At 38.0% G+C, this 144,179-nt stretch overlaps 2 protein-coding genes across 3 annotated transcripts; one reads left to right on the top strand and one right to left on the bottom strand.

Moving 5' to 3' along the window:
• Positions 1 to 11,633: 11,633 nt before the first annotated feature.
• Positions 11,634 to 106,465, bottom strand: LOC121314448 (E3 ubiquitin-protein ligase mib1). 2 transcript variants are annotated; one of them, XM_041247734.1, is made up of 21 exons: positions 105,083 to 106,465; positions 93,426 to 93,597; positions 89,798 to 89,927; positions 86,989 to 87,093; positions 83,016 to 83,082; positions 82,001 to 82,205; positions 80,181 to 80,364; positions 79,198 to 79,342; positions 77,519 to 77,652; positions 67,576 to 67,683; positions 66,202 to 66,399; positions 64,326 to 64,477; positions 34,034 to 34,166; positions 29,984 to 30,070; positions 27,435 to 27,596; positions 25,290 to 25,471; positions 22,464 to 22,656; positions 21,185 to 21,263; positions 19,734 to 19,820; positions 16,195 to 16,295; positions 11,634 to 15,134 (listed from the first exon to the last, which is right to left on the bottom strand). In XM_041247734.1, exons 1-21 carry the CDS (start codon positions 105,309 to 105,311, stop codon positions 14,994 to 14,996), a joined length of 2,994 nt encoding a protein of 997 aa, XP_041103668.1. In that variant the 5' UTR covers positions 105,312 to 106,465; the 3' UTR covers positions 11,634 to 14,993. The 2 variants fall into 2 exon arrangements, with proteins under 2 accessions (XP_041103668.1, XP_041103667.1); XM_041247733.1 differs by having other exon boundaries at positions 19,707 to 19,820.
• Positions 106,466 to 119,648: 13,183 nt separating this feature from the next.
• On the top strand, positions 119,649 to 139,858 carry LOC121314449 (phospholipase ABHD3-like). Its single transcript, XM_041247735.1, has 9 exons — positions 119,649 to 120,008; positions 121,932 to 122,095; positions 123,622 to 123,804; positions 126,513 to 126,558; positions 130,259 to 130,371; positions 131,116 to 131,289; positions 133,732 to 133,780; positions 133,866 to 134,031; positions 138,774 to 139,858. The coding sequence occupies exons 1-9, from the start codon at positions 119,847 to 119,849 to the stop codon at positions 138,950 to 138,952; spliced, it is 1,236 nt and encodes a 411-aa protein (XP_041103669.1). The 5' UTR covers positions 119,649 to 119,846; the 3' UTR covers positions 138,953 to 139,858.
• Positions 139,859 to 144,179: the final 4,321 nt, after the last annotated feature.

Consider the following 144,179-nt stretch of genomic DNA (forward strand, 5'->3'; position numbering starts at 1 on the left):
TAGCCTTTATCCACAACAGAACAGGTATGTGATATTGTTTTTCGAAATACTGAAGCTGAGATGGCTTCCTGTCCCGCCACATATTTCAATAGGCAATTGAGCAATAAAACCCAAAGCAATTCTTACACACCCTTAAGAGGAAAAGAGCCAAAGAGCTTTTTACTTTTCGTCATTCAAATAATTACAACTCAATTACAGTACAGGAAGTCTGTCACACACACTCAGCAGGAGTAATGAGTAAACTGAGGTAGGGCATTTTTAAATATTCAAAAACGTTATTAAAAATGATCTACCAGAACAATTCCGTTTAACAGCATTAACACCGGCACTGTGCAGTTCATTCCTTGAATATACAAACATCTTTGGCATAGAAACATCTGCTGACCCCAGTTGCCCACATTACATTTCTCCTTCTCTTCCCTCCTGTTTTTACAGTAACAAAAGTTTCTGCATAGTGTTGTGTCTGTGTTTTAAACTAAGGAAAGTGTCTTTACAACCCCATACTGAGGAGGGCCTACTCTTCACAAACACCTTCGCCACTATGCCAGTACCACTGAATATCCCATAACCCCCTCTCACAGCTGGGTGTAAACAACCTAAAAATTCAAACTCAGGTTAACCTGACCCCCACATGACCTCCTGCCCAGTCTGACCCGAGTCTCTCGTCACTCTCACCAGCAGGTTTGCTGATTTATCATCCAGAGTGATCCCAATCGTAAAAAATGAAGTCAGTCTCTTTCTTTCGCTCTTCAACCCGGAGAAGACTTAACAGACGTGGCTGCCTGTCACTGAAGCGTGAGTGCTTTTTTCTAGGATGCCGTCATCAAGAAAGAGTATATTATATAGTATAAATGCTATTTTACACAGAAGAAAGGCTTGTTTTCAGTTGAAATACTTAAAAATAAATAAATACATAAATAAATAAAATACACTGATGTTATTTATTTACCCCTATTTATTCAGTCCAGTTTACCAGACAATCAATTACGTCACCTAGCAGGTAGTTTTATTACAGAACCATTTTTGTTAATAGACATTCTTGAATATTTTTCTTGCCAGTCCTGATTTTCTCTTTCAAAAAATTAATTTGATAAAAAGAAAGAAAGAATGACATGGATATGAATTTTGGAGTGTTGGACCAATTTTGATAAGGCCCATTTCAGTTTTGACATAGTGTTTAAATATAAATATGATGTAACAAAATGGTCTATTCTGCCTTTTTTTTGTTAATGTTGCTTTTTATTAAATTGTTGTTTATCATGGGTTTAGCCATGCCACTATATTGCATCCAGTTCAATGGAAACCAATGGACAAAACCCTGTTCCTGATGATTTTCAGATAGATTCCTACAGTTGGTAATGAATTGGCATCTCAGCCCTTGAACTAACTGGAAAAGCAAAGGCTGGATGCAAACCACGTGGTTCAAAGACAAATGACTTGCCATTCAACTAAAGAGCAAGCATTGTAGTTGAGAGGCAAGTAATGTCTTATGCTAATGCCATTGTTATTAACTGCTCAGCTCCCAGCAGGAGACTCATGACAAGTGTCTGGATAGTAAACTCAAAATCAACAGTAACATAGCTGTGATATGGCAGCTTGTGTTTAGATGCAGGATTAGATATGCTATTTGACTATTAGGCTGCCATTGTGGTTTGAAACTTCTTTGAAAACTATTGTAAGCATGAAATGGGTTTGGCTGTATGCCCCCAGTAGATTAAAGAAAATGTTAAATACCAAAACAAATTCCTAAGCGATACACTCATTTTAGGTTTGGTGTACTTCTTCATGAAAAAATAAGACATCAACTATTAAAACCAAGCAGGAACTAATCTGGCACAGTCAAATGTATTAGCACAGTCATCCCTTTGGTTTGTCATTAGGCTGGCTAAGAGGAGATATAAAAAAGCATGACTGACAACAATTTTATTTGTGTCACAGACACATAATTCGTACAGTTTATCTTGTAATATTTGATGCGGTTAAAAAATAAAGAATAAATAAAGTGATGTCTGTTCTCGGCTTGTGCCAAGAAGCAGCTGGCGAGGGGCTCTTTATCACAAGCTCTCTATTCCTGACAAGCCAAAGGTGTTCAGGGAGCTGGCTGGAACAGCAAACCTGCGATTCCTAAACAATTAACAGACACAGCCTTAAATAAACTTCATTCGAGATAGAGAGGAGTGACCTCCCATGGTGTTAGTGTCTCTATTCATCACTGCCACAAAAGATGGCAGCTCCTGATCATTAACCAGTGTGGTTTGCATTAAAGGACAAATCAAACACTAGGTGAAGCTAAACAGGATTACAGCCTAGACATTGATCAGCTAACTAAATCTTTCTCTTTTGGGTTGCCAAGCATTAATCATCATGCATGCTGCATACAGGCATTTCATCATGTATATTCATTTTGGTGTCACTGTCTCTGAACAGCCATTTGGCATCGACTAAAGGACAAAGTGTTATTTGAATTAAACAACACAGGAAAAAGAAAAAATGTTTTGCTTCTAATTATTTACGAAGTGAAAAAAAAAAAAACTCACCTACTAAATGATTGTAACTTCATCAGTTTGAATGATCTTTGAAGTACTGCTGCACTTCAAGGTCATACAGGTATATTCTAAATTATCACCATAACAATTCTGAGCCTAATAACTCACTAACATAGGCTGTGTTTCACAAACTGTACGAAGGTTTTTCTTTAAGGAAGTGGTGCTAGTGCCAAATGCTGCTAAAGGTCTAAAGGTCTAAATGGGACAATTAAACTTTAAGGAAAGCAAATACAAAGTGCTCGACGTCCAGGCAAGAACAGAAATCGTCCAACATGGAGATATGAGAAAGCTAACATTGCAGAGGAGTGGAATGAGTGTTCCAGAACCGAACTGTGCCTGAAACGCAGCACGGCAGAGAGTGGAACTGAACAGAGATTAGATTGAACAGAAACCTTATTGTGAGACCTTGCTGGGAGCTGTAGGAGTGCCCAGTACCTTGGATGCCATCCCACCTACAAGTGCTCTGATAAATAAGGCTGAGAAGACCCAAAGGTTATTTGTGGATTTTAATTTACCAGCTTTCTTGGCTGTTGCTGAAATTTCAGGGTAGTTTAGTATAAAATAAACGGAGCAAGTTTGGGGGAGTACTTGTATATACAGTGCTTTGCAAAAGTATTCAAACCCCTGACCAATTCTCTCATATTACTGAATTACAAATGGTACATTGAAATTTCGTTAGGTTTGATATTTTATTTTTAAACACAGTGAAACTCAGAATCAATTATTGTAAGGTGACATTGGTTTTATGTTGGGAAATATTTTTAAGAAAAATAAAAAAACTGAAATATCTTGCTTGCATAAGTATTCAACCCCTGTGCTGTGGAAGCTCCCAGTTTGCATCGATGAAAGAAATTGCCCTAATGAGGACACAATTACCTTACCATAGGCCTCCACCTGTCAACCATTAAAGTTGCTGGCACATTTTCTGAATAAAAACCCCACTGTTCATTGGTAAGGCTGTGAATCTGAAGGAAAATGAAGATCAAAGAGCATTCTACAGAAGTTAGAGATAAAGTAATACAAATGCATAGATTAGGGAAAGGGTACAAAATAATATCCAAGTGTTTGGATATCCCAGTGAGCACAGTTGGATCAATAATCAGGAAGTGGAAGCTGCATCACACCACCCAGGCACTGCCAAGAAAAGGCCGTCCCTCAAAACTCAGCGCTCAAACAAGAAGGAGACTTCTGAGAGAAGCCACAGAGAGGCCAACAATCACTTTGAAGGAGCTACAGAATTCAGTGGCTGGGAGTGGAGTAATGGTGTACCATTCAACCATATCAAGAGCTCTGCATAACACTGGCCTGTATGGGAGGGTGGCAAGAAAGAAGCCGTTACTCAAAAAGTACCATCTGAAAGCACGTCTGGAGTTTGCCAGAAAGCATGAGAGTGACCCAGCTGCGATGTGGGAAAAGGTTTTGTAGTCAGATGAGACCAAGATAGAGCTTTTTGGCCAAAACTCAAAGCACTATGTGTGGCGCAAACCTAACACTGTCCATGCCTCAAGACACACCATCCCTACAGTGAAGTATGGTGGTGGCAGCATCATGCTGTGGGGATGCGTGTCATCAGAAGGGACTGGGTATATTGTTACAATTGAAAGAAGAATGGATGGAGCAAAATACAGGAAAATACTGCAAGAGAATCTGCTTCAGTCCGCTAAAAACTGAAGCTTGGGAGGAAATTCACCTTTCAGCAGGACAATGATCCCAAGCACAAGGCCAAAGCAACATTGGAGTGGCTCAAGAACAAAAAGGTGAATGTCCTACAGTGGCTCAGTCAAAGTCCTGATCTCAATCCCATTGAGAATCTGTGGCACTATTTGAAAATTGCAGTCCACAAGCGTCGTCCAACCAACCAGAACAACCTAGAGAAAATCTGCCAAAAAGAATGGGCCGAAATCACTCCGACACTGTGTGCAAAGCTGGTACATACTTACCCCAAAAGACTTAAAGCTGTTATTGCAGCGAAAGGTGGCTCTACCAAATATTAATGTGTGTGGGTTGAATACTTATGCAAGCAAGATATTTCAGTTTTTTTATTTTTCTTAAAAATATTTCCCAACATAAAACTAATGTCACCTTACAATAATTGATTTTGAGTTTAAGTGTTTTAAAATAAAATATCGAACAGAACGAAATTTCAATGTACCATTTGTAATTCAGTAATATGAGAGAATTGGTCATATAAAATACACATTTAAACTGAGCATAGTACACGTCTCAACATTTTTCATTGAAATTCCCGAAAAAAAGCTTTTTTCTCAAGCTAGTTTGCATTTTGGCCCATTGGAAAAAAATAAGCATGCTGAAAGAGGTCACCTGTGTAAACATCGGAGCCGAAATGGCCAAATTAGAGTGAACAGGTGTGTACATTTCTCAATTTAGACCCATTTACTTATGTATATATCAGTATAGTTCCACAAAGAGTATTATCTGTTGTTCAAGGATGTCCCATGGGCCAGGCAAGTAAACGGTTCACAGTCATAAATCCCAACACAAAACCACAACAGATAAGTAGGCATATACAGCAAGAGATTTCTAATCACATGTTAGACAATGCTTTATTTTGAGATGCATAAAGAAGTATTTAATGAATATGCAATTACCCATTTGCTGAAGTTTAGTTACATGTTAATAAACAGTCAATAGATATGCCATGTATAACACAGATAGGAAACTTAATATAGTACAAATATGCACACGGTGACAGAAGAGAATATATATGTGGTCTTATATTAAGCATGGATTCTAAGACCCCTACTCCAGATCTTAAAACTTGACTTTGTGACAAAAGGAATTGAAAGTTGAATATTACAAGTATCACATAATTACTAGGTAGTTTCAACTTTGGAAGATCCCCCTCCCCTTCCCCACCAGGGCGGTGGAAAAAATAAAATAATTAAACAGCTGGGACAACCTGCCCCTCCCACTGCAGCTATTAACCTTGAAGATACTTCATTATAAAGTTGCCACATCATCTGGAGAAAAACACGTCAATGAGTTCCTTTCGACAAAAAAGAAAAAATCAATAATCCAGAGTCCTTCATTAGAGTTCCTTTTATCGAGTCTATGTGAAACAAACAAGTCACCCCTAGAAAAGTTAATGTGTAACTTATTTATCTCATTTTTACAGCCAAGGGGCTGAACCCTAATCAATATATGAAGCACAAATACTTTACTGCTTTTTGCTCTGGCCAAGACTGGACATTTTGATTTAACAGAAATATTAAAAGCTCAACGAGATTTTTTTTTTTTACTGACAGCATACATTGTAAACAAAACTGTTCCATTAGCATTGTTGGAAAGGTAGGCCGTACTGAAATTCCTCAAGAATGTCATTTTGGACTAGGTTCAGGCACCCTTAAACCACATTTAGTGAAATATAAGAATGTAGAAGTCTAAGAATGTAGAAGATATGAATACATGATCTTATCTCATTAAATATTATTTTATTGGATTTACAAAACATGGTTTACAATAGGCTCAACTATATATGTACATAAATACAAGTGGACTCAGTGAAAATTGAATTGAAAGTTGTGATAAATACTTATTAAACTGATCCTGTTAACAGGTGACCCTATGTGAACCAGCAAAGCCTTTTTCACTTTTCCCTTTAATTATATTTTTACCTGACTCTTAACCCTAAGAAATTACTCTGCTTTCAAATTCTTGTAAGTCACACATGTAGTCATAGAGTTTGCATGTCATTATCACATCTCAGACAGGGAAAAATATTATCAGTGACATACATGTAATAAGCATGTAGGCGAGTTGGTGTTTTCCTTTAAATCATATGGCAGATATGATGTCTTTATTTTAATTTTGGTCGCTTAATACATCACATAGGAAAGGTCCATAAGCAGGTCAAAGTACTGGATAACAGCATGTTAATCCGATTCTAAACTTGTTCTTCTTTTCTTTAAATGTAAATGCATTTTAGCATTTGGGGGATATGCATGCAACCAAGATAGTTATGAGCAGACATCAAATGTTATTGCAATGTGTTTTTGTTTCTTTCCTTGCTCTGGTTTAATTATGAAGAGGTACGAGCAGAATTGGGACTTTGTAAATCCGTCGGAATTCAACAGGGTTCACCAACATAATGGTTCATTATGCGTGACATCAAGGATCTCTCAATTAAAAACACGTGGACCATTTTACTGCCAAGCAAAGGTTGCACTCGGAAGGGTTCGTAGAATTATTAAATAAGCAATTATGATAACCTGCACTTTTAAAAGATAAAAAATGATAAGATTCTGTCAGAAGGACTGGTACTTTCTATAAACCTTTTTTTTTTTTTTTTTTTTTAACCTACAAGGCAGGTCATTGCCACAAAAAAATCAATCGGATTGTGTTGTTTGATTGGAGGCTGCATGCACTCCTGATACAGAATAACCTTACAAAACAAATGGCAAGTTTATAGTGAACCTGCTCAGCAAGGGGCATCTTTATCAAACCTCATAAAACATGAATGAGTATGCATTGATAAAGCCTGCTTGAAGTGTCATATGCACGATAACATTGGCTCTGTAAATCTGGCCTACAACTAGTCTGGTTTTCAGAAAATCAGCTTTGTTGTAAATGAAACGAGAACTAAACGTGCATTGGGGAGTACTTGCTAGCTAACTAGAAAGACAAATAATCATTTATGACATTGTGTGTTCATAAATGTACAAAACTAAATTTTATCCAACTAAAACGTTGAATGAATTGAGCACATTTTTAAAAGTTATCTATTGAAAGTCCATTCTGTAGTATTGGGTGCAATTTTTTAAATTTCTTGACTTTATTTAAAAAAAATTTTAAATTAAATTTAAAAGCTTTTTCTTTTTTTTTTTTTTTACAAAACATTATAGGGAGCAAAACCTTTTGCGACAGTCTTTTAAAGTGCACACAAAAACAGGCAATGAAAATCAAAAGAGGTAACTTTAAATGAAGTTGGTTGACAAAAAAAGTAAAGAATTTTCAGAAAAAAAAGAAAATCCACGTTAATACTGGTTTTTATTTTTTGTTTTTTTTCTTTAGGAGGTTGACTGAAAATCACCCCATTGGTACCCCTATAGAAGACAAAGCCTTGATACATAAAGAAGTATATGTCCAGATTGTTATGAATGCAATATATTTTAATCTTATTATTTTTTCAAGTGTCCCTGACAACACATACTCATTTACTGTACAACAGCAACCTGTTCAAGAAGGCTGTTAAAGTCAATTACAAATTAAAGTATATAACATAAACAGTATATAAAACATACAAACGGGTGAGGTGCAGTGGCAAATAGTTGATTTAACATGAACAAATGCACACTATTGTTGCATTGACAAATATGAAAAAATGTCAACCTAATCTACATTTTCCAAAGTGTATATGACTTCTAAGTGCATTAAAGCAAGCTTTGCTGTTTTAGCAAATGAGAATTAAATTTATTTATTTCAGATTTTCCCAGTGATAATATGGCAACAGATTTAAGCTTGTTGAGGAGCTGTCACTTCAACTAGCACCTTGTTTGCTCTGTATATTGCCAGCAATGTGAAACTTGCTTTTCTTCCATTTTCCACTGGCGCCAAACGTAAGCAGGTCACTGAAACTTTGCCCCGATCAATAATAATAAAGCAGTCTCTATATAGAGCCACATTGGACGGAGTGCAAGAGAGTTTTGTTGCCAAGACAGTGTCTAACTAAAGGGGTGGTTCAACTCTGGAGCAAACTGCACTCTGCACAACCCTTGTTCTGTATGGAGAAGAGTAGCAAAGTGTACTTTGTTGTTTGCCAATACATGTCATAAAGCAAAGATATCCAGGAGCCAAGCTTTTACATGCATTTAATATATGCAATATACATTGTGCAGCAACGCCGACAGTGATCTAAACTTCATCATCCAACAGTACAGTGGCCAAGCTTATGACTTAATGTAACCAAAGGAAAACTATTGCTGCCACCTTGTGGAAAATTAACCAGAGGACATCTTTAGACCAACTTTCTATATATATATATATATATATATATATATATATATATATATATATATATATATATATATATATATATATATATATAGAAAGTCTACACCCCCTTGAACTTTTTTTCACATTTTGTTGTGTCAGTCCTTCAGTTACACGCATTTAAATGAACCATCTACACACCATACTCCACACTGTTAAGGGGGGGGGGGGGGGGGGGGGGGGAAAATGTTTTTATTGAGAAAAAAATTATATAATAAAAATACAAAACTGAAAGATCATAATTGGATAAGTCTCCACCCCCCTGAGTTAATACTTGGTGGAAGGACCTTTGGCAGCAATTACAGCTGTGAGTCTGTTGGGATAGGTCTCTACCAACTCTGCACACCTAGATTTGGCAATATTTGGCCATTCTTTACAAAACTGTTCAAGCTCTGTCAAGTTTCTTGAAGAGCATTGATGGACAGCAATCTTCAAGTCATGCCACAGATTTTCGATTGGATTTAGGTCAGGGCTCTAACTGGGCCACTCAAGGACATTTACTTTTTTGTCAGACGCACACTTTAACCAGTCTTGGCCATAAAAGCCTGTAGCTCTTGCAAAGTTGGCATTGGCCTCTTGGTAGCCTCTCTGATCAGTCTCCTTCTTGCTCGGTCATCCAGTTTGGAGGTACGGCCTCATCTAGGCAAGGTCTTGGTGGTGCCATACACCTTCCACTTCTTAATAATTGTCTTGACCACGCTCCAAGGGATATTCAAGGCCTTTGTGCTCATGGTTGAGTGTTTGCTTTGAAATGCACTACCCAGCAGAGGGAACCTACAGAAAATGCTGAATTTATCCTGAAATCATGTGAATCACTACAATTTAACACAGATGGAGGCCACTTAACTTGGTGTGTGATTTTGAAGGACATTGGTTTTACCTGAGCTAATTTTGGATTGCTATTACAAGGGGGGTGGACATTTATCCAAGCAAGCTATTTCAGTTTTTATTTTTACATTTTCTACAAATTTCTAGATTTGTAAGATGTGTAGATAAATGTATATACCAGATTTTTCTAGTACTTCATTTTACTGTGTTTCTTATTGTATGCCGTGATGTTTAAAAGTAGTTCAATAAAAGGGGGGTGGGGAGACCAGTATAATTAAACAGTGGAGATATTTAGATCCTCAGTTTATTTATTTAAAATAGACACCCATATTTACACAAAAAGGCTATGTTCAGTGAAAACATTAACCACTACCACTGCCTTTACACAATAGTTGTATCTAACTTTTAGTTTAGGGGTGTTTCATTTGTGTATGAACTAAATACAATTAATTGTATTATTAACCTTTATTCATCCAAAACATATCAGTGTGTCTGTTTATGAAATTTGTAATCTACATAAAAGTACTACAGTATAGCCTGAGAATTTTTCTACACAAAACCTCAGATCTTTAAAAAGATTAAGATATCAGTAATGTACCATTTTAATCAATTTCAGATAAACAATATGAAAAAAAGCAGCTTCACATTAAAACTACTTGAATTATTTTACATTATACATAATATTCTATGTTTTTGTAAAGAATGGGTTCCAGTTCATTGCTGCCTAATCCTTCCTAAAGCACCCCCTTTAGCATTTATATCATACCTTACAGTAACTGCACATCACCCTTTTGTCAGTTTAGAATAGATCAATAAACACAATGGCAACTGGTTTCTCTGCCCGCAAAAACAGTACTCCAGGTATCCCCTTTGACATACTGTATACTATTAAACTCAAAAAGCAATCAGAACTATTTGAATATGTTAAATGCAAAATGTTTTTCCTTTGGCAATGTATCTCAGTTCTAGATCAGGAATTAAAAAAACAAAAAACACTTGACCTTCACCTACTGTTTTTACAAGCAAATCACAGTAGTAGGGAAGACAAACACAGATGGTTCTCACACAGCAGATCTGTGTGTTGTGAATGCGCCTGTGTTTCAAAGTCACTTTCGGATGTCCTGGGAGAAAACACTGCTGCATCATTCATAGCCCTAGCAGCCTGCCAGCAGATTACCTCCCGCACCTATCCCCACCGCCAAACACAGCGTGAAGTCAAAGAGGTTAATTGACAAAATATAGAGCTTTCAGTAGTGCAACAACCCAAGTTGTGTAAATAAATAAATAAATAAACACACGAGCCACACCGGGGCTTAAGTAGATAGTGTTGACTCCAGCAGCAGGGCCGTCGGTCTAGCATCCTCATTGCAAACGATGGCTTTAAACAATAAACGGCTGCAGTACATGAGACTGGAGAAACTGGTCTTTCTGAACACACTTTGGATCCCAATGATGGTCAAACTTACATTTTCTGGCCTTGGAACACAAGCAATTTGCTTCAATTCTCAATTAAAACAACCATTAGCACCTGAAATGTTGGCATAAAGTGTGTGTGTGTGTGTGTGTGTGTATATATATATATATATATATATATATATATATATATATATATATATATATATATATATATATATTATATATATGACTGCAGAAAACAATATATATATAACTGCAGAAAAACAATTATAGGGTTATTAATTTAAACTACATTTCTGTAGGGTACATCATCTTTTTAGTTAAGAAAATGAATAAAGAAATTTCATCAGGCACATACGAAGCAATGGTGTATTGACACAAACGTGTGTGCGGAGAAAATATTTCAAGGGGGCCTCAACTGCTGATCCCGCCTTATTTAAAACAGAGTCCCCATGTATTTAATTGTTTTGTATAACATTTACTGTAACCTCATATAGACATTAATACTGACCACCAATCTGCAAAATGTGTCTGTCTATTATTGGTAATGGTATCTAAATATACAGTATATATAAATAATCATGCAGGGGGAAAAAAAACTTCTAAAAAGGGTCCCTTTCTTTTATTCTTACACTCTTATGGAAATTGGATAGGGAACAAAAACAATAAAAAAAAATAAAAGGAGCCTGATCCATATGTTTTATAATATATAATCAATTCTATAAGGCTATTATTACTTCATTCAAAGTTTTCCTTAACTTTATAAAAGGCCAAACAAGTTATTCTACTCGACTTTGTTACCAGGCTTTCAAAATGACAAATAACTTTTTTTTTTTTTTTTTTTTTTTTTTTGCTGGTTTATAGTTATACAAGTATTGTTGGTGTAAGTCAAACATACACAGTGGCAGCACCTTGTTTTCCCTCTCCATTCATTTCCAGAGGTACAATACATGCAGTCTTTTTATGACAAGATCAAATTATTCAGATGTTGTTATGCTTAAAACAAGCATATGTATAATTAAGAATGATTACAAACACCAAGTTAAGGAAAATAGCCCTGCTTACAGAAACCCATTAAGACCTCTCCCCCCGGCTTTCCACAACTAACAAGCAATATATCAACTCTTACCAGGAGTACTACACTACATGATACACATAGGAAAACTCAGTGACACAAGATTGAGGCATATCGGTGTTTATTCCTAAAGTGTTGGTCTTGAAAGATTATTTAAACAAAGCATTTATGTTTAAAGCACTTTGCAATACAGAGTGGACTAACCAGCTTTCATGTTACAAAACCTATTGCAGCTGTCAAACATTCAAGCAAAAAAAAAAAAAAAAAAAAAAAAGACAGTAATAAAAAGTCCAGTATCAATGATGGAAAACAGAGACCAGCTTGCTGTGTACTGTTTTGAAAATATCTTTCGTGACAACAGCAGCAAAAACCTACCAAAATTAAAATACATTTTGTGCATCTAGATTAAATGTTCAGATAATAATACACGCTGATAATAAAACTGGGATTGGCAGTCAAAGCCACAGCTTACTTCTGTTCTAAAATAAATAACATATGCATAGGGCATTGTCAGCCACCGAGACCATGCTTCGGTACAAACACTGAAGACTTGTGCTGAACTCTTAATGCATGGCCAGCTAAAAACAACGGTTTTATGAAAATGCCCACACCTTGCATCACTCCTTATTTAAGTTTCCTTTTAACACATGCATCATTACTTTCTTGTCGAGTTCAAACCCCGACACTCCACACATGCACACTTCCCTTCTCACCTGAAATTACGTTCATGCTTCAGGAGTCCAATTGCTCACACTTTGACAGAAAGACCATTTAAATTTAAACATCAACTACTTTGGACAACCCAAGACCAAGTAGTTACAAAAAACTGAAGAAAAAAATGCTTAATTCATTTAAATGTACTTGAATACATTTGTAGCGGTACTACACATTTCCTTTTAAATACATAAACACTAACATAAGGAATACTGCTCACAGTAAAATAATTAAAGCAACACTTAACCTAATGCATGTCCTTGCTTGCACATAGTGGCATCAGCTAATGGGCTATGTAGAGTAGGGACAACTATGTAAAAGTACATTTGGTCTTTCATTGATAAAAACCTTTTTGTTTCATTGCAGATTACATGTTTTTATGAGCACAGACATACTTTTAGTGGAAAATTAAACTTTTCAGTCAAAAATGTAACTTTTCAGTCATGTTTATATAACAGTCAATTTAAACTGGGATAACATTTTTTTTTTTTTTTTTTTTTTTTTAAATATGATTTTCATTGGGCAGTCATTTGTTGTTATTGGAAGAAACAGCACAGACCTGACCTCCATTGTCTTCAACACTGCAAGTGACCTCCTCCTATAATCGATAGTTTGGTTCTGCAAAATCCAAGAGTTAACCACAGTCTGTCCTATTCTGCAGGATATCTGTATTTCGTACAATAAATTCTAATTTGTCATATAAGATTATGAATATACATGTTAGTGGAGCTAGCTTGTACAGTTTAAACAGATATATTAAGTTAACTTTTATGCTAATCACTTCTGCAGCAAGAAAAAAGGTGTCAAAACACGCTTAAGAACGGTTGTTTTAAAAATGAATATGTAATACCATAAATCTAGATTTTGTTCAACAAGGTACAGCTACTATAATACTTGTATGAAAATGTCACTTTCATGATTGTGCCTGATTATCTCTGTGTAGTGTAAGTTTAAACAGTTATGAAAATCAACACTTCATATTTTCATTTGGAGAAGAGACAATACTAGGTGGCACTAGGTAAAACAAACTGCTTCAGATGCTAAAGACTTTAGAGTTAGATTTTCTTTTATTACAGGTTGAGTGAGATGTCTTGCACCACAGGAAAATGGTGTCAATGCAATATTTTCCCAGCTGGTGGTTCTGGTGGTTGCCTATGGTACACAGCTGCTATTTCGCCCTTTGTAGTGTTCCTCATTTTGTAACGAGTTGCCAAACCAACCAGGCTTACAGGTCTACGAATCGGCTATGCTCACGAGACATACATTTAGTAGACAAAAAAAAAAAAACAACACAATAACTTGTATGCACTATGTTGCCAAGAGAAAACAAAAATGTTCGTTCCATTTGGAAAATGACATTGTTGTTCACTGTGCCATTTGCAATACTGTGTGCCAGTACAGGGCTGCCTTTTGTTTGACTACTCTACTGCACAAGGGGTGACAAGCACAAGTGAAACTAATAGCGAAGTACAAAATAAAAAAAATAAAAAATTAGAGTCAATACATTTTGAACCATATATAACTGATGACACACGAGTTTAAAAAAAAATAATACTTGGACTACAATGCACACAGTTCCATGGGCACTGTTACATAGGACTGCTCCCTTAAGCTAGATTTCCACATTAGATGTCATATGTATCTACTGCAATGTACATGGAAAGCAAAATGCTTCAGGGTATCATATTAAGCCGAGGATAAAAACAGTGAGAGAAAGTTTAGAATAAGACAACAGGTTTTAAAGTTGCGTTATACCTCCTTAAGGAAGTGCTGCTTCATTTTAATGACTCTTAACATTATCTATATTGATAACTATCCTAGGTTAAGTGTTGAAACATTTACACAGATTCTTCTATATTTAAAAAAAGAATTAAGCAGCACTGCCTCAGCTAGGATTTAACAGCATCCAAACCATGCTCTGATATGCATCTGAAACACCCTGACAGGCTTACTTCTTACTGTCGTTGCCCACCCTTGTGTGTAATGCATAATCCTGATTTTTTAATTTTTTTTTTATATGAACTCAATCAAAATGGCTTTGATATTTGTATTCCTTGCTCATTACAATGTTTTGGGTAGACACAAAAAACTGTCTAAAGGTTGCACTGTTTCAGTAACAATGGCGTTGAGAGAAACTTGATTTAAAAAAAAAAAAAAAACACAGGTCCCAGAAACAGTAAGTAGTGGTGTCAGGAATTGGCCTCCAGTTCTTGAATTCTTCAAATTCTAAGCCCTTTTCTTCGCCATCCTAAACTACTCAGTTAGAGAAAAGCAACATTTTGTCTATTTAAAACAAAAGCAATCAAAAAAAAATAAAAAAAGGTCAGTTAATGAAGATATATAATTGCTGAACTGTATCTACACAGCTGCAAATCACACTTCCTCTTTCTCCCCTTCTCCCTGGTCTAGTAGAGGAGGATTCTGCGCTCAATACCCTTGCGACAGATGGGGCATTCACTCATTCGGTCACCGCACAGCTGGCACGTGCCATGGCCACACATGAAGATCATATTCTTCAGTCGATCCAGGCAGACTGGGCACATCGTCTGTAAGGAACATGAAAATGTCCAATGTAAAAATAACATTTTAGAATACTAAATATGAGAATTGTTTTCTTTCTTTGATAAACATTTGAAACATTATGAATAAATCACATTGTAGTCATGGTTAAATACAATATTCATTAAAAGATTTGACCCCCCCAGCCCCCCCCGTCTAAAACAATGTTGGTCTACATCTTAGCCACATGCATAGTGATGTGCAAAAGCCACCTCTTGCCACAGTGTGTGTGTTAAGTAAACCACAACACTGCCACCTGAAGCATAACAAAGAACAATTAATGATTACACTGTGTTCCTGGGTAGTAAGTGTTATTTCCTAATTGCTTATGCCTCAAAAGTATAGAACATGGCTATTTTTCCCCACAAACTTTGCTTTTGTGACCAGGACAGTGATATTTCAAAATATCACTATTTCCAATGGGAAAATGGGCAAATGTGTGTCTTTTCGTTCACATAAAGTCAGAAAAAAACAACATATGAATCCAAATTAACATGTATTTATACTAAAGTAATGCACTGTAAATACAGTATAATTGTAAATCTCAAAAAACTACTCGCTTCTAAATCTTTTGTAGTCATCTTTGTATTACTTTAGTATAAATACATGTTAATTTGGATTCATATGTTGTTTTTTTCTGACTTTATGTGAACGAAAAAGACACACATTTGCCCATTTTCCCCATTGGAAATAGTGATATTTTGAAATATCACTGTCCTGGTCACAAAAGCAAAGTTTGTGGGGAATAATAGCCATTTTCTATACTTTTGTAAGCAATTAGGAAATAACTTTACTATTACAGTTTAGTATAAATACATGGTTAATTATGGATTCAATATGCTCCATCCCTGTTTACTAGTTTTTATACCACTAAACAATAATTATTAAAGGATCAAATGTTAAACCCGAAATAGCAAATAATCTCAACACATGCAACAATATCAGCCCTATTTTTGAGATGAGACAACTCTGTTGTCTTGTCCATGGGTAATTCAACATAGTAAATCCCTAAAATTCAAATAAATATAAAAAGTCACTTCCTTCTACCTGTTCCTTGATGTCCAGCAGCTGCTGCTGCAGTTTCTGCACGTCCGCATTGACATTTGTGTTGTCCTTGTCTCTCTGTAAAGCAGGGATGTTTGCGCTGGCTACAATTGAACAAAACCCATTAAAATGTGGCCAACCAGATTGTAACAACAGGGGAATGTGTCAACATTTCACATACATTGTTATCATAGTGCTTTTTAAAAGTAGCTTACCAGTTAAAGGACAATTACGTGGGGTTCTGATTTGCAAGTCTTTTTAGTTTTGTTTTCCGTTTAAAAACAAACATACATTGTTAAATTTTGAATTGAAAAAAATGGTTAAAAAATGGTTAATTCCTGCTTAAACCCACCCCCACGCAGAATAGGGAGAAATTAGGTTGTATATTGTGATTTGCCCTTAATAAATCACAAGCTTTGCATTTTATTAAAACTCCTATTTAAATCACCAATTAAAAATAGGAAATACCTTTATCTAGACCATTGGATAGCAAAATCCTCAATCTATTACCGCTGAACAAATTTACCTTTTAGGTTAATAAAATACATTTTAGATGAAAATGCATCCAACCCCAACTTCAGGCTTCATCAGATTTAAACTTAAAATCAGAACCCCTCAATCATTTATTTTGTTTGAACAATCATAACTGACCTATGTATTTTAAACAATTGGTGACACAAAAGGTACTGTCCTTGTCCTTATGGTTTACTTTAATTTTAAATTACAGAATGTTAGTTATTGTTATTATCATAACCCTGGTTCCCTGAAATAGAAAGGTACCCATTACCAAATGGGTATTTACCTCCTAAAGACCCGAAACCTGAATATTGTACAGCAAAGCTGCTCTTTGAGCCAGTGATGCAGTTGTGACCCTGCCCCCGAGGGGTGAAAAGGCTCACAGATCATTTTTCCTTCAAGCCTGCTGCAATCATGGACACAGTGACCTTGAAGTTTAACTGTTACATTTCTATTTCTTCGAACCAGGGTTATGATAATAACCTAATGTTCCCTTTCAAGTATGAAATGTAATCCTTACTGAATGGGAGGTTATACCAGAGCCATCGCAAGGGCAAGATTGCAGACGACTAGAATGCTACAAGGCTTAGGCTGCCCTGTGCATACCATTTAGAACCCCAGTAACAAGTAGCTAGGGTGAACAAATTGTGGGAAAATTTCACCGCTCTGTCTGTGTTGTAAGGGTTGACTGAGAAGCCGCCCTTAACACTAGTTCCAAAACCAAGGTTTTGAGGATCCACGACATTAAGTCTGTAGAACCTAAGTCTGTAGTACATTGCATTGCAAATGTCCTTTGCAGATGCACCCTGGAATAAAGACCACAAAAGTTACCATGCTCCTGGTGGAATGGGCAGTGAGCTTTACTGGAAACAGGGCTTGACCAAGGTATTTGCCCCATAGCAGACAAAACATCGTTCCGACTGCCTCCAACTTTTTGTCCTGTCAACATAGTACACCAGGGCCCGAACTGGGTAGAGCATATGGAGCAGTCGCTCTCTGTCAAACTGGAAAGTAGGTGGATGGAAAGCCTCCAATTCCAGACTGATTGACATGGAATGGAGAGATAGTCTTTGGCAAAAAGTTAGAATTGGTACGGAGCGTGACCTTTGTCTTGGCCTCTGTAAAAAATTAAGCAGGCTTTCACAATAGAGAATGCCTGCATCTCACTCACCTCCTTTACAGTGGTGATTGCAAGCAAGAAAGCCGCTTTAAAAGTGATACAAATTTCAGCTGAGCTGAATGCAAGGGCTCAAACGGAACCTTCACGAGTGCATTATGAATGTCCTTTATAGGCGGCTGAAATCGCCAAGCCCCTTTCAAAAATTGCTCCGTCAGGACGTGAGCTCCTGGGGAAATGGAGTCAATCTTAACATGGCAAGCTGAAATAGCTGCCAGATAGACCTTTAATATAGAGCATAGCAGCTGCTCTTGAAGAATGTGTACTGAGCACCACGTTGCAGACAGCCTGCACATAGTATCTATAAAAACAGAAAAAAAAAACACAAAAGAAAAAAGTCTCAACAAAAAAACAGTGACTAAACAAATTAAGTAAACATAAACTTCTCGTACTGTTCTAACTGGCAAAACCAAGAAAGAAAATAAGCTCCAACCGAACTTATATACCCTGGGGGGAGAGCACAAAGTCAGTCGACTTATGCTGCTGGATCCCTGGGAAGGAGCAACTCGAGGCCCTGGCTTTATGCTGGACACAAGGCCGCAGCGGAATGTAACACAAATACGCGTAATTACAAAAACTACAAATACTAAAAAAATTGTGCTGAAACCCGTGAGCGCAGTCCTTTTCATTTCTCAGGGGAGGAGTCACGACTGCATCACAGGCTCAAGAATTTGGTCTACAACATTCAGGATTCAGATCTTTAGGCGGTAAATACCCATTTCTGTAATGGTTACATTTCGTACTTGAAAGGGAATCACTCCATGTTTATATTGCTCTGTATGAGTGCTCTGGCACTGGCTTATTCTTTTTTTTTTTTTCTTACACCTGAGATTGGAGGAATAAAAAAAATTGCAATACAGCTCCCCCTCCTGGCAAGTAACACTCATCACAAAAGGAACAACAAAATAACATTACCCACATCTGAAAACCCCAGTTACAACATTTCCAAACCAATGAGCAATCAGAAAAAAACAATTTACACCATGTAATATTTCTAGTCTGAAGGAGGTATCTGATGTTTTGTGAGACCTGATTGTTGCTTGTTTTAGGGTTTGCTTTGTTTTTTTGTGGACACTGGGTTTTCAAATGAAAAGTTCATTTCTACTGGAAAAAGAAAGAAGATTGGATCGTGTGATCTTGCAACAGTTTCCCTTTTAGGTTTCCCTTTAAGAAAAAAAAAAAAGCTATACAGCAACAAAAAATGGGAATACAACAGGTAAGGAACTTATTAACAAAATATGTAATTAAAATAAAAAATTAATTCAAACTGTAACTGATGTATTTGACGTATGGAAACACATGTCCCCTGTATTCATTTAAGAGACTTTTAATTTAAGTGCTGCAAACTCATCTTTGCTGGTAAATCTGGGTTTTAAAAAAAGCCATACGTAGGAAGACAACCAAAAGGAACCAAATAGGGAAGCATGGGTATGGCTGGGTAGTGCTCTAGTTATTGAGGCAACAAAAAGGGAAATATGCAACTGAATATATAGAAGTTTCATTCAGTAGGATTTAAAACATTTTGTAGAACTTCAAAATCTGAAACTGAAAATCAACAGTCAAAAAAAAGTCTAGAAAACAGCAGATATAAACTCCAGTTGCAATCATCAATTTTAATGTTTTTGTTTTTTTTAATTTAGTAGCACTTAATAATGCTGTAATGTGGATCACAGCTACAAATAAGGCAGAGGGTATCATAATTTAAAATATCATAAAAACAATGCGGCGGCGAAGGAAAAATAAGGTTAATGACATAAAAGAAAAGAAATACACAAAATAAATAAAGTTAAACCGAAAGGGAAAATGAGGAAGATTCACTCACTAAGATCATCAGTGGAATCTTCCATACCTTTCCCACCACAACACATAATGAAAGGAGTTCTCCGCTCGACCACAGCTCGACACTGCACACACTTCTTCATCAGGCTGGCGCAGTCTGCAATGACAAGGGCAAAAGGAGCAGCATGTCAACTTTTGTTTCAAAATGAAACATTTTAACCCTGTAATGCCCATGCACTTTCGAAATGAGAAAAACTACTTTATGTAACTAGATTTGGTTTCTTGTACAAAACACCATTTATTTTCCCCTTGTCCAGCAACACGCTATACTGCATAGGAAATTCTGGTTTGTAAAGCTGGATTAAAAAAATAATAATACAGAGGGGTGGCTAAGCATTGTATCAGATGTATACAGAAACGGGCATTACAGGGTTAAAATAGACAGAAAACTCATTACAGCTCCCACCTGGACAGAAAGCAGATTGCCTTGTCCATCACAGTCTCCACACATGCCAAGTTTATCAAGCACTGGAATACCCTGCTTTAGTGCATTCAATACACAGCTTGCTGCAACACTGTGACTTAATATAATATGTCTCTCTGATCAGGTCAGTCTTGAAAAGAAATGGAGCTGAAACGTGGGAGCACAGTCCTTTTCACTCCTCAGGGGAGGGGTCACGACTGCATCACAGGCTGCCAGTTATCATAAAATGAGAAAGCTAATGTTTGTAATTTAAAATCAGTCGAACTTGTTCAGCTAAGACATAACCTTGATACTCCCCTCTCTAATGTGCCTGTACATTTTTATGAAACGTTTTTTAACTGGCTGTAAAATTACTATCAAACTCTATTATCATTTTAGGAATGCTTGTGCAAGTAATAAAACATCCCAAAGACTACAGTTCTTGTCAGTAAGTTATGGGAATCATTTCTAACGGATGCAAAAATCCATGAATTATAAAACCTGTATAATACTATGGACAGCTAATGTAAAATCATAACTAATGGGAAGCATATTTCACAAGAAATACACTCTATGTACTGCCCTTTACCCTCAATGACTGTAAACCACCTTATTTATTACCACAGTTTTACAGGCTGGTTTTTACTCTCTGGCTGAGCTCAAGAATGAAAACACATTGGATGGAGATATACAGGATGATCAGAAAGCAAGTTTACCACATCAATGATATGGTGAGTTGATGTGGTAAACTTACTTTCTAAACCACCCTGTGTGTGTGTGTGTGTGTATATATATATATACACACACACACACACACACACACACACACACACACCTGCTTTTGTTCCAACTACCCTAAATTGCATAACTGGATCAATTAAGTGCTTATCACAAGCTTAATTGGTCTAATTAATTCATTTAGGGTACAGTTGGAACAAAAACCAGGAGGGACACAGGCCCTCCAAGACCAGCATTGGAGACCCCTGCTCTAGACCAACGCCCACAAACGGTATTAGGAGTTAAGACACAGGGGCAACTAACACTCATTTTTCACTTACTCTCACAGGCGCACATGTGGCCACAAGGCTGGAAGAGCACAGCTGCCTTCTTGTCTGAACATACCACACATTCTTCAATCTGTGGGAAGAAACAGCTTAATTGTCATGAAATCGCCAGTATAAAAAAACCTGAACAAACAGTTTCTATTTACATTACATTCTACTAGGGATATAATAGTTTAAACTGTAACATGTTCTAAAACATTTAGTATATATTTAGTTTAAACGACAGTAAAAAAAACAACTACATGAATACGAATCACATACATGCATAAAGTGTGACGTAAACACTATTTTGCATGCCAGATGGAAAAGTGACAGATGGAAAATAACTCTACGGTTGATTGCATCAGAGTGGACGAGAAGGAGAATCCAGCTACTAGCTAACATGGATCGTTTGAAAAGGAGCTGGGTGTGGAATCATTTCGAAAAAGTAAAAGAAACGTGTGTTAAATGTAAAGCACTGGAACGAAGATAAATCATTTGAAACTTATTGGAAATAAAGTTGACACAAAGGAAACAACGCTGACTTAGGTCGGCCAGGGCGTCCTCGGCTCAGCGCGCACTAGTGACCCCTGTAGTCTGGCCGGGCGTCTGCAGGCTTGCCTGTACGCTGCCTGGAGTGGCGTTGTCCTCTGACACTCAGGCACTGAGGTGGCCATATGGTGAGTCTGCAGTGCGAAATTAAGCAGTCAGCTGACGGCACACGCTTCTGAGGACAGCGTGTGTTCATCTTTGCCACTCCCGAGTCAGCGCAGGGGTGGTAGCAGTGAGCTGAGCTTAAAAAAAATAAATTGGATACTCTAAATTGGGAGAAAAAAAAAACAAACAAAAAAAAAAAAACTGGTGACTACTAAATAAAAAAAAATAAAAAAAATGAAATCAACTGTATTAATTCATAATAAACTACAAATATCAAATGTAAAAGAAATTGTTTCTGTGACCACACTTAATAAAAGCTGATCCTAAGCCAAGCCCACTGAAAACGCTCTGTTTGTGCCTACCTCACCTGTGACGTAGTGGGAAGCCAGAACATGCGGCAGTGACAGACATAGTGTGAAAGACAGGGTTTGGGTGGTAAACAAGACCCTGTATGAAAAGTATGAAATGAACAGGGGAAGTGAAGAGTAATGTAAAATACTGCAAGTAAAACAAAATGCACACAACATCCATGAAGTCCGTGATTTCGTGAACTTTCCGGGGCCCTACTCATAACCTGACGTAAATTGTCACTCCAGATAAACAGCAGACTTTCTGGAGAGCCGAAGTCTTAAATTACCTTTGTTCTAGACTGGACTTGGTCCTTGCATATGAGGCATTTCTTGACCCGTGGAGAACACAGTGAGCAGGTGGCAATGTGCCCACAGGGCCCGAAGAGGGTGTCCCTCTTCATATCAGAGCACACCATGCACTCCTCAAGCGTTTCACAGTCGTTGCTGATGAGCGAGGGGCTGCGAGAGCCAACCTGTCCACTGGAGAGAGGAAGAGAGAGTGCAACACAGGTCAGTAAAGATCAGGACTCACCTGAACACACAAACGTTTCAGAATTGGCTGGTTAACCACTAAGTTGTTGGTTAGATTACAGCTCAATGCTTTAATGATGGGAAGTCAGTGGCGGTTTATGTTTGGGTTTGCAATAGTTGCGCCTTTTAACTATGCAGGGCTTTAAGGTGCAGCCAGTTTGGATCACCAGTTTTATTTTAGGAGCCTGTGTGCTAATGCTTTCACAAGATCAGAAACTGGATGTATCAGTTAGTAATATAAACTGAAACATACAAACAGAGAGGGAGGTTTCTTGTTAAGTTTTTTTAATCACTACATGCCCTTGAAATTGTAGTCCAAGGTTTCATTATTTTCACTGACAGCAAGGCTCTATAAATTACACATCCCAACACCGCTGTTACCAGCATACAACATGCGCGTTGATCTGTGTTCTGGATTCATGGTTTGCAAGACCGTTATAAAGGCATAAAAAAACCAAAATGATTGTACAAAACTTACACAAAATGTACCTACATGTACTCACAATGCAGTAGTGGTTTCTCCTTAGTTTCTAATCCCATATTTTACGTACAGTATCGGAATACGTAAAAAAATTGATCCTTAGGACATGTTTCAAGGTAAATACTTTTATACATAAACATTTAATAATAATGATAATAATATAATCAAAACACATGAAAGTCACCAAATATGTACAGCAACTTCAGACCTGTTTCGCACTGTTTGAGGCTCATCAGTGCAATGTAACTGTACTCCAACTAGTGAAAAGCTCAAGACAGTAAGTAAATACAAGTAGCTTTCGAGTTATGGTGGAAGAACCATTATGGGTAATCGGGATATGCAAATTATGTATGTTACCATGGCAACAGACCCCGAAACTGGAAAATAAATCCTGGTATCAGTTACATTCATACGTATGTACACAGCTTTTAACTGGAAAAAAAGGTATGTGAAAAATACAGTGAACAAGGGGTGGGACTTGGCTGGAGATACAGTACTGAGTGTCCTTTTGCAATTCAATGGCTTTTAAACCTGTTTTACTCTGAAAAAAATATATTTTAAACAGCGCTTGTAAAATAAATAGTGTCTGAAAATAAATTGGACCTGACGCGCCTGACAAGCGCTGAATAAATGGACTGCAAAGAGTTAAAAGTAGAGGGGATTTCCCCTCATCAGTATAACTGCCATGGGGCAAGTCACGGGTTCAAACCCAGAAGACAAGCACGACGCCTGAAACACGCTCCATCTGTACCCATATTGGGAAAGGGTAGAGGTTACCGTGGCGTTTTGCAGGATGTCAATCATTCTGTTCGACAAACCCAGATGGCTCAAATGCAGCGGGTCAGGAGCCAGACCCAGAGCCGTAGACTCAATGGGTTGGGGTGCCACAAAGTGCTCTGTGCCTGGCTGAGCAGGTTGCGACGCATCTGCAGTTCCCACAGCTGGTCGCTCAGGATCTGCATCAGAGAGGAGAACCAAAGTCTCCTGGGCCAGTATGGGGCTATTAGAGAATCCTGGCCTGGTCCTGTCTGATCTTCTCCAGACACAGCGGGAGCAGCGCGAGCAGTGGAAACGCATAGAGTAGACGTGTTGGCCACTTTGATAAGGCGAGCTGTGCCACCAGAACATTATCCGATTCTGGAAAAACTGTGTCTTGATCGTCAGCCTCCTCAGAGGCGACGATAGACAGCACATCTGCTTCCATATCACAGGCCTCCATCTGCAAAGGTGCAGGTGGGGCAGGAGGAAGGGTAACTGGTGGTACAGGTGGGGCTGAATGCTCTTGCAGCAGTTCAGCAAGGACAGCCTACTGGCATGACACGTCTTCCCATATCTTATCGAACTGCCCCGTATGCCGAACGAGAGTGGCGAGCTTTCTTCCTTCTCCACTTGGGCGGAGGGGAAGGAGAAGGGGAACTGTAGGAAAACACTGAGAAGGAAGATGAGGAGCATGGCCTCTTGACTGGACTCCCTCGAACACAACTCCTACCCTCCCCTGATACAGAACGGTTGGACAATTTATTTATTTAACTCCGTGGAGTAGAACATTGCAGAGCCGAAGGAGCGCTAAGGATCCCAGGAAGGACAGCACTTCAGCCGCAGGCTTCCCACGGGGAAATAGGCCACGGCGGTACTTTACCAAAAGCTAGAAATAAACAATTTAACTTCAGTGATTCAATATATTAATTCAACATTTAAAAGGCAAAGCTAAAAAATGTGAAAAAAGGCAATTAGAAAGGTGATAAATAGATATCAACGCTCTCTCAATTATTCAGGCTCAGCTGAAAAGGAAAACGGCATCGTTGTCAGAGTGCGCAGCTTCTTCAGGCTCTCGGGGGGCGGAGCAGCAGCTGCGTCACACTGCTCTGACAAGAATTCGTTGGCATAAAGTTTCAGGTTCATACATGGGAAACATCCACTTGTAATCGTTAAAATTCCCTACCTGAAAGGGAATAACCAATTTACATTTTCTGCTGGAATCTTTAAAAATACAGGTACTATCTTTATTTCACATGTTAATTAAATATGAATATGTTGCCCAATAAAAAACAGGTACATTAAATTCTCCTGCTTTTATGAGCTCCAACAGGGATTAACCAACCTTGATTTTTCTTTATGACATTTTGCTAATGCCTTGCAGAGGCTGGGATCAGGGCAGAGATCCAGTGGAGACTGCCCCTTCTTGTTTCTGATAGTCAGATCTGCTCCATTGGCTGCGAGGAAACAGGCAATCGATGCAGCACTCTTTTTCTCAGCACCTTGAGTCCCCAGGCCCATTATTAACTATAAAAACAAGAGAAAACAAAAATAGCTTCAGGATTACCCAGTTCCCATTATATGTTAAACATATCTTTTTTTTTTTTTTGTATTTAAATTTATACAGGAGCCCAAGGCCAGAGCCTGGTTAGTATTATTTTGTAATATGAATACTAGAAATCATTCTTTAAGCAAAGAACATGTAATAAAATAAAATCAACATTGGAGACACACCCAAAAAATACATACTGCAAGCTAGACTGAAACCCTACTTCCAACCAGGCAGCAAAGAAAGCAGACAGCACCAACACTGAATTTATATATATTTTACTATAAACCGAATGTGGTGCCAACGTCCAGAATGTACAGGAAACAACACTATGTATTTATTTAAGTGGTCTGTATTTAAATACATTGTAACAAGACAATTAAAACAAGTATAATAATCAATAATAAACTATTTTTATATAGCGCCTTTCATAGCGCCATCACAAAGCGCTTACAAGACACAACACTAGGGTGTGTGAACTATGCATCAGCTGCAGCCACTTGCAACGTCTCACCCGAAAGACGGAGCACAAGGTGGTTAAGTGATTTGCTCAGGGTCACACTGAGTCAGCGGCTGAGCTGGGATTTGAACCAGGGACCTGCTGGTTATAAGACTTTCTTTAACCACTAATGTATGTCAGTAGGGTACAGAAAGAAGAATTAGAATTGAAAAAGCGGTTCTCTGTATACTGTACTTGCTTATTCTCTTTATGTGGTTATTTGGATAAGATATCTATTTATGAGTAGCTGATAATTGGCCCACTTGGGTTATGTATATACAAGTGCTACCCAGTTATACCGTGACCTGTTACATTGCGGAATCTGTTAAAACACGGTAAGGTTGTGGCTCCCATTTCACCCATAATGCAATTTGACTCGCAAACGTTGGGTGAAAGCTCCAGATATACAGTACTCAACACGGCAGACAGCAAAGAACCAAAATCTTTATTTAAACATTTCACAATTTACATGTTTATGTTTTAATTAGGAAATTGCTCTTTTGTACACATTCACTACAATATAAGCAAATCTCTTCATAATTCCAAGTTTACTGCAGTTGCCATCTGAAGACAGTAGTTTATATTGAACGCATGCAATCAGCTTTACATTCTGTAAGAAACAGAGCAGTATACTTTATTGCACTTTACAAGAGCTTTTAAACAGCACACCAAAATCAGTAATATAATGACTATCGCTTTTCACAAGGTTAAATGTTACTTGAGAACAAAACTTTGTTTTCCATGATTCTGAAACAGCATGTTGTAAATAAATCCTCTGTTGGTAACCTTCTTTTCTCCAATACATTTGTTCTTCTGACTACAGAAAACAGCTCACGTCCTACTGCAGACTCAATGGCTTGTAGCTTCCGTTTATGTAAAGCACTTTCAGTATGTTTGTCACAGCTTGCTTTTACCACAGGAACATTACATGATGTACAAAAGGTTTCATATAATGTCCCCTTTGGATATTGTTCACTTATTTCCTAAGCCACTTTGCTCGCAGTTCTGTCGCCATTATTTCACCCCATAAACTTTCACTCCACTCATTTACATGCTTGCTCAATCAGCTACAAATCCTATTTGCTGGCCTGCATAGCTACATGTAAATGCTGTGTGCATACACAACCAAACAAGTTATAGATATCGCAGATTTGTATTTTCAGTGAATGACACACTGCATTTTGATAGAAATGAAGGAAGCACCAAATCAAATGTTTTCTACATTTCCAAGATTTCACAGACTTTTTCAAATTCACGATTTCCATGACCACCGTGGCAAAACCACAGCCTTAAATGTGTGACTGATATATACAATGCATATCAAGTATATGTACAGACAGATTAATACCAAGTTTCATGACAGTTGAATAAGTGGCTCTCCAAATATATGTAAAAACTTTAAGTGTGCGACAACACTAAAATACTGCACACACTGCACTTACAGTGTTTTTCGATGGCTCCCAAGGGCTATCCTCTTTGCCAACATCCTGCATATCCTGGAGCTGGCGGAGCTGGGAAAGGGTGTGGTGTCTAAGAGCCTCGTGCAGAGGACTGTCTCCATCTTTATCCTGGATATCCAGCTTCGCTTCTGCACGGACCAGCAGCTAGAGGGAATGCAGTATTTGATTAGTAACTGAACTCTATCTGGACATAGAAAAAACTCTAAAAGCAGGCTTCATCATTTCCAAAGCGCTCCTGTCCTAGTAAGGGAAGTGCACATTTTATTTACAGGCCACATAAACCGGGACATGTACTATAGGATTCACAGAGCATGCAGCACTGACACTATCATGCACCAACATACCTGAACTAGCTAACATTTTGAATTACATTACTCATTATGAGACAGATATGGAAACTGAGAAACATTAAAAAAGCGGTGGGTGAGGGCGCTGCTTCTGCATAATTTTACGTTTGGTGGTGTGGAAAGTAGACATGGTGTTCTTTGCTCTAACCACAGAACCAAAGAGTATCTTATTTTCAGACTGGGACACTGGGCTCCATACCTTTTCAAACAGAAGCCCCCAATTACATTTTCTTCCGATTTCCATTACATGAGAATAGATGTTAAAACTTCATGCTGATTTGAACTCTGCTCTCGCCAAGAAAAGCACCAAGACGTTGCTTTACAGTAAACTAATGTGATCCATCTGCATCTCCATCCATTTGTGTTGCTTTCCATCTGACAATGTAGATATCCTTCTGCCTGGTGTTGATTGCTGAAGTGTAATGCTGGCTCCAGGGATCAACTTATTTTGTCCCCCCAGCACATCAGCACACACAACGGCTGCGATGCTGGCTCTGGGTATCAACCACAGTGCTGTCTCCCCAGCGCATCAGCATGACAACCATCTGGACTGAGCTAAGTAGGGTACATCTCTGGGGTCTTCAAGTGGGCATCTTCCATCCTGTTTCGTTGACTAGCCCATGACACCTCAAAAGGGCTCGACAGTGATTCTGGCGTCCCAGCATCACCTCCCTCTGTCCCCCACTCAACTCAGCCCAGCTTACTTACCCATACATCAGCGTTGCTTTCTTTCTATTGTGCTTGAGATCCCCAGCCAGAATCTTTCAGTCTCAACCACAGCCAGTTGCCGCTCCTTTCTGCTGCTTCAGATAAGTTCTTCACTGTGCGACGCAACTCTTGGCCGCTGAACCCAATATCTCTGAGAAACCGGGTTGTAGAGTGTGCCACAAATCCTTGTCAACCCACCTCCACTGGGTAAACCTGGACTCTCCATCCTCGCTGTTCCGCTTCAGCAGCTAGTTGAGCAAACCGAAGTTTCTTCCTCTCATACGCCTCATCCACAGCATCCTCCCATGGCACTTAACTCTACCCTGGACTGATCTGTTGGTGCTGGGTGTGCCCTGCCCTGTTTCAGCATTTTGATTTGGAGTCTCGCTCTCCCAAAAGCGACCTTGCATCTCGCATTTAGTTGACTTAAGGTCAACTAAAAGAGCTCTACAACCACACCTTGACAATGCAGTGCTTGATGAAAAAATTGTGTTAAAGGTGGTCCGTAGACAGTTTCAGTACAATTAGACAAACTGTTATTTCGCTATATGCAAAGCTCTACAGTGAGAAATACTGACGTATGGAAATCAGAGTTTAGGCCCTGGGGGCAAAGGATAACAACACACAACAAGATTGAAAAATTATTGAGCTACAAAAACTGAATTTGAATCTCTCTATGCTCTACAGTTTAAACAAGAGAATTACATGGATGGATGGATTGGTCTCTCAAATACAAAACACAGATGTTCAGTTTTAAGTGATTATTCCCATTTGGTTACACAGTTAAGATAATTAACGCAGATGCTAATTGAAAGGACAATCTTAACAACCAAGGTATTGAAGTTTACTATTGTATTTCTATTGTATATAAAATGTCTTAGAAAAACAAACAACGTTCATATCAGTTTCCCTGGTACACTGACCACAGAAAAGGTACCTGTGAAGTAGATTTCTCCATGTACCTGAATGCTGTTCGCTCCCATTAACAGCACACCCCCCAAATCAAGAGCATTAGGTTTCCATGGCACTGATCACAATTTCATTTAGCACAAATGTTCACCATATACATGGTCAGGAAAAATAATACTATTCAATTAAACCTTATTAAAAACTCACATTATTTAGAGTCACATTCTTAATGAGGTAATTTATTTGTTAATTAAATCAAATCCATACTAACAGTTTACAAAAAGTTCCTGCCTTACCAGCAATATCATCTGACGGCAGAAATAGTCAAGTTTATTTAACCGAAGAGGTGTTCAACTAAGATCCACAAGATGGAGGTGTTTCTGTAACCTCAAACTTGTTAACTTTTTCTTGTGTAAGATAACATTTTCATTGGCACTCCCTCTGTTTCATCCGAGGCTAATTGTAGAACCAAGGTTTTAAATTAACTTGTGCCACTTGTGATTTCTTAACACAGAAATAAAACCAGATATGTTTAATGGCATCTTTAATTAGGAGGGAATTACTTACTCTGACAATCTGGGTATGCTGGCGTTCTACTGCCAGGTGCAAGGCAGTCTGCTGGTTAGCATTCTGGATGTCCAGGCTGGCGCTGCCCTAAACGCAGAACAAAACATTAGGTTAATATCATAACCCTAGTTCCCTGAAATAAATGTAACCATTACCAAATGAGTATTTACCTCCTAAAATACCCCAATCCTGAAAATTGTATATCAAAGCTGCTAACCGAGCCTGTGACGCAGTAATGGCCCTCTCCCGATGGCACACAATGTCTGCGCTCACAGATTGGAGTCATTTTTCCTTCAAGCCTGCTGCAAGGTTAATGGTTACATTTCTATTTCAGGGAACCAGGGTTATGACAATGACCCAGCATTCCCTTTCAAGTACGGAATGTAACCATTACTGAATGGGTGAGCGTACCAAAGCAAAATCGCAAGGGCAAGATTGCAGACGACTAGAATGCTACAAGGATAAGCCGAAGGCTGCCCTGTGCGTATCATTCGAAACCCCAGTAACAAGTAGCTAGGGTGAAAAAAACTGACAGAGAGTTTCATCTCTATCCCTTGTTGTAAGGGTTGACTCGGAATCCGCCCTTAACACTAGTTCCAAAACCAAGGTTTTGAGGATCCACGACACTAAGTCTGTAGAACCTAGTGAGGGGAGTAGCCCACACAACTGCTTTGCAAATGTCCTTGACAGATGTACCCTTGAATAAAGCCCACAAAGGTACAATGCCCCTGGTGCGATGGGCAGTGAGCTTTTCTGGAGGGGATAAGTTGGCCAGCTCATAGGCAATCCTGACCGTGTCTGCTAACCACTTGGACAGCTGCTGCTTAGACAAGGCTTGACCATGGGACTTCGCCCCACATCAGACAAAAAATTATTCGGACTGTCTCCATCTTTTTGTCCTGTCAACATAGTATGCTTGGGCCTGCACTGGGCAGAGCATATGGAGCTGTCGCTCCATGAATGCATTAAGTACCATGTTTAGCCTCCAGCGAAGAACAATGTCCTTCATAGGCGGCCGAAGCCGTTGAGCCCCTTTCAGAAACTGCCCTGCTAGGAAGTTTGCTCCTGGGGAGATGGAGCCAATCTTAACGTGGCAAGCTGAAATGGCTGCCAGATAGACCTTTAATGTAATGTAGAGGATTTCCCCTTGTCAAACAGATCCTGCAAAAATGGTATTAATGCCATGGACAAGTCGTGGGGTTGAACCCACGAGGCAGACACCACGTCTGAAAGACGCCCCACTTGTACCCATACTGGAAACGTATGGACGCTGCCCTGGCATTTTATAGGGTGGATGGTACTGCATCCTTATTTAATTTTTTTTTTTTTTTTTTTTTTTTTTTTTTTTTTTTTTTTAACAGCACCCATCTTGAACATCATTAAATTAATAAAGCTGTCTTCGGTAAAGTGGGTGCTGCAGATGCAGCTGCTGTTGGGCTTAGCATCCCAATCCCTGGCCCTCCTTGCTAACTTCACCCATTGCCGGCATCATATCGGATCTTTAGAAAACTTGTGGAGAGATATCAATGGCCCTCCTGTGTTGGAGCAACCATATATTGCACACTCATTCACCATGGTATCTCTCCCCAGGGTGCATTGTGCTTTGGTGAGTGGCACTACAGGAAAGCAGCGGGCGGGACGGCAAGCTTGTCCTGGTGTGACCGTCATGCATGGGAGAGGTTGTAGACTCGTCATCAAGAACTGACTGCCTTGTTTCCCCTGCTGTAGGCAGGGGCCCTTGCAAGATTGCAGTGGCAGTCTTGAATAGTAGTATAAGCTCTGCCGACATGGAACGCTTATTCACAGGGAACATACTGTTCGACTCCATGTCCTCAGGACGGGAATGCCAGCTCCTTCTCACCCACTTCCTCAGGAGGAGACGATGGACAGTATGTCCTCCTGTGGTCAAATTGCGCTCACAGCCTCATGGGGCTCCAAGGGGACAAGCGGGGCAGGTGGCGCCGTATGTTCCCACAGTAATTCAGCGAGAACGTTTCATTGGTGGAAACAGTTGTCCAAAGCTTTTCCATCTGCTCCAATTCTGCCGATCACATGGTGCGGCAACTCTTCTTCCTCTTCCGTGGGGGAGGGGAAGGAGAGGCACAGCTCGACAAGGATGAGGAAAACCGTGATGACGATTTCCTGCCTGAGCTACTTTCCCGGGTGCGTTGTCCACTCTCCCTTGGCACAGAGCCATGGGGTGAGGACACAACCACCTCTCTAAGAGAGGATGATGTGGAAGAGTGCTGAGCAGGAGTAAGGGACGCAGAGTGCTCCTTAGAGCTGCGGGATAGGCTCTGGCCCTAGGCAGTAAGAGTATCTGCTGTGCCTGTCCTCAATAGGCAGACTGGCCTTGCATGTCTAACAGGGATAGAATCTGGGCATGATGCCAGGAGCAAGCAATGCGTTGTACAGATACAGTTGTATAGGTGGTGCCTCAATCTGCTTATAGGGCAGGTCAAGACCTGAGCGGGACCGGTTTAGGTACCAGACCAGTGACAAGCACCAAACCAGTACCAGTTTTGTGTATTTAACATTGGGTCGGCACTGGTTCAGGACCAGTGCAGTACTGTTTCGGAACCTGGTCGGCACCAGGCCAGTTAGCCGACTTATGTTGCTGGATTCCAGGGAAGGAACTACTGGCCACTGGCTTCACGCGGGGCACAAGGCTGCAGAAGGACGTGACAAGAAACAGGCTGTAGTGCGTAATTAGTAAAAACAACACATATAATTTGTGTAAAAACACAATAAATGCAAAATTTATACAGACAGATGCAACAATGTACTTATTTGAAAAAGGCCCTCCTATCAGGTCAGTCTTGAAAGGAAAAATGGCACTGAGATCTGTCCTTTTGTGCCCTCTGGTGCAGGCCATGACTGTACCAAAGGCTCGGTGAGCAGCTTTGGTATACAATTTTCAGGATTCGGATCTTTAGGAGGTAAATGCCCATTTGGTGATAGTTAAATTTCATACTTGAAAGGGAACAGTAATCTTCATTTAAACCACTTATTACTGTTTCTGAACAGCAATGCTTTATAGCAGGCCCATTTTCATTGAGGAATAGACCAATGTTCGATGCAATAAAAAATTGGTGGTTTACAGCTTATAACCCGTCTAACCGTAAACCCAGATTTAGCTCTGCAGAAAACTTTTCTCTGAAAGCAAGTTCCACATGACTCAGGGAAACTAGAAGATCAACATTTAATTTAATTTAATCCTCATTGTAATAGCACACGGTTCTGAAGAACTGCCCCTTTGAATTACTGTAGTAATTAACTTCTAGGCAATTACAATGGTTACAGATAGTTCTAGGGGTGTATTAAATTGACAAAAGTCAATACAGCTGCTGTGCATTTATTAAAAATAGCTCAATGGGATTTTACATTTTAAGAGAAAACCTTGGAAAACAAAAGCACCCTATTTAGAGCCTTTGACTAGAACCCAATTCAGTAAGTGACAAATGATCCACTATCCTGTCTATAGTTTTTAAATGCAACATACAGAGTTTTGAACCTGCATGATTAAACATTTATATATAATTACATACCACTTCCACATTCAAATTCATTTAGAGGCTCTCTGGTCTAATGGTAAGCAATAAAATAAGAAAACAAAACAAACACACAAAACTAAGAATCCAGGTCTCACACACTGAACAAGTCATTTTTATTTTCTTGTGCCAAACTCCAACCCAGCTGTAACTCAGTGACGATTAGACCATTAGACATTCCTTCTCAGTGTGATTAGCTTGAAAAACTCTTAAAACAAAACAGCCATCAATGTATCTAAACAAGAGGGTAAGAGATTGTCCAATCAGTGAAAGGAAGTGGATCAATTTGCAAATAAAATGAGTCTAGCGACAAATGTAAAGATATTTAGGAGGAAAATAGAGGGCAATTTTGAAATACAATTATAGTCAATTTATTTAATCTAATGTAAAATTGGTTAAAGAATGTAGAATACGAAAAAAAAGAGTACTTCAGTGTGTTACAGCTGGGTTCAATAGCTATGTACAAATGACTATTGGGCACACCTATAAATCTGCATACCTGGTGAACCAGTAACTCTGCTACTTCCACGTGATTGTTGAGAGCTGCTAAATGCAAGGCGGTGTACCCATCATCCTTCTTCTCATCCACTATCCAGGGCCTTGGCAGCTTAGACAGCAGAACCCGCATAGCACTGCAAGAAACAAATCAATTCATGGAAGCAGTGCGAGAGAACCCACATTTCAATAAAACTTTAAAGTAAGTGCCACATAATTAAATCTGTGCCACCCGCAAAGATAACTTCAGGATCAACATGATGCAACTGGCTCCCAAGATACAGCCTTTAATTGCTACACAATATGTAGAATCACTTCTTGTAAGCAATGTTCATGTAAAGTTTCAGTCATTGTCTGGGGAAATAGATCAAAACCAAGCAGAGTCATAAAATTGGTAAGAATCGCAAATTTAAAAGGCAACCCTTCAGCCTTTTTTTGGAGAAACAGGATTTCATATAGCCAGTGTGCTCACATACACCCCCCATCATCATAGTGTCATAAAAAAATAATAATAATCAGCCAACTTATGTGAAGGGTAATTACTCACAGAACTTTGAAAGAAATCCATTCAACCACAGAAACATTGTAACCATAAGCAAAATCAGATGACTGCCGGGTAGCCATATCACATAGCAGGTCAAGGACATCCGATACGTTCCCTCAGAGTAAATGTTCCACATATAACACCAGAAAAGTAAACACTTAATTAAACAATCAATATAAGCGACCATTCACAGCAGATGCTTCATTATATAGTTAAAGTGCCTTCAGTGTGTACAAACAGATCCAACCTTTTGTATATATAATTATACTGACTTGTACTGTTCAAGTTCAGGACATGCAATGATTTTAGGATCACTTGCAAAGCAATTTTATTCACTCATAACATTAAAGATTATTAATTCACTAGTTTGTAAATGTACCCCTGTGGTGTGTAATGCTAACTTTTTTTTTTGTACTCTGTGTGCTGAGGGGTAGCTTGAGAGGATTCATAGTAGCTGCCAGCAGAGGGTGTTGAGAGACACTGCGACAGGCCCCCTGTGAGCAGCCTGCTACAGCTCTTGTTTTTTTTCTGACCTTCCTCCACTTTCTGAAAGATAACTGCTTAACATTCACTAGCATAGAAACTGCGAGGAGCCAGCATAATCTGCTTGAATATCAAATGTGCCACTGTTGCTTAGGCATCAAACAACCCTAGTTTGGACCTGTGCAGTTTATTTTAGGATGAGACTCCCCTTTAAAAAAAATGGTAAGCATTAAAATGATATAGGGTTTGCATGCATGTCTGTTTGTGTTAAATTATTGAATTTGTTTTCTCGAAACTTTCAGACAAATTAAAGACAGCTAAACTTTTGATTATTATATATAACACACACTATAGTTCAAAAAGCGATTTAAAAATAGGTTGATGTGCTGGGTTAATTGTTGGGTTTTTTTGTTTGTTTGTTTTTTGTTTTTTAACCCTTGTAATGGTTTTACTGAAGACACTCAAAAAGACTTAGTAGAAACATTTGTCATTTAATTAATATACATCTTGTACATTTTTACTGATGTTTTATTAATTGCATTTTTACACAAGCAAGAGCTTCAACATAGAAAATTAAGGTACAAATAATTTCAAATCTCTGGTCTCAAATATGTATAAGAAATCCATTATTTGATATTTGATCGTTGCTTTATACTGCATGCATTCAGAGAGCAAGTAAATTACACTGGTGTTACAGGAACGCTTGAGCTAAATACTTTCATCAATAGGAGGAAAAGTAAATCTTCATGTATAGACATTTATGTATAAAAAAACTAAACAAACAAAATAAAACTATGTAGTTTACTGTGTTAAAACTGAAGATTGGAACTAAAGTGATCCAATAAAAAACGCAGCTCAGTCAATGATTTGTTGCATGACATTGTACAATAGCACTATTTAATCTTGCCCTCGGTCCTCAAACGAAGCACTCGACACTGCAGAGAACTATTATTAGATATTACACCCCACTCAAGATATATATTTACATACATGATTTACAGAGAAAAATATGCATGCATATTAATGCAGCTTACTAATACAGCTGCAATGCAGTTTACCACTTGCCAGAATAGTAGAATGAAAAACTGCAGTATACTATTTACCATTTTTTCCCCTGCAATCAAATTGGTCGATTATGGAGGGCCACTGAAAGCATTCCCAGGTATTACATTATTTACTTTTGCGAGGAATCAGCAGAATGAAATCAGTTGTTTGCTGGCCTGGTGCATGGGTATTTCACCCAGCAAAAAAAATCATTTGTAAAAATTAATATTTTTATATATATATATATATATATATATATATATATATATATATAGATATATATCTCCTTTAATAATAATAAAAAGGGACTAGCTTGATTTAATTGGGTCACCATGTATATAATGCAACTCCCCACAGACTGAAACGCAACCTATAGCACCAACTGGATGGCTCCACAAACACAATGTAATTTGTCATTCAGTCTGGGTTGTCAGGTGGAGCACACAGAGGGAAACAAACAGCTGACATCATTTTATTCACCAATTATGAAAAAGAAGTTGAAAAGAATCCGATGCTGTGGTTGTTTATTTTTTTTATTTTTTTTTGCAACAACAGTAAATACAATGACATGTTCACAATTTAAACATGATGAATGTGTTCATTTACTGCAGGAGTTCTCTGCCTTGTAGTCTCTGTGAGCGCTTTATTTGAATTCCAGAGTTAGTATTTTAGTGTTCTGGGGTAGACTATTAAAACAATTCCATAAGCCTGTATACCATGTTTCCAGTTTGTTGATAGGCATCAGATTTGTGGCATATTCTTTAAAATCCAACAGGAAAGTGGAACCTGTATTTTCACCATCATGTGAAAAAGGGCAACACCCCTACAGCCCATACTCTAAAGTGACACTTTTGCTTCAGAACTTCCCCATTCTATACTAAATCCATAGAATAACTGTCTTTTCCAGAAAAACACAACCCTGAATACAGCTACAGTATTTATACACACACATACACTAGTGATAACTACTTAGTCCTTTATCAGAATATAATCCTTTAGTTGACGGACATCCCATGCAACAGAACAGATTTCCCCCTCCTCCCCCTAGTTTGTTTATTGAAATTCGCTCACAGCTGATGAAGAAGAGCTGTACTGGCTGACTGATGTGTGCTGTAGTCAGCATTTGACGGCACTGACTTGCACAAGTGTCGCACAGTATAAAAAGGACTCAAGCGCTGGTCAGCAAAAATAGACACCCAGCCCTCATGTTTTAGAGGTTTCTTTTTTGTTTTTTTATATATATATATATATAAAACAAAAAAAAAAAAAAAAAAAAAACTGCCTGACTCTTAATCTGATGAATTGAAACCGTAACGGGTAATAAATAAATAAATAAATAAAAATACAAAATGTAAAAACCTGCCACAATCACTTTAGGGATAAGAGAAACTGAACTAAAACAGAAAGATATAAATGCCCTGGTGTTTCACCTGCCTTGATTGACACAAAGAAGGGTGATTTTTGTAAGAGTGCACCAGGAGCACTAAGGTTAGGCTGTTGGCTGTTTGATTTGAGAAACAAAACATAATTTAAGCTCTAACTGCAGCAACCACACGCCACTGCGTTGCGTAAGTTAATGAATACTAAAATAATAGTGCAAGTAGCAGTCATGCCTGGCGATGAGGGGGACAATCGCTCAAAGCAACTGCTCAAAGCAAGCTTTAAAAATGACAAGTGCCTCAATGCCACTGGTAATGAAAGGAGAGCCTTTAATAAAGCAAGTGTAAGAGGCCCTTTTTCCATGCTGACACCACCACAATGCAGCAATTACTGTAACAGATCATCAAGGGGCTAGTCTAGCCTATAAGCACAATGATCATAACCTTGAAAATGTTACTGCACTGAAGAACACACAGGGAAAAGATCTGCTTCTGCTGCAAAATGTACAGGAATGTTTCTAGCTCATTACATTAGTAATGATTCCCTTTAAGTGGAAAGAGAACAGTGGGACACCACACAGTTGTGTACATCCACATATTATACTGTAAAAAAAAAAAAAAAAAATCTAGAAAAAGAGCAGTATGACAACATCAAAAATCTAGAAAAATATAGTTTCACTCAGGGTGCCAAATGTCCTTGTAAACATACCCTGTGACCTTAACTGTTTTTTTTCTCTTTTTTCCCCCCTCACACAAGCAATAATTTTCAGTCACATTTATTGCATTTCATTAGCTTCAAACATGTATTTATATTTACATTATCTACATTTTCACATCACAAATTCAAATAGGCATCATTTTTTCATTTTCTAAGGACACCAGATTACATTTCACTTCAATTAACCTTAATTTATTTAGTATTGTGGATAATTTAAATTAATACAACAGCAGATTAGAGTGTAAGACCAATTGACACATTATTTATATCCCATTCCTTCTAGGTGACCCAATTTCCTTTTCTTATGCCATTTTCAGTCAGCACCAAAATTAAAAAAATATTCTTTACAGGATAAGTACAGTACAGGGATGAACATGATACATATAGTGCATAGCAGTTTTACCCATCTCAGGTTTTATTATGAGCTTCAATAGCCACAGTGTATAAGTGACAAGGTCAGGTGCGTCTTATTAAACTCATAGTAAAACCAGGATTGGTTCAAACTGCTATGCGATGGGAGTCTCATGTCCATGCCTGCAGTACAAATATATCCAATGCTCACAATCATGCTACTGTAAAACATCAGAAGGAAACAAGTAGGTATAGTTTTACAGACCACTAGCCCTTTGTGTTTACTCAAGATAATTTTCTGTATTACAGCCTGCCCCTGCAGATTTTGCTTTTGTTTCTAGTACTCAGGAAGTGGTTCAAGTTTAAGAAAATATATTCATACCACAAAGGAATTATTAAAACAGAAACAAACAGTAGGATAGGCAAGAAATGTGTTTAAGAAAGGTTGTCTAATAAAGCAGTTATGTAATGTGCAATGGAGAACACTGTACTTTAACCACGTACTTACTTTATATCTCCAGGAAATATGGAAATCATTTCACAGAAAATAAAAAAAATCTTAATACATGTACCAGAATTTGTAAACATACAACTTACTTTATTGTGTTAAAGTTTGGATTTAATCACAAATGATATTGCTTAATTACACAACTTGTTAGAATGACACAGATTGAGACCTGTCCTTTACTGAACAGAGAGACACCAATTCTAAACCTCCCTGTAGGTCAAGGGTAACAACCTCGGCTCTTCCAGTCCACTCCATTGCTTCTTACACAACCAGGTCCTTAATACTGAACTGATCTGCAGCATACAGGAACTAGCTGTAACAAAGTCTTGCAACGGAATTGACTGGAAAAGCCCAGGTTGCTTGCTGCAGATCAATTTACACAAGCAGTCCTACTTGTCAAGTGATCATTTAATGATGGATAATTTTGTTGACACACTATGAATCCCTTCACCCCTGCTCCCCACAGGTACATTCACAGCAACCGCTCGTCTCAGGACAGGCTATATTAGGTCAGGTTTTATTAGGTACAACAGCGAATTAAAAGGGCTTAAATCAGAGAGGAGCCACAGGAAGGAAGGCCTTTAATTGTAAATCATGCACAGGATTTATTCAAGGTGCCTTGCTGCCAAACTGTTTCCACAGATTTGCTTATTAGGAGCTTTATTAAATATCCCATAAAAGATCTGTACACTTTATTCAATACAAATCCCTGTAAGCACTCTCCCCCATAAAATATCACGCTTCATATACTTTATTTAATGGTACATTTCAATCAGCAAACAATGCTGTATATTTGAAGCATGGCAGCAGTTTTTGAAGCAGTCAATACAAACTGTATGTGCTTCAAAACTTCAAAACTTCAAAACCCTCACAGTTCTACAGCTACAGTTCAAGCACATACCTGTACAGGCAGTCTCGCTTTAATTTTACATGTTACATAACATTATTGCATAAGATGTCCTTCTGGTTCAGAACACTCATTTTATGAAGTTTGTGTTAAGGGTTACCGGTACAACTCAGGATCTTGTACTCTATTTTCTGCTTTGGCTTCAGGGTGTTTTTCCCCCATTAGGTACTGTCAGTAACATACTCTCTGTGCAAAACTAAAAGGATCCTACATCCAGTTAATCACACTAAAGTCTGATTATCGATCACAGACAGCCTCTGCCTCAATATGTTGTTTGTCAATTTATAATGCTTTATTATTATTATTATTTAAATTTCCTTCTAAAAAGTTCACAACAGACAGAGGTGGAATGTAGCGCATACCCAGTGATCCAAACATCTGCAAAAATGGTGGCATTCAGATATGAAATAACACCTGATCGCCTGTACACATGCATATAAGACAAGAGATTTTATTTATATTTATACATACACACACACAGTACTGTATCTAACACTTTAATTCAAATATCCACTCATTCTAAGCTGCATGGTGTTTATATATAAAGTAAATAAACTGCTTTCTTTAGCACTCTATAAAACTTGTGACCTGATATAATTCAACTACAGTCAGACATATATATCATTGTGCTATAAACAAGGGGTGGTGGGTTTTAAAAATAAAAATGAAGAACTAAAATCACAGATGAGCATATGAACAAAAATACATTTACAAAATGCTCATTTAAAACAACACCTGGTCTTTGCAGCCTCCTGTATCAATGGAATCAGTTGTAGGCTGTGAATCACATTTATATTATTATTATTATCGCTGCACTAAAGGAAAGTGCTGAAGAGCAGTATTTTGAAAAAAGGCAACAAAAATAAATTCTGTTCTTTCTAAGTTTGGCACTCCCTTCCACCGGTTCTTGCCAGGTATATGCAATAAGCAATTGTTAGTTTATATATTCACTTCGCTATCAGCCTACACTGTCCTTAAAAGGGTAAAGAACCCACCAGTATGCCTGTGCAATACTGACATTCCTACAAGCAGAAACCAAAGCGTTCTGTGTAGTGGGCAGTAAGAACCTGATCAACATGGAGTTGTTCCATTAGATATAATGTGTCACTTCTCCATTAGTAAAAGCAAATTGGAATTCCTCAGTTTGTGCTAGATTGAGGCCAACTGTATCACCAAGCAGAATCAGTCTGGGTCTAAAATGAGGAAAAATAGAAATAAAGCTCTGTAAAGCAATTCTATTTCAAGTCCCTTCTTTTGTCTCAACTTGCTCTAGATTCATGTCTGTTGCAGAAAGCCAGCCAGCCTTTTTAAAATGAGATTTGTTTTGTGGACCACCTGAAGAAGAAAATGGCTAACAAATCTACTGCTTCATGCATGTTTCATTGAGACTACCTTTCAGTACCCCCTTGACCAGCTAGGGATGAGAACTCTCTTCGTCCATCATTAAAAGATTGTATTTTTCTCTCTTTGCCAAAAACTGCCTTTAGTATTCACTTTAAAAAAATCTTTCAACTTTTCAATGAAGAAATTACAATGAAAGAATTGACACTGCAGTGCCAGGAAAGGGCAAGACTATTTAAAAAATGCTTCCCATAAACAGAAAAGTAAGAAACAGTACTCCCCAGACAACCAATAGAAACTATTTATTTATGTAACGGTTCAATGCGGAAGCTACTATATTTACATTTAATTTAATTCCCAAAACCTGGTTCCTACTGTAATACTTCCAGACCAGCACTGCAGTGTTCCAATGGTCGAATACTGAAGAATGCCACCTGGTAACACAGGTTGTATGTTTTAACAGTTTGGGAGTGGAAGCCCACTATTAGTCCAGTTAAAGCCCATGATCACGAGGTTATTGTCTCCTCACAGGACAGTAACCTGGCACAAGATGAAAGTTATGTACTTGCACTCCCTAATATTACATAACAGAACCACAGTAGTAAGTTAAGATGCTTTAAAAACAAAAATAGAAATACAGGGTTACTACAGTATACTCACACAAACAATACTATGAATGTTTACTGAGCTGCAAAAAGAATTTAGCGACAAAAAGAATAACTGCAGCTGCATATCAGTTGTCATAATAATTAGGGTAGTTATTCATATTTCAAAATCTTCTGTGTCTACTGGGGTCTACAGTTAACAATATTTACTTGTACAAAACTAAACTGAAATCAGGATATATCAGCCACTAAATTAATTCTACAGGGGTTATTTGTTTAAACTGTTTTTGGCAGCCACACATTTTTAATAATTATTAAAATAAAAACCATGAACGCTTTGTAGGACTGGAAAGAAAGGCTAAAGTTACTATAATGATCGCTGTATCCAAGTCGATCCTGACAAGTGATCGTTGGGGCTAATTTCCACGGGGATCGCTGTTGGGATCGTTAAATGGGGGTTCATTATAAAAAAAGGTTTGTGAGTGAAATTAGCCTGTATAACAAAAAACCGAGTGTAATGCTGCTAGCAGGTTGTTTGTTTTAAGTGCCTGTCACTGGCCGCTTGTACAGTTAGCATGAGGCAGGGTGTATGTAAATATTGTTGTATGCAAGGGTGCATGTAAGTATAGAAATTTAACCCCAAAACATAATCCTGCAAAAGTCATGGCCGGTGTGCGGTTCCCTGTCTGTACCTAGCACGGTTTAGGTCCCAGGGGAGCCCTGTGCGCGAGGCAAGTTCATATCCAGTACTTAGCCACGCACCTGCAGGTCTGCTGGGAGGGACTGCCGCTTGTTTGTTATTTTTCTTTATCAATAGTTTGTATTTGCGCTTGAAAAGAACGTAAATTCGGTTAAGATCAGGTTAGCTTTGTTCAGGAGAGAACGATTCGCTCTGTTCTACTGAACATGCTTTAATGACTCACTTCACTGCCACTGTGTACCTGCATTGCTGTGCCTATCTTTCCCTTGTGGATTACAAATTAATGAAAATTTTATTTGGGCACTAAAACTCACAAGATCTCATTGCTACACTTCTCTTAAAACGGGTGGGATAAACACAGTTTAATAATTTTGTCTTGCTAGACGGCTAACTTGGATGATATTTTAATTTTTTTTTTTTTTATTGTACTGGACGACTGCTTTAAACAAACCTTACGGTCAGTTAATTCTTGTGGGATGAAGTTTAAATGTACGCTCCAGAGTTATTACTCATTCTGAATGTATTGTTTGTTGTGGTTGTTGATTGAATTGCGCGTGCTTACCTGTGCTGCATTTGTTTTTGTTTTTTTGCAAGCTTGATTTAATGTCTTCATTGGCATGCAAATCATTTTTCTTGTGTTAAGCAAATAGTGCACGTTATGTGTTTTTTTTCACTGTCAATCAATCCTTCTGTACTTAAATATTTTCAATATTATTATATTTGGCACAGTATCTCGTTCTAATTTCTGGGAACGTATATAGTTGGCTATAGGTTAAGGGCTGATTGCTACAGCGTGACCCTGCAGCAGAGTGCTTCTGTGGAAACAGCGCACCTCCATAAACAGTTGGTGTGGGCAAATCCTTGTTGTCCTCGTTGCCAGAGCAAATGCTTCTAATTTCTCTCAAAATAAAAACACAAACATCGCAAGTTTTGGCAAAAATCATTCCATAACATTGTCTATATACGGTATGTAGTCTGGAAAAGCATTTACAAAAAAAAAAAGTCACCTGTTTGATTAAACAAACTGGAAGTAAACCTATTCCAGCTATCAATAAGACTACTTATTTATTTTATTCTACCTAATTACAAGACATATTCGTATCGTATATTAAAATAACAGCACTCTGTGTCTCTAATTTAACTCGAAACGTAAAAGCAATCCTCCTTGACGCTGCTTTAAAAAATGGCAACAACGTTACACCAGCCACTATGACAGCACAAGACAGCATTTTAAAATAATTAGTAGCTTAACTATGCTCATCAAATGACTACGCATTTAAAAAAGGCAGAGAGAAATAATAAAAATACAATAGGGCATGAAACGGTTGTATTAATAGATGATAAAGTTATTGTATGGGTGCAGTAGGTCTGTTTAAAAGTTATACAAATGGGGTTACTTACATTGCACTATTTGACTCGAATTTAAAGCTGGCAATGACTTAACCTCTTCCGTTGTAGGCCGAATCATCAAAATAAATTGAGAAATTTAACAGAAGGGAATTTATTTTTATACTTATTCTTTTGATGGAAGATATGTATACCAATACAAATGTTTCAACAAAATTCAGCACATTTTAGTACTTCAGTAACCAAAATATCCTGATCTATTGCAGTAAGATCCCGCTTCACACTTACTTGACTTGCAAGCAGGGTTAATAATCTAATTCAATAAACTCATGAAGCTGGCCAAAACTCAATAATACGCCTCTTTGTTTATGCCTAAATAAATCTGCAACAAGTAACACTAACAAGGTAATTTTTCATTTTGTACGCAGGGCGTTTTGCAATTAAAAAGAGCTGTTTGAAACTTTAACATCATCCACTAGCGCTGTGCTTATTAAAACAGACAGTTATTAACGATCTCTGTTGTGCATCCATGCACAATTAAAACTTCTTGAAAGTGCTAATGAAACTAAAGCCTATTGGAAACATCCTCTTTAATGTTTTTAGTCACCAAGGGATGAAGTGGGACAAAATACAACAGAAGCAACTGTGATGTTTAAGTGATTACAGGTTCATTCTGCTGCTGAACACAGGAATGCAGATTCCACGGCTTTAAGAGTACCAGCTAACAGCATTTTTAAGTCCCTTAAGGTGTACCTTTAATTCAAATTAAACTTCTGGCTATGAGTAGCAACAAATTACTTTCACTCTAGGAAAAGCAGAAACACACATTCAAATGTACATCTTTGTTTATAAAGTGATATTCCAGATCAACTTTTTGTGCGCAACAACTGATATGAATAGAACAAAAAAGGACACGAGGTAAAAATAATAAATAGATTATATTTTATTTGCTGTAGAAACCCCAGAATTGGCTTTATTAAAAAAATCCATTAGGGACAATTTTTAACAATCGATGAACCGCCTCATTTAATAACCAACTAAGCTATAAATCACTATTAAGAATGTTGAAACATCAGTTTGATCATGCTTTCAGCAATTCTTGGGGGAGGGGGGAGGGGGGAGGGGTACACGTCTTCTCAGGTACCAGGCAAAGTACAGGTCGACATTCCTACCATTACATCCAGCTCAGCGAGGTGAATGTGACCTGGACACTTCAAGATGGAGGATTTTATAAGCCATAAAAATCAAGTTCTCGGATCTCATGGCTATCCACTTTTTTTTTTTTACAAACACGGAGGCCAACTCCCCGTTCACTCCTTGGATTGGTTTTCCATCCACTGAACGGTACTTTTAAAAACAGAATGTTACCAGATCATGTGGACTCTTTTCTTCCTTTCAAGCTTGGCACCGTTTATTTTGAAGGTACACTTTTGTACAGTTGACTTTGCTGCAGGTACTACTTCACAGAAGGGTCTGATAACCTGAAACTGCTTTGGTACTGGTGGTTTCTCTTCTAGATTGAGAGTACAATGTGCTATCATAATTACAGTGGCAATGACACTGTCAGCAGGGCATTTCAGTAAAAGCAAGTTTTAGCAAAAGCATTATAGGCAGGGGTTCACATAACTTATCATTAAATTCTCACGTGAGAATCAGCAGATTAGGGGTCATCATCCAAGTCGCTGTCCACCTCCTCCTCCACCTCCTCCTCCGACAGTTCAAACAATTGGGATGGCAGTGTCAAACCACAACAGTAGTTTCTGAATGTTTAAATTAGGAGTCCGAACTGCTGGTTATTACAATTTAACAAACCTTTATCCTACCACCGTATTACCACCCTCAGGATTCAAAAGCAAAAACCCAAACACTGTCACTTTGTTAGTGTTGTTGAACACGTTAGCTTGACGGCACAACAGTATTTTACTTAAAATAACATATTTAAGTAAATGTATTTATTTAAACTCACATTTAAATGTTACAGCTTTCAAAACAGACACTCCCACTCCCCGTAACTGCATCCCCCTTTGAATGGACGGCTTAATAGGAGATCCCTGCTATCATTGGTTGTTTCAAGTGCCCATTAAAAGAAAATCACTGATCTTTTGAACTGGAGTGGTTCCACCTATGACTCTCCATGTTTTAATAAAAACTTGAATCAGCCAGTGACAGCACTAGCAGGGAGGGATTAGTTCAACTGGAACACTCTGGGAGATCCTTGACAGAGCCGGAGACCCAGAGTCTCTGGGAGTGGAAAAGCCAGAGGTTAGGCAGGTATGGCTCACCTTGCAAGCGTGAACACCCTCGCTGCCTTTATGAAAAATGATTTCCTGTTAAAAATGTACGGATTGGAAGTCCACATTTTTCTTTATTGGTTCTCATGCACACCAGTTATGTGAAAACCTGATTACAGGGTACAGTCATCATATTCATTATTTACAAGCAATTACTCTGAAGATAGCAATAAATCATAAAAATCCAATACTATGTGCGGCTTGTCATGATACTCTGTGAGGATTCCAAACTTTCGAACAGTGTTGTACATGCACAATACATTTCTGCACTGCTATAGGGCAGGTATGTTTTAGAGTGTTGCAGGGTGTCTATATAATGCCATCTTTCTTTATTCAAGTTAGGGAATAAATAAATTTTTAAAAATCAAAAAAATCTTAGTGATTCCATGGACTTAAATGTTTTAAAGTGGTGTCAACACCCAAAATACGTCCATTTGTTGTCAGCAGGGCCAACTGAATCTAAGCCAAATGTACAGCTTAAGACCCCCTCCTAAAAAGAAAGCGGTATGTAATTCTATATGTTACCATAACATTATTCCACAGGTTTTACTTGACTTCATGAAGCAAAATTTGTTAATTCTATAGGGTGGTGCAAAATTTTTGGCCATAGCTGTATATCTGGTTTTTAGAGAGCAAGCAAAGCATTTGTAAACTTTTACCTCAGTTTTGATAGAGTATTTTGAGGTTTTGGAGTATGGCATGTCTGTATTAGTATGAATGGCTACCTGGTCAGTTGTATTAGTCAATAAGAGCCAAGAGCATATTTTTGTTCCCCTCTAACTTAGAATTACCAAAAGAACTTTTAAAAATAAATTGAAAGTTTTCCATACACCTGCTGGAAGTATAAAGGTTGGAGCAGCTGTGTTTTCTTTCGGTTTGCCTGTCTGTCATTGCCTCCACACCTGGTTTCAGCAGTTCAGGATATATCGCGTTCCAGTCATGCATGCCTTCTACATGGACATAGAATGAGAAACAACCCCCCCGCCCCCCCAAAGTTTGCTGGTTCAAAGTACAAGCTTTCTCATACATTTAGCCTCATGGTAACAGAGTACAGAGGAATTTCATGTACAGTAGAAATCAGAGCAATAGCGTGTTTGAAAACAATTACACTTCTGACGTGATCCGTCAAGCAAGTGTATTTAAAAACCTGTCAATCTAGCACCAGCTGTTATTTCACTCACCAGAAAATCCCATGACAATTTTATATCCGTATGGAGGTTTTAACAAGGTAACCAAGTCAAGGACATTTCTATTGCACTTCCCTGGCTGACTGAAAACAAAACATCAGTGAATCTGAGTTTAATACGAGCCAATAATACCAAACCAAGTAAACCTGTGGGGTGAATAACCACTTTAGATATTCACATGAAGAAATTATGACACACTGCTTGCTATTTAGAGTGTGTCATATCTTTAAACAGGGGCCGTCCTAGAAATGTTTTTTGGCCAAATAAGATGCAAGTCAAATTTTAAGTAGACATATTGGGCTAAAATGCATTTAGCTACCTGGCAAATAGTCAATTGGAGTAATAGCCAAGTATATAATGTAATTGAATAGCTATGAGTTTTACTGACAGCCACCACTTTAAATTAACTGCATTTTTAAAGCCATCTTTCCTTTTTTATTTACACCCACCGAACAAGTGATCACACCCCCTGTATCCATATTTAAATCCAATTTCTTTAACCAACTTCTTCATAGGATTCAAACCGAAGCAAACCAACCGAGACCAGAAAAGAAATAAGTAGGTTGAAAATCATCACAAAGCTTAATGTCATACTTATCACTACAAATCAGAAAGTGAATAGTTTCAGAATGCCGCTACCTTATAACTTGCATGTATAACCTATTTGGTCATACAAAGTGCAGAGTATACATAGTAGTAGACGGGGACAGGGGGGACGGGGGGGGGGGGATTCCCAAATGTTAGGAGGGAATGGCAAAAGAAAAAGCACTTTTGCATATAAAAAACAATATATATTTTACTGCATCATCATTCACACTGGTGTTGGTTTAAAAAAAGCTGCTTTCAAGGAAAGCACGCTCCATTGCTTTTGCCATTGCCTGACATGACGTTTTTGCTGCAGCAGAAGAAAAAGGTGCTTTTCTTTAACCAGCACTCCATTTATTTTTTTTTTATTTTATTTTTTTTAACTCTTTACACTCAGCCCTATTTCTGCATGTTTTTCACTGTTTTCATTTATGTATGTTTAGTTTGTGTTGCATGTATGTAACATATCAAATGAAAGGCCACAAAATGTCCTTTCATATTATTTAAGTTGCAACAAGAAAGGCATAACGTGGTAGAGATGAGAATACACACACACATATATACATATATATAAAATCACAGATGGCTCCAAAAATAAATAAATAAATAAACACTGCAACACAGAACCTCAATATGAAATGAACGATACCGTCCCTTTCAGTCTAGCCGCTACAATGATGGAGTAACAGACTCAAAACGAAACCTAAGCTGTGAACTCTGTCACATGACGAGAGGCTTAACTTCAGGCGATCGTAATTCCGGCTAGGAGTACCACATAGGGATGAGGCACCATTCTTCTACAAGAAAGTAAATCAACTCACGCCTGGTTGATGGAGGTGAGTCGTTCCAGAATATCCCATAAATGCTCGATTCAGTTCGGATCTGGTGACTGAAAAGGCCATGACATATGGATAACATCTGTGTCATGCTCATCAAACCATTGAGCGAGCACACATGCTCTGTGGATGGGGGCACTGTCATCCTGGAAGACACCCCCCCCCCGTTAAGTGACTTGCTCAGGGTCACACAGTGAGTCAGTCAGTGGCAGCAGTGGGATTTGAACAGGTGACCTTCTGGTTACAAGCTCTGGACTTGGCAATGTTTCTGTCACTAGGGAAACCCAAAAGTCGCTGGATCGAGCGACAAATCGCTAAGTTGACAACACTGCGAGTGAGCGATGCGAGAGAGCAAAGCCGCCAAAAATCAATCCACTCCACCTTTTTTTCTTCGTGGTACCAGTAGTAATCGAAGTAGTAGTCTGATTTGAAGCCCAGTACAGTAGTATAGTTGAACTAATATTTTCAACAAAATTATGCAATTAATAACTGCAATCTTAATTGTGTTTATTTACAAATTCCTTTGTATTTACATTGATTCTTTTTATTAACTTTAAGTATTTTAAAGTGCAATATTATTATTATTATTATGCGCAAGTCACCACTTACCTTGTATTACTACCGATGCCATTCTGCAAATTTATTTTTCTCCTTTAATCGTAAACACTGCTGAAGACTGTGACGCATCAGATCATGGGTTGAGCCGTCTCTGACTTCATTTACTTATGAATAATTATACACAGAACAAGGCTGTGTGCCATGGCAAGACGCAAGCCTTATTTAGTTTTTCCTTTTAAAGCAGTCCGGTGAACAGATATGGCTCATAATCTTCAAAACTATGAGCTTGGTAATGTTGGAATGTGTCACACAGAATACAAACGTGTTGCTGGCTTTGTTTTACAATGTATAGAATTGTAGGACCTTGATAATATTTCTGTTTGTTTGGTGAATCTCTTTTTGCATACGTTCACTTTATGCGTATGTAAAGACATTCTTCTTGTCACAGATTTGTGACAAAACAACACATTACTTATCATAAAAGCAAACAAACAAACCAAAAAGCGCCATAGCTTAAAATGAGGTCACATGTTCAAGTTGTGTGAACGTGGGACCTTTTTTTGTGTCATTTTTAAAAGCCAGCAAAGCGCACATTTTTTATTTAAATGATGGCTATATTGACTGCATGTATGGTCCGATTTACTTTTGCTTGTTAATAAACCTATTTTTATGCAACTTGCTTAAATCGGAAAGAAAATATATCTTTGTGTTGCTAAATGCACCACCTGCAAGCCACAATCACTGGTACTACATCAAGTGATAAACTTGTTTTCTGGCGTGACGTGCTTGACGTATTTCAATGGTGTTAAACTCGCTCGCTGCTGGTGTGCATATTTCCATTTGACTGCAGTGGCTTCTAAATTATTTACTCGCGTCCTGCATGGATGCAGCTTTAAACTATGCAGCTTCTCACTCTTATTCAAGGATCTAAAGCAGCGAGCGCTTATGCTGATTTCTGCTACCACCTTGTCTATTTGACACTACAAGCACGTAGCAGAAAAAATAATTGGATTAGTTTGGAGAGTACTTTTATAAACTGACAAGAGATAATATAATTATAATGATACTATGGACTAAATATTCTCTTAGATTTTTGTCTTTTGTAAGAGATCAGTGGTGGATTATTGAAAATAGCAGCTGTAGAGGGATCTTCTTAGAGAATACTAACATTTCTTTGTACGATATGTTGTGTTTTTTTGGTCACAGGATGACAGGTATGAACTAGAGGGATACTATTATTAGTATTCTATGTTATGCTTTTGTACGAAGCATCCTTTCTGTTTATCGTAGATTTGTGGGCTAAAATCACGGTCATCAATCATCCTCTAGAACTTTATTTTTATTTTGAGACGACTTATTTTTAATAGCTTATTTACACATTGCTTTTTCCATCCAAGTGAAGGACTTGTAGTCCGAAACATCCTGATAGCTAGATAGATAGCTAGATAGATAGATAGATAGATAGAGATAGATAGATAGATAGATAGATAGATAGATAGATAGATAGATAGATAGATAGATAGATAGAGAGACAGACAGACAGACAGACAGACATGAACATTATTCAAGGTTAATATGCATTGCTTCTCTCCTATCTCCAAATTTAACAATAGCTGTACATTTTCTGATTGCTTTAAGAGACATGACAAGAGTTGCCTGGCTGTTCCGTGCTCGGTTTCAAAAGCATACACCGACTTCACTTGTGTAACATATCCCACACTACCTCAAACGTCACCTCTAATTCCCTATTTTATATCACTAAACATTTAACACATTAAAAAAAGATACAAACAGACCCCAAGGCTTTGCCTACTCATATAGGTGGTCTTAAAGGAAACAACACAGCAAAAGGCTGGTATGACAGCAATAAATAGTGAGGTCAGGCACATGCTTTAACTACAATCCCATAGCGCATGCTTTTGTCATAACAGCTGTTGACAGGGTTCTGAATCTGAAATAGAGTAAAGGACTTTGAGGCATGCTGTATGCTTCCCACTGCACTTTCCAGCAAACCATCCTTCACTCAAGCTTTCATCTATTTCTCAATTCCCGCTACAGCAAGAACTGCAAGAGCAATAAATCAAATCTCAACCATAAAACACAAATGGTTGCCTTTGTCAGAGAGAAGGGGAAAAAAAAAATCCAAAAATTGCTTGCGTGAAATTTCTACTTCTAGAAAATTAGAAATCAGTATCTCCCAAATGATTTCTGTATGTCTTCTGTTCTGTAGAAAAACACTACCTTGAGCTTCCATCTCAAAAGGGTTTATTTTTCATTCTAGCTGCAGTTTCACATAGCCTTGCGTATAAAATGTCAAACTTTCATAACCATTTTTTGTGATTTTTTTCTTTCTCAAACAGCAAAATCTCTTGTAGCGGTGTCAGTCAGACACTACATCAACACTAGAAATCCTTGAAACCAGAATTAGGAATCTTACCGGAAACTGCAGCACCGATCCCCTGAGACACAGCATCATTAAATAAGACAAAACCAACTGGAATGCAGACTGATCCAGTCTTCACACACCAGGAATCCTCACAGTCATACACAGGTGCAATGGTGTTTATTGGTTGTATTTTACCCAAAACCTGACAGCAAAACCACAATAAACAATAATGACGTAAAGTGAAACAGCAACGTGCTGGTGGCCAGTTTGGTGCTGACCTTCAGCTACAGCTCCAGATTGTGTTAGTAGAGAAAACAACAAACGTTTTCACCTTTCTCCCTTTAGGTTTTCTCTAACTTTTTACAAAGGAACAGATCCCTTTACTAAGTCCCCTTTTATTCCCTCACTCATGACCCCTTGGTTAATGAGCGCATCCGTTCCTCCAATCCGTGGATGCCACGCCATTTCCCGTCCAGGTCATTGAGTTTGTGCATCATAGCTCCGCCCCCTTTCCAGATGGCCGACTTCCACCTAACCCTGGGAATAAACTGTAATGTCATTCAGTCCAGGGTACTCTATTCCCTTTAAACAGCTCCCTTACAAATTGGCAGGGAGATCTAACGCCAAGAATAATTCGATCTCTGTCCCTGGTTAATTATATAATTGTCATTATATAAAAAAAGAATTAAAACTAAAAAGCTAAAAACAACTGGTGATTTTATATAACTAAACGAATATTACATTTTGTTAAAATGCGACAAAAACCTACCAGCATACAATTCTTTCTTCACCAATTTGAAATAACTTTGATAACACATAGTGTATTGATCACTAGTGAAAAAATCAGACAAAAGCAGGAAATACAGGCTGTACCTCGCAGAATGCATGGAAAGCAACTCTCAACTTGAGGTCCGGGAGCATGCTTATAAATCATATAATATAGTTTAATCTACTTACAGATGAGATTACAGCTTAGCTGGTGTAATGCAACAAGCAAGTTAACGTTACTTTATGAAAAAAATACACATGAACTATAAAACTCTAGTGTACTGCCAGCGGTTGCTACTGCTTTGGAAAAGGGCAAGGAGTGTGGTAACCCTTGAAGTATATCTGCTAACAAACACTACATTTAATACTCCCTTTGGATGGTGCTTGATGGGACCAGCCGCTGCGTAATACACTGCCATTCTACTGCTCATCTTAACACAGATGTACAACAAATGCAATTACTGGAGAAATGCCACCATGAATGTGTGACACCCACAACCAGACATAAAAAACCTAAATCAGAGATCATCTCAGTGGAAATAGTTACAGGATGTGGAGTTCAAAGCAGAAGAACACTGGCTCTGGAATACAAATCAAGTTCCTTTGGTGTCAGTACCATAGATACCAACAGACCTACATTTTTACCCTATACATATTTTTAGTAGTCATTGCTAGGATATGACGAACTTATCGTTAACCCACTAAATTACATGGATTCTGTAAAACATTACAGGATGTCTTTGGGGTTGGCAAGCAATGACACGTTACACCGCACTGTGGCAACCTATTGCTGACCTCAATATTACATTCCCCTGCCAGGGGGCATTCATATACTGTGGCAGCGATAAAAGGCGTTTTAGTTGCTAAATATAAGTGTGTATGTTTTTAAAAAGCTCACAAAAGGATACATTTAACAGGCTCGAATGGCAATATATAAAGTGCGAAGCATACAGAGTGAGATTTTCTGAAGTTGTTTCATACTAGTCCCTCAAAGCAATCTGGCATTTTTATTAACCTTGGTTTACATTGACAGCGAGTGACGCCATTGGCAACCCTCTGCACAACATAGCCCTCCCAATGTCCTGTCAACTTGACAATTGTGAATTAAAAAAATTCTTAATTTCCGGAAATCAGGTGCATCATAGTTACTTAGTATTAAATGCACAAAGAGAAGAGACTTGATCCCTATGTATATATCCAGTTGTTGTGATCACATTAACACAGGTCCTCTTAACTCACAAAACTAAACTGACATCATTAGGACAAATGCAAATCAATACAGAAAATCTGTTTAATTAGTAACCAGGTACGTTGCATAGGTTACAACTCAAATAAAACCAAACCGCACACAGTACAGCTGGAAGTTAAAATGGGAATAAGAAAAGGAAAACAGAAAGGGGCTTCCAATCTTGTTCTTTAAAAGAACACAAACTGCTTACAAATACTACTTTAAAAAAGTCTCCTCAGTCAACGTAACTGTACCAGAAAAGCATACTGTCACTTAAGTGCTGCCGAGGACATAGTCACCCAGAATCACCGAATTACATTTGAAGCAAAGCTGCGCTATTTACTTTGAAACTAGACTTCATAATTAAACATACATTTCAATTTCCATGCTTCAGAAAGCCAATGCATGCTACAAGATGCCATCTGAAGATTAATGAAAGCTTTGAGAAAGAAAAAAAAAAAAGCAGCAGCAGCAGCAGAAACAGTAGCATCCCCTTGGGAAATGTAATACAGCAAACAATTCCTGCACACTAAAAAAAAGAACACCACATGCAATTCGCAGGCTGTGGACAAAAAAAAAAAAAAAAAATGCATCTGAAAAATGTATTCACCAACGGGAAAACAGTGGAGAAGGAAATAAAAAATAAATAAATAAATAAAACTCTCACTCTTACAACTGGATATAAATTTCTAACTGCTTGACTGCTTGCCTCAGGGAGGCAGAAAAAGGGCTTAAGCAAATGTATTATTATCACGGCACTTTTCAGCGATGAAGAAATCAGGTTAGAGAGTCTTCTATAGCAGTATAGGGATATTTATTGCTCCATATCCCCCTACAGACTGCTTCACTACTGGCAGCTTTTTTTTCCTCTTTCTCTCGCTGCAGTGTTTCTAAGTATAGTGTCAGCTGCAACGGGCTCCACCATATGTAGCACAATCTCAGTGTTAAGAAGGACAAGAGAAAAAAAAAAAAAAAACAGGAAAATATAAGTGGAAACATGAGAGACCACTTTATTTGGCTGTGCTAAAAATAGCCCGGCGAATGGCAAGAGCCGCGCCGGGGATCACTGCAGGATGAGCAATCAATAGGCGGAGAGCGGGATGGAGGCTCCCCCTGGTCTTGGATCGACAATTGACAGCTGAGAGACTATTTTTTGCTATGGTTGACTAAATATGGTCAGGGAGGAGAGACACTGGAGAGGCTGCTCTGCCTGAGAGTGCATGTTTCAAATGCTTAGCTGCCTATAAAGCTCTAACAGTTTTGCTTGTGCCCTCTGAGTGTGAAATGCCAGCCGGCTTCTCTCTCTCATTCTCGCTCGCTCTCTCTCTCTCTCTCTCTCTCTCTGCGGCGTATGTGGGATCTCCCCTGTTGACCTCCTCCCCCCTCCAGGAGACATGACCCCTGCAGACTGGAAAGATACTTCCTCCTCACAGATGGTTGACACTGCTTTTTATTTTATTTTTTTTTAACAAAATCCCCAAAAAAGAAACAAAAACCAACCAACTAACTAAATAAATAAAAGGCACAAGATGACGCAGTGATTAAAAAAAAAAAAAAAAGAACAAACAGAAGATTTTTTTTTTTTGTTCTTGCTGTTCCTATCGCTTTTTCTTCCTTTTGTGTCTCAACTTTTCATCCTGAGCTATGCAATGGAACTTTCTCTTTAACAATCCGTTCTAAAATGGCAAAAAAACCTACAGCTCTACAGCTTACGCTAAGCAACCTAAACAAACCAAACAGCAGATGTTCCTGCTACTGTGCAAAACTGCTTCCAGCAACGTATCCATATGAAGGTGCTCACATAGCGTACAAGAACAGGTGCAGGTAAAAGGGAAAAAAAAACATTCATTAACACTTTGACACAGTAGCATTGGGAAACGAAATCATCATATACATACATGTTTTTTTTGAGCGTTGCTTTTTTATTTTCTATTTTTTTTGCAACATGCTTTGGTATGAAATGTGCTTTTCTTTTTTCCCTCCTCCTACAAGGTAAGGCTATATTGACACGAGAGGGGGGGGGGTCGTCTGGTGGGGGTAAGGGGGAGGGGGAGAGGAGGGGGCGAGTCTAGAGAAGCTGATTCAGCGAGTAGAGAGTGCACTCTGGATGTGATGGCTGCTGCAGATGTATCTCTCTGTAGGTCACTAGCTCTGTTCTAACCGCAAAAGCTGCATGACACTAACTGGACAGGTAATATACGCTAATGCTCGGAAGGGCCTGCAATTACCTTGACTTTTCTCTCTGGAAGTCGTCGGTGATGAACTGCATGACTTGCTTGTACGTAAATGTGTTGGAGGAATTTACACCCTTCTGTAATTGAGGAGAAGTTCCAGGGATACCTTTCTCAAGAAAAAAAAAAGTTGGTAGCTCTTCCGAAAAAAAAATAAAAAATAAAATACAAAAAACTGTTGCAACCCCACAGGCTGACCTGGAATGTACTGCTGCAGTGAATTGCTTAGCTCATGAGCTGTTGTTGTTAACTTGCTGTCTAATGATAGGCTCATTAACTTTACCTTCGAATCGTGGAATCTGTTTGCCGCCTCTGTTAGAATTATGAACAAGTATGCTCAATGTACTGTATGGCTGCTTCCATGTTCAAATATGATTGTTTAGCAATTTGGCTACACCTGTTATGGCTTTTTCTCTTTATTTTTTGTTAAAGTTGCGTTCCTATTGAAAAGTTCAGTGATAAAGGCTGATCTCTTTAATTCCAGCTCGGTGACTGCTGTTGAGATAAGATCTTGACGCTGATGTTAAGGATTCAATGAAAGTACTGCGAGGTAGAAGAAAAAAATAGCTAGCTTTTCTTTTATTTATTTTTTTTAGTGGGGGGTGGGAGGGGAGTAGTGTTTACCTGAATGATTGTTTCTAGATGCGAGTCATAGCCTTAACCCAAAATGCTCAGGATAGTAACCCAGTTTTTCCTCCACAGTCTGCATGCTGTAATCGTAATGCTGCATTGCTGTTTCTCCTGGTGCTGCTGTGTAATTCTCCAGCTATCCTCTGATTTGTTCTTGATCAGCTGCACTAGCTTTTTATCATGAGCTGCAGGAATTTTGCTCTTGCTGCTCTCCCCCTTTCTATCGGCAGACTGTGAAATTTCCTAAACGGGATGTCATACTTCTGACTAAAGCACCCCCCTTCCCCCAAACATTTTCCATTGTTTTATTTTTCACACCCATTGCAAAACAATGACCAACCAACTATCAACCTTTTTTCTTCCATTGCTTTTTTTATTTTACAACAAAGAAACCAGACTCGAAGCATGTTAATCTTTGCAACTGCTTACAATATAACTTTTTTTTTTTACTGCTCTATGGTTCTGCAGTTGGTTCAGAGCCGCTGGGGCAGTATTTACTTGTGGAATGTGAGGAGAGGGTAAAATTCATTAGCAACCTGCTGAACATTTCACATTTCTATGCAAATGGGTATTGATCTGCTGAGCCTGGAATAGACCGGTGTCCTTGGAATAAACAGAAGCAGGTGAGTGGCTGAAAAAAAAAAAAAAAGTATCATGCCATTCCAGAAGTGCTGAATGAGCACTAGCGCCTGCATGTGACCTCTGGTCTGCCTATAGCCAAAATCCTGGTCACAATAGCTTCCTGTTCCAGCAGGATCACCCCCTTTTCAAACATTAGCACCGTTGTTACAACATTGTCGAGGAGGTGATTTGGTCCCGGCATGTGGCCCTCCGACTACGTCTGGAAGGAGGGGGGGGGGGGGGGGGGGGGACAGGGACGGGGACAGAAAAAAAAAAAAAAAAAAAAAAAAAAAAAGGGATGTGTTGATGAAGCCATTTGGCTTGAAGAACTCCCAAATTTCCAGGACACTCCAATCAAGTTTGCAATGGACAAGACTAAGGAAGAGGGCAAGAGAGCAAGCAAGTCACCATTCAGGCAGTTCTAAAGAAAAAAAAATGAACAGGAAAAAAAAAAAAACACATCTGCAAGGACGATCTAACCCTGCTCGGCAAATACTTGGCTTTTTTTTCTTTAAATACAATTTTTTTCCCAGCTCTCTGGAGGATAGATGGGGTCATCGGCAGATACTGTACGGTATGGATTGTAAAAGATTTCATGCATATATGTAAGGCAAGGAATGTTTAGTTCAGGTGGGTGGAAAAAACCCCTTGAGGACATGCTTTTCCTTGAAAGTCACCTTATGTTAATATAATCAAAACTGCACTTGTGTTTTAATGCCAGGTCCTGCCATGCTGTGTAGACTTACAATGCAAATTATTATGCAATTATTTTAATTTTATTGGTGTACTTTAACCACCATGTAAAGTTTAAGTGAAATAGATGGGAGATTGTGAAGCTTTCTCGGCACGGATACCAGCATTGCGCCTGCCCGGGGTACATACTTCTTTATGTACCCATATGAACATACAAAAGTTATGGAATGTAAAGAAGTATGTATTTTTGGTGGGGCACTGAGCAACAAAACAAGAATTATTATGGATCTCTGAACTGCAATTTTGTTTTGCCTTTGAACTTTAGGAGGCAGTTAGGCGTGTGAGGGTTTAGAGCAAGATAATTCATTTAATAACAGTGCAGCGATGAACAGTAACTAACTTTTTGCTGCTTTACTTTAATACTATATTCGGTTCTGGAGGTATTTTGAGGGCATGCAGAGGTGTACAAGTCTTAATGAACTGACTGTACCAGTAAGACCTCGCAACGAACAGGATGACAGACAGAGTTAAAAACGAGTCCTCTTTCTTCTAAAGCAGCAGAAGCTACTCTTTCCCAAGTGTGTCAGTGATACTGTGTAAAACTACAGATATGTATAATAAGCAACTGTCACTTTAAATTCAATATTTATATATTACACATACTGCATTTGGTAGAACACAGATTTGTGGTAAACCATCACATTTTGACCAAATGGAATGCAACAGCTCTTTTTTTTTTTTTTTTTGCATAAATAGAAGGAACCCCCCCGCCCCCCTTTTTTTCCATGCCTGCTCCTCTCACCTCCACCCCATTGTTAATGTTTGCTTTGACAAATCACTTGCTGAAGTGCACAGTCAGATGAGTGCATGGAAAGTGACAATGCAGAGATTTCTGGATTGTGTCTGCCAGTCAGCTGATTTCTATTGTCGACAGCTTCATAAAATAAAGGATGCAATGATGGATTGCTGCACCCATCTAACTGCCTTTTTTCTGTAGCACTTTGTACAAAACAGAACAATTAAACTGAACAATGAATGCAAATCCCAACATTGCCATTGTATATGACCTTGGGCAAGTCACTCCTCTTCTACCCAGTGCCTCAGTCAGTCCACACCCCAGCTGTCAAACTTGGTAGCACTAGGGGTCCCACTGATATGATGCCTCTCACTTCGGCTACCCTTGACAGCAATGTTCAAATAGGTTACAATCCTGTAACTGAATTGCACCTTCTCCTGTCTGTCTTTGTAGAAAAAGTCAATTGTAATCAAAAAGTATATATTCTCTTCAAAATTAAACTTGTCAAAATGCAACTTTACAGTTAACAGTTATAAAGACAACAGAAAAGTAAAAAAAAAAGCCCGAAGTAGTTCACACAGTTGAGCTGCTTTGTATGGCCTGATCACACTGATAACCTGCATGATTTTATTCAGCTTATTCCGAGCCATAGGCAAGTCAGTTAAAGTAAACATAAAATCCTTAGTCGATGCATGTTGTGCTGCACAGCCACAAAGCATGAAAAGCAATAATACTGAAAGATATTTGAAGTTGAGTTATAAAAATAAATAAATAAATAAATATTCATTCATACCATTACACAGCTACGCTGACAAGGCTGAATATGCTTTGGAAATAAATGACAGTGCACATTTTTATAGCTAAAAGAGCTATCATCAGACAGGGACAACTGCCCATCACTACATGACTACTTTACATTAAACTATCACCGATAACAGGCATGGCCACTCAAGCTCTGAAATGCCATATCCATCACTGGCATCAGCTGCTGCTTTTCTATTTTTTGCCCCTTGTTTACATTACTGAGAACACAGTGAACCCTGGGCATGTGCTGACACCGACGTATCAGACATTTCCAAGCGGCTGACTGACACAGAGAACAGATGCTGACATTATCAAATGCTGTACTGCTTTTTTTTCCATTGACTTCTCTTGCCCTGATATGGCCAATGTATGAAACAGAGGAGCCATCCAAAAGCACACTTGAGCAGCTGGAAGTGTACTAGATCACCAGCACAGGAGGGAGGAATGGGGGCATATAAATAGAGTTGGTTTTATAGGCGCTTCGTTGGTAAAGTCCAAATTGAGCTGCACCTGCTTCTGCTGCCTTTGCCTTGGACCAGGTGGTGTAAAGAACAGCATTCCTTACACTGTGCCTTATCATAAAACAGGTGAAGTTAGCTTGTTCTAGGTTCAGCTACAACTAGCAATAGACAACTAGTGCTTGACCTTGGCTGTTACCACCCCTCCCTCCCCCCCCCCCCCCATCTGCCTCCCCATTTAACAAAGGAGAGGCAAGTGAAAGAAAGCACTTCCTAAACAATCACTTATTACAATGCCATTTTCTTAAACATATAGTCTACAAGATCATGCTTTTAGACCTCTCAGTTTGAAACCTACTAAAAAACTGCCTTACACACTGCAAATGCATTTTAGGCAGTAGTCTAAGATGACAGGGGGACCTCATTCCTGTTTTAATAACCAATGCTGCCATAATTAAGCACTAATATTAGGCTATCACTCAAAACAATTAACTAATGAATTAATCCAAGCACTCTTACAGAATGAACCACCTCACCCAAGGCATCACATGAAACCTGTAGTCAAGAAATTGTTGCTCATAAGCAATCTGACTTGTGACCTAGAATAAGCACAAAGTGTGTGTGAAACTATCCATCAGGATCAAGTAATTGCTACATTACCAGAACACATTCCACTGAAGTGTGATTTGCGCATTATTGTTTGTAACATTTTACTTGAAGACATTTCTCTTTTTCTAGCAAAAACGTCGAGACAATGAAAAAAGGAGCCTTTCCATCTGCACAGTATAATTTTCTGCAGATCTGTTTCTGAAGCATTAAAATGCACTTTAAGAAGTTGGGATTGATAAAATGATACTTCTCCAGTGCTCTCTTGGCATCACTATGTGCCGTACCCACCACAGACAAAGAACACTTGACACTTGCAGCATTAACATGTGCTTTTTTGATTTCTTTCTAACACTTGGGTTCAAATCTACCTTCCAATGCTTTGCTAAAGCTGGTAAAATGGAACCAAATCACCTCTTCAATGGATTTGGTCCCCTTCAACCAGCTGTAGCTATGCATTGATCACTACAGGACAGAATTCCTCAAATAGGTGGGAAGAGTTTTGTCTTAAATTTGTCTTTGGTTCTCCCCATAGGTACAAAACACAGATCAGCCTCTGTAACACTGTGCATTTTTAGCTTACCTTCCCCTTATTACTACTGTCAATTTCTTTGTACTATCTGTTTTTGCTCTGTGAAGATGTATGTTTTTTTTTTTTTCAGCTTGCATACAGCTTTGCATCAATACACCATTGATTGGTGCTGGTTAATAATGCATTGTTCTATGTTCAGTATTATATGACTGCATTAAAAATAAAAAAATACTTAAATTAAAATCTACTGTCATACTTAATAGGCTTTATATTTGATCTTCTGACATTTAACCTTGTGAAAACACTTCTGAACAGTTACAAGGCAAGGTTTTTGGTGGTGTTACAGCATGCACAAGGGGCATTTAAAAGAAGGTTTTGAACAGCTGGGAACTAAATCATAAAAATTATTTTGTCAACGGAAAAATATTTGGTCAGAGAAACAGTTAACATGTGTAATCGAAGTGTGTCCCAAAGCAAATATAACAGGATTGATCTAAAAATGTTTACGGCACAAGCAAGTAGTGACAACAACATTCATTTCACGTGTTTTAAGTGCCCAACTTTCACTCAAACAATGCCTCAAACAGATGGAAACCAGATGTAGTTTTACACGGCACTTCGTACACAAATCACTGCTTGCTTCCATTAACCTGCATATAATAGAAGATCTGACAGCAAAGCGTTACATTTCTTACCTTGTGCCCCGTAACATTAAATAGAACAAAGTAGGGGAAACATAGCAGTTCCATCAGTACCTGTGCACTATCTAAGACAACATGTACCCTGTTCATGCCCAAACCATGTTCATATGAACTGAAATCTATATAAATTTGTATATGGTGCATTTGTCCTTTAAATAACCAAACATTTTTCTTAAAAGATAGCTGACTGCTGCTCCTTTTCCTATAAAAAATAAACAAACAGGTTTAAAGGGCAACAGGGAAAATGAAACAAAACCATTTCCAGAGGATGAGACTGCGTGACCGTCATCTATTGCTTCCTGCCACCTAGCACTGAAGAAAGAGTTTTAAAACAGGCAAAACCATTCCAAACAATTTACCCATGCCTGTAGCAATTCCACTGAAACCATTCTAGACCTCAATAATAATGGCAACACATTCTGGATGTTCATTTGATTTTGTATTCTCTCCTGGAAAACCGCCTGAGAGGTTTTCCATCCCTCCCACAAAAACAATATTTAATCCATTTCTTAAGAATGACCACAAACACATTAAATCTGCACCACCTATGTAATACTGCACAATATATATATATAATTGAATTAGGTTTGTTGGCAGAAATCTCGGAATGCCCAAAACTTTACAATTAGTCTATTTTTTTTCTAAAACAAAAAACAGCAAATTTTCATGTTTTTTTTTTTTTTTTTTTTGTGCTTTTAATGAGGTGAAATTAAATCAATTGTTTGAGATCGTCACGGAAAAGCTGTGAACGGAGACATATTATATTGCCGCACAAGGCAAATCTACATGACAACTGGGAAAAGAGGTTATCATGAGAACGCTATATATTGATCACTGCTTTACAGTTTGCATTGTAAGAATTCTAAGAATTTAGCTCAGCTCTGGATGTTTGCCTGCTGCGAATACTACTTGGAAGCCAGACCTGCTCTACCCTTTTGAAAAATTAAATGCAATCCCAATTTGCTAGGTGTGGCTGCAAAAGATCACCAAGTGACATATTATTCCTCTCTCTACTTAAAAATGTATGTCTGCCATCCTGTGCACAGCAACGGTGCTAACATTATACAACCAGAACAAAAAAATCAAATCTAATAGCCAACAGCAAAAATACATCACTAGACCACGTGCTTGCGTACATATAAACAACCAATTAATCCATACACAATTAATCACTGCACAGGCTCCCCATGTATGCAGATGTATCATGTGCAGAAGATAATTGGTTAATAACATAGTGTTCGGTATAGATAACATTGTTGTTTTCAAAGGCTGCCTGACAGTAAATTACAAGCTGTAGGATCTTGCCAGAAAAAAAATGGGCATACAAAAGTGCCCTTGGGACCATCAATGTAAAAACCGCAGCTATTTCAAATGAAATAAAAAACACCGGAACACAACTAACCTGAACAGAGCCAGAAGTCTACATATATTTGTATTGTTAGCTGTAATGTAAACAGCCTGAAGCAATAGCTGAACAGTAAAACTACAGAATTATTTTATTTATACCAACCAACCCAATGCAAAATAAATATTGCGGGTTTGATACAATAGATCAACAAACTACTAGTGCAGGATTGTCCGAGGTAAATATGAGACATTTAAAACATTGCGGGGGTGAAACTATTTATACAGCTTATGGAATGAAACCAAGGACATTATGTTGGCTAAATTTTGCCAGTGCTAACTGCGCATCTCCCCTTCTTTAGCATGCATTGGAGGATCAATGTTCATATGATCTTAGGTGTTAGGACACGAGGCACCACACAATTGGATGCTTGGAATTCTGATGAATAATTTGCATACAATGATACTTCAGTAGGATAAAAATGATTTTAAAAAAAGGAATATTTCTTTACAACACGGCAAGAACCATGCTGAGAGAGACCAAACATACAATAATTAGTCATGTCCAAAGGTTGATTTTTGTTTTATGAACATGACATTTGGATTTAACCTAAGAGTAGGAGAGAGAATAAGAATTGCCGCACATATACTCCAGATATCCCAAACTGAATAAATCTCAACACCAGTAGTAATAAGGTCTAATAAACTGTATGTTTTAAACCAGCAAAACGTTTTGTATTAAAGTATACCTGCTTACATTCTAGCAGACTTCCAAGTTCAAGGACACCAAAAGAGAGTTAAAACTAATTGATCTCTGAAGGTTATTTCAGCCATGTTGATAAACAGCAAATAAATCCATGTGCAAATGTCAGTAGCATCTAAGCAATAATCACCAAGTTCTAAACAAATCACAACTCGCCTGTACGCATCCAAATAAAAGAATACATGTGCATACTTCTGCCATGCAACTCAGTTTGGAATTAAAGACACGTGTGGTGTACAAGCACCGACCCTCTCCCTTTCTTTCCCAAGGTGTTACTTTATGGGTTTTGTTTCCATGAAGCACCCGGGGGGGGGGGAAAGAGAAGACGATGGAAAGTTTCAGGCTTCCTACCTGGGGTTCCCTCGCAGCGCAGCATGATGAAGCGCATTAAATCCATTGTTGTTTGTGATGGTGACGTCAGCCCCGGCCTCCAAAAGCACAGACAGCATATCATCCCGCTTCTTACTGATGGCGTCATGAAGAGGGGTGTCTCCTTCAGAGTCCTGCACATCATTAATACATGCCTCAAGTTTAGTATCAAGCATTGGATTTAAAAATTATTTTGTTTCAGTCAGGTGTTTAATGCACTAAAGCATGGTCTGAATTGTGAAGTGTTCCCCCATTTTTCATTATGTTTGTGCATAGGGGTATGTTCAAAATGTACATTTACTAACATTTTTAAAAAGGGATCATTGAAGTGTGCGAACTGGTTGTTCTTAAAATCATCCTATATTTTGTACAAACTTAAACGTACTTATATTTATTACGAAGTGAAATGTATGGGTAACCACATAACCTCCAACAGTATATAGAAGAAAAAAGATCACATCCATGACCGGATGTCTCAAATATGTCTCAAATATCCATCAGTAATGAGCCTTGATCTGCAAATGTAAATAGATCAATAAAACACACAAATATGTGTAGAATTGTTGGGAGTTGCAAAAACAAGTGATGTTTTAAAGTTAAGAAACTTGAGCGCAAAAATATGAGCATGATCCCGCTATATAAAGTGCTGTTACCCAACAGTAAACATGTTATTCAAATCAGTAATGTCAGCTCGATTCATACATTGGTACCTGGGCAGCTGCCTGTTTCAACAAGTGGATAATGATTGCAAGGGAAGTGAGGAAATATACAGCTGGAAATACATGTACTGGATGTTAAAGACAAGAGTATATAGGAGTATTCTAAATGCAGTTACAGCAGCTATAAAAAAAATTAAAAAGCATGGCTATATAATTGACAATGTATATATGTGTAGTTTTCTTTTTCAACAAAATGTACTTGAGCATAGTGTGTGCAGTGATATTAAAATCAGAAGACTGTGTTGATAAAATATCAAATGCACAGCAATTATTCTACATGAATATCCCATGCAATCAGTGAATTGGTTAGTGGTAAGGAAATCAAAGGCTGCCTGGCCTTTTTGTTATAGTTCACAGGCTAAATTGACTTTGACTGAGCGCTGGGGAGAGGAAGGGGTTAAAATGATAATACAAAAGCTGGATAGAAACTGTGTGAGGCCACACATCTGTGTTTCTTTGGGATTATAAAACAGTGGAACAGTTGGTATTGTTCCAGAACAGAATGGAGGGATGTTATAAATGGGGAAGGGGATTGTCCACAGGAGGGAAAATTAGGGAAAAGGTACCCTTTTCAAACAAAACTTTGCAGCAAGCAACAATGAAGCAGAGGGTGTAGAGTGAAAAAAAAGTAAAAGGACCAGAAATACAAAAAATGTTGGTCTTGCCTTAGCGGTAATGTTCAATGCCTTACCAACCAGAACAGCTTGGGTTATATGAATTAAATATATTCCGCATGAATTTCTTATTCACTGCTATTAAACTGTGAAGGGGTTTTATGATCGTAGTGCAGTGTCATTTCATCATCATCTGACAGCACATCATTTTTATTTCAAATGGGACATTTAAAAATGTACTAGAAACACAAAAATGTAGCCTGTATGTGGAAAACCTTAAGCACTTGTGATTAAGGGGGAGGGGGAGGGGATATTTCATTGGAAACAACAGGAATAAGCTATGTATAAAACGTGCACATTAGAAGAGCATAAAGCATCTCTACAGAGTCTGTTGAACTTATGAGGGGTTTTCTAAATGCTACAGAAGACTTATAAACCTCTATAAACCCAGTGATGGTGTGAAAGCGTAATTGCATCTAAAATGAAATAAAAACAGGCTTAGGGAGTATTATTATTTTTTTTTACCTGAAGACTGGGATGGCAGCCAAAGTCCAGCAAAGTCTTAACAACTTGAAGATGACCTTTATTTACTGCAATGTGTAAAGGAGTCTGTCTGCGCTTGTTTCGAGCATTCAGATCCGCACCTCCTCTGTGCAAAACCTCAATTACCGACCCTTCATCTCCAAAAGCTGCATGGTGCACAGCCCTGTCTCCATCTTTGTCCTAAAATACACACATACCACTGTTTTAACTCTATTGCCTTCTCCCTGCCTGCCAGAACATTTATGCAGCCTCTGTTTCTATATGCAGGAACAAAGGTGCAGTATCCCCTTGAAAATACTGATCTGAGTTTTCTTCAGCTCACTAAATAAAATACAGGGCCCCGTTTACTGCAAAGGCTGCTGTAGTGTTGACACTGCATTTATAGGCCACAAGCACACCTTACCAAGATTCAATAGATTTGGTTTCATAAAATAGCACACTGCTTATCATCCTAGGAGGTGCCTGACATATACATTTTGTCTAATATATACCTAAATTATGGGTTCTAAATGCAAATGTGTGTGTACATGAGAAATGTCTGACTTCAACAAGTGTTCAAACAAGAACATGCCAAAAATACCAAAAGCTGCTTTTGTAATTTGCTTTAGTCTGATCTTCTAAAGTTGAAGTTGCCAATTTCTACTAGATAGGAATAAATACACAAATGTGCATACCTGTATATACAGAAATGTAGAAGTGACACATTTTAATAATTTAAAGTCACTAAAAATGTGTATTACATTGTGAGTTTAGAAGGTCACCTTGGGATAGTTTAGTTAAGACATTCCAATTCCTATATCTTCAAATCTAACCTACAGTTTAAGGCAACCTATATATATATATATATATATATATATATATATATATATATATATATATATATATAAATATATATATAATAAATCATTTTTTGGCTTGCTTTCAGTGAAATTGGCTGAGCGCCTAGATTACTGCAAAAGTCAACTTGCACACAGTGAGCTAGCAAGAGCAACACATTTATTGTAAATCTTTGAATAAGTTTACCAATACTAAAATACATTTAAGATTAAACACTGTAGCTTTATAAAAAACACTTCATTCATGCTGGTTTAGTTTCTTTTTTTTATAGTAAACCAACTACAAGTTTTAAATCCAAACAATAGCTTTTAATTCAAATATGTAACTGTAACTTGTAATTCTCTTATGATGTGATACAAAACAGAACATTAAAAGATACTAATCTCCTGTTTTACAGCACATGCAGCATATTCCAAACCTTAAAAGGGTAACAGTGAGCTAAGCGTCAATAAAAAACAGGGTTACAAACGCTGAAAGGGAATGAAATGTCCTGGTTAGCTTTTAAACAGCTGAACATACCTCTGCTTCTAAGTCAACGCTGTGCTTGAGCAGTAATTTTAATACGTCCACATGTCCATTTTGACTGGCTGCCTGCATAGCGTTGTGCCCAGCACACTGTCCGTTAACCTAAAACACATCAGTAAGAAACTCACAGGTTAGACCTAAAGGATATGAAACACGAACATGAATTCCTCTCTTGGGAATTAATGGGGCATCAACATGCCAGCGTTTCTTGGTCTATCCACCACCTGCTGCATGCAATCATTCTTCTGAAAAGCAAGGGGCACATAGCCAACTTTGATTAATTGGCACAAGGTAAAACGGGTCCAAATAATAAAAACAAAATAAGAAAATGTGCTGTAAAATGGAGAACAAAAAGCTAGAAATTAACATTTTATGTTAACAAGCCTTTTTCTGGGAACAATACCTGCGGGGAAAATAAACAAAAATTAGCAAATGAATATGTATTGGAAGTTGACCATAATAGAATAGCTATAATAAAGAGAACCCACACTTTTTACCCCCATACAACCTTTAAGCACAAACATCCTTATATTTCTGTGTATGTTTTAGAACTTCACAGTGCCTACGATAGGATCAGACAACCATTACTTATAAAAAGCACTTCACTACACTAAGCAGGGACCAGCATGCACCATTCAACTCTATCTCTCCTTATCAACAAGATGTCAATTAGAGCCAACCACCAGTTGTGCCAGACCCCTGTCCACTATGAACTGGGACTACCAGAACTGGCTTCACACACTATAGGGCCTACTGAGAGCAACCAGAGAGAAATCACCTTCCCAGTGTTGCCAGGGAACAAAACCAGCAGCCTAACGATGAAAGGCCCTGCGTCTGACTGCCAATCCACTGCGACGCAGTCTCCAACAACTTCCATTTAGTTAGGTACTTTTAAAACATTTGCTCTGGTTTTGTCGAATATAATTTTACACTTGAACAAAGAAAAGTGATGGTGCTTTAGTAGTCAATTTTACTGCCATGATTGGCAGTCCAGCGTGTTTAAAGAACAGGATGCAAACTCAAAATAATGAAGCATTGTCTACAATAAGTATTTCACATTCCATTTTTTTCCCCCCTTAGTTGGTCCATCCCTTAAACAGCAAGTAGCGGGTTTCCAAAAAATACAGCGTTATCAGTTGCTACAAATGTTTGAATAACGTGCCAGTATTTTTTCTTTTCATTGTTAACATCCTTTAAAGTCTGTTTCCAAGCTCTTTTCAAAATGTCTGCTCTAGTGCACTGGGTTTTTTTGAGATCTGTCCTATAAAATCACTGCAGGAAGAGGGATTAAATTTAACAAAAAAAAAAAAAGTGACAGAGCTTACGTTAAATTGTACAGTACATGTTCAGTGCATCTAGAGAGTATAATTCGTGTTTTAACCCTGGACGTTTCTTTATTGGTGGCTGATAAATGAAGCATGTATTATTCTTAGAGGAAATTAGTAAAATTATTTTTAACCTTATGATGCTGTCAATCTCATTTGTTTTCCAGATTTGTCTTTTCATTCTGGTGAATCCAATTATTCCTACCACTTTACTCTACAAGCCCACGCTCTGTGTTCGAGGAAATAAGACCCCAACTGAATCTTACACTTAAATTATATGCTGTACATAATAAAATAATTTGGGTCTAATGCGATCCTATTTGTAACACATGTAAGTACTTCCATTAAACAAGCAGTACAGTGCTATGGTCAGATAAATGCATACTCGCAAACATCTGAAGTATTCAAGCCATTACATTTACGAATCTGTGTTTAGTCAGCAGTATGGCAAAGAAAATTTTAGTACTTTATTTTATTTATTGCATTTATACAATGCTTTTTATATACAAGTATCAAAGCACTGTACAGTACATAGCAGAAAAAAGAAAAAAAACATTTGTACAGTACTCCACTGCCACAGTCAGACCATTTAAATAACAAATTTAAATAACAGTATACACATAATAATACAAAAGCAGCCATTTTAAAAGTTACATTAAAGCCCACTAAGATAAGAACACCATTTTATAAAAATGTGTTTTTAATCTTGACTCAAACTGTAATGGTCCCAGCTTCCCTGACAAATGAAGAAAGAGCATTACATAATTTCGGAGCTCTACAAGAAAAAGCCCTACCGCCCTTATTGCTTTTGTTGACCCTAGAAATAACCAGCAACCTCTCATCCTGTGATCTCAGAGTGCGGTTTGGAAGATACAGGGTCAGTAACTCCTGCAAATAACTAGGTGCCAATCTATTCAGGGCCTTGTAAGTTAACAGCAAAATCTTAAAATCAGTTCTATACTGCACAGGGAGCCAGTGTAAAGAGGGCAAAACAGGGATAACATGTTCACTTTTCCTGGTTTTAGTCAGAATTCTATTCAGAATTGTATTCTGAATAAGCTGCAAGAGGGATATCACTCGTTTTGGGACACCAGAAAAAAGGGCATTACAATAATCAATTTTACATGAAAGAAAAAGGCATGCATTAGTCTCTCGGGGTCAGAGCCGGAAATAATTTGTCTAAGTTTGACTATATTTCTTAAATAGTAAAAAAAGATATTTTAGTAACTTCCCCAATATGAGTCTCAAATTATAGATTAGGATCAAAGATGACCCCCAAACACTTAATTTCTAGCTCAAGTTTTGATGAGAGACTGCAAGGGTCAAGCTCATGTAATCCCACATTTCCTTTTAGTTGGTTCTGTGAGCCCACTATCATAACCTCCGTTTTATCTGAATTCAACATTAGAAAATTCTGTGACATCCGCTTGATGTCTGTAAGGCAAGTAGCTAATAACAACCAAGCAGAAGAAATTCCTGGCTTTAGAGACAAACTGGGTATGATCAGCATAGCAATGGAAGTTCACTATGTGTCTGCAGACAGTGTCACCTAACAGTAGCATATATAATGAAAACAGCAAGGTCCTAGAATGGAGCCCTGCGGAAAACCACAGACAACTTCCGATAATACCGATTTCACCTCCCCAATTAAGACAAACTGAAACCCATCACAAAGATAATATTAGAACCAGGATAGGACAAGGCCAGACAGTCCCACTGTGCTTTCAAGACAATTCAGCAGGATGGAATGGTCTACAGTATCGAAGGCAGCACTTAGATCAAGAAGAATTTAAACTGATGGAAATCCTCAGTTGCAGTTTATCAGCAGATCGTTCACAACTCTGACAAGGGCCATCTCGGTGCTGTGTGCAGCACGAAAACCAGACTGAAACTTCTCGAATATACCATTAAAGAGTTAGAAATCTTTGTAACTGAATTGCAATAGTTATTGAGGACTTCAGGGTCCAAATTGTGTTTCTTAAGCACAGACTTTACTACACCTACCTTAAGTACTGTGGGAACTAAACCGGATAAAAGTGAACCATTTATAATTTTTAAAATGTGGGTATTAATAACACCAAGAACTTTTAATAGTTTTGTAGGAATAGGATCAAGAGAGCATGTAGTAGCTCTCATATGTCAAACTAGCTCTGTCAGTTCCTGTAAGGCAAGCAAAGAAAAAGCCCCCATAGTAGCCCAAATAGGTGTAGTTGGTAAAATTGTGCTGGAGTCCTCCTTAATAGAAGGTGTCTGTGGAATCTCATTTCTGATGTCTAGTATGTTATTTTTAAATAAATGTAAGAAATCATAGCAGCTGTGTCAAGGGTAGGCCTATTAGGGGAAGGATTCATTTATCTAGTGTAGCAAAAATAAATCTAGGATCATTTTTATTTGTTTCAATTAAAATTAGAATAATATGATGATCTAGCCAATGCCAGAGCTGTCCTATATTTAACCAGGCGGCCCTTCCATGCTGTAATGAACGTGCAATTTAGATTCTAGCTATCTCTGTTCTAGTCTAACCCTCATATTTCATCAAAGCATGGGTTGCTATACTAAAGAACGCCTGTTTGACCGTCTCTTGTCTATAGACCACTACGTCCCATATTAACCATGTTTGCTCTGTCATATTGTCCTCAGTGCAGTGCGAGGAACAAGGGGTCAGATGGTGATGCAAGTGGCTTATAAGAACTGCCGGGACCCACTAAAGTTCTTTCACGGAGGGCTGGAAACAATACCTTTGATGTGCACGTACTGTGTTTTATTTCCTTGTGACCTGGCCTAGGTACAAAGAAAACAGTACAGGCCTCATACTTAATTCTTTTAAGAACCAATGAGGTTTTACTGTTTTTTGGAATTGGGCTCTTTTAAAAAAGTCACTTTGAGTGCTACTATAAAATAACTGGGAAACCTCAAACCCTTTAGGCAACAGTTTGAAGTAAGTTAGAACATGCACTGTGCTATTTGTTATTATTAATAACCCAGCTGTTTCCACAAGTGAAAGTCTGCATATAAAATAGCAAGCTTATACAGAACGTAAGCTTGTCTCCCTGTCTCCCCTCCCATCATTAAATGGCTTTGTAACAAAATACATTATGCTGTTTGAAACAATGAATTCCTGTACTGTATCAATCTTCATTGCGATAACACTTCTGTATGTTTGATCTCTGCCACAATCACATTTGAAGAATTATTCTTTTCAGTGAGCTTTCCAGTAGTAAAAAAAAAAAAAAAGTGCACAGTAAACCGTCTAAGGCTTTATATGACAGTATTGTATCAAGACTTGGTGCCAGTTTCACAAAGTAGCTGGTAACTAGTAAAATTATTACAGTAATATAAAAAGGAAGAAGATGGTACAGTTTTTCATGACAGTTGATAAAAAAGATCACAATCCTCTTTTCTTTTATACCCTTTGCTCACTGTGTGACCAACTGAAACATATTTTCATGAAGTGGTTTAAATCTGACTGAATACAGACAAAACTGAAATGTTGCTCTTGCCTTTTCCAGTTTTATCTCAAATATTAGTACGTGACTGAAGGGGATATAGAAATACATTGGATTTAAACAAGACTACTACCTAAAAGTGGTTTTTGGAACAGATATTCTGAACCTGTAACACGGATGACAAATGACCACATCACTTCTGATCAATATTGTCAAAAAATGATGTTTTCTAATGAAGAACATATTAAATGATATTACCACAAAAACACTGTATGTCTTTGTTAAGCTCTCACTACAAATCCCATAAAACATGTACCATTTACAACCACAGGAGGTCTTTATCTGTGTGCCCCAAGGGCTGCTGGATGTGAAGATTAGCTAGACCACTGGATTAGCAATTGATAACACTTATGTCATCTGATACTGGGTTTCATTAAATTCAGTACTTGACACATGTTTGAATAATAAAGTTCTGGCATTTTTTCATAAACCTTTTAGCACTAACAAACAAAAAAAAAAAAAAAAAATTATATATATATATATATATATATATATATATATATATATATATATATATATATATATATATATATATATACATACATACATACACATATACACACACACACACACACACACACACACACACACACACACACAGTGCCTTGCAAAAGTATTCAGACCCCTGACCAATTCTCTCATATTACTGAATTACAAATGGTACATTGAAATTTCGTTCTGTTTGATATTTTATTTTTAAACACTGAAACTCAGAATCAATTATTGTAAGGTGACATTGGTTTTATGTTGGGAAATATTTTTAAGAAAAATAAAAAAACTGAAATATCTTGCTTGCATAAGTATTCAACCCCTGTGCTGTGGAAGCTCCCAGTTTGCATCGATGAAAGAAATTGCCCTAATGAGGACACAATTACCTTACCATTGGCCTTCACCTGTGAACCATTAAAGTTGCTGTCACATTTTCTGGATAAAAACCCCACTGTTGAAGGATCATTGGTAAGGCTGTAAATCTGAAGGAAAATGAAGACCAAAGAGCATTCTACAGAAGTTAGAGATAAAGTAATACAAATGCATAGATTAGGGAAAGGGTACAAAATAATATCCAAGTGTTTGGATATCCCAGTGAGCACAGTTGGATCAATAATCAGGAAGTGGAAGCTGCATCACACCACCCAGGCACTGCCAAGAAAAGGCCGTCCCTCAAAACTCAGTGCTCAAACAAGAAGGAGACTTGTGAGAGAAGCCACAGAGAGGCCAACAATCACTTTGAAGGAGCTACAGAGTTCAGTGGCTGGGAGTGGAGTAATGGTGCACCAGTTAACCATATCAAGAGCTCTGCATAACACTAGCCTGTATGGGAGGGTGGCAAGAAAGAAGCCGTTACTCAAAAAGTACCATCTGAAAGCACGTCTGGAGTTTGCCAGAAAGCATGCGATGTGGGAAAAGGTTTTGTGGTCAGATGAGACCAAGATAGAGCTTTTTGACCAAAACACAAAGCGATATGTGTGGCACAAACCTAACACTGCCCATGCCTCAAGACACACCATCCCTACAGTGAAGTATGGTGGTGGCAGCATCATGCTGTGGGGATGCTTCTCATCAGCAGGGACTGGACATCTTGTTACAATTGAAGGAAGAATGGATGGAGCAAAATACAGGAAAATACTGCAAGAGAATCTGCTTCAGTCCGCTAAAAAACTGAAGCTTGGGAAGAAATTCACCTTTCAGCTGGACAATGATTCCAAGAACAAGGCCAAAGCAACACTGGAGTGGCTCAAGAACAAAAAGGTGAATGTCCTACAGTGGCCCAGTCAAAGTCCTGATCTCAATCCAATTGAGAATCTATGGCAGTATTTGAAAAGTGCAGTCCACAAGCGCCATCCAACCAACCTGAACAACCTGGAGCAAATCTGCCAAGAAGAATGGGCCAAAATCACTCCGACACTGTGTGCAAAGCTGGTACATACTTACCCCAAAAGACTTAAAGCTGTTATTGCAGCAAAAGGTGGCTCCACCAAATATTAATGTGTGGGGGTTGAATACAATAATTGATAACTGTGTGTGTGTGTGTGTATATATATATATATATATATATATATATACACACACACACACACACACAGTACCAGTCAAAGTTTGAGTACACCTGGTTTTTCATGATTATCTATGCTTCTAACTGTATAAACTTGTCTATAAACACTTAATATTCCATTATATGATACGTGTACTTATATAAGCTGATAATCGTAAGTGAATTGCATTCAAAAATTTAATCTTTAAATGAAAATGTAAATCTTGTCAGTTTCAATGAAATGGTCACCCAAAGCAAGGGGATTTCAGTCTGAAGCCCAAGTCAGTTAAAAGTCTGAAATGTGTATAACACGGTGTTAGAACACTGGCCTAAGTATACAAGTGTCTTTGTTAGATGTTCTCCGAGTTAACTAGCATGTTACCTAATTAACCTTTTGTCACCAATTATTGTTAACTGGTGAGGGTCCATGATTACTGTAAATATAGGTAGCATAGGCACAAGTTTGTCATTTCTGAATGTAAGTGAGTAGAAAATGGCAAAATACGCTCACTTAAGCAAAGAAAAAAGACTGTAATTACTTTAAGAAATGAAGGTCAAGCTTTAAGACAAATCGCAAGTGTCTGTAACTTCTGGGGCCAAGACCATCAAACGATTTGAAGACACTGGCACTCATGAGGACCGAACAAGGTCAGGCAGGCCAAGGGTGACCTCAGAATAAGAGAACAAGTTCATTCGAGTCACAAGTCTGTGAAACCGGCGATTAACTGCCCCTGAAATACAAGCTCAGCTAAATGCTACTTTAGAAGTACAGATGTTTTAACATCAACTGTTCAGAGGAGACTGCGTGAAGCTGGCCTAACTGGAAGAATTGCTGCAAAGAAACCATTGTGTGCAGAATAAGAGGAAGAGACTCGCCTGGGAGAAAAAACACAGAAACTGGATGTTTGAGGAGTGGAAGTTGGACTTATGAACCGATGAGTGAAAATTTGAAATATTTGGATCCAGCCGCCAAGTATTTGTAAGACGCAGAGAGGGTGAGCGCATGAGTTCTGCATGTGAGGTTCCCACTGTCAAGCATGAAGGAGGCCGTGTCATGGTCTGGGGTTGCTTTGCTGGAGACATACTTGGTGATCTTTACCAAGTCCATGGCAAGCTCAACCAGCATGGCTCTCATAGCATACTTCAGAGGCATGTCATTCCATCAGCTAGTTGGACAGTCCTTCATTCTTCAGCAAGATAATGACCCGAAAAACACCTCAAAGTTGTGAAAGAACTATCTGGTGAAGAAGGAAAGTGATGGACAACTCAATCTAATGACCTGGTCTGCCCAGTCTCCAGACCTCAGTCCCATAGAACTTGTATGGGACGAACTGGTCAGAAGAGTCAAAGCAAAGCTACCCACAAGTGCCCTAAATCTCTGGGAATTGCTGCAGAAGAGCTGGGAAGACATGTCGGTTGACTTCCTGATGAAACTTGTTAACCGAATGCCTCATGTTTGTGAGGCTGTTATTAAGGCAAAGGGTGGCTATTTTGAGGAATCCAAGATTTAGAGACAATTTTCTTGAACGATGCTTTGATACGCCTTATGCTTTGTTTTGTATATTGTAACGTGTTTTCAAGTATTTACAGATACGACATAAAAGACTGTCAATTATGAAAAGAGTATAAAAGGGTTAGGCATAGGATGACTGCTGTCACTAGCAATAAGTAAATATGGGAAAAAGTAAAAGGAGCCATCTGTAGACCTTAGTTAATAATTGTTTATAAAAGCTGGAGAAAGATACAAGAAGATTTCTAAGCATATGAGTATCCCAATTTCAACTACTGTTTCTATTATCAAGAAGTACAAGACTCATGGTACTGTCACAACACTCCCTCGGTCTGGAAGACAGATGGTTCTTTCACCAGGAACAAGTAGAAGAATTGTGAGGAAGGTTAATAACAATCCGAGATTGACTGCCAGAGATATTCAAAGGGAATTGGCTGCAGGTGGGACTGGGGTTTCCATTTCAACCATAGGTCGAGTATTGCATGGTGAAGGAATCAATGGTCGCATTCCAAGGAAAAAGCCACGCTTAGGAAAACACTGCAAGGACATTCGCCTAAAGTTTGCAAAACGGTATTTGAATGATGGGTATGAGTTTTGGTCAAAGCTTGTGTGGAGTGATGAAACAAAAATCAAGATCACGCTGACAGTTGTTACATTTGGAGAAAGTTTGGTGAGGCGTACAAATAAAAGAACACTATACCTACTGTCAAGAATGGAGGTGGTAATATCCTTCTATGGGGCTGTTTTTTCCTCTAATTGCACAGCAAATTTAATTCCAATACATGGTAAAATGGATTCCATAGCATACCAAAGAATATTGGCCAATCATCTGAAACCTTCTGCTACAAAACTTGGTTTAAAGCGCAACTGGACGTTCCAACACAACAACAATCCAAAGCACACATCAAAACCTACTTCAGCATGGTTAAAGAAGAATAAAATCAAGGTTCTGGAATGGCCTAGTCAAAGTCCCAGTCTAAATCCGATTGAGAAACTTTGGCATGAGTTGAAGGCGGCTGTGCACAATTCCTCAGAATTTGAATGAACTCGAACAATTCTGCATTGAAGAATGGCCAGAAATCACTAAAGAATCATGCCAAAAACTCAATGAGAAATATCCTAATAATTTAGAAGAGGTTATTACTGCTAAAGGTGCCTCAACTACATATTCATTTAATGTCCTTTTCAGGGTATGAATACTTTTGAGTTACCATTTTTGGAGTTTTGCAAAAAAAAATGCTGAAATAAATAACTGTAGACATCTATTTATTGTAACGTTTTTCCTCATCCACAAAAGCAGAACTTTTGCTACAAAAGATTTTTTCCTATAATTATCTGTTTGAGAAATTTCTAGAAATTATAACATTTCCATTGGGGTATGTAAACTTTTGTCTACAACTATGTGTGTGTATGTATATCTCCAAAATGCATACATCATTAACAAAGATAAATCATATTTAAAATACATTTACAACAAACAAATGTTATATGCAGATAAGATAAACACAGGTAATCTATTCAATTATCACTGGGCTAGCACAACAGAAAAAGAATAATAACTTACATCCACGTCTGGGCGCTTTAGCAAGTCTTCAACTTTGGCGAGGTCCCCATTGGCAGCTGCTTTTACGAGTTCTTCGTTAATATCTCCAGATTCTTGTGTTTCAAAGAGCTTCTTTAAAAGCTGAGACAGGCGTTCTATGGCAAAAGATTGAAATGCTGCAATAAGATCACCTTGAATATGTCACATGCAAATCACTCTGATATACAAGACTGCTTAACTTTAATACCTATGAGCTTTTTTTCCCACATTTTTTAAAGACAAAACATTTTAAATTAATACATAAATGACAGCTAGTTAGTCTAAGTTCTTACTTAAATGATGTTTGAAGTGGCAGGTGTCAGTGAAACTGCAGTGAACAGAGCTAAAATGGTGGTTTCCATGTATGAGGCCAAGTGTAAAAAATAAAAAAGCACCAATATTTTACATATTATAATAATTTTTTTTTTTTTTATAGCGCAATTCATACAGCACATCTCAAAGCACTTTACAGTTTAAAACAATACACAGTGATATTAAAAATGGACACGAAGCAGGTTACACAATAAAACAAGGACGCACAACAAGTTTAGCCCAGAAACACAGGACACACAGCACCAGTACTATACAACACATAAACAGCCAACCCTACACAGACTCAAATGCCATTTAAAAAAAATGTGTTTCGAGTTGCTTTTTAAAAATATCAACAGTATTCGAATCTTTTATTTTCTGTGGGAGAGCATTCCAGAGCTTGGGTGCATAGCAACTGAAGGCCCTCCCTTAGACCGAAGCCTAGATTATGGCACTGTTAAGAGCCCAGCATCTGCAGAACTCAGGTTTCGCACAGGAGAATATACAGTTAACAAATCAGATATATAGCTAGGAGCCAAACCATTCAAGGCCTTATGTTAACAGCAGTAATTTAAACTCAATCCTGAACTTAACAGGAAGCCAATGCAGAGATGCCAGGACAGGTGTAATATGTTCAAAAGATTTATACCTTGTTAGGACTCGAGCAGCCAAGTTCTGAACATATTGTAGCCTATTAATAACACGTTTAGAGGCTCCAGCAAACAATGCATTACCATAGTCGAGTCGGGAGGAGATGAAGGCATGCACGAGTCTCTCTGCATCAGGTAGAGAGAGAATAGGTCTTAATAGGTGTTTTTTCCTAGTTTACCAAAAAAGTCCAGATTTAGCTAAATACATAAATGTTAACAAACACATTCTTAAGTTTAGAAATGTGTACATTTTGTTTTTGGCATTGTATGCAGAGGAGGCGGGGAAGCAGAGGGGTTGGCTCTCGGAGTGTAAGGGCAGCTCCGCAGTATACAATGCCAAATCAAACGCTTCAATGGGCGGGGGCTCATTTGCATGTTAGCTTCAGGTGTAGCTGGCAAAATAATTTTAATTGCTGAACGACAATGTTTTCAGATGCATCTGTTAGGTAAATGTTGAATAAATCTAGGAAAGAATACGCGATTTACATTCAATCCGGAAACAAATAAAAACCACTTTTTAAAATATAGTTAAGTTCTAATGTTTTAATATCTGTGTCAGCGTGGGGGTGGGGCGGCGCAACAAAACGTGCCAAGAGAAGGGGGCGGCATATACAACGTTTGCGCACCACCGCAACAAGGCATAATATACCTCCATCACCCCAGGTACTACATAAATAAAACGAACACACACACACACACCTCCAGATGCACTGGTCACAGCAGAGCCTGCTGGGGCCACCTTGGTAACAGCTGCAGGATTGTATGTCCAGGATGTCCCGCAAACCTCCACCTTCAGGTCACTGTCGGAATAGATCTGCTGGACTCTACCAACCTTCCCCAAAGTCTGCAATAAAAAACAGCAAACTTGGTAAGAGAGAGTTTGAGCTTCTTACATACTGGTTTGAACTAAAAGATACCACACACAAATCCAGGCTTTCTTGTAATCGCTTTACAAGAGATTATACTTTTCAAACAAGTACAATGACAGGCATAATTATGTCTGCAATCTGATTTATCATTTCTGAAGCGTAGAACAAATTTACTACCGATGTGCTTTGCATGCAAAACAAAGTCAAATAGAGAAAAGGCTTGAGCAAATAAACCTGAAAGCCTGTTTCCACAGGAAATGTCAGCCAACATTGAATAGCAGACATTGTTTAATTTTAGCACAAACCTTTTATAAAAAGGCCAAAACAGGAAGACATCCCAAGATCTAAATGCTTTTTTTTTTTTTTCATGATCTCAAAAGGAAAACTCCTGCTAGCGCAAAGCTTCTATAAAATTAAAAGGCAATCAATAAATTAAAGCCAGAATGTCTTAATTTAGATGGAGAACTGGTGGAACAGAGGCTCAGTAATGGGATTTGAATCCATTTCTTAGCTCTTGTTGGATTGCAGCCGAGGTTACTCATGATGGGAATTTATTAGAATCTGGTACTAGCTGGGAGGCATCCGAAATGAGTTATGATGGGTCTCAGCCCAGTTTCTCATGAAGTCACAAATGCCACACACAGGCAACTGACAAGCCCTTCAGCAAGGGCGTGGAGATTACACTACCAGATCATTCCACTTTAGGACTGTAATTTAGAGTTAGCACAGAATTCAAGCAAAACTGAATGAAATCAAAAAGTGAACAAATGTATTTTGAGCAGTCTCTGTTAAGGGGTCAGGTGCTAAACTTACTGGCAACATAGCTTCTGCCCACTCGCCATGTCCTCTCTGGAGAAGCTTGATTCGCTCAATGTCATAGCAGATCTGAACCAGGTCTCCCACAAGGAACTGGGAGGTGCCCCCTTCTGCACCTGCAGTCACATCTCCACTCCGAACCACATTCGCCTTTGTCAGCACGGCAGGGTTGAATGTCCACCTGTAGGACAGGCAAAAAAAAAAAAAAAAAGTGCACGTCAACAAGCAGGCCTTTCCAATTCCTGGGCCCAATTAATAAAAGCACTGAACAAATATTGTTTTTTGTGAACAATTAAGGATGCCATTGCAGACATAAGTATTGCCACCCTACACTTAATATATGATAATTCAAGAAAACATCTTAAATACATGCATTTAGTGAATGAGCCACTAATTAATATAACAAAGACCAAATTACACAATTTCTGGTAGTTTTACACTTCAGTATTTATTTATGACAAAAGTATTGGCACCCCTGCTTTAGTGTTTCTTGTGTCCTCCTCTTGCTTTCAGAAGTTGATCATTCTTAACTAGTACGTTACATTTTGTTGGTGAAATCTGTGCCCATCTAAGCCCATATTTTGGAAATAATTACATCTTTTTCTGGCTATTGACTTTATAATGTGGCTTAGTTACTGCGTAATGTTTTTCAATCAATAAATATGTTGTGTTTAAGTCGTTCCAGTCCATTTTAAATGTAATGGTGCCAATACTTGTCACAAACAAATATTAGAAATTGCTTTGTGGTTTTGTTTTTTTTTATTTTTTATATAAAGATTAGTTTGTTAAACCACCTTAAAACATTTCTGTGTCGCCCTTTGATCTTATTGTACAACTCTTCTAACAAAGTGGCTTTGAAGAGAAGGGGAGTGTGGGGCAGTATGTTGCTGACTAACGAATCCACAGTTTGTGCTACAGAAAACTGTTGATTCGTCAACAAAACCATTTCAACAATTATTTCAACAGTTAATTATATTATTACACATTTAAAACATAACACTTCGTAAAGGGCTTGCTATTTCAGTTGAGCATTTAACATTTCATATAGCTTTTGTATTTCTTTCTTTTAATCATTATTCAAAACAAGCTTCTAAAAAAACGATCACTGGCAATGATATCTAGGTCAAAACGATCAATAAGTTTACTTCCTGTTCCTGGGTCATGATCCTTTTTTTTTTTTTTTGCATTTTCATTTTTTCTAATGCCACTTATGTTCTAACGCTAAAACACAGTCCTCGCTGCTATCTTCACTTACAGCAGATACCTGTCTGTGCAAGTGGGATTTCAAACTCAAACCCAGAGGAACTCCTGACAACATTCCCACAATGACAGAGAAACATTTTAACTGTTTGAATTAAGCGTAAAACAAAACAGCAAAAAACCAAATTGAATTACCAAATTAACAAAACTGAATCTCATTAAATCAAACAACTATCAATTTGGAAGAAATTTTTTAAGTGGCATAAACAACTCAGTTGAAAAACGGTGAGAAAATAATCCAAAGTTTTTTTCATTCCTAATGACACTCAAAAGAGTGAATTATTTTTACAGATTCAACACTTAGTGTTGTTTTCCCTTACAGAAATTGTGCATTTTGGTATGTCACATTAATTTTTGGCTAATGTTCACAAAATGTTAAACATCTAATTGTGCCTTAGAAGTAAAAATGTGATAAAAATGTATGTGTCTCTTAAATGCCATGTAAATAATATCCAGGTGTTAAAGGAATAGGTGGATCCAGACCTCCTACCCAGGCCTACGTCTACAATCCCACTTCGAAAATACAAACGGGCATGCTTGATTTTCACTCTACCTACCTATTTCCACTGGGGTACTGCACCACAATGTCATGATCTTCGTCAATGCCACAGACTGTGCCTGTGGTGGTCAAGGTCTCAAACATCCCATCAGTCCACCCGCCATGCCCATGCTGCAGGGATTGCACAATTTCTAAATCTAGGTCAATGTTCACCAGGTCGCCAATCTGCAGGCCCCCTGGGTTCCGGTTCCCATTCTGTTCACCTGAGGAAGGGAACAAAATAAAACTGTGAGAATGATAATGCCAAAATGGGCAAACAGTGATTGGGTGGGTACGGGGGGGGGGGGTAAATCAATACCACAACTCCATTTTAGCAGATGGGGTGGTTTACCCACTAAAGTACTACACCCACAATGTGTGTGAAGCCAATTGTGGGACATACACTCAAATCAGTGCCTTTCCAGATCTGGCACCCCCCATTCTACTTCAATCAATATTCTTTCCTCGACCAGTAGTAATACAAAACTGCCATATGTAACACTGACATCTAGTGGCAACATTAAACAAAGACACTTAAATAAATTGCACTCAATTATTTGTTTGAACTCTTCTATAAAAAAATATATGATCAAGGTAAGGGATCTGTTTGAAAATGAAAGTCAAACTTTTTTTTTATATTTGAATATTCAAACAAACACTGCTTGAAATGTATTTGGTAGCAAAAAGATGCCATGCAAAGAAAAACAGTGCATAACTGATGCCTTAAATAAAACACATTACTCTACAGAAGTTTATTTGCTTTCTTTAAAGGGTACTGGGTTTGTTGTACACATCGAGATATACATTTCCATTTTTACTTGGTAATTATTGACAAGGCAATTGCTGCTCCCAATTTATGAATACGAAACCTCAAAATGAAGACATACAAAACAGGAATTGTTTTTTTTGGTTTTCACCAGCACACTGGGGCAGATTAAATGCTAACATAAATGCTAAACAATGCTAACCCCCAAAAAATAAATGCACCAATTGAAATACTTCTGTTGTATACCAAATGCATAAAAAATACTCACCTAGTACAGGGCAATGGTCTCTGTAAAATGACCCCCCTTTTGCATCTTGAACACATTTCAAGTCAGACTAGAAAGAGAAGAGGCAGAAATGGTGTTATGCTTGGGCTATAAATGTGTCTTTTGGCCAACGGATGGCATACATTTATTTATTTATTTATTAAAATATGTGTACACTGATAAGGGAAAACAGCATTTCCAAACACAAAGCTATCTAGTGTTTGCATATATAAACACTCTCTAAATTCTCAGCTTAAAAATGTTTGCAGTTTCCCATAAAGCCAACAGTAATTCACAGCGCCTAACAGGGTTTCGTGCACAATGCTAACGAAAACGCTTGCAGACAAAAATGTCATTAAAATGTTTATTGCACTGAATCAGTTAAATGCTTTGAAGTTTAAAGATATGGAAAGAACACTGAAAAAAGTTTAACACCAAGTAAATCTTTCAATTTATTTTTTTTATAGCACTCCTGTGTAATCCTTTACTGCGATTAATTCATGATCCACATTCATGTATAACTGAAACAGTTTTATTAAGCATTATTGGAAAAGTAATATGTAAACTCTCTCCAATCAACCCTGTAGAACAAGTGCAATTAACTTTTTACACCTTTCAGAAAATTGGAACATTTAGGAAAGTTGCCAGCTTCAGGTCATTAGACCTATTTTGCATCATCTACGATGGCAGCTGCTACATCATGACTAGGGATGGGAATTTTAAATGTTTAAAACTCTAAAGAAGTGGTTAAACATTGAATAATATGCTAGACATAAAACCAGTCACGTGACAAATTTCACCAAATGCATTTTTTTTTTTTTTTTTTTTTTTTTTTTTTTTTTTTAAATGTGTTCATTTTAGTAATTTATCATCATATACTGCAGTCCGTCGCATATCCGACAGCTATGGTGCCACAGTAAGGACAGGTGTTATAAAAATGATGGGGTTTGGCAATTGCTTCCAAGTAGTTTTTCTAATTGGTGCAACAGGAAGATTGACAATGGGGTGGGTTTTATTCTCGGTCGATCTGGCGCTTCATTGGTGCACTGCGTGTTCATGCTGTAGTGGGCTTGGTATGGTTCAATCCACACAGGGTAAGAAAAGCATTTTTTCTGATGTTTGTTATATGGAGAAAAAGCCACGTTTGGAATTATTTTGAAGAACCGGAACAGTGGTATGTAAATAATTACACCAAAAAATATTGCCGTACCACTAAAACACAAGTTCAATGCTTCATTTGAAATGAAAACATTCAGAATTACTATGGATGGAGTTACTGAATGCAAACATCCATAATAAACAGAACACTCTACATGGCGACTGTGAATATGTTTTAAACAATTGTAAAAGGAAGTTTTATTTTCAATATTAATTCAGAGAACGCACACGTGTAAATTAATTATTTATAGGTTTTAATTTTGCCAGTACACTGTTACGCGTATCATTGGTTTAAAAATAAATAAATAAATAATCCTTTATAGCTATGTCTATGTAATTGTCAACAGGAGGAGATATTTAAAAATGGATTTCCCATTTCTGGCATCGATCCCTGAACAGTAAACATAACAATGTATTGAAATCTGTGCATTTGTCAGATTATCTAACATATGTCAACTGTATTTTATTTATTTATTTATTTATTTTTACTATTATTGTTTATGTTTTATTCTTTGAATATAATATAAAAAAATAAAAAAAAAAGTTCAATTATTCACTTTGTGTCCACAAGGCCAGCACAGGTACATTTCAACAGCGCAGTACAAATACAAAGACCAGACATTTACCAAGATAAAAATAACAATATTTACTTATTACTTATTTTTTTATTTCTATTAGATTCTATTGATCTTTTAGTATTACATGCAGGACAGCTACTATAAGATCATTACCTTTATTAAAAATGTGCACGGCTGAATCTACCGGTTAATCAACTAATGCACATAAATTAACCGATCAAAATTTAGAATCATGTCACAGCCCTGATTTCAATATATACTCTGTTGTGTACATATGTACGTATGTATGTTTGAGTGTTTGTGTGTGTCTAATTTATATATATATATATATATATAAATCATACATACACATACACACACTGTATGAAATTACTATTTTCGGTTACTTTCCAAAATGCTAGTTTTTTTTTTTTTTTTTTTTATGTCAAAACTTCTAGTAGTAGTAACTCGACAGTACTTGCACACTTAAGTTGTACCTTCTTTCCATTGCTGTCTGAAATCCCTATGGTTACTGGCACATTCTTGTGGGGTTTTTGTGTGTAAGAATTTTTATACACGTCGCCACAATTCTGTTCTAAATCCTCTGTATCTTAACTGTAATACAGCTTTAAATCCCGCTAACAAGCCTCCATCCTGATTGTAATCTCGTTTTAAATCTAACAAGCAGTAGAAATGTAGGAATGTGGGCTCCCGAGTGGCGCATCCAGTAAAATCGCTCCACGTGGAGTGCAGGATGTGCCCTATAGTCTGGGGATCCCAGGTTCGAGTCCAGGCTATGTCACAGCCGATCGTGACCGGGAGTTCCTAGGGGGTGGCGCATAATTGGCCGAGCGCTGCCCGGGTAGGGAGGGCTTAGGTCGGCAGGGGAATCCATGGCTCACCGCGCATCAGCAACCCCTGTGGCCGATAGGGCAACTGTGGTTCTGCAGATCTGTGTTGTCCTCCAGCGCTACAGGTCTGGTGGTCTTGCTGTGGATCCGCACTGTGTTAGATTAGCAGGAGCACGTTTCAGAGGACGTGTGCTCCAGCCTCCATTCCTAGAGTCAGCGGGGGGGGGGGGGGGTTGTGAGTGGTTAGCCGAGGATACAGATAATAATTGGGCATACAAAATTGGGGAGAAAACCGGGGTAAAAAATTTGAGACGACTAAATTTATATATATATATATAAATAAAAAATAAAAATGTAGGAATGTGCTGTTACTCGGTAGTTGGGGCGGGTTTAAAGTATTCAGAACCAAATCAATGATAGATACAAGTATGGAAGGCGGGACATTGCCCAGCAGCTTGAATACAAAAAACATGCAGAATTAAAACAAAATCAATATTGTTGCCTATACTAAACTGATGTATGAAGCTCCTTATACTGATCTAAGCTATAAAGGCTGAATATAGTAACACCAATAAGAAACTTAGAATACTCTAATTACTGCAAAAACAGAGAGGATTCTAATTGTTTTTTTTATTGATTAACCATTTCCACAGTTTTTCCGGTGTTTATTGACTATCCACCGATTTCATTTTTTTTGTAATAGAGGGCGTTTTATCGGTTAAAACCGAAAATCAGAAGCCCTACTCATAATGTACTATAATGAGTGTGTGTGTGTGAGTGTATGTGTATAGATATGGTTAACGCTGACACCTGCATAGCATTTAAACGTTCATAAAAATGTACCAAAAGCACATCCCTAATCATGGCAGTAAAAATGAAATTTTTTGCTAATCCTGTAACTAAAAGGAAGTAGCAAGGAGGCGGCCACATAGCAATCTGAATTCTTAATAAGGCAGGCGTATTACAATTACTTTTTTTTTTTTTTTTTTTTTTTTTACAAACAAACCAAAAGAAAAAAAAAACATTGTCTACCTTTATTTAAATCCTGTAAACATGGCCAATCTGTTACTTAATAAAGACTTTTAACGGCCCAAGTTCAAAAGAAGCTGTCTTCCAATCATCCAATAGGCTTCGCGTCCGCTCATGCTTGCCCACACCCCTCTCTTCACCATCAGCCTCTGACTGAACAGATTTCCTTTCTTATGTAGATGCGTCGGTCCCCCTCCAGCTGCACTTACAATAGCCTTCACAAATGTCTGCAGTGATATGCATTGACATCACAAAGGAAAAGCCTAAGAGGAATTTACTCTGTGGGCAAACAATGGTTGGCGTTCCCAATTCGATGTCCTACCCCTTCCCTCCCCCTCCACAGGAAGCCCCATGTCTTCTTTGTTCTGCTATTCTCCTTACCATGCCCTCGAACCCCACTCTATAAAGGTTCTTGGCTCCATTGTCCCACAGAACATATGCTGCACTGTGAGGGCTGGCTGCACTCCAGTCTTGAATCTCTGTCACCTATGCAAGAATGGGAAAGACAGATTGTGTTTAAAAAATAAACATCACTTCCTAGTGCACAAATACTATGTGCAGCCTACATTCCCATGTATTGGCACTAAAATTACCTGAAGCCTTCAGATTAACCCCTTCTTGTTATTTTTTTGGTTTGTTTTTAGAAGAGCGCACGTGTACAGTAATTATGCACATGCCATTTATTTGTAATATCCATCATGTTTTTACAAAAATCACATTATTTGTAAATTATGTGACTGTAAAACTAAACACTGAGGGGTTTTTTTTTGTGCTTTGCATATTAAAACAAATTCAATATTGTTGCCTATACTAAACTGATGTATGAAGCTCCTCATACTGATCTAAGCTATAAAGGCTGAATATAGTAATGCCAATAAGAAACTTAAGACTAATCCAATCACTGCAAAAACAGAGGATTTTAATTGTTTTAGTTATTTGTTTTAAATGTCTCAGATGCCAACTGTTATACTATAGTTTACTTTGCTTGTACATCACTGTAAGGTCACAAGTTAGAATAATCATTGGTCCCAGGTAACCTAGTTCATAATTCAATAATATAGTAAAATGTGCACCCTCGCTGTAACAAACCTGTTGGGGTCCAAGCCTTTTGTTTGTTATATCGAGGGGTTCGTTATGAACAATAAACTGTGGGATTAAGTTAATGAGATGATATTGTGAATAGAAGTACATGAAGAACAGAAGTACCTGTTTGTCTCATGTATGCAGTATTCTGCATTTGCTTTATCCTATCCTTTATCCCATGCGTGAAGGCCAGGCTGTTGACAGTGTGTGTTTATATTGGCTTTATTATTTTTTTATTTGGGGTCCAGGTGCCTGGTTTGTTCTAGCCAAAGGCTTGTTATAATGAAGGCTGTTACAACGATGGTGTACCGTATTGTACTATATAATGAGGTAACATTGTTCTTTTAAAATTCAAAAGCATTCATGTATCAATTGCTCAGTAATAATGATTATGTACAACAAGTGCACAGCTGGATAATAGGTGATTCTAGCTCTTTGTAATAGAATTTGCACAGCAGATCATTATACTATTGTATGCTATGCAAGAAATAAAAAAGCACAGCAATTGCTACTAGTTTTGTAAATTGACAGGTTGTTATTTACTGCATAACTTCGTGTGTTATGCTTCGGACACAAGTAATAAACTATAAACATAAGCTACTGCTCAATCTACCAGTTAACACGAGCGAAAGTGTTATAAACCACCACAGCAGTTTAGCTCGGAATAATTAACATCTCCAATAACATAACTTTTGTTTTTCTAAATGAAAGATGGCACATCAACAGACAATAACTGTTCACAATTACAGCTTCTGACAATTCATTGGACCACGTGTGCACCACTGAACCTTTTACTATAAGTAAACAAAATAGATTTCTATTTAAGTATTTAAGTTTTTTTTTTTTTTTTAATTTTACATCCCAAAATGAAACAGGGAAGATGACAGTTTTGTTCCACACTGCTTTACATCTGTTCTTTTCTAGTGGGAGTTCACACTTTTCCTGTTACAGGCTTACACAAATATTATGCTCCAGCTTGCCTTCCAGGCAGCTTTCTTCTGTTAAGTTAATTGTTGCCAACATTTTCCAGCAACTTCTACCTTCTCAAACATCAAAACAATGTTGTTCTTTGGTAGAAAAACTCTCTAAAATATCACATTCAACAAGCTGCTTCAACAGTAGCCACGAAAAAGACTGGCCTGAAGTCTTGGATTTTTGTTGCCGATTGTGAATCTGAATAAAAGTTTAAAATAAAATAAATAAATACATAAATAAAATGCCAAAAGTATTAGGCTTGCCACTGACAGTGTGATTACTTACCCAAAAGTAACAAACATTCATCTGGGCTACAGTTTTTGTATTAATTTTATTATTTTTATTTTGAAAACCAAGGGACTTAAATATTGGGGATTTTTTTTAGTTTCAGGACAACTACATTTGAACTGTCAAAACAAGCAAGAAGACTTGAAACTGAGACAAAGGAACAGCTTCCATTAAAAAATGTAAAAAAATGCTTCCTGGTTCTCAACATAATCTCTTTGCCAGGAAGTTTGGTATGAGTCAAGAATGAGTGATGGAGGAATATTACAAAAAATAATAAATGACGACATATGTTTAATGTGCCTCAGGATTACAAAAAGTAACAAACGGTTTTAGGCAGACACAATAACCCCTTGGGACTGGCTAACCCCCAACCCACTCACTTAGCTTTTAGCAAAGACTGAATTCAAACCTGAAGCTTCGGAGGCAAAAAAAATATGCACAACCATGCTGTCCTCAGCTAATCACAAGAGGTCTTTACAGCTTCCCATCTGCCTTAATCTCTTATGAGAAATACTGAAGTTGTATCTGTATATAATTAAGAGCCCCTGGTAGAGGTGTGCAGTAACCTAAATATGGCAAATGTATTTATCTATTTATTTAAAAGGAATTCAGTAAAAAAAAAAAAAAAAAAAAAAAAAAAAAAGTTTGTACATCCTGGTGCCTCTCAAACCAGTGTGATGTGTTTTTTTTTTTTTTTTTTTTTTTTTATCCAGATGTTAAGTTTATGGAGGATATTGGTACATGTACAAACTGCAAATTGGATCCGGCTGTCTCCAGGGAAGTGGAAGGCGTATGGAAATCTTCCAAATGTACAAAGAGAAACAGAATACCAAGTTTGCTGTACCTTGCCCCGGCGCCCGTTGCCTCCGTCTTGGTCCTCCCACTGCCAGTCCACTCCTCGCACCACCCGGCCGCCAGTGAAGATCCCCCTGGCAGTGATCTTTTTAGATTTGCGGCGAGACTCAAGCAGAACCCTTTTTAAATCAGGAAAAAACAAAACAAAAAAAAAAACATGCTGATTACCTGTTGTACAAAGATGAAGGCTCCGAATTTAACAGACATTCACGGTCACCAAAACGCAACGAAATGCAGTAGAATAAAGCTGCTGATGCAAATGCTCAATTTCATTATGCCCATCAGTCAACACAAGTCCACCTGTATATAACAGAACGCCTTTATTTTTAACAGTGAAGGTACCAAAACTGTTAGCCCCCATTTTACAGTGATTCTTTTAATACTGTCAGGTATCAGACTAGTTAGTCCGGAGTAAGTTTCAATATGGTTATGCCATGCTTTTTCATCCATTTCTACTTCCAGAAGAGTGAGACTACCCAGCAACGGAAGGGTTCAATCAAGAGATACAGCTACCCCAGCCTGGCACTCTAGAAGGCCTACAGAGAAGTTCTACAGAGTATGTGCAGATCAAAATAATATTACAAAGCTTTGGGTGCCCTAGGTTACTCCTGACTTTGTGCCCTTTTTGGTGTTGTACAACTACGCGAGATGCTCAAATTAAAAGGCTCTTTACAAATCACGTGGTCATCGTTAGCCAATCAGTGTGCTCCATTTCCATCAGCAAGAGGACAGCAATGCAAATTTTTATTAAGAAAACTGAAGATTTTGCTATGCAATCTTTCACAATAGATGAAATCTCATCATCTTGAATAAAACAGGCAGCACCCACAAAGAGTTAGTTTAAGGTAATACGGTTGTGTTAATTATTAATGCAGGAGTTCATTAACATAAAACTTAACGACACTCATGAAAAGTTTACTGTCATATTACAAAGTATTAAGTTTCTGTATAATGCTTTAGTAGATGGTCTGGTGTCCATTAGAAGAAAACAATTTAATAAAGCATGTCAGTGACATTAAATACCCTGCCAGTGCTGTAAATTCAAAATGAGTGGCAAGTTAAGTATTGCAATGTTCAGTTGTATAATATTAGCTTGCAGAACTTTGTGTAATCTGAACTTTATGTTTTTAATGATGTTCAGCAGGATTGTACCAATTTGAATTACTTTAAAAATGAACACTACTGTAATTAAAGCAACACCTGGAAGAGTCTCAAAAGCAAAACAGGAATATTGGTTGTATCAATACTTTTACTGTTATAATTATTATTTTTGGAAAGGTTATTGAACTCCTGATAAGTCTATATTGCTTAGTTCCTTTAACTGCACTCATTGTATGCATATGTAAGTGTGGAATTCAGAGAGACCAACACCTTTATATTCCCTAGATTGACACATACTTACATTATTATTATTATTATTATTATTATTATTATAAACTATAATTTCTAGTGGTTACAATCCCAAAGCTTTTTATGAATCCCAAGACGCAGACAGATGAGATCCTGATAAAACTTTTGGCATAAATAGCTTTGTTTAAAATTGTCCCCTTACTTTATCAACATCTGAATTTAAGTCATACAGCAAGAGGATTGTTAAGTAGGCATACTGAACACAGATAAACTTCAGCACATATTTTGATGATGCTTTAAATCTAGAAACCGCGTTTGTTCAAATACAGGCAAACTAACAAAAAGAACTGGAAATGATGCATCCTTCTATGCAGTTTTCATAAAACAAACACATTCCAGTTAATTGTAGAACTGAAGGTATATACTGAACGTCTCCTTTGTCACAGTCAATATAAGTAATTTTTGTCATTTCTTTCTACCATGTTGAGCCAAGTAGCTGCAGACAGTGGTTGTTATCATTAAAGCAAATTTCAAATCTCGTTGTTTTAATTTCAGTGGCAGGGGTTGGTTGCCTAGTTACTAAGTGCAGCAGAGTAGCACACATAACAAAACAAAGGAAAATCAGGAATAAAAATTGAATCGGTTTCCTAAATACAATCCCACAATCCCGGGATTCTCAGGATTCCGGGAGCTGAATTAGCATCCGGGTTCCGGGCGATTGGGATTCCTAGGATTGCAACCACTAATTACTTCACAGTTTTCCTTTACCTATTCCCCGGCATGTTTATGTGCATATGAATCCCTCTTCTTGAGCTAAACCAGGTTTCAGATGGTTTTACTTTTAGGTTAAACCAGTCAACATCTATGCCCATTCATTTCCATATCACTTACAGGGGAGATGTCTCTCCCACTCCCCCCCCCCTTACTCACTCCTTCAAAAACACTGTGTCTGCAGTAGCTGCAGCAGGGCACAGAGCTGCCTGTAAAGAGGTATTTTCTGTATTGTAAACAGTCCAAAATCCCCTTCCCAACTTTGGCCACTCAAAATCCATTGTTCTTAGTAGCAAGGAAACAAATAGTTATATTACAGACAGAGATTGTATCAAAATCAGCTTTAGTAAAAAAAAAAAAAAAAAAAAAAAAGCATACCAGGACTAGAGATCAAGTCAACACTTGTCTGTGAGGTAGGATATTTTATCCAGACGTGTTATTCCCTCAGGGTGTCTGATTTGATTCCCCTGTAATTTATAAAACACTCTGACTCTCCCACTACAGAACAGAGGCAGAAATAAAGCAAGAATGGGTGTTTGAGGTGTGTACTGTATCTGTCCCATTAGCCAAAAAAAACAAAAAACGTTTAAACAATTTTAACATTCTTGTTGGTGGTTCATCATCAGGTTTTCCTTCTTTGCCGATTTGCACTGCATGCATCTTGAGTAAGTTTGCACTTGCTCGTCGGACAGAGTTAGCCCATACAAGTTAAAGGTATGTTCTGTTTATAGCATGAATATTTCTTTCATTTAGGGCCCTTTCATATAAAAAGTTTGATGCAGGTTTGTCTATCAGCAATTTAAAATAAATCAAATTTAATTAAAAAAAAAAAAAAACACATTTCCAAAATCTTCAGTTTGCCAAGAATTATGCGGTTTACATTTTCGCAAATGGGAAAGACTTTATAAATGGTAATTAGGCTCTGACAAAAGCAACCCATGAAGTGGAACACAAAGGTGCATAACGCCGATTTCAAACTAGCCTTGATGACAGTTTGAAGGTGCATCTGAGCTGGGACTCAATTATATTTATCTGCTGGGCTTAAACACCCCGAAAGTAGAGAGTATGAAGACAGTTCAAAACATATGATCCAGTATTATTTACTGTGACAAGAATGCCTGAAAGTGCACCCATGACTAAAATCTCTGAAGGCTCTGTAGGCTACTACTCAGAGATTGTTGAAGACAGGTCTTTGCTGCTGTAAGCTGCTATTAGTGGAAACATTTTTACAGTCGATACCAGAGGTGGAAAGAAACACAGTCGTTCCTGCTCAATATTACTTTTGTCAACATTCAGCTGAAGTGTTTGATCGGGAATTGAAATGCTTTGGCAAAGAATAAACCGATTGGTAAAGGAAATACTGGTCCCTGGTGCATTTTGAAAGCATTTACTTCAACAGCAAGATGTGATGAGCAGCAGCTTGGGTGTAGGAACAAAAGAATACATTGCATGCTTAATAAGAAAACCAAACACAGCAATATAAAAGGGTTGCTGACCTCTCACTTCCCGGCGTGGTGATTCTGTAGAACCTGTGCCTCAGATGATGCTTTTCTCCATGGTAACAAGCTGTGCATAGATCATAGTTTGTACATTCTGCACACTTCCAACGGATACCAATAATCGGCTGCTGACGGCAAGTATCACACATGGTCCCATCATGCTTGATACCTGTAATGGAGAGAAAAAAATATATAGGACATCTGTATTAGAATGCTGTGTTAAGCCCCAGTCTTGCTTTGCACATCACACCTACTTCACAAGGAATCTTTGAATCCGCAGTATTCAAAGCAAAAGTATCACCGTCAAGCGCCATTGGGGACCTTTGTGGTGACTCTGGTGTGCATCACAGACCCAGCTGGCTTTTACTAATGGAACACAACCGAAAATGATGGTTCCTTTCCTGACAATCATTAAAGAGAAACTTGGTATGGATGTGAAATACGAGTTGATCATTATCGATTTTAGTCATCATATACTGATTACTTTACCAGCATTTCTATTAACATGAATAGACCTGTACCATTCAGAACACATAAAAATAGTATGTGTTCTAAATAACACAGCATAATTACAAGAGTAGGTACTCACCTTCGGGATAACATTTATTTAGACAAGAAATACATCCAAAAAAAATCAATAATAATGAAAACTGCAAATATGACATTAAGAGAATTTGTTGTATACTGCTGATTTAGGGTTAACAGGCATCCTAGAAAAAGTGTGATTGCTCCAGTTTTGTGGTGTTTTTTTTTAGTTTTTTTTTTTTTTTTTTTTTACAAGAACTTTACAAAACAATAGCAATGAATTGGTGCGATCTGCAATAACTATACCCGATGTTTAACTTTTAAAATTACGAGTAGGTTATTATTACGCAATTATTTTAACTGCTTCAGAGATGCTACAGACTCAATGAATTCAAGTAAAAAAAAAAAAAAGTGTCCTGGTTTTTTCACTCTGGAAATCGGGTAACCCTATGCAGACTTCTTAACACAGACAGAAAATGTTGACCGTGACAGACTAACAAGGTACCTTTAAATTAAAGAATTAAAACATGCACTGAATACCACGTTTTTAACCTGAATGACCTTCCACACTGTAACTTGAGTGGACAGCGGTCAGACAAATGCCGACCGACGAATGACGTTTTGTGCCTGTCACTGTGATGGGCAGCAGTTTTTCCAACGGAAATGTTGCTTACAATGATGTTATATCGATCATAGTGTAGGACATTAAATAATTACTAGAAACGGAACATAAACAAAGCACCTACAGTACTAAGGGCTACACACAAAATAAACATGTACTGTATATGGAAGTGTAACACGGTCTTGCTTCTGGGTGTGTGCATTCGCTGCTGAATGACAGGCAGGAGATCAATACAGGGGTTGAAGTTGAAACACCGGCACAGGCGTGCAGGATTTAAGACAAACAGAAAGTGAAAGTGAATAAAAATGGTCATGTGACATTACCAACGATGGTACCGCACAGAGGACTACTACAGCAAGCTGTACAAAAAGTGCAAAATAAAACACAAAAAATTATCAAAATAAAGGTGCCTTAACAACAGCGTGCGCTACTCCCTAAGACATGGAGGTCCCGCTTTATACACCTCGCTCACTATACATTAGTGGGATTTACAATCCCTGAACTAATCTTCTCTGTTCAATCACAACCAAACCCAGACTCCGACTACTAGCAGGGCCGTCGGCGGTTTCGCTTCCGATCTCAGGTCACTCCGACGGTGATCAGGATCACGCAGCCAGGTCTCCACGTCCGGGTAGCGTGGACGATCTTTAGGCCGTTGTCCGTGGCTTTGCAGCAGCCCCGAGGTGAACAAACAGGACCTCTTTATACCCGACGCTGTGCTGGAACACACCTACCTGCTGATTATCCACAGTTGGGAATCACACACAGCAGGCAAGTTATCCCAGGAGCATCAGGTACTTCATTAAATTAATTACAATATATACACATAAAACCCACTCTTCATGTGCAGGGCTCCTGTCCTGCTACAGGAAGATACAATAAACTAATCAAAGTAGTGTACAAGCAGGACTGCACTGCAAACATGAAGCCACATCTAGAGCATGCTACAGTATCTTCACTGTTTGCATTAATAAAGCTCATCAGGCAGCCTTAATATTTACAAAAGATATGCAATGCAATATAGATTATTAGGCTTGGAATCAGTCTCATTTGCCCTAGAGTTAAACCATTTAAAGATAAATTAACAAAGTGGTTGTTTTGTGTGGTTCTAATTAGTAAGCTTCCAGATGTAGTGACAGTGTTCCTGATTATATTTCTTTTTATTGGTATAAATAACAATTTGGAAGCTGATATTTTTATTATTTCTGTGTATTTTGAAGGTACTGCAGGTTTATCTCTCTTTAATAATTATTCCTGTTGTAATACCAAGCAGTAATTTACTGCTGTAAGGTGTGTTCTTTGTGACTTCCTGGACGATTTTATGCCTTGCTCTTGGAGAGATTTTGACAGGACGGCCACTCCTGGGAAGATTCACTACTGTCCCAAACTTTCTCCATTTGGACAATATGGCTCGGACTGTGGTTTATTGGAGCCCCAGAGCCAGACTGACAGGCATCAACAACTTTTTTGGAGGTCTTCAGGAATTTCTTTTAATCATGGCATGATGTGCCTCTAGAACCTATGTGCTGACAACTTCACTCTGATGGTAAGGGCCAAAGTTAGTCAGATTTATATTGGGCAGGGCTGGCCCAAATCAGGCCTGATTGTTAAGTAAAGTATTTAAACATCTGACCCTAATTATCCCTTTAATTGGGTTGAGTTAACTAGGGGGGGCAGTAACTTTTTCACCATCTGATGATTTCATGTTTGATTACCTTGCACACCAAACAAATGAAAGAAGCACCAAACTTTGGTGTCATTTTTTCTCTCTGACTCCCTCTACATACTACCACAACCCATGAAAAGATTTGATCAAATGCAATGTGAAAAATGTGCAAAAATGCAGGCAGCAAATACTTTTACGGCACTGTGCTTTCCATCACTTATGTACTGCCCCTCTTTTCTGACTGTTAAGCACTGACCTCTCTAGGATGCCCACTCACACGTCTTTCTCTGATATGTCTCTCCAGGTTAGGCCATTGTTTCTTTACTTCCAAAACCACAATTGAAATAATCCACACAACCCACGTGTTTATGTATGGTATCAGTTCATAATTTAAATGTTTTATAATAATCATTCATGCCCAAGTCCACGGCAATGTCTTTCCGTATGTGTTCTCCCCCTCCCCCCCCAAAAGTCTTTGTAATCTTTGTTGGATTTATCAAAGTAATTTTTGTTTGGCGGCACACACAGTTAGATTTTTCATTTTGTTCAGGGAACTGCAAGAACCCACGTGTCTTCCAAGTCGTTTGCATTTGTCAATGTCATTTTTAACGGACGTCAAATCAGATCAAAACAAATTTGTTTCGATTCCAAAAAATGACTCGTCGCTATTACGGACTCAGTGTGCAAGGTGCAATAGGGAATGCACATGTCTTTTTTTTTTCTGTTTAGAATCACGTTAAATTCGGATGTGTTATCGGATCCACTGTGCAATGGCCTCAACACTAGTACATATCCCCAGGGTTCCTTTTCAAGTAGAATGACAACCATTACCGAATGGGAAGAGCCTATCTGACCCGTCAATCGCTGAGCATATATAAAAAAAAGCTGCCCTATCAGGGCCCTGCTGTGATGGTGAAGTCCCTCCCACCTCCTGCTAAAGAGGGACATCCTCACAGTAGCATATCGCCATTTTCTCTCTTACCTCAGAGACAACACTCTGATTGCTTTGCGCTCTCCCTGTGCTGGAACTTGGCTCTTTTGCACAGCAAAAAACTCAGGATCGAGTCTCTAGCCTGCAAAAACTAATTCACTATGGTAAGCTTCTACAATTTGCGAGTGTATTGAGATTGCTATTCGCCTTAGTCTCCTCAGGTAGATTACTACTGAATAGAGCTGGTTTCGACCCCTCTATAGGAGATAAGCTCTTTTCTCTTTCTTTCTATCGCTATAGTTGCTTACTATGGTCCTGAACACGTCACTCAAACAATTGAAGTTCAACATGTTGACCGCACAACGTATGCTCCAGTCCATCCAGCCGGGTGACTGGTTCACATCGATCAACCTGGAAGACACCTACTTCCACGTCCCGATCCATCCCGCGCACAGAAAACATCTACGCTTCGCCTTTCAAGGTAGCGCGTACTAATTGTGCGTGCTGCCCTTGGCCTTCTGCTGGCTCCCCGCACATTTTCCAAGAGGTCAGTGGAATGGACCTTGGCAGCAAGCGCATATAAATGCCCAAGAACTGCAAGCAGTAGCCCTAGCGCTCTCTCATTTTCGCCAGCAGTTAGAGCACAAACGCTTACTGGTCCGGACAGACAACACAACAGTGGTCGCCTACATAAACCACCAAGGCGGCCTGCGCTCACCTGGCCTTCACCATGCGGCGCACAGACTTGTTGGATGCACAGAAGCAATCCACCTCCCCAGTGTAGCTAACAGAGCAGCAGACCTCCTGTCCAGAGGAGCTCCAGACAGCTCGGAGTGGAGACCGCACCCTCAGGTTGTGAAACAAATCTAGGTGAGGTTTTGTACAGTACAAGTCGACCTCTTCGCCACAGCCGAGTCCACTCATCTCCCCCTGTGGTTCTCTATGGAGAGAGAAGGAGGTCCCCTGGGAGTAGACGCGATAGTTCACACCTGGCCACAGGAGCTCTTGTATGCGTTCCCTCCGCTACCGCTACTGCCCCTGACACTAGAGAGGATCAGGGTGGAGAAAGCCCAGGTTTTGCTGGTCACACCCAGATGGCCGAGGCACCCTTGTTTTGCGCTCCTCTCCAACATGTTGTGGGGCCAACGGGTGGCAGATCCCGCTCCGCAAGGACCTCCTCAGCCAAGCAGTGGGGTTGTTGTGGCACCTGAACCCAGCCCAGCTCCAACTCTGGGTTTGGCCGTTGACCTGACAAGGGCTGCCAGATGCAGTGGTAGAGACACTACAGTCTGCTAGGGCGCCTAGCACCAGAGCTCAGTATTCGTATAAATGGAAGATATTCCAAAACTGGTGCATTTCTGGGGGTCACGATCCAGTGACTTGCCCTATTGAGACAATTCTGACCACCTTACAACACCTGTTTGATCCGGGAAAGTCTGCATCTACTCTGAAGGTCTACTTGGCAGCAATATCTGTGTGCCACAACAAAAGTGACTGTGTCCACTGGGGCACACTTCCTGGCAATGCAATTTCTTAAAGGGGCCCAGAGGCTCCATCCTCCGGTGAAAAGCACAGTCCTCCGGTGAAAAGCACAGTCCCCAAGTGGGATCTGGAGCTGGTGCTGGGGGTCTTTACAGGTCCCCCATTTGAACCCATGGTCTCAGCACAGCTGAGCCCAGTTTTCCTCAAAGTGGTGTGTTTGTTAGCCATTAAGTCTGCCAGAAGAGTAAGTGAGCTTCATGCACTGTCCATCGATGACACCTGTATGGCTTCCAATGGTAATGACTCACGGGTAATATCAAGAACTAACCCAGCCTTTTTGCCAAAGGTGATCTTTCTATATTAACCAACCAGTAGTTTTGGAAGCTTTCAGACCTCCCCCGCATGAGTCAGAGAAGGATCTGCACCGTTACCTGGATTGGACAGCGTCCTGGAGACCGTCCAACCAGCTGTTTGTCTGCTACAGGTCCCGCTCTAGGGGTCAAGCCCTTTCGAAGCAATGTCTAACATACTTGGTGTCGGATACCATACGATTGGAGTATGAACAGACAGACTCTCCCATGCCAGGGGACATTACGGCCCACTCTACCAGGGTCCAAGTGACTTTGTGGGCTCTCTTCCATAGCGCCTCCTTGGATGAGCTTAGCAATACTGCTACCTGGACAGGTAGTCAGACATTTGCGCGTTACCGCCCTGATGTTGCAAACAGAGTGAGGCCCTCCTTGGGATCTAGGGTGCTGCGGGCGGCGTGCCCTTAGGCGTCATGAGGGCTGTAGATGCTATCGCCGTGGGGCTTTATCGGTAATCTGGAGCCACCACAACTTTGGTACAGGTTCCCATTCGGTAGCGGTTCCCATTTCACTTGAAAGAGAACATTAGGTTATTACCATAACCCTGGTTCCCTGAAAAGAATGACAACCATTACCCTTCAAGGTTGTGTCCCCAGCTGACCTTCGATTTGGCGATATGCTACTGTGAGGATGTCCCTCTTCAGCAGGAGGTGGGAGGGACTTCCCCCACACAGCAGGGCCCTGATAGAGCAACTTTTTTATATGTGCTCAGTGATTGACAGGTCAGAGAGGCTCTTCCCATTCCGTAATAGTTGTCATTCTTTTCAGGGAACCATGGTTATGGTAATAACCTAACGTTCTTCCTACAGTACAGGTTAGGGAAGCTGAAAGCTTCATTGTTACTGTTGAAAGTAAATCAAAGATGAGCTACCAAGCTCACTCACTATAAGGCATCACTTATTAGCCCAATCTGGTATGGGGCTGTTGTAAAGCAGCAATTGCATCACTGTAGTTCACTTAAATTGAGTCTATAAAGAACCCTGTTCATTTATCCGTCGATGCTCAAAAAAAAAATTTATATTATATGTATATTAAACACATACACAGCTATGACTCAAAATCAAGTCGCAGTTTTTCATGACTCGACTCGGATCATCCATCAAATGACTCGAGTCCCTACTCAAAAGATGTGACCCGACTCAGCAAAAAAGTCTCCATCTGACTCAAGTCATTGTCTTTATGATGAAATCAATAAGAAACGTCTTTAAATTTTCAATACAGGCCCCCTCTCTAACACACACAGTCACCTTGTCATTTTGCATATAAACAGATTCCTGCAATGGTTGTTAAGACCATTACTAAGGAAATAGAAAACATCTTTCTAGCCTATAGCACCGTTCTGTGATCATAACGTCACAAGCTGCAGGGAGCCCCAGAATCAAAGTGTGTAGGCGGGAAGCAAAGACAGATTTCTGATCACTGATCACAGAAAATCCTGAGGAAAATGGTGATTTTTGGAGTTTTGTCACAGGACGCGAAAAAAACTAAACATGGAGAATCAGAGTACACTAAAAACAAACGCGGTGGTGGAGTTCACTTTTAATAATTATACAGTCGGCCAGGAGAAAAACAAGCAAGCTGCATTCTACCAGCACTGTAAAGCGACAATATGAATAAACTGCATTTAAAACATAGCACCAGTAACTGCCACTAATTTATACAGCTAGGCTTTTAGATTTTTTCAACTGTTAAATTGATAATCTGAATTAAAATGCCACAATGTTTAGCCACAATGCAACAGCAGCATCTTTCCAAAATGAGTAGGTAGTCAATATTCAATATTTTTAAAAAAATTAAATAACACAGGGCAAATTATACAACACATCAGAAAAAGCACTGACTAGGAGTTATTTTTCAGGTTTTATTAGGACACAAGAAGGTAATGAATGTATGGAAAACGTTTGCAGTAAGTAAAATTTTGCCAAGTATCCGGTGCTCTCTATTCTCTTTATTTAATGTATGTATGGTTATATGTATTTTAGCTATTTATTTATGGGCACCACATCTCTTAAGGGAGTTGGTGCTGTGTAGCTACAGTATTTTTAAATTTCCCTTTAAATCTAATTCTGAATAAAGCATTGTTTACAGTACACATTTGTTAAGCTAATGCAAACTAACAAAAACTACAAACATTTGGAAGTTTACCTAAACTAATATTAGGTAAGCCAAGGTCAGTGCTAATCGGGGTCTGTGAAACTAGAGGTTTATGTTTAAAGTCTTTGTTAAAGATTTCAGGGCTTAAAACTTTTTTTCTTTCCGGTCACATCTAATACTTTAACAAACATATATATAAAACTTTAAAGTTTTATATATATGTACATTAACGTATAAGACTTGACCGGAGAGAAAGTTTAAAAGATTAATTTGTTTTTATACTTTTATCAGAACAGTATTACGTTTTGTTATGCTATTAGAACTCCAACATACACCTTATTATGTTTTGTGCCTTTGTGGAAAAAGACACTCCATTGCTCAGCTTACACTAAGAGGAGAGATATGCAGTACAGATTCTGTTACCTGTGAATTATATACAACTGAATTATATAAAATTGCCTCAGTTTCTTTATTTTTCTATTTGTCTCCTGTGTGTTAAAACCTTGAAGTAATATCTCAACATGAAAATAAATGCCACCAAATTTCCTTTCATTTGGTTAATGTATCTGAAACAAAACTCTAAGGGAGTGTCAGTGTTGAAGTGAGACAATATTTAGATATGTTCTTTGTTTTGTGGTATCATTCATTACTAAACATCCAACCAAATTGAGCACAGAGAAAGGGGTCTTTATACAGTGGCAAAATGTGCCTATAAGTAGATTAAGGGATCAAATTCACTAAAACATATAAATTGCTCCTGTAAAACTAACCTGATTAAATCAAGACATCTTGAACAGTCAAAACTAATGACTTGGAAGTGACTCAACTCGAGCTTGGCATATCAATGACTCGACTCCCAATTTTGGTGACTCGTTACAACTCTGTGTGTTTCACATACATACATACATACATACATACATATATATATATATATATATATATATATATATATATATATATATATATATATATATATATATATATATACACACACACACACACACTATATATATATATATATATATATATATATATATATATATATATATATATATATATATACACACACACACTATATATATATATATATATATATATATATATATATATAGATATATATGGGTATATATTATATATTATATATAATATATATATCGTTAGATGACCTTTTGCAATCAAGACCTACTGTCTAAATCCATCAAGGCTCTCAAGCAGTTTGTTGGAACTCTCAGGTTTGCAGTTGTCCATCAATTCTTTTTTTTTTTTTTTTTTTTAATCATGCTGGTAATACTACAAGGTGTGCAAGATGCAAGCTTCAGAATATTAGTGAGCTCATACTCTGCATTGCGGAAAACTACAAAACATTGGGAAGTGGACTGAACACTACACTGAGTTGTGCCCCTTTCAAGTGATGTCCTGCAGGGCTCTACGTTTAGATGTTTAACTACTGGCCCCTCGGTCAACAGGGTACAGTACAACACCCTTTTAAACACATACTACGAATTTCAGAACATACACAGGTCAAACAAGTGGCATGGAAAGCAGCACACAGCACATCCTTGGACTTCTGTTGTCTCTCATTTGTGTACATTGGCTAACCCCCAGGACAGGAAATCCAAGGTTGCAGGCAGCCGAAACCCTTTTGATGCTCCAAATCTTCACACTGCTTCTCAAAACCCTTGTCAGCACTATACACAATGCCACATAAATGACTCAAAACCACCAAGCAAATAACAGTGGAGTTACTTTAAAAACAAGTTTAATATAATCTGTGTGCCCCCAGACTGTCTGAGATTTCAAAAACAATTAACTGCCCCCCCCCCCAGGCAGCATCAGCATTAAATGTTCCTTTTGCTAGTCTGTACCAAACAAACGAAAAAACAGCAAGGTATAAATGAAAGTCTGTGTGCAGTCTCCGACAAGTAAGTTCACTTTACTTCATCTTTTGTACATGTGTTATACTGCTGTTTTCAATTTTCCTGGCTGCTTCGACAGACTGAAAAACTGTCAATGTTCTTTTAATATTTTCATGCATCACAATCTCGCTGAAAAGCACATTTTTTGGGATATGGCCAGCAGAGGCACAGGGAGCTGAACTTGTACACTTTCTTTTTGAACAACTTCTGCAACAAAGTGAGGACACTCCCCCTACTTAAAAATACCAGCTGCCATGGAGAGCTGCAGAACAGCAAAGGGCCCTCGGGACACATCTTTGCAAGAAGCTCAGAGGACCTGTCAGTCATTCCACAGCTTTGCAAATCTAAAATAAAGAACCGTCTGCTTCAGTGCAGCATGTTTTAATGCAAGTTGAAGTGATTTTACTGGTACGATTACAAAATGTGATTTTTGGGGATTAAAGATAACTGCAGCATAAAGATAACTACACTGTATGTGCAACCCTCAAAACTTGTAGAGTAGGCACACATATATATTCCACGTAAACTCAGCAGTGTACCAACTTTTCTTCATCAATTTCACTTTTCTGCCAATATAAATAGCTTTAAATGCTTTATTCTATACTGACAAAACACCTTGTTATAGTCACAGTATATAGTCCTATATTTTGCTAACTTCCCAGGTTTGCCTTCATCATACTGTGCTCAAAAAATGGAATGTTAATTTGCCTTAAGATAACACATTCACAGACCAGCATACTGTGGTAGTGTTTAAACTTGTGACGTGAGAATGCTGTAACAATGCGGAGAGGTTTACCAACCTAATACGCAGAGGATACATATAATTATCACTTCTGTAATTCTGTAATTACGGTACAGAATTGTTTTGATTTTTTTACTTATTTTAACAGAATTGTTGATGCACGAACATTCATTAAACTGTCAAAATAATAACACAAGATGCAATTCAGATCAGCTAAGGGTGTGTGTTTATCCTAGGTATGAAGTTAAAGCAGTAACTGGTGTGAAAATGATGGCCTTTGGTTACAATGAGAACAGCACTACAAACAGGATCAGACTCATGACCAATGTTGTTACAACACACGTTCCCCACCTGGGTGAAGTACCAACTTAAGGCACAGGTACACTACTCAAGTGAAAAGTGCTAGTAAACAGCCAAGCCAACTATTCAGTAGTTTAACTTTATAGGCTACAGACAAATGAATGAGGAGAAACAAGCTAGGCTTTAAGGAGGTACACAACAACTGAAATGAAAAACAAAATAATGTGTTTTTTTTTTTTTTTGGGGGGGGGGGGGGGGTATTATTGCTGTTTTACTGGATTTCCCCACAGTATTTCTGGCGGTGCAAAAGCTGTTTTACTGTATCTTTCCACAAACAGTTCTCTACATTGCCTATGTAAAGGACAGGAGTTTCCACAGATTTGGGAGCGCCCCACAATTATTCACAGGAGTATTTCACCCTCCTGGAGTTTTCCATACAATCTCTGACTGGACAACACCGCCTAGGATCTGTACTCTTCAGGCTGTGGTCCTTGTCAACAGCAGGAAGCAGAAACTCATGTAAACTGATTTCTCAAAAGCAAAACAACGTGGACAAATATTACTTCCATTGTTAGTGTTGAAGACCAACAGTTGGATGGTCAAAAGGAAAGAAGACAATATGGGAATTTAAATGAAGTTAACCAGGAAGAAGTCATTTGAATACTTTGTGCCATTTTTTTTTCTAAAGCGTGGTAGATTTGTTTTCAGTACCTGTTCATGCTACAGTGATTAGTACGGGTTTACTGCGAGGTATATATACGCTGTGCCTAGTCTACAAGTTATAGCATTGGAGGGGGTGTTCCTTATTGCAGAAAACTACATACTCCTGCACTACAAATGAAAAAAATTATTTAAAACGGGATTCCGCAAAATAATGAAAATAAATGTTATCTTGGTCGAGGATTATTTCGAGATCTCTTTTAAAACCTGCAATGGCATTATTCACATATTATATTATGCAGCATAGGGGGTTTATTTGTTTATAAAACAAATCAAAACATGTTTTACCTGTGGGCGCACTGTCGTATATTCGGACATCATACGCCCCCGAGCAGCGATAGTTGGCAGCAGTCCCGTTATCCCAGACTACCACCACTTCTTCTGGGCTCTCGAAGCTGCGCACAGTACCAATATGGCCCTCTCCGCCATCCTGTTTGCCCCATTTCCAATCTGGACCCCGAACCACCCTGGCACCCACGCCTTCCATCATGGCTCGGTTATTCCTGCCGGTTGTCATTTAAAATCACTATGACACGATAAACCACAGTATATTTGTTGGTTTTCTGCATCGAGTTCCACAAGCAGACGATTGTAGGTCTTACAAACTCATACAAGTCAATTTGTTACACACATATACTTATATTTGAATGCGTCTATGACACACAAACAAAAAAACAGCAGATGTTTACAATGTCATCGCTGCTGTGTCTGGGTTTACCACACAAGCTGCGCCGTTGTGTTCTCGTTTAAGTTGTTCGGAATTTGTTGTACAGATGATTAAGGGCGGTGTTTTTCAAAACGGGGGGGGGGGACTGAGCACTCCTTTCAGTTTCCCGTTTGGTGACTCTTTTCGTCTAAAAATCACATATGTAGTGAGGGCTCAATAATTAAACAAAGAGTTGCAAAACAAAGGAATTCTAGAGGTATGGTTCTCACCGGCTAGACAGAGGAAAGTCTCCAAAAAGTGCAACAAAAGTACAACATCAAACTTCTTTTCTGTTTTTTACAACCAGTTAGGCTAAGTACAATACGTTGTACCCAGCAATATACACGATCAAAATGTATCAATTTAAATACAGAATATCATGAAGCATTTTCAACATGTCTAAGTAAACGTTGAACAGAAGTGTTCCACACATGGGTTCAACTTTTTTTGCGATGAATTTCCGTTTCACTTTTCTGTTTTATCTCACCAAATAGTCTCAATTTAGAAACGGTGAATTGTGAGCGGGGGGTTCTTCCGAAAAAAAAAATGTAACAGACGTCCTTCGAATTGGAACCCTAAAAAGGTTCGTGTCTCTGCACGCAAGTCAGGTTAAATGCCGTGTTGTAATTGTAAACAATTCCAGATTTGGAAGGCTTTACTTTTTTTTTTTTTTTTTTCTTTAGCAGAAACAAAAAAAACCTTATTTTATTCGAATGCAGGCTGTTGTAGTCAGCACGATGTCAGGGATATTATTTCGTGCTCCCCTCACAATCCCAATAGCTGAACTTTAAGGTTCCGCCAGTGAGTTACCCGTTCTTTACCAAGCTACAGATCCTTTTACGCGATTGCTCCGGGATCGGAATGCATGTAGTCCGTCTCCTGAGGATGGATTTTCAAGCTGATTCCGTTGAAACCAAACAACTTAAGACAAGCTCGTCGCCATTACTGTCAATCTCAACCAAAGCGAGCAGAGCAAAGGGGATGTGGCGTTGCCGTGCGCGACGCATGACGAAAAGGGGGGTGGGATATCTGATCCAGACAGGCTAAAACAATCTATGGCAGAAAACGAGAGTAAAGGTTATTGGTGGTCACGATTGTCACTGTCCGTATAGCGAATAAAAATTAAGAGACCACTGCAAAATTATCAGTTTCTCTGGTTTTACTATTTATAGGTATGCTTTTGGGTAAAATGAACATTTTTGTTTTATTCTATAAACTACTGACAACATTTCTCCCAAATTCCAAATAAAAATATTGTCATTTAGAGCATTTATTTGCAGAAAATGACAACTGGTCAAAATAACAAAAAAATATGCAGTGTTGTCAGACCTCGAATAATGCAAAGAAAATAAGTTCAGTTTCATTTTTAAACAACACAATACTGATGTTTTAACTTAGGAAGAGTTCAGAAATCAATATTTGGTGGAATAACCCTGATTTTCAAGCACAGCTTTCATGCATTTTGGCATGCTCTCCACCAGTCTTTCACATTGATGTTGGGTGACTTTATGCCACTCCTGGCGCAAAAATTCAAGCAGCTCGGCTTTGTTTGATGGCTTGTGACCATCCATCTTCTTCTTGATCACATTCCAGAGGTTTTCAATGGGGTTCAGGTCTGGAGATTGGGCTGGCCATGACAGGGTCTTGATCTGGTGGTCCTCCATCCACACCTTGAATGACCTGGATGTGTGGCATGGAGCATTGTCCTGCTGGAAAAACCAATCCTCAGAGTTGGGGAACATTGTCAGAGTAGAAGGAAGCAAGTTTTCTTCCAGGACAACCTTGTACTTGGCTTGATTCATGCACAAAGCTGCCCGATTCCAGCCTTGCTGAAGCACCCCCAGATCATCACCGATCCTCCACCACATTTCACAGTGGGTGCGAGACACTGTGGCTTGTAGGCCTCTCCAGGTCTCCGTCTAACCATTAGACGACCAGGTGTTGGGCAAAGCTGAAAATTGGACTCATCTGGGGGTGCTTAGACCCTTAAGAATTGATTATGTGTATATATATATATATATATATATATATATATATATATATATATATATATATATATATATATATATATATATATATATATAAATATAGATGTATATAAATTTTCAGAGGTATATTAATTTTAGATTAGTCAGAGGTAATTTAATTTTAGAGGTAATTTAAAGACTAGAGTAAATGCTTTGAAAATATGGCCCAATATATCCTAAAATCGCTCTTTTTTTGGAAGGAAACAATTAACCATGTTATGTTTTTACAGATCGTTTGCTTTACAAGGAAAAGTAAAGCATACTGAAACATTGAAAACATGTAGAACAACGTCCAAAATATCCACATACTGTACTGTAACTGTATTATTGACAGCACCAAACTATTTGGTCACAGTTAACTGTGGTCACAAATTATTATTATTATTATTATTATTATTATTATTATTATTATTATTATAGTGCTTCTGAACATATCTAAACAACATCCCATGTAAAACAGGATTTTATTATGTCACTGAAGTGCGAAGCAAGATTTTAAATCAATTTCGTTATCCATCGGTCCAGTCAAAGTAAACCCCCACCTCCTCGCCTCTATGCTGTAACATTGTGTACCCTGGAGAAGTTGAAAATTGACTGTACTTGTGGACAGTGGCACTACCTCTTATTAGCATTATCAATCTTATTATCACTGTTTACTTTCATTGAGTACAGCAGATCTTTCAGTTTTCTTGCTTTAAAAAATGTACAGCCTTCCTTTATGTGGCACACTCACTCAGACCATTGCAATTGACCTATAGCACAAGTGATATGGTACCAGGAAGAAGGAAGTAAAAACATTATTTTGCTACAGGATGTTGCTTGAAATCTGCATGTCAAATACAGAAAGCAAAAAAAATCTTCAGTGTAATGATAAAAGGCTAGAGATAATTGAATGTAATTTGCCCTAAGATGGGGTAGACAAATGTATTTGTACTTCTTTAAAGCTTCACCAGTCAAAGTGAAAGTATTGTGGAAGTGTGGTAAACAAAAAGATCAACACTACAACAATGACTAAGTTGAGGCACTATGTTCAGTAGGATAGATTTGCACCACTCTTGGGTGTGTTATAAGCATGAACTATAACTACTGTAGCAAATAAAAAAAATAAAAAAAAAACCTTAAACCAGTGATGGCGCTGTTCTCTGAGTTCAGTTCCTTAAGCACCAATATTTCTTACTAGTCTGCAGTTTAAGAATTATAAAGTACCCCACCTCCTAATTTGCATTGGACCCTTCACTGGTTGCATATGCAAACTAGGCTGGATCCTTTGATTCCTCTTGAAGGCTCAATGATATCCTATATGTTCTTGAACATTGTTGCTGGTCCGGTACATTCTGCCTGACAAACTAATTGTTAAGCTTGCATTATGCTAAATGTATAGTTCAACCAGTCATATAAGTATTATCCACCAGGGGGAGCCCACCATACTGTCATGCATTGATTTTTTACATTTTTTTTATTGTATATACAGTAGCATAATGGTTAAGTAATCCAATGCATTCCCTCTTTCTCTACATGCATACACTGCACTCAGAGGTAAATGCATTACTGTGCATCTAGATGTTCTTTAACCAAGACAATGTAAGTTTAAATGAGATTGCAAATTTTTTTTATTTTATTTATTCTTTTAATTAAGACTGCATACTGTTTATAGTACATTTTATAGTACAAGGTACAACCTGACATTTCTACATATGAAACATGGTGCCATATTGACACACCTGTAAGTGCACTACAATTTCTTAATTTAATGTTATTGGTAATCTATAATAACTAACCATTTCAAAATTAATGCTTTACGATAGTTCATCCTTTCAAGGAAGTCCTGGTTATAATAACCAAACAGCTGTTTCCAGGATTGGTGTGCACATACAGTACTGTGCAAAAGTTTTAGGCAGTTGTGAAAAAATGCTGCAAAGTAAGAATGCTTTCAAAAATAGACATGTTAATAGTTTATATTTATCAATTAACAAGATGCAAAGTGAGTGAACAGAAGAAAAATCTACATCAAATCAATATTTGGTGTGACCACCCTTTGCCTTCAAAACAGCATCAATTCTTCTAGGTACACTTGCACACAGTTTTTGAAGGAACTCGGCAGGTAGGTTGGCCCAAACATCTTGCAGAACTAACCACAGTTCTTCTGTGGATTTAGGCAGCCTCAGTTGCTTCTCTCTCTTCATGTAATCCCAGACAGACTTGATGATGTTGAGATCAGGGCTCTGTGGGGGCCAAACCATCACTTCCAGGACTCCTTGTCCTTCTTTACGCTGAAGATAGTTCTTAATGACATTCGCTGTATGTTTGGGGTTGTTGTCATGCTGCAGAATAAATTTGGGGCCAATCAGATGCCTCCCTGATGGTATTGCATGATGGATAAGTATCTGCCTGTACTTCTCAGCATTGAGGAGACCATTAATTTTGACCAAATCCCCAACTCCATTTGCAGAAATGCAGCCCCAAACTTGCAAGAAACCTCCACCATGCTTCACTGTTGCCTGCAGACACTCATTCGTGTACCACTCTCCAGCCCTTCGGCGAACAAACTGCCTTCTGCTACAGCCAAATATTTCAAATTTTGACTCATCAGTCCAGAGCACCTGCTGCCATTTTTCTGCACCCCAGTTCCTGTGTTTTCGTGCATAGTTGAGTCGCTTGGCCTTGTTTCCACGTCGGAGGTATGGCTTTTTGGCCGCAAGTCTTCCATGAAGGCCACTTCTGACCAGACTTCTCCGGACAGTAGATGGGTGTACCAGGGTCCCACTGTTTTCTGCCAATTCTGAGCTGATGGCATTGCTGGACATCTTCCGATTGCGAAGGGAAGTAAGCATGGTGTGTCTTTCATCTGCTGCAGTAAGTTTCCTTGGCCGACCACTGCGTCTACGGTCCTCAACGTTGCCTGTTTCTTTGTGCTTCTTCAAAAGAGCTTGGACAGCACATCTGGAAACCCCTGTCTTCTTTGAAATTTCTGCCTGGAGAGACCTTGCTGATGCAGTATAACTACCTTTTGTCTTGTTGCTGTGCTCAGTCTTGCCATGGTGTATGACTTTTGACAGTAAACTGTCTTCAGCAACCTCACCTTGTTAGCTGAGTTTGGCTGTTTCTCACCAAGTTTTATTCCTCCTACACAGCTGTTTTTGTTCTAGTTAATGATTGTGTTTCAACCTACATATTGAATTGATGATCCTTACGACCTGTTTGGTATAATTGTTTAATCATACACCTGACTATATGCCTACAAAATCCCTGACTTTGTGCAAGTGTACCTAGAAGAATTGATGCTGTTTTGAAGGCAAAGGGTGGTCACACCAAATATGAATTTGATTTAGATTTTTCTTCTGTTCACTCACTTTGCATTTAGTTAATTGATAAATATAAACTATATAAACTATTTTGGAAAGCATTCTTACTTTACAGCATTTTTTCACACCTGCCTAAAACTTTTGCACAGTACTGTATACATTACAGAAAAGGAAGATAAAAGGTTTGGGGGAATTTGCTTGATAAAACTGATTACATATTTATTTTGTCAGGGAATGCACTTTTACATCACCACCAGAAGCCTCAGCAAAAACTCCTTGATAACGGACCAACGGCTGCTTGAGATTTTTTTATTTTTTTAAACCACTGCTGCCCTCTACTGTCCACTTTCAACCACAAAAGTTCACAAAATGGATGAAAAACACAATACAGCTAATGCGTTTTAAATATTTAAATAAAGTTGAATGTGTCTTAATCTTTTATTGAATGAATCTGGATAATGTGGAAATAATTGCTAGCAATAATATTTCAGTTTTTCATTGTAATATTTGTGTCAGTATTACTAGCAATTTCATTAAAACGTAATGGTGTATCATCCATAAATATTAAAACACACAATAGATGTACATTTAATTTAGAAAAAAAAACTAAATGGGACCCCCTCTCTATTCTGGTTTTTCTTTCAACTGAGCTATCAATTACTTAACTAGACCTTAATTTAACTAATAATTTGGGTAATTAGACCTTTTTAATTGTTCTCAGCACCTACAAAGTTGCAGATTTCAAGTTACTTATAAATAGCTAATCTTGAAATCTGCAACTGTTTAATAGCTGAAAACAATTAAAAAGGTCTAATTAAGCTAATTCTCAGTTCTAGTTAAGTGATTGAGAGTTCAGTTGGAATAAAAATCAGCAGACACAGGGGGTAGGACCACGGTCGGGAACCGCTGCTCTAAACTATTGTTAGAGTTGTCAAAATTTGCAATAGGTGGGTCCGCTAAACTGCAGTTTCCAAACTGCTTCCACTAGCAGCTTAGAATTGGAATATTAACAAGCTTGGTTCGCTAAACTGCGGGCTACCAAGGGAATTTATTATTCCTGCGTTTTACGCGACACGTTTTTTTTTTTGTTGTTTTTTTTTTCATTTGTAATTCAACTGCTATCCCCTAGATGTCCCCGCAGCCACTCCGGTTATAGTAATCGAATTCACAATTGAGAAATCAGCACATTACGCTTTGACTAGTAAAACAAAAGCTAATTATGATGAGTATAAATGGTAATTGAATAAATTGATGCATTAAAAGAAAAATCAAGAGACCTAAACATAGAGTTGTTGTGTCAGGTCAGAACAAACACTCTCTAACACGTAGCTTTATTCCTAGCCCACACTGTCTTCACCAGAACATGAATCTTCCACAGGTGATCTGCATGTCATCAAGACCCATCATGTAGACGGTAAGTAGCTGGACCCAGCTTTTTTATGATCTGTGACGGTTCTGACCATCGAGGCTGTAGCTTGCTGTGACACCGGGAAAGCCAGACATGTACCCAGTCCTGCTTCTGCAATGTAGGTGGTTTGGCCCTCCTGGACTGGTCAAACCTCAGCTTCATATGCTGCTGCTGAGCCTCTATGTCCAAATGTGTAACTGACGGTGCAGGATTAATCTTTGCAAAACTAAGGCGATCAAGAGGGAGTTGTAATTCCCTTCCCATCATCCGTAACGCTGGAGACACCCCTGTAGTTGCGTGCTTAGCGGCACGGAAGTGTAGGAGGGTTTGCAGAAGAGCTGCTTCTGAGTGCGAGCCCTTGGTTAGGTAAGCACGAATGCCATTCTTTAGCATCTGGTTGAGGCGATCCACGTCTCCATTAGCCTGGGGGTTGTATACGGCTGTTCTAATGTGTTTTATAGCTTTTTCTGCCAGGTAAGTGGTAAACAACAAATCCAGCCTTTGAATCACTTTTTGAGTAGTGACTGACCCCATCGGCAGAGCTTCTGGCCACTTTGAAGGAAGGTCATGCACCACTAAGAGATATCGAGCATGAGCTGGAGCGCCATGCAGATCAACACAGAGGTCCACCTGGAGATGCTTCCAAGGTGCGGACAGCCACTGCACAGAAGACAGAGGGGCAGGAGTCGGTGGACAAGACTTGCCGCTGAGGAGGCATGCAGTGCAATCCTTGACTATGAGCTCGATGTCTTGGTCGATGTTTGGCCACCAGACAATGTCCCTGCAGCGCTCCGAATTTGCAGTGCTGTACTACCTCTCTCAATGCCGATATGAACTGTATAATTGACTCACCCAGCTGCTAAGCTCGCTGACTAAACTGAAAGCGATTGAGAAGAACATTCTGCCGGGGGACGAAATGTCATCAACAGCTGCTTTAAACGTGTCGTCAGCCAATTCCAAAGTCGAGGGAATGCGCTGGCCTTCTGCGCCCAAAAGCAGTGTAAAAGAATGGCTCTCTTCCGTGCGTCCGTCACATCTTGTAAACCCAACGCTAGTAAGTACCTTTGGAAGGATTGATACCACCAGCGCCATGGCACTGTCGGGACGGACAGGAATGATGCAGGCGGAGGTGACGAACAATCAGACATCCTCGTCGCCAAATGATGTGTCAGGCAGGACGCAAGGCTTGTGTACTTAATAACGTTGTTATTTATTAAACGTCAGAACAAACACTCTCTAACCCGTAGCGTGCGTGTTGACTCAACAAAAACGTCACTGATGCCACAACACGTCCGGGTATTTAGGAACAATTCGTTGCATTTCTAAACTAAACAGTAACATTTAAAATGAGTGATTCTGTATATCTGGCTTGCAGCTTCAGAATTTTCAAAGAATACTACACAATCTTAAATACAAGCTTGTATTAAATATGTTGCATTACTTCGTAGTATGTGTGTGCGTGTGTGCGTTACCGTTTTCACGGCGGATTGCGGTATCAGTCTCTACATTTAAATCCCATTTATAATTTTTGTGGGTGTCGTCATCTTTCTGTTGCGCAGCTCACCAGCTCTGAGAGTCGGTGAGTTTGTTGAGTCAGCGTTGAGCCAATATTATCAGAAAAATACAGAAAACTAAAGGCTGAGACTGACAGCTATGGAGACACGGAGTCCTCCAGTAAAAAACGTAAGGGGAACGGAAACTTACGAACGCCGAGAGAATTTTTTTGTGTGCTAATATTCCTGTAGTAATGTGAATGTTTATGTATATAATGCAGTTCAAGTTATGCCACTAGAGGTCAGTAGCGCCCTACATACTTACCCTCTACCAAGGATACCCTGGGGTCGAGGAAGTCCTTAGAGAACACTAATGTGTAGGTTTCAACAGAGATTGTTCTAATAAAGACGCTGTGATTAAAGTTATACTCTTGCATCTTGGATCTCGGGTTATTACAATTCCCCTGTAAAAAAAATTAATAATGCCAAACTACGTGCACTTCTGAACAAACATGTAAGAAATATGGGATAAATAAGGGAGCAATTCCTACAGCAGGTCAACTGAGATGGGAATATCTACCCCCAAATTGCTGAGTTACACAAGATGAACATTGTAGAACTGCTAAAAATGTCTGATAGTGTATCTCTAGTTACTGACGAGTCTACAAATGCAAAAGATCAGTATGTTTTGCACATGTTGTTCTCCAAGGACTATCGAATACCTTCGAACTGAAAGTAATAGTATCCGTTACAGTTAATCTGCACTCTGTGAATTACTCATCGGTGGCACAGGGCGTTGTGAAATGTTTAAACGCATTTGAAGTTAATTTTAATAATGTGGCTGGATTTGTCTCTGATAATGCCAGTTACACGATCAAGACCTAAAGTTCAAACTTGCCCAAGCAGAAAACTACGTTTTATAGACCACCTGACAGAAGCAATCCAACAAGAAGGCTGTACTTATAACGTTGACTCGTGAGTCCTGCATAACACAGTGGGAACCTTGGTATTCTGCTGCTGAATATCATTTCAATTACATCCCTTTTTACACAGGCTTCGTGGAAATGGAAATGCACATTTCACCAAACACTATTAAAGGACCTCCAGAAATTGTTAAAGATGTGCAGTTTAAAATCTCAACTCCCCCTAATTGCGACGCATGCCAAAGGAAAAGATGGATCTGATTCAATGGTTTGAAAGCCGTGATTAATAAATACATAGCGAGCAATGGCACAAGAGGTACACAGCACAGACGGCGCAGTAAACAAACTGTGTAAAAACTTTCCATGACGTTTCTGAAAAACTGATTCATTACTACAACCCGGATCAATGCAAAAAGAAACGATGTTTTTTCAACCAGCTCAAAGTTTCTGAAGGCAGTGAGGTTATTCGTGGCTGCTAGAAGTCGCTACTAATCTTTGTTTGTTCTGAAGCCATTCGAACACGTTTAACTGACAGATTTTGAAGCCATGCAAACGCGTTTAACTAACTAACAATATTTTGAAGAGCACAGAGGCTATAGACATCAGCGTGACTTGAGAATTAATGTATGCACACAACGAGGGATGACATGCATTTTCTTTTGTGGCAAAGCAATGTGTAAAAGCCTAAATAAATAATTGTTCCTATGATTTTAACCGAGGCCCATGCCTCCGGTGCTTCATAGGTAGAAGATCCACATACACAATGAAAAAGAAACATGCTGTGTTGAATTTCGTGGAAAGCTAAAAATATAAAATACCGTTCGTAAATTAGGGTGGGGTGTGGGAAGGGTTTGGACAGTTTTTCTGGTAATTTTGTTTCAAAGGGGCTATCAGTAATCAGTTGTCAGACTGATTTATTGTTTACACCCTGCTTGGTACTTTCTTTGTTTTCTTCTTGTCACCAAAGTGCTGAGGTTGTGGCTGGAAATCCCCTAGTTTAATAGCACTGTTCACTTTGCAACATTCAATTAGTCTATGGTGAAAACCTAAACCACAGGAACACAAAGGGGACTGGGAGATCAGTTTTCAGATCAAATAAAAACAAGGTGGCTGGCTGGATGTGAATTACAGATAAGCAGTTTTTAAAGTAGACTTCCACAACAATGCACAAAATGTGACCCCATAAAACGTGTTATTAAGTGACTCACTTGTACTTTGTTAAACTTCAAGAACAGAAACCAAAGTACATAATTGGTATAGCTACCCATTCTGGAGATTCAGAGTATCGCACGCTTCAGTTCTTCCTCTGCTCCATTTATACCTCATGTTACATCAGTTCTCTGCAAATGGGTCAGCAATGGTGTTATCATTGAAACTCACATTACCTGTCTTGAGGTTTCCAACTAAAAAAATTATATTAAACATAGCTTCTTCTTTTGAAGAATTATAATTAGCAGAGATCAAAATGTTACACATTATTGGCTGGTTTCACTGGCCCAGATTAGCACTAATTACTTAACTACCTCGATTAACATTAGGTAGTCCAAGACTAGTGCTAGTCAAGGTGTGAAACCAGCAATTTATGATATCAGCATGCTTACTAAACATGATTATTGTGTACGTGTGAGTCTGCGTAGACTTATTTTTTCATTAACTTCACCACATCCTGGTACAATCTGGTTCAAACACAGTACACAAACATAATTATGCCAGCATAGCAACACAGAAAATGACAATAAATGACAATCCGTATGGGGTCTGATATAAACAGTTTGTTATGGATCATAGAGAGAAACTTTGGCTTGATGTTACAACCCATGCTAACAGTATCCCTCACATCAGTTAACAAGTTGTCCATAAAAGCTACCAGTGTTTAGGGATAAATGGCTCCACACTGTTTTACCAGAAAGATTTGAATAGCCTGACTGCTTCATTTGTAAGTCCCAGTGTTCACTACTTGGATGTTATCTATGTTGTAAATTGACCCACTGTGTTCACTACTTGGATGTACTATCCCATACTTAATCGGTTTGAATTGAAAAAGACTGTGATTCCACAACAAGACACTAAGGTGTATGTCACACATAGAACTACATTTTCTGCTTTCCGTATGATTTTACGTTGATCGATGTAATCTCACGAAGAGTTACAGCCGGGGAAGCTCAGAGTATGCTTTTCACATCCTGTTTCATACAAGCAGTGTAGGGTCGTTCGTCAAACAGCTCTTTAGTTTTCCAGTCGTAAAGGTATATCCTTCTAGGTAAACACTCTATATAATATATCATACGATATAATAGTATAATAAGCATATATATAATATATATATATATATTTATATATTAATGATTTACATGCATTCAGTGTAATACTGCATTGTGGTATGACATGGTTTGCATGTCATAGTGCCTATAATTGTGACACTTTTATGGCACTAGCAGATAATACTAACACTAAGATGTGTGTTTAGCTGTCTCAAAGTCCACAATTTTAGTTTAATCTCTATGATGTCATGTATAAGTGTTACCACATTTTTTCATACTGTAAGTAAAATTGAGATCTTGTTGTTAATGTTATAGTGCTTAGTAGTATTGAGTTTTGTTTGAAGTGATTATCATGTTGACTATCATGTCTCTATGGTGTAAGAGCAAAACCTGTGGGACTAGACATGGGACTGCAAGAAAGATTGATTGTGTAATATCTGGTTAGGGCAGGTTGTCACATGTGTAACCGGCCCAACAATAAGCCATACACATATACATCTATGGCCAAAGGTTTTGCATCACCAAGAATTTTAGGATTTAGACATAATTAAAAAAAAAAAAAAAAACTATATGAACATAATTTAGGTATTTTATTGCAATCAAACTACAAAATGATATTGCAAAAGTCTACCGGAACCCATAGTAGCACAGTTAGATTTTGAAATGTCACATCTTTCATTTTTTGTCAGTTTTTCGTTGAGTATGAAAAACTTTTGGCCACTATCATTTTACTTCGATATGTAGACTGTCACCCGATAGATAAATCTAAATTACTTGACGTTTGTCCTCCTGTTCTATTGAGACTGTATATGCTTTCTTACCGTGGGTTCAACTCAGTTCAAATATTAGTCTTTTTGTAATCTTAGTCATATCACATATAACCTGTGTTCATATGAAAATATAAATTATCTGCTATTTTAATCCTGTATTACACAACAGAAGCATTGTGTTATTATGAAAAATGAAAATATTGCATTATTATAAAAGCAAGCACATAATTTGTGACAACCAACCTCTGTACAGGGCAGGTTGTCTCACATGGGCCATGCTTCATATCATATTTTTAGTAAAGTTAATCGAATATTAAAATATCCCTATATACATGAAGGTTTACCCTTCTACTTAGTTTGGAACAGAATGTCATTACAAATAAGAAGAAAATAAAGAGTAAAAAGTGTGACAGCCATCTCCGATGTCCTCTACTAGTAAGCATAGTAAAGCATGGCAAAACCATCTTATAAGGATGGAAATCCTTGAGCTTCAATATCATAATGACAATCTACCATGGCATACTTATAGAAGAGTTACACAATTCAAGAGCACCTTGTTATGGGTGTGAAACTTCACATTCTTCTTAATAAATGTATTTTTCATGTTTAGATTCGCTCTTGTTTATCATTTTCTGTTTCTGTCGCCATGTGATTTTTTTTAAAACTCAGAAGTTAAAAATTGCGGTCTCAAAAGTGCTCTCACATATTTGTCTATGGGCGGTTGGTACACCAGCTTGTAACCCCCGGGAAGTCTAATAACGGTCACGGAGAGCTATTCCATTCCAGGTTTAACAGGTAAAATGAGATCATTAACTACTTCAGGGTCTGGATGCAAGTTTAACTGGTTCAATTAAACAATTTAGAACTGGTTTGGAACCAAGACCAGGACTGGAAGGGCTAGCTGTCTACCCCTGGTGTAACCATTAAACTGCAATACTCTAGTGCCCCTAGTGGAAGTAGTAAGAAACCACAAATAGAAGATTAAGATAACTGTTATTATTCGTCCCAGTACCAAGTTGCTCTTTAAGTCAGCCATATCCAGCTTGTGTTATGTAATTTTACAATATGGCTATAGTATTTTTCAAGTGCTATTAAGTACAGCCATAGGACCAGAGGCAAGTACCACTGCTGTACGGAGTTCCATACACTGATAGGAAATCCTTCAAGCGCCTGCTCTGCAGTGTTGCCAAGTCTCACGAATAAAAACAAGCGGCACTGCATTTTAAAACAACCCCATTTCAGAGTGGGGGGAGGAAGTATTCAAATTTCTTTTTTTTTTTTTTTTTTTTTTAGTAGTTCTAGTTTTTCATCGTTGAACTGGCGGGGATATAATGATTCTAAAATTCAAAGAGTTGTATATACATTGCTACCAGTCATTCACACAGCCCGTGACTCAAAAAATTAAAGCGACATTTTAGCCCAATTCAGCTTATAATAACGGAATTGACAACTTTGGCGCAGAGTATTTCGCCAAACATATCACAAATCATTTTGGGACACTGGAGGATACACAGAAATATAGTTCAGTATTAGTGTCCGCTCTTCTGACAAACCGCATAACCGGATGGGATCTAATTTAGGACCGGAGTCGAGACTACCCCGAGGTGGTCTCGAATCTGGTTATCGAGTACAGTATTAACGCTGCGTAGTGTGGCCGTATTTAGCACTTTTAAACCGGTTTAAAGGCAACTAACACAGGTTAAGACATAGTGTGGACAGGGCGTGGTTGCTAATTAGGCGCCCCGCCCTTGTCTGAAAAAAAAAAAGAAAAACTATTTTATTTAGTTTTTTTAATATATCTTCTTTGTCTCGTGCAGTCTAACTAATGATCGATTAACCTGATTCCCCAATTGCGTAAAAGTGTATGGTTATACAATGTAGGATTTTCACACAGGCGCTTGGTGGTGAAGCTGTGCTGCGGAAGGACCCTGACGCAAGTTCACCGCTAGTACTAGCCTGCAATGTTCTGACTGCAGGTGTCATTGAGTGTGTTGTAGTAGCGCAGGGCTTAGGGGTTGCTGCTGTCTGTAGTGATAAAGCCGGTGGATATAGGCAATAGTGCACATAGGCTGAGCAATCCCTGAGTCTGCAGTACACTTTCTTTTCAGTCATTTTCTCCTCCACTGTTTCGTTGAACACGCGTGTTGAGTTGGAACTCGGCAATGATCGCCCTGGATTTTAACTTGAATTTTCTTACAAGGGACCTGTCACTTTATTTAGAAAATCACGTTAAAGTGGTTTTTTTTGGTTCTGGAGTGGGGCTGTCATTGGTACTGGGTTTCAGCGCTGCCTATGCCTGCTACTACTTGAGCTCCGTTGCCAAGGTATGGGGAACAGTTGAAATGTCATTGTCTTTTATTTAAGTTATGTGTGTTCCGCATATTTATTGATGGACTTGTTCAATTTTATTAACACTAGAAATAGCCGTCTTCAAGACTAATAAATACGATGATCTCAGTCACGCATAATATATGGGAGATCATTCCGTACTCGTAATTTACTATAGCATGTTAATATAAAGTAACATAACAGATTCACATCATCTAAGATGGACTGAGTCATTGATTTAGGTACACACCCTATCCAGTCCCTATCGCGCTTGTGCAATTGCTGTGAATGATGTTCAGTCGCAATTAGACTAGTAAGCAGTACAGTATGTGCTGTCTCTAGTGGGTGACCATAGTGATTTAAACATAAGCAATTTTTGTTATTCTCTCTTTTTTTTTTTTTTGACAACTGACAGCATTTTTTAATGAACATTTTAATAAAATAATAAGCATGCAATATATATGATTGATTTGTTTGCCACAGTAGATGTATACTTATTTAGAGTATGTCTTGCATAGCAGTGTGATCCATTCCACATTGTTATGGAACCTTTGTTCAGCACAGGGTAGGTAGTAATGAGGTAGGTTGTGTCCTGTTCCCATCTCCTGTTTAACCTACTGCATTATTTTGTTGTTTTACAATTGCATATATATATATATATAGATAGATAGATAGATATATAAGTACAGTATTCAGGTCTTAATGGTCTGAAGATATTTAGTAATGTGCATAATTACTTGTCAGAAGAAATCCCTAAGCTGAAGCAAATTACTTTTCTAATAATTACTGTAGCACAGGTGAGGAGTTAATTTAAACTGGCTGCCTCTGGGACTTTCTGGCTGCTGTTATTCTCCAGTGTTCCTTTTGTTGTAATATGCTTGCTTTACAGTAGCATACGGGTGACTAGTTGAGACCCAGTGGACCTCTGTGAATAAAGGATGGCTGGCGGTTTTTGGCTGCTTTTTAAAACCCCCTCAAGTCATAAACTTGCTCTTGCTTAAATGTTATGAAGCCAAATCCAGTTTGCATGTCTGTGGAGAAAAGTGGATCTGCAGATATTTGTAGTTTTTCAATAATGCTGAAAACTGTACAAAGTCCAAAATGATTTATAACCTGAATGCTTCCACCCCATAGCTATGAATGAATTAAACAATAATAATTACATTATACCAGGATTCTGGCATTGCAATCTGTTTAATTAACTCAATAGAGGTTTAATATACACAACCTGTTCTATACAGTGTTTCAGTGACCCACTATTGGATATCTCAAAGGAAATATATTTGGATGTGGGTTGGTCATGTTACTATATACTGCTCCAAAGAGGGAAAATCATAGGTTTGTGTGTATCAAACATTTGTATGAAGGCATCCAACAATCCATCACTTTGCCAGTATAATCAATGCCAAGACAATATGCTGTATTATCCATGGTGGTCACACACTATATTGACATATTAACGATATAGAATAGGGCAGGTGTGGAGGCAGGACAACTGGACCTCTTTCACCAGTATAAGCAAATGTAGGATATTTGCATATTGTTATCACCTGACGCACTTTGTCTGCATTGAAATGATGTGTCAGGCATTATTTCAATACAGGATTATGGGGGGGAATTATAATTTTTTTACAATCCACTTGCCTTTTTATAACATTTACAATGTTGTTACTGCAAGTGTTTTTCTTTTCTTCTTAAACTGGAAAACAAAACTCAGATATTTTGGTAATTGCTGTAAGAACCACTTAGAGTAGTTTGAAAAATAAGAAGGACAAGAGGGTTGAGAGAAAGTTGCTGCATATCCTTTATGAAGCGGTGAACGTATTTTAATAATAGTTTAATATAAGGCGGCTATGTACAAGAACACTCCTGTGTAGGTCTGAATTGCTGTGTCTTGATCAAACATTTTTCCTAACCAGAAACCTCAGCTTGTCACCGGGGGAGAGAAGTTTTACCGTTTTCTGAAGGAGCACTGCCCTGTGGTTTCAGAAACATACTATCCCACTTTCTGGTGCTGGGAAGGAAGGATCCAGACTTTGATAAGACCGTTTATTGCCGCGAAACCTTGTGTGGAATACAGAAAGTAAGCAATGTAGATTTGTATAACAAAGGTTGAAGTATATGCAATGCTTTGAGCCTGCATGCTCGACTTTTAACACCTGGACCTTGAATTATTGAATGAAGCCTGTTGTACGTGGCGAAAATAAGTTGTACATAATTTACACATATATAAGACTACATTTAAAAAGGCAGACTTGGAGAAAATATCCTGGATTGAATCACAAGGTTTAGATTTGAAAAGAACATTATGTACAAGGTTAGGTTCTTTATACTGAGGATAATCTCTGGGTTTTATAACAGCCTTGCAGTTGCAGCTTAAGCTGTGACGAGGATCTAATTCTAACTTGATGCCAATATTGTGGTCCCTGTAAGTGATATTTTCTGAGAAAACCTAGCAAGCAATGGGGAAGTTGTCATGCACCCAGTCTTGGTTATCAGAACTGCTGTATTTTATTGGCTAGGTATCATCATATTTCCAAAATGGGCAAAGGCAATATGATTTCAGAGGGTGCTGATCGTGCATTATTTAGGCATTCTGGATAGAGAGTCAGTAGTTATGGAGTAAAACTAAACTGAGTGCAAGTTCTTTAATACAAGTCAGTGGAGTGCCATGCAGGCTATCTCGTCAGAAACTGATATCCACATGCCTCAGAAAAGATTTGGAATGCAGAATGTTTTCATTTAACCAGTATTAAACCAGTGCTTGTCAGTCTTTGTGATCACACTAGGATTGTGTTGTAATGATACAATACCGCCTTGTCAATGAGGAGCCATTTCAGATAAAAGTGTGTGTCGAGAGAGAGAGACCAAGTATGCACAGAGAGATACGTTTATGCAGAGCGAGATACCAAGTACACAGTGAGAGAGACCAAATTGTTTATGTAACATGACTGTACACATATATACATTTCACACAGACACTGGCTGTGTGGGTGCTTGAAAACCTCAAGCTTTATTTATGTAGAAGAAGAAAAAATTCTGATAATTCATTTTCTCAGGAAAACCATTAAAGCTTTATGCAGTGCACAGTATTTCTACATATTTTATGTTATAATTTTTACATGTTATGTATATAAATGGCTTTGGTCTCACTCTGTATTGACACACTTTTGTCTGAAATGTCTCCTCATATGAGAAATGATGTATTTATGCCTACTGTCTTTTAATAACTTAGCTCATGTCCAGCAGCTATAATATAATAAAACGGTTGCTTTGGTTTCTGCTGCGTCATGAATTCTAACACAGTTGGTTTCACACTGCCTGAATTTGAGAGGGAAATGTAAACAATCAGGTCTGCCTTCTGCTGAAGGTAAGTACTCAGAAGGCTTAACAATGCAAGAATGAGGTAGAAAGACACCAAACAGCCTTAATTTCAAGTAAAACTGAAAACAATTGTGAGGCACCACAGCTTTTAAGGTGGTTAGTGCCTAAATTCTGGCCACGGGATACCCTGTAAATGAATAATCAGGACCTGTATGTAACTTGTGTGCACATGGTCTTAGCCTTGGATAGTATATTCATTACCTCTGTTTGTCCTGAATGTTCCAGTGAGTTCATTAAAACAGCAGATGGAGGACAGATTTCATTAGACTGGTTTGATAATGATGACAGCGTGTGCTACCCTGACACAGCCTCTCGACCCACAATCCTCCTGCTACCTGGGCTCACCGGAACCAGCAGGGAATCGTATATCCTCCACATGATCCAGCAGAGCGCTGGGCTGGGCTACAGGTATATATGCACTGGTGATAAGTGAGATTGTAGCATAATGCTGTCCTTTTCATTCAACCAGTATGAAATCTATTTAAAGAGATATTAACATGGAGAGTGGACCTTAGTGTTTATCATAGGTGCATCTGCATTGGTGAACTCCTCAGGGAACCTTGGTTTGCCAATGGCCTTCAGTTGGAGCGATCCTGCTTGGCTCCATTTTAAAGCAAGTATAAGGTATACAACAGATACCACCACGCTCGATTTCCAAATTTCTCTTTTAACTCATCGGTGCGTCGACCCAAAAATGAATATCGGTTCAAAGCAATGTGATGAAGGTCCGCACTTATAAGAAAAACAAATTAATTCCAAAAAGTCTTTTTCATTATTCTTCATTTCACAGCTTCATTTTTTTGAAGAACAAACAGATTAAAATTCTAATCCATAAGGAAAGTCACAAACATGTTTCAGCCAAAAATCCTTCATCAGTGTGTATACACAGCTTCAATACCTCGATTTAAATACACTGAGTTTAACGGGTAATTACAATTAAGTAAAGTGTTAGTTCATGGGCACACAATGCAAATTACCAATTGATTTACCACCCCTGGTGTATCACAGATATTTGTTCATCAATTTTCACTTAAGTTTCAAAACTGTTCTCAGTGTATATTATACAAAATGAACCATTCCTCAATTGAATTACAAACATCAATTAATTATCAAGCACCGATCCCTCAAATACCTCGTAAACCACTTATATAGATACACTAATAAACCAGTTATATAGATACACTAATAACCCAGTTTCCTATCCTGTTATTGTAATTATTAATCAAGCTTAAATAAAAGCTGTCATTTTTAAAACAAAAATAGGTATAGTTCATAATGGTACCAATCTAATTCTTCATTTAATCCGTTGGGTACCACAGTATTTAAGTAAAAAAAAAATCAAAAAGGATTCTCTATGTAACAATTTATTATTAAGATTGTTACCCCTCCTATTTTAACTTACTTTTTCCAATACACCTTAAAGTATCAATGGCATGGTTTTCTTCCAAGAAAGCAAGTACAAGGGAAAAGACAAGCTTTCATAGCTTTAATGTTACAACGCTAGCAATAAACTACTGCTCCCTGAACTGAGTGATTTCCTAACAGTTTTATACTGTTATCACTTTTTTTTTTTTTCTCTCACCTTTGTTACCATTTTACTTCTTTCGGAGTTACATGACAAAGAATCATTCATATATGTTTATGTGTACATGTGCTGTATTGTTTTTTAAAACATACATTAATCAGTTTTATAGAACTCTTATTTTGTACTGTATGTACATATTTTAGGATTTGATATTAACATGTCTTGTGTATTTTTGAAAAACAATAAAAAATAATTTAAAAAAATGCTTTTAAAATAAATATTGTACAAATAGGCAATTTTTTTTCAAAATTAAATTCTGTATTACATTTGGGAGCCAACCATGTGAAAATATTGTTATTGGTTTTGCAGTCTACTGGAAAAACTAGTGTACTCCTAAAGCTGCAGCACTGGGCACAAAACAAAGAAAGCTAATAAGTGCATTGTGTTAAAATATTGCACTCATTCACTGGAATTAATTACATAAGCTATCATGGGCTTGTCTTGGTACACTGGCCTCAGTCCTTTTTTAGATCAGAGTATTATAACTTATTCAAAGCAGCTTTATAGTTAAGCCTACATGGTTTATTAAATCACTGCAGATTTAACTGCCAGAGTGGGACAAAAAGGTGTTCTTTATAAGCATGTGATTTTTTTTTTTTTTTAATCTGTTTTGTTTGAATGGAATGTCTGCCTTGCTTTTCCAGCATTTTTGTGTAAAGAAGGGGGGGGGGGGTACAAGAGCAGCAGTCAAAAAAATAAATAAAATCTTACTCCTCTGTTCCCCGAGTTTCAGCACTAATGCACAGATTAAGGTGACATTTCACAGTTCTGCGTCTTTGCAAAGCCATATTTATTTTGTGTCAAAACAAATGCAGTGGTTCTGTGTGGCAGGAGCGGAGGTGCTAGAGAGCTGAAAGGCACTGGAAACCAGGTATATCGGGCTGAAATGCCGGTTTGGAAACATTTTATTAATCATAAGCTGGACACCATTAAAAAAGGTATTCTAGTTCAAGGAGTCTATTTCAACAAATGAAAAAAAACAGCAAAAATGGTAGCTGCGCAAAACACTATTAAAACTAAGATGAGAGTGGCATGGTTTAAATTAAATAACTGCTCCACACAGCAGGTACAGCTCTTTCCCTCACTGTACTTGTTTATCTCCACTAAGCTTTCCCTACGTACCTGCACAGCAGGCTTCACCATAACATTAATACAATTGTTCAGTTATAGTTTTCTCATCATTAACACAAGTTCCTTGCTCTTTTCAGCAAAATAGCCTAGCAGTCTGTCTCTCCAGGGTTTTTATAGCATCCAACATTCTAATTGATTCATTGAATCCTGCCCCCCTTTCAACTGAAAGCATGAAATTCCAGGAATTTCCAGTTAACCAATTAACCAATTAACTTAAACATATTTTAAACCTATGACTTTCCCAGTTTTGTCAGCTCCCTGCAGTCCTTCCTCAGATTCATAACAGCAGGCAGGCTTTGTTCCTGGTCCCTTTTGTTAACCTGCAATTACCCTGCCTGCCCTACTGTCGCATTCAGATTTTTAAAAAAAGAAATAAGAGGTATCTGTGTTTTTCTTACAGGTGTGTTGTTCTTAATAACAGAGGAGTATCTGGAGAGAGGCTTTTGGTAAGAAAATACTTTGCTGTTTCAGTGTCACTGGGCTGGAGTTCAGTAACTTAGATGCAGTACCATGGCCAAATATCTACCAATACCTAGCAGTGAATTATGAAGCAGTTTTCCTCTTGTAAGTTTCTGGTCTTGTAATGCATTTCCTTTGTCAGGTGCAATACCCTTTTTGTCCTGGCATTTCTACTATATCCAGTGTATTCACACTTCAGTACTTCTGAACTGTGGTGTCACCCCCACAAATTGGAAATAACCAAAAGTAAAGTAGTTATAGCTCAAATTGAACATGTATGATCCAATAGGTATACTTAGACTCACAGTTATCCCTAGATTCCATCATCAGTTCAGTTGATCTAAAGGGTCTAAGACTAAATGCTGCCATAGTTTACATATTCAAAAATTGAAATGTTATTAATATTTAAAGACAAACCAGATGTTTAAAACATGAATCACAGGCACTGCCGGAGATGTTGGTGTTCACAAAAGACCTTTATTTTAATGATTCGATCCACAGTGTAAAGCAACGTTTGGATCCAACACTGGATCAATTGAATAAACCCCCTGTGGCAAAATAGCGTCACGGACCAAGCTAGTACCTGCAGGAAGAGAGACTGAGAGACAGAAGCTGCAGTGAACCGCTAATGTGCTCTTGTATTAATTCCACAGGGGGACGAAAGAACAATAAACAAACAAATAGGACACGGGGCCAAAATAAAGAGTTTAAACAAAAAAAACGCAACAAGGAATTAACATAGACTTCCTACTGTTAGGCTGAGCAACACCTTCACTGACCTCTCTTCTTCAACACCAATCAAACATAGGATCCTTTTTTCCCCTCCCTTTCTATACATGTGGCCATTCTCAAATCAGCACCTAATTAGGGAATGGCCACACTTGTGGATGTTAGCAGAGATCGATTTAACCCCATCCTTGCCACACACCCCTATGTTTGTTTGTTGTTTGAAACATTTCATTTGCTTGATCATTGTCACAGTTCTTCACAAGTTTGAAATATGTTCTATTTAACACCCTTCTGCTAATGGTAAGGTGTGATAACATTCAGCAAATGAAAACATATTAAAATATGCCATCATGACCTTTTGAGTTTGCATACTGTGTTGTTTGACCTGGCATAGTACCTCAAGCATGCTCAATATACAATGATTCTGTAATGGTAATACTAACCAAGTTAAGTTGAAAGTATCTTATCCACCTAACAAGATCTGCCTAAACCTTACAAAAACAGTAATACAGTAGTACCCATGAAATACATAATAATTTAATTTACCAGTCCTGCATTTTTTGCAAAAACACAAGAGCAGTATTCTTGTAAGGGGACTCTTGACTCTTCACAAATAACTTGTATGGTGTTGCATGAAACACAGTTTTGTGACTGTCCTGTCTTGTCCAATTAGCTACTGAGGACAACTACTTATCCACTGTGATCTTTTATAGACATACCACAAATTTTATGACAAGTTGAATCTTTTTGCAGTTCACTTTTATTGGTTTCCAAATCCTCATACACTCGATACACCCAGCTGGCATGGTGAATTAACAATAATAAAAAAAACAATGTCCTGTATCTCTGAGGCACAATTTTTGAAACTGTATTGAGAAGTACTAGGTTTTCTAAATCAGTCGACTACTTTTTATTCCTAGCTGAAATATTTCGTACTATCTCCCCTATAACTAGATAAGTGTTATGGTAACAACATTTTCACTGTCTAGTTTGTCTCTGCTACACACAGGTAATCTTCTCCCTGTTAGCTTACACACCTGTTACCTGTTGTCAATTCATTCTCATGTCTCTCTCTAAGGAGAAAAGAGAAGGAATGAAAGAAAGTTTTCAATACACATGTACAGGCATTCAGAAAAAAAGTGTTAATGCAGCAAAACATGATGTTATTTGCAGGCGTCTGTCTTGGGGTTTTACTGTTCTGCACAATGAATAATGCAAAATAAAAGGCCTTTATATTAAAAAGTTATTTTCAAAATGGCTGCTCTAGTGCACTGATAGTGTAAGGATTATTGCCCACATTGTCAAACAGGTAACAAACCAATAACGATCCGTGATGTGGTACGGAACAGAAAAGCCAGAGCACTTATGTTTTTGTTTTTTCTTAATCGCTCTTCCTGCAGTGATTTAGAGGACAGATCTCAAACTCCAGTGCACTAGAGTGGACATTTTGAAAAGAACTTTGAAACTGACTAAAGTTACAAGTGTAAAAAATTGTCAGGATGTTAATAGTGACATTATTTAAACAGTTATAGCAACACGTGGGGACGTATAACGCTATATTTTTCAGAACCCCACTACTTACTCTAAGTGGTCAATTTTGTGCTTGCATATGGTACATTGGTAGCCAAGCACATGAACATCATAACTACCTTTGCAAAGTTAAAAGCTCATTATCAGACTATCAGTAAATTGTTCTGAGCCAGTGATATCCTTTTAATAAGTGTCATTTCTCACAACTATAATGTATCCAGCATTAAGTATTGGGACATTTGAAACTTGAGATTGAAATTAATATTGTTTATTTATTTATTTGTTGTGCTTTTTCGGACACTGTTTATTAATAAAATCCATATCCGTACCCTTATTTTTTTTACCTTGTCAACTCCCCATCTATTTACTCTTCAGCTATTGCTAACACTGAATATACATGGGCTGGCCATAACACTCTCAATAGTGTGTATGGCAATTGATTGATTTAAGAAAACTAATGTAATTGCAAAGTATTATAACATGTGAGGGGCAGCCCTGATATGCAAAAGTGTGTGCTGCATATCACAGGTGTTTTTAATTTCTCATCCAATCAATGTGTGCAGCAGCTGAGATCCATCATTTTGTACATATTCAATTCTAATGTACATGCTGATTTAACATATGCATTTTTCATTAGATTATGTAGCCCTAGTAACCAACCAGGAAGTGAAATAAATTGTTGCATAATGTTTTCCCTTGATTGTTTCAGTGAGAGCACAGTGCCAGTGCTGTAGATCTTAGCTTTTCTGCACATTCATGGAGATTTACAAAGGTCTGCATAGCAGCAAACAAAACGCCTCAATGATGATATTCCCATTCAGCAAGTGAAAGAATCCCTTGTTTTAGGCGCTTTCTGGGGACAGCAGTTGTGAATGCTTAATATTGTTAGTGCAGAAAGCTGAATAAATTCTGTTTGTGCCTTGCTAACAACCAGATGCATTGTTTTTGGCTGTTAAAGTCAAACACATTTTTTTAAATATGCAAAGTGTTGCAGACATTGCCTCAATTGAAAAACATTTTATGTTTGGTTAGGATATTCTTTAGATATTGAGAGTATCATAGTCTCTAGAAGTACTAGTTTTTACGGTAGGAAGGTCATGGTGATTTACTTTTTCATACTATTAATCTGTAGCTGCATGTAAATATTGTGTGTCATTAACCATTAATTGAACTAATTTGGCACCACCACATCTATCCCTCATGTATGATTGAAAAATATTATTTGCTGGTTTTGTCAACTACCTAGAAGTAATTCCAATCAAATTGATTCTTCTGACTGCCTGTGTGCGTGGAGTGCAGGGTTTGTATCTCTGTTACTCTGTTTATTTTTTACTGTTATTCTATTTGTTTTTAGTCTCCCGGTAAATATGTTTTGTTTTGTTTTTCCTTGATTTTTTTTAACGTGCGTTCTCATGTGACTGCTTTCAGACACCAAGGACATACTGTGCCGCCAACACAGAGGATCTGGAGACTGTTATTGATCACATCCAGAGCACACACTCTGCAGCTCCGTTATTGGCAGCAGGCGTCTCAATGGGGGGGTGCGTATCCCCATTTTTTTTTTGTTATCCATCGCTGTGCTTGTGTCGCGCTCATGGAGATTTTTATTTTACATCTAATAATGTCTACTACCAGCCCCATAGGAAGACAAGATGCTGTCTTGTCTGACTTTCCTGCCAAGTATAAGTATAAGTTAGGCCATCATTCAGTTACAAAACTACGTAAGTATTTGAACATAATGAATTTGGAGCATGCAAGTCAGTCTTTATCTAATTACTGTATATAAAGCCAAACTTCCACTCCTGCCATATACGATACATCCCAGATTTACAGTACACAGCTTAGTTGTGCTTTTCTGTGCACATCCAGAATCTGACAGTGGGTTGAATGGCATGGGTAATGTGTGGGAAATAAATAGAGGCACATGCTGGGAGAGGACATTGGAGCATCTTTTTTTCTCCAGCTCTGTCTTGCCAGGTAGTGTCCGGCCTGGTGTCTAGCAGCATTTGGTAGACTGCTAGACTGAGCATTCGTTATGAAATTGTGCAGAGTGTGAGTAAAGCAGGTCAGACACCCAAAATCCAAACTGTTTCTCGGGTCTGGCCTTTTGTGACTCCTGCCACTCTTGACTGCAAAGGGCCTAGCACATGACGTCCTGGCACAGGACTGGATTTAGCTACCTTGCCACCTTTGTGTGTCATCAGCTGTATGGCACCTGCACTGCTGCTGAAGACGCTTCACCAGTGACAGTAAAACAGATAACAGGACCGCTGTGCTTTCCACAGAATGATGCTGGCAAACTACCTATGCAGGGCAGGCAGGGAGACCTCTCTGAGAGCAGCTGCTGTGTTTTCGGCTGGGTGGGATGTGTTTGAGAGCACAGCTTCGCTGGAGAAACCACTCAACCGATTCCTCTTCAATTCCTACCTCACCAGCTGTTTGCAGGCTTCAGTCAACAGGTTAGTAATACTAATATACTTCACAGCAGCATGAGGTGGTTTCTATATTTAGTGTTTTATGACCTCTTTTCCAAGGTCTATCACTTTCCCCTTTACAGGACCAGTCAAAAGTAACTGCCTAATAGCCTAGTGAAGTACAGCCCAGTTGTGAGGGCAGTCTCTCTGCAGGTACAGTACTCTGGGTGTTAGGCTGCACTGTGTTTATTCTGTACACTGTATTGCATGACGCTACCATGCTGCCTGTTAATTCTGTATTTGTAATTGTTATTCATACTGGGACATGTTCCTGCAATAAAATAACCCAAGAGCTGAATGTGTTAGGATACTGGCAGGATTCAGCATAAACTGTGGAAGGGGCTGGATGAGCAGGCCAGTTCTGTGCCTAATAAAAATAATCCTATTGATCAACTATGATATCCTGTTAGCCAATAAGTGTTTAAAGCATGTTTGTGGTGTCCACTGATCTGATTGGTTAACAGGAATTCCATGCTTTCTGGTTTCTGGACAGACCGTTTCTGGATATTTTTTTTCTTTCTCACATTCAGCCACTTTATAAAGCATTAGTCCAACTGAAGAAACTTTGGTCGAACACCACCATAGAAAAGGGAAGTACACCACTTATTAAAGCAGCTGTTTTCACTTTGTCTGTCAGAAATAACCATCGATAGTAGAAAGGGGAGGGGGCAGGGGTACAATATACATTTGATAGTTTGGGTTGCTGTATCATTACATCGTCTTTGTTTTTTAATAGGGGAGTTCTGGTAGGCAGGCAACATCAGTTAACGTCATGATAATTAAGTATTTGAAAATAGCAAAGATTTTGTTTTTGATCCAATCAATGTTTTTTGCTCTCTAGCCCCATATGAATTTATTTCTTATGAAATCTGCCAGAATCAATTTCCATCTGCACAGCTGAAACAGTGTTGTCTATACCTGATCAGAGTTTGTGCTTTTCTTACTCTTCAGCTCTGAACATTTCCGTCACTTACATGCTGATGTTAATGCTTTGTTTACTGACAGTCTGAAACATCTAAATATCTGCTGGTACCAGCAAAACTGTAAACTCAGCCCAGGTTGTGGAACAGTTCTAGCAGAAACATGCACGTTTCAAAGGCCCGGCTTAACTTGGACATTTTGTGTGAACTGAATTTGAGTTTTCTTCCTGCTTTATACCAAATTCATCTATAAAGACGCAAAGCCCAGTCAAAGAAACACATGTTGATCATTGCTTCCTGTTCTGTACAGCTGCAACGAGAGTGTAATTCATAATTATTACCTCCCTCTATGATGGAATCCCGAAATCAGTGTTAAAATAAAGACCCTCTCCTTTCCCACAAACGTCTGCTGCGCATGTTTGTGTTCATTTAAGTTCCCGTGCTTTAATGTTTCAACATACTAATGCGATTCACAGCACTTATCTCCTGCTGATACTGAACATGTGTTTCTTCTCTTACTCTATATCTCTGGATTATTTTTGTATTAACATGAACTGGTGTTCCATTTAAAAAAAAACACATCCTCTGGAGGGAGGAGAAAAAAGAAGAACAAAAACCCAGCAGGTTTCCTTTGACGACATTTTGTACAGTGGAATACAATATAAAAATAAGTTACTCTTCTATTGACAAATGCTGTTTCATAATTCCAGCTGATTCATCATTTTTAAATCACTATGAAAATAAAGGGGTTTACATTATTCTGTAATTCACATGTCCCTAACATTGCATTACCACTTAATATGGTATAATGGAGCCAATGGTGATGTTTTCCACTTGTGTTTTTGCTATTCAAATGTGGAAACTATAAACTGAAGCCACAAGTGTAAGAACTTGTGAACTTGAGTTGTCATAGGGGTTCATATAACAGAACCAAAGTTTCAAGTGTCAAGGTTTTATACTCCTCCAATAAGTATTTATGGTACCAATACAGAACAAAAAAACCTGTTCACTCTAATGATAATCACTGCCTTTCTTTTAAAGTATTGGCACAGGGCTGCTTATCAAGAACTTGCACATGGCTTCAGTGGGGCCCTGTATTGAAAGAAGTACAAAGGCTGAGAGGAATAAAACAGTTACATTGATTTATATACCGGTAACTTGCAAGAAAAAACTTATGCTAGGATTATATGTTATTTACGGCACATATCTTGCTATGTTTATAGCTGCTTTTAAAAAAGTACCAAATAATAAAGATAACTGTTTTTAGGTTTTTTTTGGTACTTTTTTTTATAAAGACTCTATCATCAATGAAATGTAATGTGAAGTTTTTGCCAGGAGTAGTTATTTCTTTCTGGGTTTATACTGTTAATGTGTGTTTCCTTCAACAAAATAACATCTACAAACATAAACAAAACAGTTGCAAGTGCAAACTTTCTTTAGAGGCATATCCCTTTTATAACTGTTAAATTGTTCAATAATATATCTATATTTTTTCATTTTGTTTCAGACACAGGCAAATTCTTGAGAAGCTTTTTGATATTGACCATGTAATGAAGGTAATCCTGATATATTGTCTACTATGGCTGTAAGTTGTTGTATTCTTGTGTTGTAGTATATGACTTATTGAGTTTGTTATTGTAGGCCAAAACTATCCGGGAGTTTGATGAGCGGTTTACGTCCATTATGTTTGGGTATGCTACAAATAAGGAATACTACAAAGCCGCCAGTCCCTGTCACAAGCTGAAGTCTGTCCAGATTCCTGTGCTGTGCTTAAATGCTGCTGATGATGTCTTCTCTCCAGGCCATGGTAAGGTGTTATAGAAAGGCAGCTAATAGTTGTAAACTACTGTAAGTAAAGGACCATTGGCACAGCACAACAAAACAATACATCTAATGTATTAATATTAGCCAACGATTAACAAGGCTAATGCCTGAACCTTGATTAGCCTAACCCTTTGTCTCCTCCTGTGGAAGGGTGGTGGGTGATTCACTGACACAAGAGACAGAACAGTTGTACTTGGAACACCACCCAGGTGCCCAGTTTTATTTTCAGGACTTTTTTTTACTTTTCACCTGCAGAGGGCACTGTTGTCCGTGGGCTGCCTATCAGCACCACAGAAATACCAAAGCTGGTAAGAGAATTAACTGCGGGCGCACTCGCAGGTGCTCAAAGAAATAATAATGAAAACAGAAGGTGAAAAGAACAAGGAAAAATAACACAGTAATAAAACTACAAATAAAAGGTGCTGCACTCGGCAGCGTTATCCCACACGACCCAGATCACCGACCTACTCTAGCGTCCAGTCATCCAGATTTCTTCAAGAAGGCAACCGTTGACTCAGATTTTGATGACACATATTGTAGATGACAAAGTACCCAGTAGTCAAGATAGGATGAAACCCTGACAACTTTTTTGCTCAGTACATACATACAATGCTTTCCAAGTTTGTAACTGAAATTGAACTTGCAACAGCATTTACAAGAACCTGGCCCCTACAGTTAATTGGCCTATAACTAAAGATATTGCCATAAAATATAATCTATACTGTGTATCAAGTATGTAAATGTTATTGTAGCACACACTTGGTAGATCTCCAAACAGTCATGCCCCTGAAACAGCATACACAAATCTGTGTGAAAGATCTTGTGGTAGATGTGCAAAAAGTCACGCTCCTGAAACAGCCTACACAGATATGTGTGAAAGGTCTTGTGGTAGATTTGCAAACAGTCACGCCCCTGAAACAGCATGTGTGAAAGGTCTTGTGGCCAAGGTGGCACAAAGTACTTGTGATTTCTCAAAAGCCTGTGATAGGTATTGACAGCATGGCAATAATTGTCCTAGTTTTATGTTAAAGGACTGAGTTATAGACCTTCAGATGTTACCACCAGTAATTATTTTCTACAAGTGATTTGGTTTTTCAAATAAATTAAATTCTACTTACTGCCTTTCCATTTAGCTTGTTTAGCATCTTGGAATTTCTTCCACTTTGTTTTGAATTATTCCAGGGATTTGGAAAATTAATAGTGCCTTCCTGTGACAGCAGTCATGCATCTCTGTCTCTTCCACCACGCTGATGTACCTGTAGGAGTCTGACATAGACCACATATATTAGATGTCTGTGGAGAGCTGAGATTTGATTGGCAAACATTCAAGGAAGTCAGGGATGAGATTATACTGTGTGTCATCACTCATGGTTAAGTATACAATTTTGTCGCGGAAATCGTGAATTTGAACAAAAGTCAGTGAAGTCTTGGAAATGGATGTAAAAACACATTTGGTTAGGCACTGCCTTTATGTCCTTTAAAATGCAGTATGTCATGCACTGAAAATACAAATCTGCGAGTGTCTGTAAATTGCTTGGTTGTGTATGAACGCAGCATTTCCGTGTAGCTATGAAAGGTCAGCGAATGAGATTTGCATTTTCTAGCTGAGCGAGCATGTAAATGAACAGATCGTATGTTACTGTAAACTCTCGGTTGATCTTCACATACATACAGAGCTTGTTAATTTATTTTTTGAAACAAAAAAGTGGTCTTGTTTCTTCAAAAAATAATATTAATGACATTTCTTGAAACTTTTTTCTTACAGTGTAGATGGTTTACCCAAGTATTCTGTTGAAAATAAATATACACTTTCTCTAAAAATAAACATTGCTAAATAAAATACTTTAGATTGCCATTGAGATCTATACAGTGCCTTGCAAAAGTATTCAGACCCCTGACCAATTCTCTCATATTACTGAATTACAAATGGTACATTGCAGTTTTGTTCAGTTTGATATTTTATCTTTAAACACTGAAACTCAGAATCAATTATTGTAAGGTGACATTGCTTTTATGTTGGGAAATATTTTTAAGAAAAATAAAAAACTGAAATATCTTGCTTGCATAAGTATTCAACCCCTGTGCTGTGGAAGCTCCCAGTTTGCACCGATGAAAGAGATTGCCCTAATGAGGACACAATTACCTTACCATTGGCCTCCACCTGTGAACCATTAAAGTTGCTGTCACATTTTCTGGATAAAAACCCCACTGTTGAAGGATCATTCGTAAGGCTGTGAATCTGAAGGAAAATGAAAACCAAAGAGCATTCTACAGAAGTTAGAGATAAAGTAATACAAATGCATAGATTAGGGAAAGGGTACAAAATAATATTCAAGTGTTTGGATATCCCAGTGAGCACAGTTGGATCAATAATCAGGAAGTGGAATTCTTCTTGGCAGATTTGCTCCAGGTTGTTCAGGTTGGTTGGACGACGCTTGTCGACCGCAACTTTCAAATCGTGCCACAGATTCTCAATGGGATTGAGATCAGGACTTTGACTGGGCCACTGTAGGACATTCACCTTTTTGTTCTTGAGCCACTCCAATGTTGCTTTGGCCTTGTGCTTGGGATCATTGTCCTGCTGAAAGGTGAATTTCCTCCCAAGCTTCAGTTTTTTAGCGGACTGAAGCAGATTCTCCTGCAGTATTTTCCTGTATTTTGCTCAATCCATTCTTCCTTCAATTGTAACAAGATGCCCAGTCCCTGCTGATGAGAAGCATCCCCACAGCATGATGCTGCCACCACCATACTTCACTGTAGGGATGGTGTGTCTTGAGGCATGGGCAGTGGTAGGTTTGCGCCACACATAGTGCTTTGAGTTTTGGCCAAAAAGCTGTATCTTGGTCTCATCTGACCACAAAACCTTTTCCTACATCGCAGCTGGGCCACTCACATGCTTTCTGGCAAACTCCAGACGTGCTTTCAGATGGTACTTTTTGAGTAACGGCTTCTTTCTTGCCACCCTCCCATACAGGCCAGTGTTATGCAGAGCTCTTGATATGGTTGACTGGTACACCATTACTCCACTCCCAGCCACTGAACTCTGTAGCTCCTTCAAAGTGATTGTTGGCCTCTCTGTGGCTTCTCTCACAAGTCTCCTTCTTGTTTGAGCGCTGAGTTTTGAGGGACGGCCTTTTCTTGGCAGTGCCTGGTTAGTGTGATGAAGCTTCCACTTCCTGATTATTGATCCAACTGTGCTCACTGGGATATCCAAACACTTGGATATTATTTTGTACCCTTTCCCTAATCTATGCATTTGTATTACTTTATCTCTAACTTTCGTAGAATGCTCTTTGGTCTTCATTTTCCTTCAGATTCACAGCCTTACCAATGATCCTTCAACAGTGGGGTTTTTATCCAGAAAATGTGACAGCAACTTTAATGGTTCACAGGTGGAGGTCAATGGTAAGGTATTTGTGTCCTCGTTAGGGCAATTTCTTTCATCGGTGCAAACTGGGAGCTTCCACAGCACAGGGGTTGAATACTTATGCAAGCAAGATATTTCAGATTTTTCTTAAAAATATTTCCCAACATAAAACCAATGTCAACATACAATAATTGATTCTGAGTTTCAGTGTTTAAAAATAAAATGTCAAACAGAACGAAATTTCAATGTACCATTTGTAATTCAGTAATATGAGAGAATTGGTCAGGGGTCTGAATACTTTTGCAAAGCACTGTGTGTGTGTGTGTGTGTATATATGTATATATATATATGGTATTTGTTGCAGTGAAGAATATGTTTCGTGCAGTAAACTAATGGAAGCTGCAATGTACAGTAACACTTGTGGTTGTGCAAATCGTTCCTGAAAAATATTTCTTCCAGTTATCATCTCAGCCTTTATTAATAAAAATAAAGTTTGTTGTTATTTGACAGAACTCATTTTTTAAGGATTATTTTTTTTTTGTTTTTACAAAGAATACCAAAGTCTATTTCAGAAGATCACAAAATGTTCTCTTTTTTTATACTGCCTAGTGTACCCATGTGTGCAGTCTTATTTTTATTTATTTATACAGGAAAATAACCTATTGAGGCAGAGGCCTCATTTACAAGGGGGTCCTGTCATACACAGAGCCAACCATACATAAAACGGCACAATTAATATTTGTGTGATCCAGCCTTAAACAATAACAACAAATAAACAAAAGAGCAGTAATACAGGGTGTGTGGGGTTTTTTTTGCCCACACTGTGAACTAAAAGAAAAGCAAAGGCAATGAGCTTTAAGCAAATACCAAATCCGCTCTTTATAATCAAAAAATGAGAGGTTATCAAATTCCATTCTTAAACCATGGGAAAAAGTGTTCCAGGTTTTGGGAGTTAATAAGAAAAAGCCAATCATACTCTAATTACTTTAGGTTTGTGTTGTATTTTATACACAATAGAATCAAATTGCATGGTGATGTCTTTGTTAACAGGACCAGTTTCTTGGAAAGAGTATTCCAAATATTAATTTAAAAAATATGACAGAATTGTATTCATCTTGACTGGGTTAGTACCTTGACTAGTTTCACCAAAATCAGAGTAGGTGTGTTGCGCTGCAAAAAATGTTTCTCCCTTGAAAGTAAAAATTTCAAACGTTTTTATGTAAATTAGTGAGTGTATTTTGTATGTTAACAGTGTAAATAAACATTATGTAGATATTTACTGTTTATCAAAAAGACCTCTGCAGGGCAAAGGCTGCATGTCAGTAGAAAAATGGTGACTTCCCTTTTCCCTTTTCTAGCCTTTCCTGTGGAAGCTGCCAAACAGAACCCGAACGTTGCACTCCTGCTTACTTCCCATGGGGGTCACATCGGCTTCCTTGAAGGAATCTGGCCCCGACGCAGCACTTACATGGACCGCGTCTTCAAGCAGTTCATGCAGACTGTGATTGAGCAAGGAAGCGAACTTGAAAACCTCTAGTATTTCACATACGGGCATTCAAAAACCAGCATTTGGTTTTCTCTCACCATGCAAACCCCCACCCCCAAAAAAACCTGTTAAGGGCACATCAGTTTCAATGCACAAAGTCATTTCTGTACAGTATTATAAGCATCAATAAGAGAAAAAGTTAATAACTACTTGAACATGTCTGGCATTTTGCAGCACCTGGAAAAGTTTTGGGTGATCACGCTTAATTTATTTTAAGTTAAAACAAATAACAAAATACTATATTAGCTATGTTACTGTTATTATCTCTGATTTTGTATTCTACAAATATTTTAATTATTTAGATTAACAGTAGCCATTAGTCCTCAGGGATATCAGTCTATTGCACATACAGGATTTGTTTTTTGTTACAATATTTTTTTACAGAAAATATTTTCTAAGGTGTCCTAAAAAAACAACAATACAAAGCCAGTATAATCTGTTTATTGTTAAATGTCACATTATTGCATGCTCTAAATACAGTTTTCACTCTTCATAGAACTGCATTCACCAAATAGGAATAAATAACATTTACTGTGTATGAAAAAAGTACTGTTATTAAATACTAGTAAATGACAAGGAATGTGAAATTGCACTATTTAAGTTTAATTCCTTTCTAAAAAGTACTTAACAACAGAGTAAAATTGTCTCAATTTAAATTCTGTTCCAATTTCCTGTAGCATGAAACACTCATGGCAGTATAACTGTCTTCAACTCTGCATATAAACAAAGTCACAATTAGAGGCTCATATTTTATACTACTGCTAATAATATTTACTAAAGATAATGATAATAATGTTTACTAATATTGAACATGTTAATGCAGCAATACGATTTAAATATTTAAATGTAAAGGTAAGTTATATCCTGTATCTAGTAAATAAAAAACAATAACCCCTGTAGTAGTGTTGTGTGTGTGTGTGTGTGTATCTTTGGAGGAATTACCAAGTCCTTTATGAAAAGAAAAGGCAAATTAATTTTAAAAAGACAACAAACGAGACACACCTTTGAAATCTTAAATTTAACTTTCTGAGTTTATTTTTAATCAATATTAGGGCCTGTGTTCTAAAGCAAGTGCAAAGACAGACGGGCACACTCTGAAAAGAAATACATTATATAAACCTAGCAAGAATCTACTACTAAACTCACTGCTATTGTTGCTAGATTATATTGTAGAATTTCTGTTCCATTGGATATCTTAAGAGCATTTTATAAAATTGATGTTTACCTGTGAAGGTTTCCTTCTGGGTGGTAGCACTGAAAACAGGATGTATCAAGTTAACTGTAAACTGAAGATGTTGTTAGGATAATGTTACGTTAAGATGTTGAATTACATACCACTTTGTGGTTTTCCATAGTACTTAAACTGACAAATGGAAAAATGTGACATTTTGAAATTTATCATGAAATACTGTACTATTATTATGGCTTCCGGTAGAATTTTGCAATGTCATTTTGTAGTTTCCTAAATTCATTTAGTTTTTCAATTTTTTTTATTATTATTATTTTTTTTATATATTGTCTCAATCCTAACATTTTAGGTGATGCAAAACTTTTGGCCATAGCTGTAGATAGTTAGATGTCTTTATTAGTGTATTTATTTCATACACAATAATTTGAATTTATGTGACCCGTGAAGTATTGATACGACTGTGAGAAAATCAGAAGTAGGTAATTTTAGTCGCTGTTATTCTATTTTTTTTTATTTTCCACTGTGAGGATATTGAGGATCAATTTTACAACTGTTTTGTTACTTGAATGTTGCAAATGTTAAAATTTAAATCTACATAAAAGCCTTTGTCTTACTCAGATAAGCTTTTTTTTTCATCAGCAAAAGATAACCTCATTCAAACTATTCATGGGACACTCAGGTGAACATAAATAAATATCACATTGCTTCAGATGTCTAAAATAGGGTTTTGGAAATGGGTTACATTCTGAATATTCTTTTCATGGCATCCCCTTTTGGCATGGAGCGGTTATAGCTAATTAAATAACCCAGTGAACCTTACCTGTTGTACCCTTCAATTGACTTGAGAGTAGCTCATATAATCGCTATAGCGAACATCCATAACTAATAAAGACTGAGTAGTACAACATTTAGAAATGCTAAACGAAACATAATAAATTAAATGACAAATGTTTCAACGAAAAGTATTTTTCAATGTCTGAATAAAATAAAAAAAAATAAAAAACTTGTTTAAGCGTTTCTCATTGAAGTTTATTATTTTTAAACATAATATCATTCTAATAGATATCATTCTAATAAATGATATCTGCTAATATATCTGGTAACATACTTGGTAAAACAGAGCTCTGTTTGCACGCCTTATGAAACTTCAAAACTTCAGAGTATTACTTCTGTAGTCTTGCTATTGACCCTAAGGTCATTAACCTGGAGAGTGTTTCCTGTCAACTGTCTCCCCTAATGACTGACAGGGGAAATGATCAAGGAAGTTTATTCACAACATAAAATAGGTAGTGGGGTGGTGGCGGGTCAGCGGGTTTAACAAACAAGTTAGTTGACTTTACAGTAAATGATTTATGTGGATTTGATTTTCAACAAAGAAAACAACGGATGAAACACATGGAAGCGAAATCTCTTTTTTACAGTTCAACTTCTTTTTTTTTTTTTTTTAAACAACCAATTGGACAATTGTAAAGCGTAATGCAGTCTGCATGACCACAGAGCCATCTGCTGGTGAAAACATAGATTTGAAGAATGAGAAAATAAAATGCAATCTAGGCAGGGGTGCTCAGGCAGACACTGGTCCGAATCCAAACTGCAAGTACATTTTGACCGGATCGCAGAGCCATATGCCAATCTATGTTTTTTACTTACATTCACATTGGAAATGCTGATAATTTTATACAGTAAATAGCAGATACTCTGTGTGAGTTATGAATGAAACAAAATGAACATGTCAACAGTATTAACAAGAGGTACCATAATAGATAAATGTAAAACTTCCCCACATTGTCTAGATGAAGTCAACATAAACTCCTAGGTCTTTTTCATAGATTGCTTCTTCAATGTCAGTATCTCCCATATGATATTTATAATGCACATTTTTATTGCCTGAGCGCACTACCTCACACTATTCTCTATTAAATGTCATTTGCAATGTGTCTACCCAGTTCTGAATGTTGCCTAGATCATTTTGAATGACCTTTGCTGCTGCAACAGTGTTTGCCACTCCTATTTTTGTGTCGTCTGCAAATTTAACAAGTTTGCTTACTATACCAGAATCTAAGTCAATAATGTAGATTAGGAAGAGTAGAGGACCTAATACTGATCCCTGTGGTACTCCACTGGTTATCACACTCCATTTTGAGGTTTCTCCTCTAATCAGTACTTTCTGTTTTCTACATGTTAACCACTGTGTTCAGTTTGAGAATTAATCTTTTATGCTGGACTTTGTCAAACGCTTTCTGGAAATCTAAATAAACCATGTCATATGCTTTGCAATTATTCAATGTCAATGTTGCATCCTCAAAAAAATCAAGCAGGTTAGTTAGACACAATCTCCCTTTCTTAAAACCATGCTGACTGTCTCCCAGGATACTGTTACCATATAGGTAATTTTCTGTTTTGGATCTTACTATAGTTTCATAAGTTTACATATAATAGAAGTCAGGCTTATTGGTCTGTAGTTATCTGGTTCGGTTTTCTTTCCCTTTTTGTGGATCGGTATTATGTTTGCAATTCTCTAGTCTGTCAATACAACCCCTGTGTCAAGAGATGTTGCATGATTTTGGTTAGTGGTTTGTAAATAACTTATTTAATTTATTTCAGTACTATTGGGAGGATCTCATCTGGCCCAGGGGATTTGTTTATTTTAAGGGCTCCTAGTCCCTTTAACACTTCTGCCATTGTGATGCTAAAGTTATTTAAAACAGGACAGCAACAGGTTAACATGTGGGACATGTTGTCAGTATCCTCCTTTGTGAAAACTTGTGAAAAGTAATAATTTAATATATTTGCTATATTTTTTTTCTTCATTTATGATTTTGCCATTTGTATCTCTTAGACATTTAGTCTCCTCTTTGAACGCTCTCTTGCTGTTATAATATTGGAAAAACGTTTTGGAATTGGTTTTAGACCGACATGCTTTTTTTTTTAATGGATTTATAGCCAGGTTGAAACTTCCTGAAGCACTGATGACCCAGATAGTTGTAGTTGGTGCTGCGAACTAATACGGTGTTACCCAGAGTGAAGCGGTACCTGTTTGCCTGAGATCTGGATTTCTTCTGGAATACCATGACCCTGGTTCTGTCCAGATTGACCATCAGTGCCCATTTTTGACAGTACTGTTATAGCAGTTACAGGCTCTATTGTAGACCCTGCTCTGTGGGCGACAGCAGAACTAGGTCACCTACATAGAGCAAGAATTTGATCTCTGTATCGCGGAGAGTGAGGCCAGGTTCTCTCCTCTCTCTCTCTCTCTCTCTCTGACAGGGAAAACGACAGCTGAAATTGAAATGGTACAAATAACAATGACTGCTTCCTAACACAATTTGTCAAGGCACCGACTAGAGGGGAGGCATGCCTTGATTTAGTCTTTTCAAATAACGAAGACAGAATAACTAAAACAGAGGTCAGAGAACCAGTGGCAAACTCAGATCACAACATTGGTCTCATTTGAAAGTTTTAAAACCCAAAAAGTAATGACTAAAGCTAAGGTTTACAATTTAAAAAAGGCTAACTAAGAAGGAATGAAACAGACTAGCAGAAGTAGATAGGAATAAAATACAGAAAACATCCACAGAGAAAGGGTGGCTATTTTTTTTTTAAATGTAGTACCAGAGGCGCAAAACAAATAAATCCCAAAAATAGACAAATCAAAATCTAAAACGAAATGGCCAAAATGGTTTAATAGAACAATTTTTTAAAAATAATGAAAAAAGACACTACAGAGCGTTCAAAAGGGTCCAAGAACAAAGTATGCAGAAAGAGTACATGAAACTGCAAGCACAAGTCAAAAATGAAGTTAGAAAGGCCAAAAGACAGAAATGAATATTGCCAAGGAGACTAAAACCAATTCCAAAATGTGTTTCCAATATTATAACAGCAAAAGAACATTCAAGTTAAATGTCTAAGAGATAGAAATTGCAACATCATAGATGAAGAGAAAAATATAGCAAATATATTAAATGATTACGCAAGTTTTTACAAAGAAGGATATGGACAACATGCCCCACATGTTTGTTCCCATCCAGT

The sequence above is a fragment of the Polyodon spathula genome, chromosome 4, assembly GCF_017654505.1.
Source record: "Polyodon spathula isolate WHYD16114869_AA chromosome 4, ASM1765450v1, whole genome shotgun sequence".
NCBI classification, from domain to species: Eukaryota; Metazoa; Chordata; class Actinopteri; order Acipenseriformes; family Polyodontidae; genus Polyodon; species Polyodon spathula.

Coding starts and splice junctions, on each gene's coding strand:
- LOC121314448 (XM_041247733.1), bottom strand. CDS start 105,311: ATGACAACCGGCAGGAATAACCGAGCCATGATGGAAGGCGTGGGTGCC. Junction 77,653..79,197: donor TGTGACCAGTGCATCTGGAG/GTGTGTGTGTGT, acceptor CTTTTGCCATAG/AACGCCTGTCTCAGCTTTTA. Junction 67,684..77,518: donor TAAAGCGCCCAGACGTGGAT/GTAAGTTATTAT, acceptor GATGTGTTTTAG/GTTAACGGACAGTGTGCTGG.
- LOC121314449 (XM_041247735.1), top strand. CDS start 119,847: ATGATCGCCCTGGATTTTAACTTGAATTTTCTTACAAGGGACCTGTCA. Junction 122,096..123,621: donor CCTTGTGTGGAATACAGAAA/GTAAGCAATGTA, acceptor TGAATGTTCCAG/TGAGTTCATTAAAACAGCAG. Junction 133,781..133,865: donor ATATTGACCATGTAATGAAG/GTAATCCTGATA, acceptor TTGTTATTGTAG/GCCAAAACTATCCGGGAGTT.